Below are 138,455 nucleotides of genomic sequence, written 5' to 3'. Positions count from 1 at the left end.
TCTGAAGAAGTGGGTTTTTTACCCACAAAAGCTATTGTGTTATTTTAATATCCTCTGTTTGAGATACTCTCTCTATAATGCCAGAGTTAGTTCCTCAGATTTGGGGAGGAACTTGATTTGTTTTATGCCTCTGTTTTTCTTATTATTCTTCATTCTGAGTAAATCTCTTCTAAAGACACTAAACTTGTGAATCCAGTTAGAATGAAATCACATCTCTTGCAAAAATGTATTAGCAGTCTATCTTCTGCACTAGACATCCTACTATGTTGTTGCCTATTGGCCCAAGCAGATAGCAAATATTTGGGGCCTTGCTGGGTTGTTACCATTAGACGGGGAAATTGATTATATGTCAGGTATTTCTTGGATGTAATCCTGTTTATTTATACAGTCCTGTTTTGCAGAACATAGCAGGAACAAATATGAGGCAGCTTCCTTGTTCAGAAAAACCAAGCCTACTTTCTAGCCAGTACTCTGCCCAAAAAAGGTCTCTCTTTTGGCTTCCTCGAAGGGCACAATCACACTGCTTCTCTTGCTTTCTGGTCGTCTCCACTTCTGACACACCCAGATACGCACCCCATCAATCAATGCTCCAGCCCTGGCATTTGCAGTCAGTCCCAGAGAAACCCCTCATTTTCCTTGAGCTAGTTCTTGTTCAGACCATCCCTCAAGGTTCAGTACCCTGGGCAGTAGCTTCTACTCTCTAAACAAAGGGGCATTTAATTGCTCCCTTATTGCACCTGAATGAAAGGTGGCTATCACATCCATCAACTTCAGCAAGGTCTTTGATTGTTCATAGATCAAAGCCACTTGCTGGCAGCCACCATCAGAACAATACTAAACACGGACTAGGATATTAATCACTGCTCTAAAGATGCTATAAAAATTTCTGGTGGTATCCCCTGAAAATGTTTTGATTTTTTCCTCCTGCTAAAAGGATACATTTCTCAGTAGTTATCAATATTTTTTAAAATGACGCCATTACATTTATCTGAGCAGGTATTATCAACTCTTAATTAGGCAATGGCTACTATAGCACCTGCCTCTTAAAATATTAACCTCTGGCTGGAACTTGAAATAATTTAGGTCATACCAATCATTTTTAACTTGTGTGTCAAATATTTATTTTTAAAGACTATTTAGGATAAAAATCTTATATTCCATCTGTCATAGTATACTATTCTACTTATTATTTGCATAGCATCCATAGGATAGGAACTTTGAAACCAAGAATATGTTGTAGGCAGAATAGTCCAGGATACCACCCTCCATTACCCACTTATTAAATTTTCAAGCTAGCACCTTCACGCTTTCTGCCATGAAGCCCCTCACACTTGACGCGAGCTCCCTGGAAACATCCACAAAACTAACTCATTATCCTCCTTCCAATCTCTTCTTATAATTCTCCTTTTCTGTGATGCGTACAAAAATGTAACAATAGCTAGGCTGCTGTTGTGTTAAAATCACAGCCTATCCTGTAACCAATAGTGTCACATTGTTTCCTTGTACTCCCCCAAGGCTGGCTGGCTGACTGTTTCCAACTGTTCCCATTTTGTCTTCTACTTAGATTGTAAACTCTCTGGGGCATGGACCATCTTTTTATTCTGAGTTTACACAGCACTTAGGACTGTGAGGTCCTGGTCCCATATACATGATGGTCATACAAATTACATTATGAATGCACTGAGAATATTGTATCCTTTGAAAGGTTTTGATAGTGCTTATTTCTGGAATTACGATTAATGTTAATGTGCCCTAAATGAGAGAGAAAATAGCAAAGATTTGAGAAAAAGAGTAAAGGGATCTTTTGGAAACTAGATAATTCATTTCACGTAACAAGAGACACTCAGTCCTTGGCATGAATACTCTCTTATATTGGAGCCTTTCAGGGCCGCTCACAGTGCGAAGTCCATTGGAGTCAGTGGAAGTCTTTAGACAGACTTCACTGGGCTTTGGATCAGACCTATGATACTTAAATCCTGTCAGAATACCTTTCTCATTTTTTTTCCTATTGGAAAAATTTGGGGGGAAGGGGAATGTAGAATTCCTATATATAGTACATACTAAGGCTGTCAATTAATCGCAGTTAACTCACGTGGTTAATTCAAAACAATTAATTACAATTAAAAAAATTAATCACAGTTTTAATCACACTGTTAAACAATAGAATACCAATTGAAATTTATTAAAGATTTGTGGATTTTTTTTACATTTTCAAATATATTGATTTCAATTACAACACAGAATACAAAGTGTACAGTGCTCACTTTATATTATTTTTATTACAAATATTTGCACGGTAAAAATGATAAAAGAAATAGTATTTTTCAATTCACCTCATACAATACCATAATACAATCTCTTTATTGTGAAAGTGCAACTTACAAATGTAGATTTTATTTATTTATTTATTTAGGTTATGTAACTGCACTCAATAACAAAACAGTGTAAAACTTTAGCGCCTACAAGTCCACTCGGTCCTTCTTCTTCAGCGAATCACTAAGACAAACAAGTTTATTTACATTTACAGGAGATAATGCTGCCGGCTTTTTATTTACGTCACCTGAAAGTGAGAACAGGCATTCGCATGGCACTTTCGTAGCCGGCATTGCAAGGTGTTTACATGCCAGATATGCTAAACATTCGTATGCCCCTTCATGCTTCGGCCATCATTTCACTTTCACTGCAGAGTTGAAAAAACGTAAAGAAGGGACCAATATGAGATTTCTAAAGATAGCTACAGCACTGGACCCAAGGTTTAAGAATCTGAAGTGCCTTCCAAAATCTGAGAGGGACGGGGTGTGGAACATGCTTTAAGAAGTCTTAAAAGAGCAACACTCCAATGTGGAAACTACAGAACCCGAACTACCAAAAAAGAAAATCAACCTTCTGACTCAGATGACGAAAATTAACATGTGTCAGTCCACTCTGCTTTGGATCGTTATCGATTAGGGATGTCAAATTTAATTATATTATGGTCACTATTACCAAGTGCTCCAGCTATATTCACCTCTTGGACGAGGTCCTATGCTCCACTTAGGACTAAATCAAGGATTGCCTCTCCTCTTGTGAGTTCCAGGACTAGCTACTCCAAGAAGCAGTCATTTAAGGTGTCAAGAAACTTTATCTCTGCATCCTGACCTGAGGTGACATGTACCCAGTCAATATGGGGATAGTTGAATTCCCCCATTATTATTGAGTTTTTTATTTTTATAGCCTCTCTAATCTCCCTGAGCATTTCACAGTCACTATCGCCATCCTGGTCAGGTGATCGGTAATATATCCCTACTGCTATATTCTTATTATTAGAGCAAGGAATTACTTGTGGGAAGAATTCTCTTTGTGAAAGGTGCAATTCCCACACCCCTTCCCCTCCTTCAACTGGGGAATGAAGAAGTTACTCACCTTGTGCAGTAACGGTGGTTCTTTGAGATGTCCCCCCCTGTGGAGGCTCCATTGTAGGTGTGCTTGTGTCCCTGCACTGCTGATTGGAGAACTTCAGTAACAGTGTCTGTTAGGCCCCGCACAAGTGCTGTTCTTCCTCGTGCCCGGCCACAAGGCTAGTCAGCGCACACGGGCTAACCCCCCTCAGTTCCTTCTCTACTGCAGAGTCATTAACAAGAACTTTGTGAAGTAGAGGGGAACAGGGTAGGTTGCAGAGCACCCATAGGGACAAACATCTTGAAGAATCATCGTTACTGCACAAGCTAAGTAACTGTTTTGCGGAGTAGTAGTATCCCTAGAGGTGCTCCACTGTATGTGACTCCTGAGCAGTATCCCCTTCTGTAGGGCTGGGACTTCAGAGTCGGGTCAGTTACAGATGACAGCACTGTGGAGCCGAAGTTGGCATCAGAAGCAGAGCCCCCAGTGATCGCATAATGTTCTGTGAAGGTGTGGACTGATGCCCATTTCACCGCTCTACAGATCTCTGAGATAGGGACATTCTTAAAGAAGGTGACAGATGAGGAGATCGACCTTGCGGAGTGTGTACGAACAGTATCTGGAGGGGTCATATTGTGACTTAGTAACACTGAGTTCAAGACTCACTTGGAAAGTCTTTGGATTGATATTGCCAAGCCCTTGGATCTTTCTGCAATGGAGAGGAAAAGTCTGGTAGACTTCCTGAAGGGCTTTGTCTTGTCTAGGTAAAAGGCTAGGACTCTTCTGACATCTACAGTATATAATCTAGCCTCTCTGTTGTCTCAACGAGGCTTGGGATAGAAGATTCATAGATTCATAGATTCTAGGACTGGAAGGGACCTCGAGAGGTCATCGAGTCCAGTCCCCTGCCCTCATGGCAGGACCAAATACTGTGTAGACCATCCCTGATAGACATTTATCTAACCTACTCTTAAATATCTTCAGAGATGGAGATTCCACAACCTCCCTAGGCAATTTATTCCAGTGTTTAACCACCCTGACAGTTAGGAACTTTTTCCTAATGTCCAACCTAGACCTCCCTTGCTGCAGTTTAAGCCCATTGCTTCTTGTTCTATCCTTAGAGGCTAAGGTGAACAAGTTTTCTCCCTCCTCCTTATGACACCCTTTAAGATACCTGAAAACTGCTATCATGTCCCCTCTCAGTCTTCTCTTTTCCAAACTAAACAAACCCAATTCTTTCAGCCTTCCTTCATAGGTCATGTTCTCAAGACCTTTAATCATTCTTGTTGCTCTTCTCTGGACCCTTTCCAATTTCTCCACATCTTTCTTGAAATGCGGTGCCCAGAACTGGACACAATACTCCAGCTGAGGCCTAACCAGAGCAGAGTAGAGCGGAAGAATGACTTCTCGTGTCTTGCTCACAACACACCTGTTAATACATCCCAGAATCATGTTTGCTTTTTTTGCAACAGCATCACACTGTTGACTCATATTTAGCTTGTGGTCCATTATAACCCCTAGATCCCTTTCTGCCTTACTCCTTCCTAGACAGTCTCTTCCCATTCTGTATGTGTGAAACTGATTGTTCCTTCCTAAGTGGAGCACTTTGCATTTGTCTTTGTTAAACTTCATCCTGTTTACCTCAGACCATTTCTCCAATTTGTCCAGATCATTTTGAATTATGACCCTGTCCTCCAAAGCAGTTGCAATCCCTCCCAGTTTGGTATCATCTGCAAACTTAATAAGCGTACTTTCTATGCCAATATCTAAGTCGTTAATGAAGATATTGAACAGAGCCGGTCCCAAAACAGACCCCTGCGGAACCCCACTCGTTATGCCTTTCCAGCAGGATTGGGAACCATTAATAACAACTCTCTGAGTACGGTTATCCAGCCAGTTATGCACCCACCTTATAGTAGCCCCATCTAAATTATATTTGCCTAGTTTATCGATAAGAATATCATGCAAGACCGTATCAAATGCCTTACTAAAGTCTAGGTATACCACATCCACAGCTTCTCCCTTATCCACAAGGCTCATTATCCTATCAAAGAAAGCTATCAGATTGGTTTGACATGATTTGTTCTTTACAAATCCATGCTGGCTGTTCCCTATCACCTTACCACCTTCCAAGTGTTTGCAGATGATTTCCTTAATTACTTGCTCCATTATCTTCCCTGGCACAGAAGTTAAACTAACTGGTCTGTAGTTTCCTGGGTTGTTTTTATTTCCCTTTTTATAGATGGGCACTATATTTGCCCTTTTCCAGTCTTCTGGAATCTCTCCCGTCTCCCATGATTTTCCAAAGATAATAGCTAGCGGCTCAGATACCTCCTCTGTTAGCTCCTTGAGTATTCTAGGATGCATTTCATCAGGCCCTGGTGACTTGCAGGCATCTAACTTTTCTAAGTGATTTTTAACTTGTTCTTTTTTTATTTTATCTGCTAAACCTACCCCCTTCCCATTAGCATTCACTATGTTAGGCATTCCTTCAGACTTCTTGGTGAAGACGGAAACAAAGAAGTAATTAAGCATCTCTGCCATTTCCAAGTTTCCTGTTACCGTTTCTCCCTCTTCACTAAGCAGTGGGCCTACCCTGTCTTTGGTCTTCCTCTTGCTTCTAATGTATTGATAAAAAGTCTTCTTGTTTCCCTTTATTCCTGTAGCTAGTTTGAGCTCATTTTGTGCCTTTGCCTTTCTAATCTTGCTCCTGCATTCCTGTGTTGTTTGCCTATATTCATCCTTTGTAATCTGTCCTAGTTTCCGTTTTTTATATGACTCCTTTTTATTTTTTAGATCATGCAAGATCTCGTGGTTAAGCCAAGGTGGTCTTTTGCCACATTTTCTATCTTTCCTAACCAGCGGAATAGCTTGCTTTTTGGGCCCTTAATAGTGTCCCTTTGAAAAACTGCCAACTCTCCTCAGTTGTTTTTCCCCTCAGTCTTGATTCCCATGGGACCTTACCTATCAGCTCTCTGAGCTTACCAAAATCCGCCTTCCTGAAATCCATTGTCTCTATTTTGCTGTTCTCCCTTCTACCCTTCCTTAGAATTGCAAACTCTATGATTTCATGATCACTTTCACCTAAGCTGCCTTCTACTTTCAAATTCTCAACGAGTTCCTCCCTATTTGTTAAAATCAAGTCTAGAACAGCTTCCCCCCTAGTAGCTTTTTCAACCTTCTGAAATAAAAAGTTGTCTGCAATGCAGTCCAAGAATTTGTTGGATAGTCTGTGCCCCGCTGTGTTATTTTCCCAACATATATCTGGATAGTTGAAGTCCCCCATCACCACCAAATCTTGGGCTTTGGATGATTTTGTTAGTTGTTTAAAAAAAGCCTCATCCACCTCTTCCACCTGGTTAGGTGGCCTGTAGTAGACTCCTAGCATGACATCACCCTTGTTTTTTACCCCTTTTAGCCTAACCCAGAGACTCTCAACACTTCCATCTCCTATGTCCATCTCTACCTCAGTCCAAGTGTGTACATTTTTAATATATAAGGCAACACCTCCTCCCTTTCCCCCCTGTCTATCCTTCCTGAGCAAGCTGTATCCATCCACACCAACATTCCAATCATGTGTATTATCCCACCAAGTTTCAGTGATGCCAACAATGTCATAGTTGTATTTATTTATTAGCACTTCCAGTTCTTCCTGCTTATTACCCATACTTCTCGCATTTGTATATAGGCATCTAAGATACTGGTTTGATCTTTCCTCCCAGTTTTGTCCTGACCCTCCTTTCTCTCTGCCAATATAGCCCACACTCCCTCTCGTTTCCGACCCATCTCCCAGGTCTCTATGTTCCCCACTTATCTGCGGGCTTTGCTCACCTGTCCCCGTCGAACCTAGTTTAAAGCCCTCCTCACTAGGTTAGCCAGTCTGTGTCCAAATAGGGTCTTTCCCTATGAATCAATTGGTTTATGTGAAACAGGGAGGTTATCTTGGGAACAAATTTTGGATGTGGCCTGAGCATAACTTTGTCCCAAAAGAATACCGTTTAAGGGGAATGTGCTATCAGAGCTGTTGTTTACATTATTCTTGTGATGTTTCACCCAATAATGCTTTATATAAATATGCTTATGAGTGTAAATATGATATAACTGGAATGTTTTATGCTAGATATGCCATGTAACATATCTTTTCTAAGGTTATGATACACTGAATATATTCATCCTATTTGTATGCATGTATCATTTTTATACCTGAAGTTATGAGTGTTGGCTCTATGCTTGTATTTAAAGTGTTTGCTGTAGGAAGCATATAAGGCAGATTTGGTCAACATAGCGTGAAGGGGTTATTCAAATAATTGGGAGTACTTAACTAGCAATGAACTTTGGGAGACGCCAATCCACATCTGAGCTTTCAGAGACATGTAACTTGCCCAGGTGGCTACAGACTCCATCTTGTTGCTGTGATTTTGCACAGGAGAACAAGGGGGTTTCCCCCCACAAGACAAAGAATATAAAAAGGCCCTGGAAACCCCTCCATTTTGTTTTCAGCTGGCTCAAAAGATAGCCTCTCCACACCAAAGAGATGCCTGAAAGAAACTGGAACAAAGGACAGTAACTACGAGGGTGTGAGTGATTGCTGGACCCAGACTGGGAAGGAGTCTAGTCTGTGAAATAAGCTTATTGGAACATCTTTGAGGGTGAGATTTACCTGCATTTAGTTTCCTACTGTATTAGGCTTAGACTTGAGTGTTTTTGTTTTATTTTCCTTGGTAATTTACTTTCTTCTGTCTGTTATTACTTGGAACCACTTAAATCCTACTTTTTATACTTAATAAAATCACTTTTTGCTTATTAATTAACCCACAGCAAATAATTAATACCTGGGGGAGCAAACAGCTGTGCATATCTATCAGTGTTATAGAGGGCGAACAATTTATGAGTTTACCCTGCATAAGCTTTATACAGAGTAAAACGGATTTATTTGGGGTTTGGATCCCCTTGGGAACTGGGTGTCTGGATGCTAGAGACAGGAGCACTTCTTAAGCTGTCTTCAGTTAAGTTTGCAGCTTGTGGGGGACGTGGTTCAGACCTGGGTCTGTGTTTGCAGCAGGCTAGCGTGTCTGGCTCAACAAGTCAGGGTTCTGAAATTCCAAGCTGGCAGGGAAAACAGGCTCAGAGGTAGTCTCAGCACATCAGGAGACAGTCCCAAGGGAGTCTCTGTGACCCAACCCACCACAGATCTCCTGGCCAAAGTAATCGCTAAGAGGAAGGCCATTTTCATCTAGAGGTAAGTGACCAAACAGATGGCCCTGGGTTGAAAGGGGGGCCTAGTCAGTCCCTTCAGTACGAGGTTTAAGTCCCATGTGAGAGGAGGTAGCTGAGGTTGTGGGAAGAGGGTTAAAATACCCTTAAGAATATAACAACAGTGATACTGGGTCAGACCAAAGGTCCATCTAGCCCAGTATCCTGTCCTCCAACAATGGCCAATTCCACGTGCCCCAGAGGGAATGAACAGAACAGGTAATCATCAAGTGATCCATCACCTATCACTCACTTACAGCTTCTGGCAAACAGAAGCTAGGGACATCATCCCTGCCCATCCTGACTCATAGCCATTGATGGACATATCCTTCATGAATTTATCTAGTTCTTTTTTGAAGCCTGTTATAGTCTTGGCCTTCACAACATGCTCTGACAAGGAGTTCCACAAGTTGACTGTGCATTGTGTGAAAAACTTCCTTTTGTTTGTTTTAAACCTGCTGCCTATTAATTTCATAAGGTGGCCCCTAGTTCTTGTGTTATGAGAAGGCGTAAATAACACTTCCTTATTTACTTTCTCCACACCAGTCATGATTTTATAGAGACCTCAGTCATATCCTCCCTTAGTCGTCTCTTTTCCAACCTGAAAAGTCCTGGTCTTATTAATCTCTCCTGATACGGAAGCCATTCCACACCTCTAATAATTTTTTTGCCCTTTTCTGAACCTTTTCCAATTCCAATATATCTTTTTTGAGATGGGGCGGCCACATCTGCACACAGTATCAAGATGTGGGCGTAACATGGATTTATATAGAGGCAATATGATATTCTCTGTCTTATATATCCCTTTCTTAATGATTCCCAACATTCTGTTCGCTTTTTTGACTGCTGCTGCACATTGAGTGGATATTTTCAGAGAACTATCCACAGTGACTCCAAGATCTCTTTGTTGAGTGGTAACAGCTAATTCGGACCCCATCATTTTACATGTATACTTGGGATTACGTTTTCCAATGTGCATTACTTTGCATTTATCAACATTGAATTTCATCTGCCGTTTTGTTGCCGAGTCACCTAGTTTTGAAAGATCCTTTTGTAGTTCTTTGAAGTCTGGCTGGGACTTAATTATCTTGAGTAGTTTTGTATCATCTAAAAATTTTGCCACCTCACTGTTTACCCCTTTTCCCAGATCATTTATGAATATGTTGAACAGGACTGGTCCCAATACAGACCCCTGGGGGACACCAATATTCACCTCTCTCCATTCTGAAAACTGACCATTTATTCCTACCCTTTATTTCCTATCTTTTAACCAGTTACCAATCCATGAGAGGACCCTCCCTCTATCCCATGACAGCTTACTTTGCTTAAGAGCCTTTGGTGAGGGACCTTGTGAAAGGCTTTCTGAAAATCTAAGTTCACTATATCCACTGAATCCCCCTTGTCCACATGCTTGTTGACCCCTCAAAGAATTCTAGTAGATTGGTGAGGCATGATTTCCCTTTACAAAAAACATTTTGACTCTTCCCCAACAAATTATGTTCATCTATGTGTCTGATAATTTTGATTCCATGAGGAACCTTTTGCTGGTTGGGTGTGACAGCAATGAGTACCACTCCATTGGATGGTGGAAGGCTGTTATAGCCACTAGGTGGACTCTAAGAGAGCTTATGAACAACCCTGATCTTTTTAGTGCCAGTGCATGATGTGTGGAAGAGTCACAGATGTTGGGGAAATTTGTTGGGACTTACACCAAATCCAAAATCTGGGCCATTTTTGCAGGTAAATACACCAGGTTGAGGATTTTCTGCTGTATAATACCACCTCTTGCACCTCCGTTGAACAGGAGCTCTCTAGATGGTGGAACCAAGAAGGAACCATGCCTTAAGGCGGAGAATCACCAGGTTGGGATGTAAGGTATGTCCTCTGTTCTGCAAGAGAAGATGAGGAGTGACCGGGAGAGAGCTTGGTGGGCACATCGCAAGTTGTGACAGGTAAGGGTACCAGGTCTGTCTTGGCCATATTGGAACGATCAGAATGTGTGCACCATCTCGTTTTGTCTTCAGTAGGATCTTCAATAGGCGGGGGAAAGGAGGGAAGGTGTAAAAGAGGTCCCCACCCCAGGGGAGGAGGAGGAGAGCATTGCCAAGGGAGTGATGTCCTATCTCCACTCTGGAGCAGTAGCATGGACATTTCTTGTTCAGGTATGTGGCGAACAAGTCTGTGGTCTGTGTTCCCCACTGCTTGAATAGATTGTGAAGTACTACTGGATCTAGCTCCCATTCATGGTCATGCAGGAATTTGCAACTCAGACTGTCCGCCATCAAGTTCTATGTATCCAGGAGGTAGGCTGCTGAGAGTGTGATATTGTGGGAGATACACCAGTTCCACAGTCTCCTCGCTTTCACAGAGGGGGGGAAGACTGGGCTCCTCCTTGTTGATTTATGTAGAACATACAGTCAACATTTTCTGTTAGGACTTTTGTGTGCGACCCTCTGATCAGTGGGAGGAAATGGGCGCAGGCATTCTTGACCACCCTTAGCTCATTTTTACATAAACATTTTTGTAGTTTTTCAAAAAATTGTTTTTTCCTTTAAAGTTGACATATGAAAGAAAACGTTAAGGTCTCAAAGTAGTTCACACAGCTGATGTTGCACTCAACACTAGAGACAACAGAGAAAGAATTTGACAAGCAGCATTGCAGCCTGTTCTTTTGTTGATATGCACCTCATTGAAGATCATGGGATCAAAGAACAGGAACTATTTATAGGAGAATGACTGCACTGCACCTTTAAGTGGGGAGGTTGAGGGGGCGTTGTTCAGCTTGCTGGGGAAGACTGAACAGTGTGGGGGGATAAGAAGTCAGAAGCTGTTGCAAAAGGGGAAATGGGTCAGTGGGGCAATGCTGACTCATCCCTTGGGACGGGAAGGTTGAAAAGTGGCAAGCCTGGGCAGCAGAAGCCCTTTTTTCACGGAGCAGTGGAGGCAGCACCGAGCCCCTGAGCTTTAGATAGCAAAATACCAAGTTTGGTCAAGGCCAGCTGTGGACATTGCACTAGCCACCCCCTTTTAGTGGAGCTGGGAAGGAATATTTCCCTCACCATCAGATCGGCCTCGGTGGTGTGTGTGTGGGGGAGGAGTGGGTGTTTCACCTTCCCCACAGTGAGGTGGGGGGGGGGGGGGGCTTTGTTAGCATGAGATATGAAGGGCAGTAGATTCTACCTCGCAATTCATTACATAAGCATGGGGTGGAGGTCCAGTGCAGGTACTCCATAGGGAAGGGATACAGTGACCGGATAAATGGCTTGGTAAGGGACTTAAAAAGAAGGTACTGGTTAAAGGAACAAAAAGGGGATGAGGGTGTTCAGGGCTCCTATGAACAGTACAGCAGGGAGCCCACCCCACTTTCTTATAAACCACCGTAACCCTCGGGGGTTGGATGAATGGTAAGGTCCCAGCAACGGGTTGGTGGGAGGTCCTGGATGGAAAAAAGAGGACCTGGTGGAAGCCCCCCAGGTAGATATTGAATGAACATGGGGTTATCTGCACTGTACCCTTTTATCAGGCGAGTAGTCCCAGACATCTAATAATAAAGTCACGGCCTGATTAAAACCACATCAAGTGTCTCCTGTCTTCCTTTCGATATAGCCAGACAATAGCTCCAACACAGCATTTCTTTTATGAGATGGAACACAACAAAACTGTTCACAAAGGTCATCATAATAGGGAGAATATTTTTAGAGATGACCATTTTTTCTTCTGATAGGAAGAAAAATGTTGGCCATTTCCCTGATGTTTACAAAAAAAATTCCAATTTAATCTCTGGTTTAAAAATGCTTTAATTATACAATCATGCTTTTTTTAAAAATTGTATCATCAAACAGGGATGACTGTTATGCAATCTGGATTGCTCTACAGCTAGTATTTTGGATTGTAATTATACAGAATGAAGCAGTGGCTTAGTTTTAATTAATTTCTCAAGGGAAAACTTAAAACCACAAGAAACAATGGGATACAGGAAAAAATAAGAATGGGGAATCCAGTCCTGCAAAGCCTTACTCCGCTCAGTAAGCCCTGGTCTACACTATGGGGTAAGGTCAAATTTAGCTGCGTTAGGTCGATTTAAAAATGAATGCGTCCACCCAACCAACCCCGTTCCGTCGACCTAAAGAGCTCTTAAAATCGACTTCTGTACTCCTCCCCGGCAAATCGACGGTATTGGGCTCCGGGAGCTATCCCATAGTGACTGCTCTGGACAGCACATTGAACTCCGATGCACTAGCCAGGTACACAGGAAAAGCCCCAGGAACTTTTGAATTTCATTTCCTGTTTGGTCAGAATGGCGAACTCAGCAGCACAGGTGACCATGCAGTCCCCCTACACTCCCGCTATCATCTTCGTCCCTGAGGTTATCGCAGATTAGAAGGCGAAAAAAATGCACTTGCGATGACATGTTTTCCGAGCTCATGCAGTCCTCCCACACTGATAGGGCACAGCTTAATGCATGGAGGCATTCAGTGGCAGAGGCCAGGAAAGAATTAAGTGAGCACGAAGAGCAGAGGCAGGACGCAATGCTGAGGCTAATGGGGGAGCAAACGGACATGATGAAGCGTCTGTTGAAGCTGCAGGAAAGCCAAGAAGAGCACAGACCCCTGCTGCATCCACTGTATAACCGCCTACCCTTCTCCCCATGTTCCATAGCCTCCTCACCCAGACGCCCAAGAACTCGGGGGGGGGGGGGGGGGGAGGCGGCTCCAGGCACCCAGCCACTCCACTCCAGAGGATGGCTCAAGCAATAGAAGGTTGTCATTCAAACAGTTTGATTTTTAGTGTGGCTACAATAAGCAATGTGGCCTTGTCCTTCAGTCCTCCCCCACCCGGGCTACCTTGTCTGTTCTTTCTTTCTTAATTAAAAAAAAAAAAAAAAGAGATAATGCATGGTTTCAAAACAATAGTTACTTTATTTCAAAGGGGGGAGGGTGGTTGGTTTACAGGGAATTAAAATCAACAAAGGGGGTGGGTTTGCATCAAAGAGAAAAACACACAACTGTCACACCGAAGCATGGCCAGTCATGAAACTGGTTTTCAAAGCCTCTCTGATGCGCAGGACGTCTTGCTGTGCTCTTCTAATCACCCTGGTGTCTGTCGCGAAACAATTGTCTGCTGTTGCTTTCACGGAGGGGCGACTGACGACATGTACCCAAAATTACCCACGACAATGTTTTTGCCCCATCAGGCATTGGGAGCTTAACCCAGAATTCCAATGGGCAGCGGAGACTGCGGGATAGCTACCCACAGTGCACCACTCCGTAAGTCGATGCTAGCCACGGTAGTGAGGATGCACTCCGCCGACTGAATGCGCTTAGTGTGGACATACGCAATAGACTGTATAAAATCGATTTCTAAAAATCGACCTAATTTCGTAGTATAGACATACCCTAAGACTTGTGGGATCAGGCTCTGATTTTATCATAGGCCTGAATTTTATAAGCGGTTCTGCATAGGTGAACTTTTGTGCCTGTGAGAAACTGCTTGCATGACTGGGTGCCCTATTGAATAGTCTTTGTTCTGTACCAAGGTTATTGACACAAGCTTATTACTAGTAAGAGCAATAAGGCCTGAAGAAATCACTTGTTAACCACCTCTCCTCCCACTCACCCATGCTTATTCAAATTCCAAACTACACATGCCTCCGCTTTAAAATTGTCAATGTAAATTGAGAACTTTTCTTACAAAAACCACCTACTAGATATTGATTTATTTCCTTTTTTTATCTACCAAGATCGGAATGATTTTTCCCTCTGCATCTTTGGTATCACCTGTGAGCACTAGTTACAAGTTTGCCAATTTTCTCTCCAGGTGCATGTGTACTAGCAGTTCAGTGGAGGTTTGTATCCCAGCCATATCAACTTAGCGACTATGGACGTGCCCTAAGCAAGAGCAGGAATTACTCAAGAATCAGCATCTCCAGTATGGTATTGATGTCATGTGACCAGAACAACAATTCAGTGTGTGAATATGTTTAGGTTGGCATAAATCCACCCTTTTCATATTACATGGGCTGCTTCTGTAAGGCCACATAAGTAATCAGTTGAATGAGCTGTCTATTCACTTATACAGTTATTTTAATAAATATTTATTTTGATTTATTACTGCAATAGAAGTAGGTATACACATATTGTCTCCTCTTCTGCAGAACAATATGATCTGACTAGAATATGACTAGCAACATGTGCTTTGAGATTCTTATATAAGGTGTTACCATAGTGAAATATTATATGGGACCTCAAGACCCTGTCTTTATCTCACTCCTCCAGGGTCCATGGCTTCTAAAACTTTGCTATAGACTCTGTAGTATACTAGTATAACCCAGGCAGTATGGCTCTCTATCCCTCCTTTTACTTGACAGTCCACCTAAAGAGATTTGCGTCTGCTGTAACCTTGAGCTACTGAACCTATTTTTTTTTAGCTCAGACACTATAAGCTCACACTTTTAGACCCAGAAGTCCTGATTGAATGCTTGCTGCAGTCAACCCTCCTAGGGCATATAGGTCCCACTTGTAACCATCATTCCTGACTCAGGTAGTGGCAGCAGAGATTTAACCCATGCATGACATCTGGATTGAAAAGCAGGTGATTGCTGCCTGAGCTAAAGCTCAACGGTTGCAGCAGACAAGCTTCTGTATGTGATCTAGTCACCAGAAGGCGACAGAACCACACTATTTGCTTGGATTACATTAAGCACATTCTAGTTAAGTTTGCAGAGATCTCCATGTCTTCCACTTCATCAGGCAGCATCAGGAAAGGGACAACCCTGTGTCCATGACTGAAGCAAAAATCAGGAATAGGCCCCAGAGAAAAATGTTTACACCTCATTAAAAAACAATAAAGGACATAAATTATGCACACAAACACTGGTTTCAACCATCAATATCTGAAGACAGGATGTTCAACTGTTTACTCTTCAGCCATCTGAAATTTCCACTAAGCTTACAGGTAGAATATGGCTGCAATGGATTTGGGTAGAAGATGTGTCTCCTGAAAAGGTCTGCTTTAGGCAGATGTCCATATGACTAGCAGGAAAGGGATCAGAAGCAAAGTACAGCCTCATTAGACAAGCAGGAGGTGAGACTAGCAATTGGGGAAGAGCAGGAACTAAGTAGATCAGTGGTGGGCTACCTGCAGCCGGTGGGCCGCATGCAGTCGATCAGGGTAATCTGATTGCGGGCCGCGAGACATTTTGCTGATGTTGACCGTCCGCAGGCACGGCCCCCCGTGGCTCCCAGTGGCCGCGGTTCACCATTCCCAGCCAACGGGAGCTGCGGGAAGCAGCAGCCAGCACGTCCCTGCGGCCCGCAGCTTCCATTCACCGGGAATGGCAAACTGCAGCCACTGGGAGCTACGGGGGGGGCTGTGCCTGCGGACGGTCAACATCAGCAAAATGTCTCGCGGCCCGCAATCAGATTACCTTGACGGGCCATAGGTTGCCCGCCACTGAAGTAGAGGGTCCATGCAGCAAGCACAGGCTAATGAGATGGCTCCAAGTCTTTCACGGAGGTCAAAGATTCCGTGACTTTCCAGGACCTCTGGCGCAAGTGACCGCACGGTCACCTGAGCAGCACCGACAGGGACCTGGGTGGCTACCCTTGCCCCACGCCCCCCAGGACCTAAGATTTAGTCAGGGATATTTATAGTACAAGTCATGGACAGGTCACGGGCCATTAATTTTTGTTTATTACCCGTGACCTATCCGTGACTTTTAATAAAAATATCCATGACTAAATTGCAGCCTTACTAATGAGTATATTACTTTGCTTTGTTCACTAGCTACTCTCCGAATGAGTCAATTTATGATTTTGATAGTTGATGCTCTCAATGGGCAGGTCCCAGACTCTCCCTTCTATGATCTGGACCTCCAGAGACAATTCCAAGGGATAAATGAATTCAAAAACATGGATGAGATTAGCAACACATCAAAAATTCTGGAAATTGAGGTAGAAGAGCATAAAAGCATATTTGGCAATATCAAAATGTTTTGTAAATTTAAGTTTTGCCAAATTGTTTTGACCAAAAAGCTAGAAATTTTCAGAAAACATCCAAATACTTTGGCATATTTGAAATGAAACATTTTTAGTTCAAAACAAATTGTTTTAGAAATTGCCTTCAGTTTTTACAATTCAAAAATATTTGAAAAAATGCTTGAAATCAAAATTAAATGTTTTGACATTTCTGTTCAATCTGAAATAACTCACCAAAAAGTAAAAAAAATTCAATTGGACCCAAAACACTTTTTTCAATTTTTTAGAATGGCCAATAAATTAAAAAAAAAAAAATCAGTCATTTGCACAGCTCTAACTTAGACCATTTTGCATTTACATTATCTAAGACTGATACTACTCACAAGCGTATAAAGAAAACTAGATAGTCAAGTCATGCATATGGAAAGCTGAAAGTATGAAAATCATATCCAACCCAGAGAAGAAGGGTAGAGCACAAGAAAACAGAAGATGACTCCAAGTTGAGGCAGCCATAAAAGCATTCCAAGAGATAATAGCTCCCTCCCCCTCACACACACCAAGGGGCAAACTAGTATTGCTATGAAGAGGGACAATAGGTGAGGAGACAGAAAACGTATTATTTGCTTTAAGTGGTGCTTACTCTCCCTCTTCAGAACTGAAAGATTCTGTTCTTACTTCATATTAGAAGCTACAGCAAATTTACAGGATTCAGCACATTACATGCTCAGGAAGTAAGACGACAGAGCAAAGTGGGTAGAGCTTATGTTTACATTGGGAAGTGCGATAGTGGTCTTCCCTCCTCTTTCCAGGTAGGTAGAATCATAGCATAACAATGCTGCTTTTATTGTAGAAGGCAGAAGAGGACTGATATTCTAGCTTTAAATTACTCTTAGCAGTATTACTGAGTTTAACTCAAATCCAATTCCATAATCCTCCAGAAGTTTCACTGTACCTTCCTATAGAATATGAAGCCTCAGTCGACATTCTGCCTAAAGGTGTCATGTCAGGTATGGAATATAGGCAACATACTCTAGGGTTGTCCGACAGTTTGTACCATTCAGGAATGTACTTTTAACAGTCTCTTGTCTTGGATCCATAATCCATAGTTCTATCTGATGATGTGACTATTCGCAATATAAAAAGAAATAAATAGCTAGAAATAGAATTTCCATGTTTCCAAACAGAGATGGATGCAAAAATATATTTGATCTTATACCAAGTGGAACTTGCAGCCTATTGTAAAAAGGTAGTCAACATTTAAATTTTAATTTAAAAATCTGGAAAAATTGAACTATATTGTAGCAATTTTTTTAAACATGTAACTACTCAAATTATAAAGCTACAAAGACAGTTAAAAGAACCCAATTTTATTCAACTCATTATGTATTGCAAATTCCCAGAATTAGCTCTTTGAGAAAAGGTACATAATATATTTATCTTCTCCTCTCAAATGAAAATTTGATATTCCCCCCCCTCAGAACTGTTTCAGTAGAAGCCGGAGTCTTGAGTAGCCCAGTTAGGTGCCTAAAAATATATAAAACAAAAAATTAAGGATCAGCAGGAAAAGAGGAAGCCGTTTGTTTACATGAGCTACTGAAATGTTAACAGCATATACTATATTGTTATTTGTAATAACTTTTTTAAATAACCTATTCATAAAGTTAGATGGTTGCTTCTGTAAATACCACCCACCAGGAATCAGTTTAATAATCGTCAAGTCATAATACATGGATAAATGAACTGCTTAAACGTTTATCAGCACCACAGTGTTTAATAGTGATTCACTTCTCCATACAATATTTTTAAAGTTAAAGTAAACCTGTTGTGACATTCTTGTTCTATTAACACAGTTACATTGCCAAAGATTTTTCCTTGGTTCAGAAAGGCAGGAAACAGAAAGTATTTCTGAACTGTCCTGAAGTGTCTCAAAGTAACAAATAATTTGGCACTATTTACAAAATTGTGTTACTTGACCTTTTACACAATTTTCTACAGTATTAAACAAATCTACCTTACTTTGTCAGAATGGTCCCTTCAGTATATTTTCAGCCTTAGTGACAAATGCCAACTAAAATTTTAATATTTTGTATTTTTTTAGCTTTAGTAGGAATTTTGGAAAAATCTGTTTATCTATGGGTTTTCTCCAGAACATAACCATATCATGTAAGAATGTCCCAAGTAAATTAAAATCAATATAGCACGATCCCTGGTGGACCTCATCTAGTCTTCTGCTTTTCTCTCTTCCTTCAACATAAGAGGCTTGGGAGCATAGACACTGGCTTCCTCCTTTCCCCGGGGGGTGCTCAAGGAAGTTTTTGTAAAGTGTAGGGGACAATTTCCTGGTGCAAGTGCTGGAGGAACCAACTAGGGGCAGAGCTCTTCTTGACCTGTTGCTCACAAACCGGGAAGAATTAGTAGGGGAAGCAAAAGTGGATGGGAACCTGGGAGGCAGTGACCATGAGATGGTCAAGTTCAGGATCCTGACAAGGAAGAAAGGAGAGCAGCAGAATATGGACATCAGAAAAGCAGACTTTGACTCCCTCAGGAAACTGATGGGCAGGATCCCCTGGGAGAACAACATGAGGGGGAAAGGAGTCCAGGAGAGCTGTCTGTATTTTAAAGAATCCTTATTGAGGTTGCAGGAACAAACCATCCCGATGTGTAGAAAGAATAGTAAATATAGCAGGCGACCAGCTTGGCTTAACAGTGAAATCCTTGCTGATCTTGAACACAAAAAAGAAGTGGAAGCTTGGACAAATGACCAGGGAGGAGTATAAAAATATTGCTTAGGCATGCAGGAGTGAAATCAGGAAGGCCAAATCACACTTGGAGTTGCAGCTAGCAAGATATGTTAAGAGTAACAAGAAGGGTTTCTTCAGGTATGTTAGCAACAAGAAGGAAGTCAACGAAAGTGTGGGCCCCTTACTGAATGAGGGAGGCAACCTAGTGACAGAGGATGTGGAAAAAGCTAATGTACTCAATGCTTTTTTTGCCTCTATCTTCACGAACATGGTCAGCTCCTAGACTGCTGCACTGTGCAGCACAGCATGGGGAGGAGGTGACCAGCCTTCTGTGGAGAAAAGTGGTTCAGGACTATTTAGAAAAGCTGGACGAGCACAAGTCCATGGGACCGGATGTGCTGCATCTGACAGTGCTAAAGGAGTTGGCGGATGTGATTGCAGAGCCATTGGCCATTATTTTTGAAAACTCCTGGCGATCGGGGGAGGTCCCGGATGACTGGAAAAAGGCTAATGTAGTGCATCTTTGAAAAAGGGAAGGAGGAGGATCTGGGGAACACCAGGCCATTCAGCCTCACCTCAGTCCCTGGAAAAATCATGGAGCAGGTCCTCAAGGAATCAATTCTGGAGCACTTAGAGGAGAGGAAAGTGATCAGGAACAGTCAGCATGGATTCATCAAGGGCAAGTCATGCCTGACTAACCAAATTGCCTTCTATGACAAGATAACTGGCTCTGTGGATGAGGAGAAAGCAGTGGACGTGTTATTCCTTGACTTTAGCAAAGCTATTGATACGGTCTCACACAGTATTTTTGCCGGCAAGTTAAAGAAGTATGGGCTGGATAAATGGACTATAAGGTGGACAGAAAGCTGGCTAGATCACCGGGCTCAACGGGTAGTGATCAATGGCTCCATGTCTAGTTGGCAGGCGGTATCAAGTGGAATGCCCCAAGGGTTGGTCCTGGGGCTGGTTTTGTTCAATATCTTCATTAATGATCTAGAGGATGGTGTGGAGTGCACTCTCAGCAAGTTTGCAGAAGACACTAAACTGGGAGGAGTGGTAGATACGCTGGAGGGTAGAGATAGGATACAGAGGGATCTAGACAAATTAGAGGATTGGGCCAAAAGAAATCTGATGAGGTTCAACAAGGACAAGTGCAGAGTCCTGCACTTAGGACGGAAGAATCCCATGCACTGCTACAGACTAGGGACCGAATGGCTAGGCAGGAGTTCTGCAGAAAAAGACCTAGGGGTTACAGTGGATGAGAAGCTGGATATAAGTCAACAGTGTGCCCTTGTTGGCAAGAAGGCTAATGGCATTTTGGGCTGTGTAAGTAGGGGCATTGCCAGCAGATCGAGGGACATGATCATTGCCCTATATTCAACATTGGTGAGGCCTCATCTGGAGTACTGTGTCCAGTTTTGGGTTCCACACTACAAGAAGGATGTGGAAAAATTGGAAAGAGTCCAGCGGGGGGCATTAAAAATCATTAGGGGGACACACGACTTATGAGGAGAGTCTGAGGAACTGGGATTATTTAGTCTGCAGAAGAGAAGAATGAGGGGAGAGATTTGATAGCTGCTTTCAACTACCTGAAAGGGGGTTCCAAAGAGGATGGATCTAGACTGTTCTCAGTGGTACCAGATGACAGAACAAGGAGTAATGGTCTCAAGTTGCAGTGGGGGGGGCGTTTAGGTTAGATATTAGAAAAACTTTTTCACTAGGAGGGTGGTGAAGCACTGGAATGGGTTACCTAGGGAGGTGGTGGAATCTCCTTCCTTAGAGGTTTTTAAGGTCAGGCTTGACAAAGCCCTGGCTGGGACAATTTAGTTGGGGATTGGTCCTGCTTCGAGCAGGGGGTTGGACTAGATGACCTCCTGAGGTCCCTTCCAACCCTGATATTCTATGATTCTAACCCCCACTCAGCCCCAGGCCCCACCCCTACACCACCCCTTCCCCCAAGGCCCCACACCCGCCAGCTGACTGCAGTGGGTAGGAGGCGCTGGGAGGGAGAGGGAGGAGTTGATCGGCATGGCCACTGGCAGGAGAGGGGTGTGTGTGTGGGCGGGGGGGAGGGGAATGGGAAGAAAGCTGGCTGCTGGTGGATGTTAGGCACCCGCTAATTTTTTTCTGTGGGCTGGAGCACCTATGGAGGCGGTGCCTATGCTTGGGAGGTCAAGAGAGTGTCAAGATAGTTAAGCCTATCAATAAAACCTCTAGTCCTTAATTAAACTGATTCAGACTGAGTCCTAGAATTTTACACAACCATTCAATTTCCACATTTTAACGTCAGTCTCATTTTTTCTTCAGGTGCATGGCTGCCCACAGATTAAGGGAGGTTTGTATTCCAACCATAACAATTTAGGGTATGTCTACACACTGCCGTCTGACACCTGTGGCTGGCCCACAACAGCAGACTTGACCCTCTCACCTTGCAAGGTCCTAGAGCACGGGCTCCAACCAGAGCCTGGACTTCTATATTGCAAATAAGCAGACCTCTAGCCTGAGCCCGAGTCAGCTAGCATGGGCCAGCCGTGGGTTTTTAATTGTAGTGTAGACATACCTTGAATGACTAAAGTGTCCACCAAGCAAAAGCAGGAGTTACTAAAGAACTGGCATCTCCAGTATGGTAGCAAATAATATCACACAACCAGGATGACCTTGCTAACTCAGTGTATAAATATATTTAGGTTAGCATAAATCCACCCTTTTTCATGTGAGATAGATGCTTCTGTAATGCCACATCAGGAATCAATTTAATGAATTGCCTATTCCCCTATAAAGTACAAGAGGGCATTGTTAAATGAGGACGAGAACCAAAACAGAGAATGGAAAGAGGGATATGGAACTATGTGAGGGGTGAAAGGAAGAGCTAGAAGAATAAAGTAGGAATATAAGAGATGAAAGAAAGCAGGAACTATTGCCCACTTGTAAACTCATGGCAACAAAATAAATTCTTTTCAATTTAATTCCAGTGCCACAGAGCAGTTAAAAATGTCCCTGAGGGAGTGAGAAGCCAAGATTATACAGTGTGCGTTTAGTAGCAATAACAAAAGTCTGTAGTCTTCTCTCCAAGTTAAATGAGGATATGGAAATACAGACACATGTAACTGGTACTTACCTCAGCCCTACTGCTCTGGTTCAATTTTTTCTCAGTGTTCATGGCCAGCATCTGACTCCGGAAAGACAGGCTTTTGGTCTTTTCTATCACTTGTTGGTAGGGTGAGACCGCATTGTTACCCATAACTACATGGCCCTAGAAATTAAATCGAAAAAAAACAGCTCATGAGGAATCATACTTTAATTTACCAAATATGCAAAAACATTTAACCACTCAAAAGTGATAAGAAATGCCAAAATTAAGGTTGTACACAATTAACTCTGCCCCAACGCACACATGTTCAAGTGGAGAGATCCAAAGCAGGTTTAATACAATTGTCTAAATCATTTTTTTTTGTTCTTGTATACTTACACTAGAGAGTTGTACAATTCACTGCTTATGTAGGCCAAGTTCATCGCACACATCAGGTACTACTTACACCATTTCATTCTACCCACAAGTTCTTTTGTCCCACTCTCACCCATCCCCCTATATTTCAGAGCTGCTGGCATGGGGGTAGATGTATGTGGGGGAGGGAGAAATGGAGAGAGTGCCCCTCCCATGCAGAGGAGCGTTTGCAAGGAGTCGCCAAAATAGAAGGGAATAAGGAGGTAGGCAAAAGAGCTCTGGGCCAGCTTTTCAAATCCTCAGCACCCATCATAATTGTGACCAGATTATCAAAAGACCTCAGCTCCCATTTAGGCACCCAAATAAGGGCAAGATTTTCAAAGTCACTCAGCATCCAGAAGCTTCTTAGTGGGATTGTGACATCAAAGGCAAATCAGCCAATCAGCCTGAGTTTAGTGGAAATCCGCTTTTCCTGTTTTGACCAAAAAATCAAAAGGGATTGATACCCATTGATATCAAATTCTGGAACTGATCAGATATGTTTTACACAAATTATCACATTACAACAGACAAACAGAGAAATGCCATTAAGTGCAGGACCTCATTTCACTTGATCAACTATTTTAAAATTTCACTCATAGTCCAGGTAACTATAAAGGATTAAACAAGATTATACTCACAGTGGCTTGTATCTAAGATTACAAAAAAAAAAAAAGTATGATTTACAACTGAGACTATGTAACTTTAACCATACCATGACAGACAGGCTTAACTCCTGCTCTCAAACTAGTATTAATGACCTTTATACCTGTTACAACAGCTATCTGTGCAGTGCCAAAATGTGGTAAAGGAAGAACACCATACTTCAGAATCAATAGAATAAAAAATATGTAAAGGTATATTAGTATTACAAATACTGCCAGCAACTAGCATGAAAGAAAATTAGGATCAAACAAATCAAGCTGGACTCTTCTAACACAATGAAGTACAAAACTTACCAATTTTGAATCTAATTTGGCATCCAATCTTGCATTTCGAATTAGATTGACAATCCATCGTTCAGCTTCTTCAGGGGTCATATTTAGTTTATCTGCCAGCATACTGATGAAAGGAAAAAAACAGACGGCTCTCAAAAGACAGAAATAATTATCACCTCTCATGTTACAGTGTAATACCTGTCATGTCAAGCACCGTGGGTCACTTAACAGTGATCAGGTAAGCTGACAATTTCAGTAACAACAAGAAGTTGCAAATTAGCTAAAACATTTATCATGCGCTAAATTGTGTGTTTTTGGGAAGCATGTTTTCATTTGACTTTGAAATAATTTCATATACCACAGGTTTTGAAATAAGAGTGTAGTCGTAACTTTCTACAGTACGCACAAGCAATTACACAAAATCTAAGCAGGCGTATACTCAACCAGACGCAAGCACAGTGCTATGAATTAAACTATACTATTTTACATGTCTGTCTCTAGATAATTAATTTTCAGCATTCTGGCATGAAACTGAATTATCTAAGGTTTTTATGTGCACACCAACTGGATCCAATTTATGAAATAGTGTGGAATATATTATTGTGTAGAACTAAGAAATGCTAGAACAGATTTTTTTTTTTTTTTTTTTTAAACTTTTAGCCATGCATCTTCCTCTCAATGGCACAAAAGTTAGAGCAGATCAAAGGCTGAATTTGCACCAGCTGCCTATGGCCCCAAAGAGCCTTCTTAGCAGCTGGGGATTGCTATAGACTAGGGATGCTCTGACCACATCGTTATGCCAGTTGCAGGGGAAGGGGTAGTGTAGGAGCTACAGCAGGTCTATGGCATATAAGCAACCTGTTACAAAGTTGTTTGCGGCAACTCTGTCCCATAGAATGATCCAAACACACCTGAGAAGATGGCTCATAGTATGCAAAACTAACCACCAAATTATAGCCACGTTCTTAATGAAGAGGACCTCTTCTTCAGGAGCTAATCAACATATAGTAGCCAAGAGTGTGAACCTGAACAATTTGAAAATCTTGATTGGCTTGTGAGGTTTCTGATTGACAGCAATCAAATATTGCATATGACAGAGTGTGTGCGATGCAAAAATAATCTAAACAGTAAGTTCAACAAAAATACAGAAATACCTACCACCAACCCTGCCTCCTCAAAGAAATAAAATGATGATTTTTAACTGATTAAGACACACGCAGGACTAACACTCCCTTGCTTTATGGTTCCCTCACTCATACCATTCAGGACACAGTCAACTGTACTCAGTTGTAGGAATAGAAATAAATACACAGGAAAAATGTATAGCAGACTGCCCCATACAACCAACTCAACACTTACTGACATGCTATGATTACTGCCATCACATTCACTGTAAGTTGAAAGCCCTTAAGTTTGACACTTTAGAAGCCAAGAATGATACATGCTGTAATAAATAATTTAATATACTATTTCAAATCTGATTTTACATTTCACACGCTTAGTCATCCACATGTCATTTCAAAAATGGAAAAGGTTCAATGTTGATGAACAGTTACAAAATTTTATTATATCATGACTATATATTCCAGAAACCAAAGGTATTAAATAAGATTAGGCTCCTAAGTAATCTCACCACAACATAAAATGGCAACTAACACTATAAAGAGACCATCTGAGCTCCTTTTCCTTTTCTTGAAGGCTGGCTGGATTTAAATACAGTTTAGATAATTGGTTCAGGGAAGTGTTTCACATTAACTCAATTAGCAATAAAGCACCACACAGCTGGCAGTTCACTTTGATGTGCTGTGTCATGACACTTGTTCCTGAACTTCAGAGGGTTTCTGATATAGATTTGTGACAATTACATCACCCTGTTGAGGATGATACACTTTATGCCCAGATTTCTTGCAATTTCTCATTCTTCAAGGAAAAACGCAAGTGGGGATGTGTCTCATTTTATTTAATGGAACAGGCGCTGTTTTGACCAGCCATAATTCCTGCAGCTGGTGTTTCCTGTGGCTTTCCAATAAACTCCCTGCATTTCCTGCTGGAGCTTGACTCATTTTCAAGGCTTATAAATCTCATGCTTCTATCAGTTTCCAGACTTGGCTAATGTCTGGTGCTTTTACCTGACGCTTCTGACCTAAAAGCAAATGGTAGCAAAATTATAGAACAGGGCCCCTCCTGGTTGTTTTACCACTTCCTGTTGCAAGCAATTCATCTTTTAATTGCTAAAAGAGTAGTCAGTAACTTTTTATGCAAGACAGTTAATAGAACTCACACTAAACATATTAACTTAAGCACAAAAGAAAAAGACAAACATGATGATGATGGCATTCACTTTTGACATGTAGTGTTTACAAAACTTAAGAGGGTAAAATATGCAGTGTATTAAGTAACTTACTTTGGGCCACAGTAAGATAATTCATTTTTATTTTTAAAAGTTTCTGCTGTGGAACAGATCATCAATTCACACTGACTAGGTATCTGCAATGCAGATTACCAAATATTTCAAGTTAGCAAATAACTTGAATAAAATGTCAAGGATAATGCATCACAAAGAACTTTATTTTTGTAAGTACTTGGATGGATGTACTGTAGCATAGTTTAAAAGTTAGTGACATTTAGCAATAAAACCTCACTATAGCTCATATTCTACAGACTGGAAATAACTATTAAAAATGGCACCACCATTTTCACCACTTTTTAGCAAAGATCTAAAAGCAAACAATTAAAAAGATTGTACTGCATAAGGCCCTGATTCAGGAAAGCACTTAACTTTAAGCATATGCTGAAGTCTTTTCCTGAATCAAGATCTATATGGCAAGCAAACTGTGTGTACTTATTGTAATACAAGTTTCCTTATAAGGTCTCTTCTAGACTTGGAATTACTATTTCTTTTGGAATCTCAGTCACTGTCCTAATAGAGCAAGCAAACAACCACACTTCAGTGAAATCAGGATATTTGTGCATAAAAATAAAAAACAAAAACACACTTCAGACCTTATCTACTACAATTTGACACTGCTCTTTTAACAGACCAGTGCTCTTAACATGTGTGCTAACTATCTTAGATTTTTCTATAGCTCCCATATGCATAGTACTTAAACTATAATTTGCATTTTGCAATTCATACAATAGATGGATTTTGCAAAAATACTGAAACAAAACCCTTTTTAAATTTGTCAATACCCAGCCCTACCCTGCTCTAAGTGCTGGTATCAACAATAGTCAAACGAAGTGGTTTAAGCGGCACATAATATTGTATGTTTTCCAATTTTTAACAGTACATGACAAAGAGTAAAAAAATATTTTAAGACAAGCTCTGAGAGATTTTCCAGTATCTTAAGGACACCTTAATATTTACATTCCTCAGGTAAGGTCCAGGCTTTTCAATGGAGTCTCCTGACTGATACATTCTGTCTGTAGCCGGCTTTACTCAGAGCAGGTGCTGTCTATCTACAGTAGGCCTACCTGCCAAAGGTCCAAAACAAGATTTTTTTTTTTTTTACTTACATGCTCAATGTTGTTCTTGCACTACTTATTTGAGACATTTACAAAATATATCTGATGTTGTCTTTTTGTTGTTGAAATATATTTGAAGGTCACATTTAAAAATTAAAGGTCAAAACGATATGTTCTTTTGAAGCCTGCTGCTAAATGTAAACAAAAATTAAGTTCTCTTTAAAACACTAGCTTCAAAGTGTGCTTTAATGAGGCACATGCAGAAAAAGTTTCATTTCAAAAATGAAATGTATATGATTACAAATCAACATTTATATTTGATTTTCCATTAACTGCGGTATGATAATAGAAAATGCATCTGACTGCAGAATGGCTGCCAAAAACATCTAATTAGTCCAAGTCATTTTTAAGCTTTATATCACATTGCACTTCTAACCTTGTCCAGAGGCATTTTACCTTGAGCATTTTCAAATGTGATGTAAATTTGTAGTTAGTGTTCTAGTTTACAACTTTGCAGGCATCTGGCTCAGCAGCCTCTAAGAGAAAACAATTTGCAAGCTGCTCCTAAATAAACGTCTCAAGAAACCATAGAAAGTTAAATTCAGTGTTCTTAAAACATGAATACAATTCAAGCAAACAAGATTTGCTAACAAAACCATATGTTCAAACTGATTTTTTATTTAATAATTTCTCAAGACAAAAGCACAGAATTCCTGCCCAGTGGGCACACCTCAGCAGCAGTTGCAAATGCTCATTGTAAAAGGAGTGATCATGGTGAAAGACTAAGCATATTTTTAAACGTAAACTTGAAAATTAAGATTAGCAAAAGAGGTCGGTTTTATGGCTTTCCTGAATGCATGGCTAGAGCCAATAATTCTATGGTAACTGCAGAGAATAAAGGTGAAATGAAACTAAACTGACAACAATACACCTTGCTCAATAAAAGTGCCCAGAGATTCAAAGGGGGTATTTTTCTTGATGTGATCAATTGAATTAATTCACAATTATACAGCCATCCCTGCTCTAATAAAGAGCAGAACTGAAACAAAGGTGGGTTCTAGGTTATCGTTTTTAAAAGTGCCCACAGTTGCAAGTGCTAATAAAGTTATTATAGTAAGTAACCTAATACTTAGGAAACGTAAATTTATATTTTCTGTATCTTTTGTATTTCAAACAAAAACTAACTTGTGCATCTCTCTAGCTAAAACAGCTTCAAGATGCAAGCCTTCAGATCATTTTGGCTAATTTAAGCATCTTACAACCTCACCTCCATTTGTTCATTTTACACTGAAGGCTTTCCCTCTATTTAAACAGTTTACAGAATTCCAGATATAGAATGAAGGATTCAAGATATTTAAAATACACAGATCAATTGAAACAGGTTTCTTTTGCAGGAAGTTTATAGTGGGGGGTGGAGGCTGGAGAGAAAATGGGGGACTAAATCACTAGTATTCAGCTCCTCTACTAAATAAAAACATACGTTTTAAACTAACCCACTCACATTCTGAATTAATTTAATCCATTGTTCACCATTAGGCACAATGATTGCAGGATGATTTAGGAAGTAAAATTTAAGATACAACTAACAAAGTAATTGCATCCTTTGGAAATGTCAGCTGCCCAACAGATGTAAATAACAGTTAATTTTTTAAGCAAGGCATCTATTTTGTGTTTAACAGACGGAAAAACAGATTTCCCACTAATTGTTTTCAAATTTGTTCTGTATAATTAAGCAATACTATCAATCAATGTGGTGCGGGTAAGTAGTTCTCAGGTCCAGGAACAGCACTGGGATTCACTTGGAGTCATCATCCTTGGACTATAAAATAAAGTGGTCAGCCTTACAATAAAAAAAACCCTTAGCTGACCAATCCACGGAACTATAGAGTCTGCCATACATGAAACACATATTTCTGTAAGAAGCCCACAACCAGTTTTGTTATGCTGTATGCAGAGATGAGATTTGGGCTTCAAAGTGGGAGTAGGACTAACAAATGATTACCTACCAAACAAAGCAGTGAGGTGTATGAAGAGGTGACTACCTGGGTTAACACGTGACAAGGAAATCCATGTGCAGACTCCAAAATAAAAAACTGAGTAGACCCAATTAGTCCATCTCCCCCAGCCAATAAAGGCTGCCTGGCACCATAACAAAAATGATCCTCTTTAGTTGAATTCTGAAAGTTTCTCACCCTTAAGACAGCAAAATGCTGGTCTTCAAGTATAAAAACATGTATATATATGTATTACAGATATACATCGCAACCAATATAAAAAACTTAAAACTCATCTACCCACATCAAGCAGAGTCAACCATGTGTTTGTTAACTACAAGCTCAGTTTTGGTAGCGTTCTACTCAATATAGGTTTTTATATAATGCTCATCATAGTATTTGAGCAACTTCCAATAGTGCATTAACAATGTGACTACAAGTCACGTTTGTTCTCTCATCCCCTTCTTGAGGGGGAGAAGTATGTGCAGTGGAGCATCATGTTTTGGTAGAGATTTAGGAGATTTGTTTTTAAATACATCTATTGTTGTGTATTTGTTAGAGAAGACATGGTCAAAGAAATGTGTCTTGCACTTGGAGTGGAAAGTGGTGAGGTTTGTGATGGTCCTCCGTTTTCGGGTGAGTTCATTTTACAGTCTCAAAGCAGCCCAAGAAAGCTCTTTCTCCTGCAAAGACGAGCTTTACCCTTCTGGAGCGCTCCATTGTGCTACAGAAACCTTCAACCATGGTTTTCATCCCAGAGTTTATGGCGATCTTTTGGATATCCTGGGCCTTTTGGATATCCTTCAAGTTAAGACCTTGAACTTGATTTGAAAGTCTATGGGAAGCAGGCATAGAGAGGAAAGGACATGTCTGATAAGCTTGCAGTTGCCTGTGTTGCTAAGGGAACAACTGCAGTGTTCTGTACTAACTGGAATTTCCTAAATGCTGAAGACTTTGTGCCCAGGAAATCCAGCCAAGACATGACATAGGCATGAATGATTAAAGACAGGTCTGCCAGGATGGGAAGGAGTCTCTTGGTCAACTGAGGATGATAGAAAGAATTACTCGTGGATGCTGCCATGTAAGAGCTTAGTGTCAGCAAGAAATCCAAGAGTACATCTGAACTACAAACCAAACTGACTAATTGTGTATGTGTACCTTTAACCAAAGGAGACTGCATTGTGGCTGCAAACTCTTCAAATGCTTTCTTCTGCCCACCATAACCTCTGTCTTGCCTGGATTCAGCTTCAACCAGCTGTTCTTCACCAATGAGCTGATCTTGTCCAAGCACTGATCCATCTTGGTAGTAGTGGCATGGTCATATGTAGGCTTGGAAGGATTAGATTTTTATCGATACATGTCAGGAAACTTCAATTTCATTGCCATACACAAACCGATGAAAAAAATATTTCCATCCATAATTGAAATTTAGACAGGGAAAGAAAGAAAAGTGCTGCTTGAGAACTTACTAGTTTGATTTAAGGATGTTTACACTTTGTAGATTTTGATATGTGATGCTGACGATGATAATTGCTTTATTGTTATAAAGCTTTAACTTTTTGAATCTCAATGTCTACAATCATTAAATAATTATGGTCTGATCCCTCCCATAATTTTGTGCAACTGTGAAAATTTGAATCGACAAAAATTGAAAAAATGCTTAAAACAAACCTTGATATTATCCATCTAAATTATAAAAAAATCCAATTCTGCCAAGTCCAGTCGTATGTGGAGAAGGATAGGTAAAGCTGTGTCTCAGCTGTATGTTGTGGCACTTGAGTCTATGTCATTTGCTGAGTTCATCTAGTGGCTACATGTAGATACTGAAAAAGACTGGAGAGAAAATTGACCCTTGAAAGGTCCAGAGGTAGAGGTGCAATTTCCAGTCACTAGCCATTGGGTACGCCTTCCAGCACTTAAAACACTTTAGCACACTTCCCTGGATCCCTGCCACCTCTCAGGTGAGAAAACAATATCTCATGATCAGTGTCAAATGCTGCAGAAGGTCCAGGATGATGAGAACGGATGTTTGCCCTCTATCTGCTGATAAGAGGAGATCATCCATCAGTGCCCTTAAAACAGTTTCAGTTCCATGTCTTGGCCAGAATTCAGATTGTATCAGGTCTAAACTGTTATCTTCAATCAGTTGAGCTTGTAGTTAAGACTGGCTATCTTTTCAATAAGCTTGCTCACGTTTGACACTGGGCGGTAATTGGCTAGAATGAACGTATTCAGAGTGGGTTTCTTCAATGTTGGTTGGACTATTGTGTGTTTGAAGGAGAAAGGGAAGATTCCTTAACCCACTGATGCACTGGGTATTTTGGTCAGGAGTGGCACCAGAGTGGCACTACACTTTACAGAAGACATTTCTTTTGCTTTTCCAAATAAAAAAGTGGCATATGAAGAATGAACACTTTAAAATGTGAATATATAAGAGAACATAAATGCTAGATTAAATATGACCAGCATATATCATAAAACATAAGAACATAGCCTAAGAATGGCCATACTGGGTCAGACCAAAAGTCCATCCAGCTCAGTATCCTGTCTACCGACAGTGGCTAATGTTCATTCCCTCTGGGGCACCTGGCATAACAGGATCTCTCCCCTGCCATCCATCTCCACCCTCTGACAGACAGAGACTAGGGACACCTTTCCTTACCAGTCCTGGCTAATAGCCATTAATGGACTTAACCTCCATGAATTTATCCAGTTCTCTTTTAAACCCTGTTATAGTCCTAGCCTTCACAACCTCCTCAGGAAAGGAGTTCCACATGTTGACTGTGCGCTGTGTGAAGAAGAACTTCCTTGTATTTGTTTTAAACCGGCTGCCCATTAGTTCCATTTGGTGGCCCCTCGTTCTTATATTATGGGAACAAGTAAATAACTCTTCCTTATTCACTTTCTCCACACCACTCATGATTTTATATACCTCTATCATATCCCCCCTTAGTCTCCTCTTTTCCAAGCTGAAAAGTCCTGGCCTCTTTAATCTCTCCTCATATGGGACCTGTTCCAAACCCCTAATCATTTTAGTTGCCCTTCTCTGAACCTTTTCTAATGCCAGTATATCTTTTTTGAGATGAGACCACATCTGTACGCAGTATTCAAAATGTGGGTGTACCATGGATTTATATAAGGGCAATAAGATATTCTCCGTCTTATTCTCTATCCCTTTTTTAATTATTCCTAACATCCTGTTTGCTTTTTTGACTGCCGCTGCACACGGCGTAGACATCTTCAGAGAACTACCCACGATGACTCCAAGATCTCTTTCCTGATTAGTTGAAGCTAAATTAGCCCCCATCATACTGTATGTATAGTTGGGGTTATTTTTTCCAATGTGCATTATTTTACATTTATCCACATTAAATTTCATTTGCCATTTTGTTGCCCAATCACTTAGTTTTATGAGATCTTTTTGAAGTTCTTCACCGTCTGCTTTGGTCTTAACTATCTTGAACAGTTTAGTATCATCTGCAAAGTTTGCCACGTCACTGTTTACCCCTTTCTCCAGATCATTTATAAATAAGCTGAATAGGATTGGTGCTAGGACTGACCCTTGGGGAACACCACTAGTTACCCCTCTCCATTCTGAGAATTTACCATTTATTCCACCCTTTGTTCCCTGTCTTTTAACCAGTCCTCAATCCATGAAAGGAACTTCCCTCTTATCCCATGACAACTTAATTTACATAAGAGCCTTTGGTGAGGGACCTTGTCAAAGGCTTTCTGGAAATTTAAGTATACTATGTCCACTGGATCCCCCTTGTCCACATGTTTGCTGACCCCTTCAAAGAATTCTAATAGATTAGTAAGACATGATTTCCCTTTACAGAAACCATGTTGACTTTTGCCCAACAATTTATGTTCTTCTATGTGTCTGACAATTTTATTCTTTACTATTGTTTCAACTAATTTGCCCGATACTGACGTTAGACTTACCGGTCTGTAATTGCCAGGATCACCTCTAGAGCCCTTTTTAAATATTGGCATTACATTAGCTATCTTCCAGTCACTGGGTACAGAAGCTGATTTAAAGGACAAGTTACAAATCAAAGTTAATAGTTCCGCAATTTCACATTTGAGTTCTTTCAGAACTCTGAGTGAATGCCATCTGGTCCCAGTGACTTGTTACTGTTAAGTTTATCAATTCATTCCAAAACTTCCTCTAGTGACATTTCAATCTGTGACAATTCCTCAGATTTGTCACCTACAAAGGACAGCTCAGGTTTGGGAATCTCCCTAACATCCTCAGCCATGAAGACTGAAGCAAAGAATTAATTTAGTTTATTCACAATGACTTTATCGTCTTTAAGTGTTCCTTTTGTATCTCGATCGTCCAGGGGCCCCACTGGTTGTTTAGGAGGCTTCCTGCTTCTGATGTACTTAAACATTTTGTTGTTATATTTTGAGTTTTTGGCTAGCTATTCTTCAAACTCCTTTTTGGCTTTTCTTACTACATTTTTACACTTAATTTGGCAGTGTTTATGCTTCTTTCTATTTACCTCACTAGGATATGATTTCCACTTTTTAAAAGATGCTTTTTTATCTCTCACTGCTTCTTTTACATGGTTGTTAAGCCACCGTGGCTCTTTTTTAGTTATTTTACTGTGTTTTTTAATTTGGGGTATACATTTAAGTTGGGCCTCTATTATGGTGTCTTTGAAAAGTGTCCTTGCAGCTTGCAAGGATTTCACTCTAGTCATTGTACCTTTTAATTTGTTTAACTAACGTCCTCATTTTTGCATAGTTCCCCTTTCTGAAATTAAATGCCACAGTGTTGGGCTGTTGAGGTGTTCTTCCCACCGCAGGAATGTTAAATGTTATTATATTATGGTCACTATTTCCAAGCGGTCCTGTTACAGTTACCTCTTGGACCAGATCCTGCGCTCCACTCAGGACTAAATCGAGAATTGCCTCTCTCCTTGTGGGTTCCTGTACCAGCTGCTCCAAGAAGCAGTCATTTAAAGTATCGAGAAATTTTGTCTCTGCATTTCGTCCTGAGGTGACATGTACCCAGTCAATATGGGGATAATTGAAATCCCCCACTAATACTGAGTTCTTTATTTTGATAGCCTCTCTAATCTCCCGTAGCATTTCATTGTCACTATCACTATCCTGGTCAGGTGGTTGATAATAGATCCCTACTGTTATATTCTTCTTAGAGCATGGAATTACAATCCACAGAGATTCTATGGAACATGTGGATTCATTTAAGATTTTTACTTCATTTGATTCTATATTTTCTTTCACATATAGTGCCACTCCCTCCTCTCACTCCTCCCCGCACACGACCTGTTCTGTCCTTCCGATATATTTTGTACCCCAGAATGATTGTGTCCCATTGATTGTCCTCACTCCACCAGGTTTCTGTGATGCCTATTATATCAATATCCTCCTTTAACACGAGGCACTCTAATTCACCCATCTTATTATTTAAACTTCTAGCATTTGTGTACAAGCACTTTAAAAACTTGTCACTGTTTATTTGTCTGCCCTTTTCTGATGTGTCAGATTCTTTTTTATGTGAATGTTTCTCGTCTGATCTGGCCCATCCTTTATCCTCTTCCATCCTCTCCTCCTGACTAAAACCTAGAGAATCTCTATCAATAGACTCTCCTCTAAGAGAAGTCTCTGTCCGATCCACGTGCTCCTCTGCAGCAATTGGCTTTCCCCCCCATCTCATAGTTTAAAAACTGCTCTGCAACCTTTTTAAGTGTCAGCAGTCTGCATCCACTTTGGTTTAGGTGGAGCCCACCCTTCCTGTATAGGCTCCCCCTATCCCTAAAGTTTCCCCAGTTCCTAATAAATCTAAACCCCTCCTCTCTACACCATCGTCTCATCCACGCATTGAGACGCTGAAGCTCTGCCTGCCTACCTGGCCCTGCACGTGGAACTGGAAGCATTTCTGAGAATGTCACCATAGAGGTCCTGGATTTCAGTCTCTTTCCTAGCAGCCTAAATTTGGCCTCCAGGAAGTCTCTCCTACCCTTCCCTATGTCATTGGTACCTACATGTACCACGACCACCGGCTCCTCCCCAGCACTACACATTAGTCTATCTAGATGCATCGAGAGATCTGCAACCTTCGCACCAGGCAGGAAAGTCACCATACGGTTCTCCCGGTCATCACAAACCCAGCTATCTATGTTTCTAATGATCGAATCTCCTGCCTAACACCTGCCTTTTCCTAATGACTGGAGTTCCCTCCCCCAGAGAGGTAACCTCAGTGCGAGAGGATACGCCATCATCTGGAAGGAGGGTCCCAACTATGGGAAGGTTTTCCTCTGCTCCCATTGACTGCTCTCCTTCCCTGAGCCTTTGATCCTCCTTAACAGCGCAGGGGCTGTCTGACCAGAGGTGGGACAAATCTACAGTGTCCCAGAAAGCCTCATCAACATACCTCTTTGCCTCCCTTACCTCCTCCAGTTCTGCCACCCTGGCCTCCAAAGCCCATATGCGGTCTCTGAGGGCCAGGAGCTCCTTGCACTGAATGCACACATACGCCACCCGCCCACAGGGCAGGTAATCATACACTGAGCGCAATAAACAGGATAGCCCCCACTCTGTTGCTGGGCTTCTGCCTGCATTTTCTCCTACATCTCACCGATTCATCAAGTGACACCTTCAGGTTCTTTAGTGCATGATTGACCAATAGTTAAATCCTTTTTATAAATGTAAATATTAAAATTATTTGAAGTATGCTAAATAAAATGTCCTTCAGAGTATCTCTAATAAGAAGAGACTCTTTACTTAGTCCTTGAACTTTGAGCTAACTTGATCCTACTAATAATCATTAATATTTAGATATAACTAGCCTCTCTAAAGTCATCAAGAGAGCTCAACTGACACCAACATTCCGGAATAGGATTTTAAGAAATACAAAGCTAAGATCTGTCAAATGTACAACTTTTACACTATTGAAAATTTGCAGGCACTAGCAGAGCCCAATAAATTATCCTATATTTACCAGGAGTTAATCCTTAAGAGTGTAGTACTTTACAACAAGCTATTTTATTTATTTTTTCGTAAGGGAATTTTGAGCACTCATTAAAAACTTTTATACTCCTACATCAGCCATAACTGATGTAAAAATACTGAAACAAGCAAAATAAAAATCCCAACTTGATACATGCATCTAGTGCAGTTTAACAGCATTAGAACTTTGCAATTAATATGCAACATTAAGTAGGGCTGATTAAAATTCTTATGCCTAATTTATAGACAAATGAAAATAATAGCATCCCCACTAATCTTCTCATTCTTCATTTTAAACTTTCATCACTATCTGTTAAAGACTTTAGTCAATCTGACTAATAAGGAATCCATATGAAATAAATATTAAAGGCAGCAATTATCTGGTAAATATGAATTCCAGACATTTAAAAACACTTTCAAAATCAGTTCATGAAGACAAATTATGCTGAATAATGAAAAATAGGTAATGAAAAGCATTTAGGCAGAGATTGCTGGAATAAAAGTTACTTTTTGTCCAGGTATCTACTATAACTACAAGAACAGGAAAATGAACTTTTTGCTGACTTCATAACATACTAAAAGAGTCTTTTGCCAATTCCATCTCTGTTGAAGTTAAACATCTTAATTGTTTCTTTAACAAAGTGACACAAAGAGATGCAGAAGCATATTTTCAGATAAGTGCTTAAATACCACTTCCATATTCTGTCTTTATCTACAGTTGAGAATTCTTCCAAGTTTCATTTTAGAGCTGCTTTTACACATTTCAGAAACACATGATATATCTCAAAGTAGTCAGCTTCACTAGCATTGTATCACTACATTAATAGTTTCTGGCAAACATTTCTCTAACAATAAACTGATTTTTAATTTATCCTGAAAATATGCTACATAAAAAATACTTGCTAGAATATATTTTGATGAAAATCTGAATATCTTATCTAAACTCCATGAGTCTATGGATGGGAACCACATGATATTCAAAGATCGAGATTACTGGTAACATCAAACAGGACTCAACATTTATTTCTCTTTTAAATCCCCTCCACCTCCTCTCCCCCCCCAAAAAAACCTCCACAACTGTTCAAAAGCCTTAGACTACAGAGGATTTTAAAATGGTTATGGGGTACATGGTTAAGTTCCAACTACACAACAACTTGACCATACTGGCCATGACCTGGTTACAACTATGTCTAAACGCAGCCTTCTACCTCAACAGTTGTTGGAGAGTAAACCAGGGCCTAAGATTAGACTCAAACCAGGAAGTGTGTGCTAGAGATACTGGTATCACTTGAGACCCTCAAGGGAAGTTATACAATTGATATATGTAATGCTGCTGATGGTGGCAAGAGGATTTAGTGATTGTATTCATAATAAACTCCAGCAGCTCAGTGCTACAATCTACTTGGCAATATACTACATAACAGTTAATCATCTCAAAACAGAACTGTGCTGGAATAAACAGATCTGTTTTGCTGTAAAAGAAGTTATCTTGGTTATAACAGAGTATGGGAAATATAGTTCTGAGGTATTACTACCTCCAAAAGCCGAAAACAAAGATTCCATTAGATGAACTAATAAAAAGCTAGGCACAGTGTGTATGTAGATAGGGAAGTGAAGACAGTCAGCAGCAGGCCAGATAGTGTATGTATTTCTCCAAGACTTCTATGGTGATGCTAAGAAGCACAGCTTCATTAGGATCTGCCAAATCAGAAGATGCCTACTGGGCATGCTCAGTAGTCCCCCCCCCCCCCCCATCAACCCTTGCCCCTCCCAGAACCGAACAAAAAGGCTACTCCACATGTAGCTAGACCTCTAAGTTTTAAAAACTTTATCTTAAAAATAAAAAAAAAATACAAAGAATGCATAGCTTTCATACAGTGACTTTCATATCAAATTTGTTCCAGTAACGAGTAAAAGTTGGTTCCAGCTGCCAGCCCTACCAATTCAACATGGGCTCTGAAAGCTTCAATACTGCCAAAAAAAATTATTTACCTTTAGGCAGAGACCAGCTTTATAGGAGAGTTTTTCAAAAAAAAGATAAATGCATGTAAAAACAGGGAATTATAAATATTTAAATATAAATGCAAAACCTATTACAAACTACAAGTGAATCTTTCCATTTGTATTTATTTTAGATAATGCTTTTCCTTTTCTCTGACAATGGTGTATTCTTATTGGAGCACAAACAGACCTCAATTCCCTAAAACATAAATTAAAGGGTTACATTTTAAAAAAGTTCATTATTGCATGTGTTTATGGTTTTCTTACCTAATGCTGATACATTGATGAATACGACAGAAAGTCTCAAATATAAAAAGACGAGCATTCTCAATGAAGTCTTCAAGACACGCCACCAAGAAAAAGTCATTCACAAGCACCTGTAAAAACAGGGGAAAAGAGAATAATGATAGAAACAATATCTAAAGTAAACGTACTCATGCAGATAGCCTCAGTAACGAAAACCAGTGATTAGTGTTTTCTGAAGTAGTTTCTGGAATATTTTAAAACATACCCAGAGCTTTACAAATTAACACACAAATTTTCAGAACATAATCTGCTAAAAACCCAATTAACCTGTCCGTTGTATACGTGCGATTTTTATCCAAGTCTTCATCCAGTGAGGGGATGATTAGTCCTCCAATTCTCAAGATTTTATTAAAAGCTCTCTACAACAGTAAAAACAATATATTTATTTTCTCTTCCTCACTGCAAAGTTTCCACTTTTGCAATTCTGGGAAAATATTAAGTGGACAGGACCTCAACAATTCTGCTAATGTGCATGCCAAAACAGACTCTAGCTCATTCTCCCACAGCTATATTGACTCTAGTGCCATCAAGAGGAAGTTCACAATTGCATGAATACAATATTCCCTTCTCCACTAACCCACAACCCCAGTAATTACACAAGCCTTAGATTTTCCATCAGATAATTATGGTAATGGGTTAAATTTGTAACTATAGGAATTTTCATCCCATCCATGTAGCAACACTGAAATTTAAGTACATTGTTTCAGGAGTTATAACCTCTACTCACAAAGCAGATTACTCTGTAGAGCAAATGAAGTTATTTTGTAGCTAAATATTAAAATTACTAATACCAAGTTTGGAGGAAACAAGGTAAAATAAGAACATACTGTTACAGAATCTGTACCCATTTCTCTTAACTTAAAATATTTAGAACTATGCTATTCTACAGCAGCCAAAGTTTCAGAACTGTGGACTCAATCACAGATGATTCATTACAATATCTCTGATCTATGAATAATCTGCTTCAATTATTTCTACACACAATATAAAATTTACTTTTTTGCAATAACCTTAGCAGATACATATGTGTAAATATGCCACACACTATGTAGCACAAAAATTACACAAACATAACATGTGCTAAATACTAATACCTACACATTAAACAGGTGGAAAAGCAAATCAAGTCACCTATCAATAGTGAAGATCTATTTCACAGTTCAATTTTAGCAACTAGCTACAAATCCCAAAAGAATACAAAATTTAATTACCGTGTGTGACAGGGTGCTGAGCAGCAAGACTGCAGAATCATCCCCCTGCCACACCAGCCCCATTTAGGCGAATAAAGTACAGCTAGCTGGAAAGAACCTGCCCTAATTGGGGAATGAGAGCCAGTTGCCAGCCCAAATAGCCCAGATCTATATAAGAGGCTAGGAACAAGGAAGCCAGGGTGGTGGGATGGAGGAGAGCGAGGGAGCGCAGGCAGGGAGAAAGCCCTTCCCTCCTGGGTTCAGACACAAGGAACCCAGAGCTGTCCATGCTGTTTGGTGAGGTGGTGGTGGGAGCACAAACGTGTAAATAAAAACACCAGTGGTTTCAGAACCCAAGGTGACTTTATCTGAGCCTAGCAGATGCAGGAGCCAGGAGGGCCAGCTATGCTCTGTTACATCCTGGTATACTTGAGTCATGTGACTCAGAGCTTTTCAGCATGGAAATTGCAAACTTATAAACTTTTGCTTATCCTTTTGGTAAAAATGACAGTCTTTACAGGTGAAAAGCCCACAGCCAATCTCCTCTCTCTGCAGTCACCACAGATTTCTGATCATGCTCAGTAGTACACTTCTTCCTGAAAAGCCCACCTGACAATGCATCACTTGTGTGGTTGATATCATCTAAGCCCCTTCTCCTATCAGAGAGGCTGTTTATAAACTGGAAAATGCACTGGGCTAGAAAATGTATTATAAATATTTTAACTAGCATTAAACATGAGTCTTCTTTTATTGTTTGCAAGGGCAGTTGTGTTTAAAAATGTTAGCTAGCTGTAGTTAACTCTACACAATTATCTATGCCCAAACTCAAGGCAAAAAATCATATTTTCTAATACAAAGCATGTTCCATATATAGACAAGGCTTGAGTGGAATCTTTGTTCTATTCATATGTTCTCTTCCCTCCACATGTTAAGCTCAGTACTGTTTTGCTCCATCAACTGCTCTCAGCCTCCTCTGATGTCCGTGTTTGGTGGTCAGGAAATTTGTCAATAACTCGATCAGATTGTACTTCATGTTCTTAGCAAAAGGATTTTTTCCCAGCCTGACTAATTTGGCTGCCAAACTTACTACCTTTCAGTATTTTCTTCTTTCCTATTAATTTTGGAAGGTTTTATATGATCTACAGAGAGTGAGAAGCTAAGACAGACATCTTTGCTGCTGATAACCAGCTTGAAGACACCTGAGTAGTGCAAAAAACAAAAGCAGAGACATTGTTGTTGAAGTATATATTTTGCATTATTTAAATATTTTAAATATTTCTGAAAGAAAATCATTCCGCAATTATGGAAAGCAGACGTTCATACCACAGTGCCAAAAACTGCATGTGGTAGTGGCCCTACAGGGAGGGGGGCGGGGCTAGCTTCTCTCAAAGTGGCAAGCCCATGTTTCTCTCAACCTGTACTATCTAGCAGACCTGGATGGCCTTTCACCGCATGACAAAATAGCTGTATCTGTGATAGCTGCTTCAAAAAGTGTCAAAAAATGGGTCCAAATCAGTCACAGGACTTTTCATTTAAGAAAGGTGAAAGATTATTTAGCTCCAGATTCACTGAAATAATTTTTATAAGACCATGTTTAGTATATTTATATTGCCAACATCTGAAACTTACAAAACTGTTAAGTTTACACAAGCTAAAAGTCTTACCGCTTCACACTCTCTCAGTTTTTTCTGGGCACCATCGAAGTCAAAATTAACATACAAACATTCTACAAATTCTGTAATGGGGTCCTTGTATGTGTAGGATTCCTGTCAAAGTCATTCAAGAATATTAGATATTTCAAGATTTTTTAAGAAATAACACTTCATAATATTCACAAAATCAATTAAGAGTATATTTTACATTTCTTAAATGAACCAGCACTGACAATTTCCAATTTATTTCCAATTAAGATAAATATTTAAATATCTTATTTAAAAGAATACTTGTCAATTTAAAGTCATTAAACAATTTTATTTAACTTAGTAACTAATTCCACCTAAGATTATTAGAAATGGAAGAACTCTTACTATTGATGCTTTGTTTATTTTTTTGCAACTGTCACACCTTGGACAATGAAAATTAATCAATTTATTAACAGTGCTGCAATATTTGGGCTGGTAATACTTCAGCTGAAATGTTCATTAAAAACACATTGTATTTTATTTCATTTCAAAATACCTTGTTTCTTCAAAATCTAAGTTTGGGGACAAATCTGAATTTGCTATATTTTCATTTCATACCATAGTTCGATACAGGCTATTTGATTAGGAATGATCTCCCATTTTACAAATGAGATGCCGTGTGTAAATGTCAATCAACACCATTTTGTATTTTTAATAAACTAAATATTTTGAATTACTTTTCATATTGAAACATTACAAAAATAATTTCCCTAATTACAAGGAAATAACCTGATGACACTAGACCTGAAATTAAATCCATTACATTCATAATTCAATTATGAAACACTTTCAAATCCTTCTAAAAAAAAAGTTTAACTTTTAACATAGAAAGGCACCATGCAACTTGTTTACTTGTAACCAAGATGTACAACTTGTAATACTACATAAATAAATGTTTTCCTTCTTTGAAAGGAAGCTACTTAAATTCTCAATACTGGATGTAACAAATTATAAATCTGCTCATTTATAATCCAGTTTTGCAACTATTAAATTTTGTGAAGTACTACATTTGTTAATCAATTTATTGATGCCCATCACGTAATTAGAAAAGCCTAGAGTCCTGTGGTATTGCAATCTAAGGAAGTAGAAACTGATATATTGCCCTCCAACTGTTATGATACACCTCTACCCCGATATAACGCTGTCCTTGGGAGCCCCCCCCCCAAAAAATCTTACTGCGTTATAGGTGAAACCGCGTTATATCTAACTTGCTTTGATCCGCCGGAGTGCGCAGCTCCCCCCCCCCCCCGGAGAACTGCTTTACTGCGTTATATCTGAATTCATGTTATATTGGGCCGCGTTATATCGGGGTAGAGGTGTAATTCTATAACCTTCAAGTGTAGTCCACCTGTTAGAGTTCTTCCCCATCTGCCAAAACAGGATAACTGCTTTGAAATCTACATATGAAAAGTATTACTTCAGAGCTAATATTATAAATACAGAAGTGACTTAACAGCATAAAAAGAGTGTTGGAAGATTTATTCCCTGAATGGGTATTGAGAGGTTTCATTATGTATCATACATGTTTTGGTTTGGTAACATCAAAATATGTTCTACTAATGTATTTTGCTTCAACCAATCTTTATTTGGTTTGAATAAGAAATATGGATACAAAATTTCTATGCATAACAAATTGTTTCAAACAATGTCAGAATTCTTAACGTTTTTAAAATTCAATGCTGATCCTATTGCTTCATTTCTTTAGTTGCCTTACATTACTGCATCAAGATTTCAAATGTACTGGAACCCAAGGTTGAAGTTGGTTCTTAATTTCTATCAATTTGAAATGTTAACACTCTACATTAAGTTCAGTACGCACTAATATCAAATGTTTTGAAAACCTGTAATATTTAAATTTTTACATTTTGTTTTGCGTAGTTAACTAAGCTTGTTTTAGGTTTAGAAAAATCCGTTATATGCCTCTATTGATTTCATTAGCATGTGTAGCACAACTATCAGACATATTAACATTATTTTCAAATGTGTCTAAAAGACAAAGATTTGTTTAACAATCAGTCATGTGGATTTGAGGTGGCATCTTTCCTATGAAAGACACAAAGGACTCCAACAATGGATCAAAACATTCCTTCAATAAGCATCTTGATTCTTTCATTAGAAACATGGACTAAAAATATTTTGAAATGGCCACTCTGGTGCAAGCGTTGTTAGGGAAGAAGCTTGATATAAGGGATATAATGCTTTTTAGGTCAGTGTATATTGGCTCAGGGCTTGTCTACTCTTGAAAAGCTATAGCTGTACTGCTTTAGTGTAGATACTTCTTAAGCCAAGAGGAGAGGTTCGCCCATCGGCATAGGTAATTCACCTCCCTGAGAGGCGGTGGCTAGGTTGACGGAAGAATATGTCTAACACCAGAGATTAAGTTAGTTTAACCACACTGGTTATGGGTGAGGGTTTTTTTTACACCCCTAACTGACATAGCTGGGTTGATCTAACTTTTTAGTGTAGACCAGGCCTCAATGGTTTACAAATTCCCTAAACCTTGTTGGGCAAGCAAAGTTTCCTGTTCACTTTAACCGGAGTTGTAGTACAGGACATGTGAGAGGGAGCAACGGAGTTGGGTCCAAAATGTTTTCATGTTTATTTTTTGTCCCCTAATCTCTCAGTAAAGCTTTTCATCTTTATTTGGGAAATGAGGGAATGAGAGAAAATATAATTATTCTTTCTTCTTACAAGTCATCCCATTTGATTTTTAAAGAGAAAATAAAACCCAAAAAGAGAAGAGTTGCACTGGAAGCAGCAAAAAGTAAAAGCACAGGATTCAAGTTTATTTTCAGAAAAATTTACACACCACGAAAAACTTGAAAAGGAAAAATATTTTCTAATAAGATCAAATATATAAAAAGGTGTTTTATTTCTTACCTGCTGGATAACCTTGACTAAATCTTTCAGCACTTGCCTACGTTTTCGAACATCCTTGTTTGTTATGACTGCTGTAGTCAGATATCGAAGGATATGGGGGCACATAGTCTGTATTGCGTTAAGATACCTGAAGAAAATATTCCACTTGTAATTTTTATATATTTAATAATTAACTTTAATGGTGCAGTTTTGCATCTAAGTGACATCAGAAGATAAAAACAGTTGACAAATTTATATAATGCTGTACTATTTTCCATGTGTGTATAAATATACCAGTAAAGTAGACATTTCTTTTTATTATTTAGGTTAACCGAAGTTGTCAGTTATAAAATGTTTTCAGAGAATTATGCTAAATTGAACTTCATTTCACATTATGATCATAGAAGGTTGCAATTTTTCTCGATCCAAACACCCAGTGAATAAACCCATAGACGGGATTTATAAAATGGAAAGCATCCAACATACCATGTGATAGTCTTACAAAGTTAATTTATTCCAAAAACAAGTGTAAGTTTAAAAAAAAAAAAAAAAAGACAAAAGAAGTCCCAGTCTACTAATCAGTTAAGCCTACTGCTCAGCTACCCTTTCACACCGATAAACCTTTACCGGTTTGTTTTTTCTGAACCTTATTATGAAGTTTTGGCCAAGCCAATCTTAATAAACCCAAAACATGCTCTGTTGATACTGAACGGGATGGATTAACAGGTGTTAATCCAAAAATCCAATCACTGTATTCTGATTCTTCCTCTATTTTTCACCATTGTGATGCATCAAACTGACACAACCTCCTTCACATATAGGTTTGCACTTGAAATGCGCCTCTTCAATTTTAAATGACAGGAAAGAGTAAAGAACCTAACTTTATGATCCATCAGGCATTTTCCAGCCTCATATTCCTCTTCTAGGCTCAACCTATTATGTTAGATAATTGATATCACTCATGTGGGCCAGTGTCTGAAAACATCCATAGCTTCTTGATTTTCAACCTTCTTGTGTAGTTCCAGTTTTGTTATATCAGATCAAGCTAGAACTCCAATAAGACAAGAGTAGCATCACCACACCTCTAATCTGTAGCTCCTCCAAAGCTTCCTTTATATTATTTTGGTAAATTTAGAGCCCATCTGTGGAGTTCCTTGTACAAACAGCACACTATTTTTTCATCAAAAGTACTCCTTGTGTTTAGTGCAAACTTCAACATACTGCTGGTAGTTGCATGTAAATGTAGAGAATATCTTCCTCTCAGTGCTACTGAGTCTTCAGGAAGCTGGAACATCAATCCTTTTTCAAAGGAGGAACACTTAAGGATGATTGCAAATGTCGGAGGGTTTTTTTTGGTTTTTTAAACTTCACAGTGTATTTTAGGGCTGCTAGTGTTTACTACTACTTCAAAAAGCTTCAAAAAGCTTTAGCATGCTGAAAACCTATAAAACAGAAATTTAGGGGGACTGCACCTAGCAGCATTTTCATTTTATGTTGGTTGTCTGATCAAATAGCAAAGATGATCAAATTCCATAGGAATGGGCATGATATACAAAAACCTAAAAGGAATACTTTCTCTGAACTCTTGGAATGCACCTTCAGCAACCTGGACACAATATTCTGAAATCTTCTTTTCAGATTTAAAACGGAAGGCACTAAATTAAGACCACACTTTTCCCTGCATAAATGTTTGCAGCCATTATTGGGTCATTTTGCATCACTGTTAACAGTGACTTTTAGTTCCTCCTTTAACGTTTCCTGTATTTCTTTATTTGCAGTACCTAGAAGTAGAGCTTAAATCTTTCAGGACAAATACATCCAGGGCAAAGTACTTCTGCAATTTCTTTAAATTGCTTATTTTGTGCTACAATGAAGGCAATGATGTAAACAAAGTTGAATGCTGATCAATTTCAAGCCTGTGCTGTTTAGTTTTTACAATACCATTACCAGTTATCTGATTCTTTGGGGTTGACAAATGCAGACTTGAATCAAGTGACTGTTAAGAGCTGAACGAGACCTGGAATAGCAAATCATTATCATGGCTACACTTTCTTTTACAAATGTAATGGAAACGTCTCACTTACAGGATTAATCCCGATGCTCTGCTCTTCCATTTCAATAGAGTTTCATTCAATGGTACATTTGATTTTGAAGCTGAACAAGCTTTCAGCACTTTTAGAGATGGGCATGTATCTGTGCTACCTTGCTATTTTTCACCTCTTGACAACATTATAAACAATTCTGAAGTGCGTAAATGTCAGTCCATTCAACTGCTGGTTTCCTACCACTTTCTTCAATTTTAGGTATGCTAAGAAAGACAGATGCTCACCAAACATCAGCATATGAATTTAACACCCATTCATCAGTAGCTTTCACATTTACAACAGTCAGAATAAGGGCCTGTCTACACTTGAAATGCTACAGTGGCGCAGCTGTAGCACTTCAGGGTAGATATTACCTATACCGACAAGAGGAATTCTCCCGTCGACATAACTAACTCAGCACCCCAAGAAGTGGTAGCTGTGTTGATGGCAGGATTCTTCTGTCAACCTAGCACTGTCTTCACAGGGACTTAGGTTGGCTTAACTATGCAGCTCGGGGCCCTGAGCAACGTAGTTATACTGAACTAATTTTCTAGTGCAGACGAGGCCTAAGAAACTACCTGAAGAAAATTCAGCCCTTAGAAGAATGAAATATAGGGTGAGAATCATAGAATATCAGGGTTGGAAGGGACCTCAGGAGGTCATCTAGTCCAACCCCCTGCTCAAAGCAGGACCAATTCCCAACTAAATCATCCCAGCCAGGGCTTTGTCAAGCCGGGCCTTAAAAACCTCCAAGGAAGGAGACTCCACCACCTCCCTAGGTAACGCATTCCAGTGCTTCACCACCCTCCTAGTGAAATAGTGTTTCCTAATATCCAACCTAGACCTCCCCCACTGCAACTTGAGACCATTGCTCCTTGTTCTGTCATCTGCCACCATTGAGAACTATATAGAATATGAGAATTATATAGCTTTACACAGAACCACTTTATTAAATGATCTCCATGCCTTCCAGAAGTTTCTAAAATTCAGCAAACCAAGACCCCTGAATAGTTCACAACTCTTCCAATTTTCCTTCAATTTCAGGGTTCAAGACTGTTCTATAACTTTTGTTTCCTAATAGGAATAACAGGAGCTCTGATACTTTCGTTTACCTTATAAGTTTTAAGAATAGGTAATGTTTTTCTTTCAGACTAATTTTTTTAGCCTCAAAAAGCCTTCCAAATATAGTTTAATATTTATATTTCAGTTACAAGCTCAAAATATGTAAATCCACTCAGTTTTCTCTCCAAAAAACTGTTTCCCCCCACAACCCTCACATATTAACTAGTTCTGCCAGGAAGATGTACTCGTGTATGCAGTCCAGAAGTACATTCATTGCTGGAAATCAAACAAGTAAAACTTCTCTGTAACTAAATCCAAAACACATAATGCAATTTAAAACAATCTAGTCAGAAATGAACATCCAGGGAAAACCATGAAAGTGATTATGCTCAAAGCTCTACCAAATAAAATAAAATTGAAAAAAATAATAAATTTCTCTAGTTTTTCAGTTATAGTAATCTTAGATGTTACCTGTAATAACAGAGCAAATGAGTTTTTAAGAAAGCTCTGTAAACTGAGGCTGGTGTGCTGATGAATGCATCATATCAAACAGGGAGGCTGGCCGGCCAACCAAAACATTTAAGGCTGTGACTAGATTCCCCAAAATAGAAGTTTTTAAATGATATTCTGGAATGCCCAGTTTAATTTTGCTATTAGAGAAAATGAGTAAACATTAGCAAAGACATAGTAATTTCTTGTTTTAACTTTTTCAGGTCACCTATGTATCAATAAAATTAGATAAATAAGATCAAAACTCCTCTAAATATTTAAAGCTTTGAAAATGACACCATTCTCATCAACCACTGATGTGTAAGACACCCACCCAAAGTCAGGAGAATTAACATAATGTGTTTAATGTTTTCAGTGTGAGAATTTGAGAGTGTCTTGTTATTTTTTGTTTGAGATGAAAATGTGGCTTGCAAACAGATGTTCAGAAACTGGAGGCTCCACGACAGAAACTACTTCTTATAAAAAAAAAAAGCTTTTGATGTGCAGCTGTCATTTCTAAGCAGCATTTTAATTATACTTTATTAGTCCTTGATCAGGTAGAAGAAAATTAAAGATTTAAAACATTAATTAATTCAAGACTACCTTCTTTTACTATTTAACAAACTGAAAAGCTTTAAATTCTCCTGTAACCCAAAGAACTTCATATGAAAAGAGTTAATGCAAAACTTTCTAGAAAACTAAGTCCATTTCTTATAATGCTGTTACAAGGAAAAAGGATTAAAAATCCAATTGCTAAATAAAAAAATGTGATTGCATTGCTATGACTCAGAAAAGTAATATACGAAGAATTATGTTACAAATGCATTCTTTCAATAGCACCTGTATCTTAAGTCACTGAGACAAAGTTTCATCTCTAATTGCATCTGTTTACTTGATATCCTACATATTGTTTTACATCTTGACGAGATTCAAAAGCACAAGCTCTCTCCATTTTTAAATTCAGAGTGAAATCGGGCAATGTTATCAGTGCATATGATGTAACCAATTTAAAAATGCACTGTCATTCTACATTTATATTACAGGAGCAAATAGGATACTGATTAGCTGTATTTGTTATCCACAGAAAAGGAATTCTTCCTAAATGAATTATCCCTTTGTTGCTTAATGCTCATTTACAGTAATATTAGATTAATAACAGTAACTAAGTGCATGAAGCTGGTAAACTTCACAATTGTGGAAATCTTACATGTTTCCTTACACTCTTCGCATCCCTTTACATTATTTCCTTTCATGGCTGTACAACACGATGCATTATTACTAATTTACACATTTTAGCCAAACATTGAGAACTATGGTAATACAAATATTAAAATAGAAATAGAAGATAAAAAACCACAAAACCACTAACATCAATAAATACTGTAAATCACAAGACCAAAGATAAAAATAATGTAATTGTATTTGAAAGCATCAATTCAAGTCCTCCTGATACGTAGTGATTGAAAAATGTTACCATATGATGGCTGTTTCATGGCTATAAGAGAAACTAGTTGGAGGTCTGCAGTTCATAGTGGACAGCTGTCCACATCATAAAGCCCAAACACAATTAACACAGGACACACTCTTTTCATGGTATATTTTCTGCAATTTTAATTTTTTGTTGTAATTGTTTAAGATGGAAACCAACACATTGATATTGGGAGTGAAAGGGTTAATTTAATAGTCATTGATTAGCTTAGGCCAAAGAAGGGTTTGGGATGAGTCACCTGGAGTTAAATTAGTTGACAACACCATCTTTAATTATCCCAGCTGAATTACTCCAAGACATTAAATCTGCAGTCTACATGCAAGAATGAAAACTAACAAAAGCCATCTCTAAAGCCTCCTCCACAGAGCTGATGGTTAAAATGCTGGCAGTAGGTCTATACTAGCTCTCCCACCATTGCTACCACCCCGGTACACCAATGATGGGAAATTTTAAGAAAAATGTTAATTGGATGCAGCCACAGAGCAACAGTTTGGAGGGCCTCCTGGATAAACAATACTCCCAGTACTTGGAGAGCCAGATATTTAAGTTAATAGGTGAAAGATTTTTCACCAACCTATTAGACTGGCTGACAAAGCCTCATTTTTTCCTCAGAGAGGAATAAGATAGTCCTACATAAGGGATAGCAGAATCCATTGGTCCATGTGCTTAGAAAAGCAGGCCCGTGTGAGCTCATTATGCCTGTGCTCATTTCGCTTCAATGGGTTCCCATCAGCTCCTGAGTGCAAATCAAGGTACTGGATTTAATCTGTAAAGTGATACACACCTTGAAAGCTGGCTAAACCCACCTTGCTCTACTATACATTCATGACATCCAAGATTACCAGAGGTGTACCAGAGCCCTTTTTCAGAAATATATCAAAATAAGTCCACACCTAAAACCAGCAATCATAGCAGTTTTTACTTGTACTGGTATAAGTTGTATCAGTTTTATTATATAACCAAGATTTAATTTTATTATTTTTAAAATTGTTTTGATTGTACCAAATATGGTTACAATCTGGCAGACTGTACTAATGCTAACAGCAAATAAAACAGCATTCATTGATTCACACTGCCACTTAGGGGACCAAACCAATTCTCTCCGATATTTTATGAGCCTTTAATACTATTGACCATGAAAGTGATGTTGACTCTCACATTCTCTCAGAGATCCCAGATGGTTTTAGACAACTGATCATCTACCAAGAGGGCTTTCATGTGGACTTCCTTGGGTATGTCTACATTGCAATAAAAGATCCATGGGTTGGGTGGGTCAGCTGACTCGGGCTCATGGGGCTTGGACTGCACAGCTATAAAATTGCAGTGAACATGTCCAGACTCGGACTGGAGTCCGGGCTCTGAGACCCTGCAAGCAAGCAGGGAGGGTACCAGCCCAAACATCTCCACTGCAATTTTATAGTCCTGCAGCCCAAGACCTGAGAGCCTGAGTCAGCTAAACCAAGCCAGCTGTGGGTCTTTTACTGCAGTGTAGACATAGGTCTAAGGGCTATACGTTTTTTTCACCAATTCTTTTTTAACCTGTACAGAGCTGCAGAGGGACTTAGTGTGACTACTTGGTTTGTGATGCTTTTTACTGTGCAGAGGAGAGTTATCCAACCCAGTGAGTTGAGGGGGGGGGTATAGATTCTGCCTTCCCTGTGCCTAGCTGAAGAAATAATGTGTATGAGGATCAGCTGGCCTGCCACAGCAATTCCCTACTTCCCCCCATCTATATTCTTCCTTGCTATGGGCTCTCCTGGCTCACTTGAAGCTCTTGGGCAGCAAGTCTCAGAAGAGGTGCAGAGTGGCATTTGTGCTACGGAGACTAACTCCCCCCTCCAAACTGACCATTGAGCTTTTCAGGAACTGTTGGAGTGATGTGAAGGCGTTCTCCAAATCCACAATTAGCCTTCTAGCTCCACCTCAATGATGTGGAATATGTGCCAAGACTCATCAGCAGCACTCAGTGCTACCTATTACCCTTTTCTCCTGTGGCTCAGAGCAAATGGAAGGACATCACATTGGTCAGATGCCTCTCCCTGATGGCAAACCAGAGGAAGCTTGCCAGGAAGAGAAGCTGCCTCACGTCAAAGGCCTGTTACTTTAAAACAACTAAACTCATTCAGGAGGCTTTACGTCCAAGTTAACAAATATTTCTCTACAAAACTAAGCACACAAGTACATGTTTAAAAATTACATCTAGTAACAATAGTGTATATATTAAATATTGCATTCTTCAGCTCATAAACATATTTTAATTCTAAAGCAACTGTATCTATCTTGTGGCTCAGGGACAACTGTGGCCCTTGAAAAGGACCAACAAAAAAATGTGTACATAATTATGAACTGAAAGTTAGCCATACCATGAAATTGTCAATCAGGTCTATAGTTACGGCAGGGAGGGAAGGAAGTAGATGATAGTACCTCTTCAGCAGCCCTAGCAGAAGGTTTGGTGTGAAATGGGAGTGCTATGAATGGCTGCTGTCCCTTCCTTACTGGCAACCTGTGCATCAAAGGGGAGGGAAAAGGGAAGGAAGCAGCATAGTTTTCTTGCTGCTCCATTATTGGCTTCCCTGTTGGGGTGCCAGTCTTAAGGAAAACAAGTTAGGCATTCAAAAAGCTCTGATGGAACGTAGGCAAATGAAGTGTTTAATGCAGCCTCTGGATCTTTTTGAAATATGTTCAGCCCTCAGGCTGAACATACCATTGTTAAATATTTTTGTCCTACACCCACTTTCTGCCTCATTACAAGGTTAATGTCTACACTACAAGCAACTTACTGTGGTTGATATAGAAAGAGATCAATGATGTTGTCTCTGCCTTTTGGGTGGTTGAAGAACACGAACAAAGACCAGTGGATGAGCCATGTTCTCTGCTGAAGAGACTGGAGTGGGGAGCTGACTGACTGAAAACAAGACAAAATAAAATTTTAAATTGGTGCAGATAAGATGCAATGAAAACATGACTATACTATGGAAGTTCTCCTTGGATCATGATAGTAATATCTATAACCCTCCATCTCCCTTCTATCATTCTGAATTTGGTTCATGGCCCTCTCTTATAGGGGGTGACGGTGGAGAACAAGTGGTTTCCCACACTGTGTTAGCCTTTCTCCCCCCTACGCCCTTACATACTGCTTTTAGCACTGCAATACTCTTAGAGGGTGATAATATTGTATTATCACCCCACCCCAGGAATAAAATAAAGATTGTAAAACTTAAGTAACAGATGTGCTAGAGGAAGGGATTCAACTCCCCCACCTGCAAAAAATAATTAGTTTCAGCTCCCACCATCAGCACCACTTCATTGGCAGGTTAACTCAGCAACCTCCAGCAGACTGGCAAACAATGAAAGCTGCAAGGTAATGCCATGCACAGCAGATCAGTGATCCTACCATTAAAAAGTGCCATCACAGTACTAGCATGGATATTCTTCCTTATGAAATTTCCCCTAGCCACCAAAGTCTGGCACAACCTGCTGTAACCATATAGATTCAGAAACTTTAAAAAGGGGGGTTAGAAGATGAGGAAAAGGAACCTGCCTGGCATCAGATGCCACTCACCTAGATAATGCAAAACACATTTAAAAATGTACTAAAACCTTCAAGATTTCCATTTAGAGGGTCCATCGCTTAAAAAAATAGACAGCTCTGAAATAGTTTCTCTCTCAGAATCACACAAAGGACACCGTAAATCAACCTACTCTTCCCAGGTCATTTTTTGGCAATCAGTGCCACTGTCAGAAATTGAAGTAGTAGATATCTGACAAACATTCCAGCAGCTAGATTTTCCCTCATACTAACGAGGGTAGTGACCAGAATCATGAGTGAATACTGCTCACTTTAAGAGTGAATGTTGTGGTGGAATAGTTGTAGAAACATAGCAAACTTTGTGTAGTGTCATTTCTCCATCTACACACACACACACACACACACACACCATTTATGACCACTCCACATTACTAAGGGCTTGTCTACACTGGCACTTTACAGCACTGAAACTTTCTCGCGCGTGAAAAAAAACCCTGAGCACAGCAAGTTTCAGCGCTGTAAAGCACCAGTGTAGACAGTGCACCAGCGCTGGTAGCTACGCCCCTCATGGAGAGAACTCTCTCCCAGGGCTCTGCCGCGACTACACAAGCCACATTAAAGCACAACGTTGCCAGTGTAGACTAGCCCTAAGATACTACAGAGGAAACTACAATTTTTTCCATATTTCTCCCAACAAATAAATTAGACAAGTTTCCTGTACTCTGTCACAATTTTCATATATTTTTAGTCATCACTGTTAAATAATTTCTTAAAGGAATGTGTTACCAAAGTGTTAACTGTGTTGTAGTGGAAGTCAAATTTATACTATAAGAATAGTAGAGCTATTCTTCCATGCTGACACATCTAGATGCAACTCTGCCTTAAGGAAAAATCCAAGCCCCCTTGAAGTTGCCCAATCAATCCTATCGACAAGATGGGCAGCGTTTTCCTAATAGCAATTCAAATACAACAGATATTCTGGTGACGATTCAAACATAACAGTGATGGATACCCACAAACTACAGGTAACATAGGTAAAATTAAGTATGCCAGATTTCCCAATCTGCAAAACTACACTATATTTTTGTCATCATTTGCAGAAATAGCACTTCCAGATAGCTCTTGAAATATTAGCGTTAGAACTACTGATTGACTGCCTTAAAGCCCAGTCTCTGAGGGAGATTACAACAGCTACTTACAGGCAAACGCCAGGATCCCCGTTCTTCAAAAGACAGAAGAAACTAACTAAGCAAAGTTATGACAAATACTGAAAACAAAAATAAAGAAATTTTCTCAAGTCTTTATCAGTTAGTGAACACAGATTAGTTTATACTGTTTTCAGACAGATGTTATTTTTATGTAAAATGTGGCCTTGAAAATTGTAATGAATCTTCATGCCTTATGGGGACAGGGAATAGTAAATACCATTCAATACTCAACCAGAAAACAACTTCCACATGCTGTGATGCCCCAGCATGCATTCTTCTGATGATACCCCACCCTTAATTTAATCCTTCTGGAGGCTGCAGACATGCCTGTATGATAGGGATTTATCTTAATTTTAGTTTAATGGAAGCATCTTTCAAATTCACAAACATTTTCAAATCGGATGAAAGGGAAGCATGAACAATTTTAAGGAGCAAGAGATTTTTAGCTATATGACAATTCAAATAAAATATTTTATTGCACTAATTTCAATAAATCAGTGTCTTTACAAACATTCTCCTGAAATTCATTTATTTCCTCTTCGTGGCTTAGATTTTGTACTGAAATTCCATGTATGTCTGAGTCTCTCCATTCTCTTTTCAAGTAATCTTCCAGGACCCTCTTTTATCCCTTTTGCTCTTTTCCCTTTTTTTACTCCCCCCAAAAAGCCACACTTGTGGTCTTCCCTCCAACAGATGAGGATTGGACATGGCTCCTTTGCAAATACTTCTTGGCAAGAAGAGACTGCAAAGAGCAATGTAAACCATAGCTTCTCCTCAGAGCAAAGTGTGAGATAGCTCCAAAAAAAGATAGTGTTTTTAAACTGGCAAGATTTTTTCATGTTTTTCTTAGTCTGCCCATCCTTCAGCTTAAATATATGAATGTGCTCAAACTTTCACTCACATTATTATCTACAGTCTCTTTCAATCTTGTAAGATCTTCCATGGCTGCATCCCAGTTCTGCATTAAAATTTCAGATGCCAGTTTTCCCCAGAGTGAGCTCAAAGCATTTCTATCTGTTGATGGAACCTGTTCAAATTAGTAAACACAGTTACAATAAGCACAATAATTTAACACTTTTACTTGGTCAAATGTATTAGATACCTGCTGGTACTATTTTTAAAATATAAAATTCCATACACTCACTTGGCCTAAGTTTTTCTAAATAAAATAATTGGTTAATAAAAAAATAGCGCGTGCCCCCAAACATTCATGTGGGTGCAGATGGGGGCTGGGCCAGCCCCCATGGGGGGGTGGAGAGCGAGCACCACCGAGCTCCACTCCTGGCCCTGCACCCAGGGCCTCGGCCCCAGCTCCACTCCCGGCCCGAGCCCCCCTTACCCTTGTCCACTTCCCGCCCTCCTGGAGTCACGGCCCCATTCCCGGCCCTGGCTTCAGGGGAGGGAGGGGCGCAAGGTAAAAAGTTTGGGGACCACTGAGCTAAAACCATTTTGGGACTAGCAAAACTATTAACTATATTAAATCTGCTCCTTATAAAACAGAAAAGTTTGGATTAAAAAAAAAAAAAAAAAACACCACAAAAAAAAAATCAAGATTCCAGGCACACAGTGATGGTACCCAAACTGACAGCAAAACAGAAAAAGAACTGAAATGGTTGACGACCACTTGGCACTTTAATAACTTTAGCTCCAAATATTTGGTGCCATACAGAGCTGCTCGTGCAGTCTTAACAAGCAATGCTTTTAGAAGAGGTTCCCAAAACTCAATGGCCCCTAGAGAATCACATCCCACAAGTGAGAATATGCAAAGACCACCTCAAAGAGGTAGAAAATCCTTTCAGATAAAAGCTTGTGACAAAAGAAACATGTCCTACTAAATTAGTCAGTATGTCCCGAACATATCCAACCCCCATAAAAGCTATTTTTCACAGAGCAGATCACCAAGTCTGTTTCAAGTAAGGGTAGTTCTGGGGTCAATCAGGTTTGGTTTATACAACACTGAACTACACTAGGTCATTCAGAGTGTCAAATTCTAATCTCAGATCATAGTTACAATGGTTCTTTCATAGCTTATGTTTCACTAACCATTACTTTAAATGAATCTTCTCCCACCAAAAAGAGTAACATAAGTATCCGCTCAAGGTACTAAAATACCAGAAGCATGCATTATTTTTACTAAAACTGCTTTCAAGAGTAATTTTTAAGAACCAATTATAGCTTTTTTTTTTTTTTTTTTTTTTTTTTAAAAACATGCTCAAATTCTGAAACAGAGGATTTAGGACAACTGCCCATGATGCCCATAGCATCTCTATCTGAAACAAAACACAAAAAATAGTTCTTCACAAATACATAAAATGTACACCTCATTGAATAGGTTATTGTATACAAAGGTTTGATGAGTAATGGGTCACATAAGATTCCTCTTGTCAAAAGCTATCCCAATACTGAAATAAGTTCGCCCCACTCTTTCAGCCTTATTTTGGTAAACGAACATTGTATTATTGTTGTGAAAATCTATTAGTTATTCGCTTTGGAATAACATCTAATTGTAGCCAATTAACAGAATAAGCAGAACCACTGAATTTAATCCAAAAGATTAAATAAAATATAGAATATAGTAAAAAGAAATATAGATTAACAGCAAGAAACAAAATACAGTAAATATACACAATTACTAGGAATTACTTTGCAAATACCATTCATACATTCTAGAAAGGGACATAATGTTATTAGAACTACACATGTTCCAAGTGCCAATGTGAAAAGCTTTTTGCTGTACTTTGGCAGGAATTTTTTGCTGCTAAGGTTCATGTGCACTATTTGGCTCAACTCCATGTCATTACAGTTGGCTCTTCATAGAGAACTGCTTTCAGTGATGGATATGCTAGAATAGTTTCAATATCTGGATTTTCCAGCAGTTACCTTAAATTTCCATTTGCTAGCAAAACAGCACAGTCACTCACTGATCAGCAACAATAAATTTACTGTGCTTGGATTCTAACAAGACACTAAATCTTCATTCTCAAAATTCACTCCCAGCATTAACAAATGATATGAATAACCAACTCTTTTCATGTAGTTGTAATGAAACCATGGCTCTGGTTCTACAATCCTTGTTTAAGCTGTTAACATTTCTAAAGCACAACTTTTACTCTTCTAAATCCTCCATAATATTCAAGGGAAGACAGATGGAATTCTTGATAGGAAGCTGTAAGTTCAGCATTACCACTGATTACCTTCAATTTATCTGTAAACTTTTCACCACCACTTTTTGTGCACAGGAATTAGATTGCAAATGCTTATTCTTAGCTGTTAGAGTTTATAATATTCTTCCAGTTTAGATTTATAGGAAGAACAGGAAATACTTAATACAGTTAGTTACAACTTTTACAAATTTTAAAATTTAAATTGGAACAAAAATTAGCACTTGAAAATTTTGCTAAAATTGTTCATTTTTAACATTGCCATTCTAAAGATCATAGTGAGGTATGATAAGACTAAACAAACATACAAACTAGGTTTCGGTCTATTCATGCATATGCCATACTGACAAACGTTTCTGTTTCACTTTTCCGTTCTTAAAATTAGGCAGGTGTTTTACATTTACTTCTAGCAGAGCAGAATTCTTGTAAACAGAATGCTCTATTTGATCTCAAGAACAGAACCGACGAAACTAACAAAATGGCAGGCGCACCCATGTCAACCCGAATAGACAAAATCCTGGATTTTGTTATTGAAGAGCATCCATGAAAAGACAATTGTAATGCAAATAAGCTTGAACTCTGTCTTAAAGAAAAATTAAATTTTCACAAGTTTAGTGACTGAAAAGTTATTTTCCAACAGTTACTATGCAATATCATATTATTTGTGAATGACTGACCGTACTCTTGGCATTGTGCAAGATACAAATGAAAACATGTTCCCTGACAAAAGGATCTTGCAATCTAAATAGATTACTGTACACAGACCAGAGTTTTCCCCTATAATCACAAACAGAATATGAAACTGATAGCAAATAACTAATTAGAATCATTAATTCTGAGCTTGTGTATCTTTTCAGTATTCCTCTTGTATTGAATAATTGTCTCAGGAAGTTTATAAATCAGGATATTTAAGAATTGTTACAGAAAACAAAGTGGCCTAAATACTTAAGAAAAAAACAACTACTTACCAAAACCCTAAAAAAGTAGAGATATTCTGCAGCTCCTGAATAGTTGCCACATTCATACTGGAACTTTGCATACCTGTAGAGTGTGTCTAGGTACTCCTGTCTAAACTGAGAAAGAATACAAAATGTTTGTCTTCATTATGAAACAGATGGTATAGCAATGGGTTGTGAAATGACTCAATAGTGGGTAGAGTCAAATTTAATTATAGATATGTAAGTAGCCTGTAAAGAACTTCAGGGTCTTTGGATGATAAGTGCAATGATAGCAGTGACCAGACAAACTAAATCACAGAAACTGAAACAATTACTTCATCCTTTATTAATTCTGCTGAATACAGTAATAACACTAATGTTAGAAGAAAGTACTACAATATTTAAGCATAACCACAAGTTTTAAGGATGCAGTTAATATCCAGATTTCCTTGCTTTTATAAGTTTGTAACATATTTAGTTCAATTTAAGCTTTTAAACATTTTCATGCAAGAAGTTTTGCACATCAGCTACATTTAAACTACACAGATAGGCCAGGTGCCATGTTCTTGATATTGCAAGACTGTTGGATTGAATATAATTTAGCCTGTTACTTTTAGATATTTTAAAATGTAAAAATAAAATAAAAAAAAAAAACTTACACCATGCTTGTCAGCTAGATAATCAAAGAGCATTCGACCATCTCTGTAACAAAAATAAAGATCTGTAAAACATCAGTTTTAAACTGACCATCACAAGTTAATGTGTAATACTAAATAAAGCTATTAAAAGGAACACACAACAGTCTCTTTTTTTAAACTTTCCCTGAGTATCCCTATGACTTTTTAAAAAAAATCTGTTGCTGCGTGAAAGGCCCACACAAACCAAGGGGACTGAGTATACAGAATAAATTGTGAATCCGAATAGCCATGATGTGCTGTCAAGTGAGCTAAAGAATTTAGCATTCACTATAACAACTCTGGCTATTCTTGTTCTCCATATAAATGTCCAATCCCTCTAAATATTGATAAGTTCTTGGGATGAAGTCCCAGAACCAATGAACTCAGTGGCAAAACTACCATGGACTAGAGTGGAGCCATTCACCTTTGAACTCAAATTACATCCTATGTCAACTGAGTTCTATCCAATCATGCAGCTGGTGAAAAAATATTTCCCTTTGGTCAGTTTTGAATTTGCCACCTTTCCATTTCAATGAGTGTCCCCTTGTTATGCAACAGAGAGAACAGAAGCACCCAAGCTTCATTCTCTACCATTCATGATTTTACAAGCTTTTATCATGTCCCCTCTTATTAATCTGATTTCTTAGGTAAACCACCCTAATCTTTTCAACTGTTCTACAAAGGAGAGATTTTCCATGCCCCTAGTCTATCTCTCATATCACCTTTCTCAGAACCCCCTCGTTTCCACCAATTTACCAAGAAGAGATGTAAGGCTTACTGGTCGTCCCCAGATCACCCCTAGAACTATGTTTTTTACATATAGGTACAACATTTGGTACCCTCCAATACGGTAGCTGTTCTTAATGGGATTGTATATTTTTGCTAGCTGGTCACATGTGTCAAACTTCAGATTTTTCAGAACTCTAATATATACCTTCTGGGTCTGGTAACTTGTTAAATTATCAATTTGTTCCAGCACTTCTACTTCTGACACCTCAATCTCTGATAGCACTTCATTTTTATTACCAGAAAAGAGCAGGTTCAATGAAGTCACCTCCCTGCAATACCCTCTGCAGTAAAGAGTGATGCAGAGAAACAGCTTAGCTTCTCAGCAAGTTATTACAAGGTGACAAAAATGGACTTGCATTTTTTAAGGAGCACTAATGTGCACTGCACTAGTGCCACTGTTAGCTGAAAAAACAATCATGCCATTAATAAGAAACAATCCACTGCATACTAAGAACTTGGGTGTGGGGGAGTTTTGCATGCAAATCAATCATCAATAACGATATTATACTGCATTTATGAAATTACAAAAGGATCTTAAAGCACTTTATAGACAAATTAATCTTCACTCAGGATGTCTACCAATTTACAAATTTGAGACCACCAGTATTTTTCAAAGATCTCCAGGAAACTATAAACAAGCCAAGGACTTTTTACTATCTTTGGTGTTGTACCAGAAATTAGCAATGACTTGTTCAGAGCAAATACAGTTTGGTGCGAAATAGATTTAAAAAGAAAAAAATTAACTCAAACTATATACAAAGACTTACTCAAAAGGTCAAATATATAATAACATTTTAAAAGCTGAAAAAAATAAAAATACGGAATTGATCAAAACTGTGCAGTTATTGATACTTCATTTACAAGAGCAACGGGGATAAGGAGAATTGACTTAGCTGTGAATTTTCATTCTAGGGTCCTCCACGTCAGACAGTCTTGACAATGGATCCCTATTCCCACAGCAACTGGAAACAGGCAGATTTTTGTTCCAAGCCTGATTTTAGGACAGTCCGTCAGGATGAACTCTTCCGAACGATAGTATTTTTCAGCTTTGGAAATGTACTATATAAAAATTTAATATTGATATTTAACTCAAACGATTTGCAGCAGCACACTGACATGAAATGTAGGGATTTCTCAGAGGAACACCCTCCGCCTTTCAAACGCGAGCAACAGCTAGAAAAAACACTGGACATAATGCAGTCCTCTGTGGGAGAGTTGGACTGTGACACGGAAGATCCTAGAATGAAAATTCACCGACAAAACAGAATTTTCCTTCAGTTCCCTCCACATCAGACAGTCTTTACAGTGCACTGTATAAAGTCATAAATAATCCACTGGGAGGGAGAATTCAATTTACCAAGTAGAACTGAAAGGAGCATAAGGGCTATTGGGGCACCCTGTTCCATTACACCTTTCTCCCAAACACTGCCATGTTTCTAAAGATTGGTATCAATGGTGGCGGGCCCTACGTAACATAATGAGAAGATTGGCCAGACAAGGGTAGTATCCCTTTCACATGAAGGGAGGGATCACATGGCATTCGTTAATACCCATGCAGAATTTACAAGTCCAAAAGGGATGTACTCTATTGAAAGTGCTTCTTATTGTAGCAGAAGCTGACGTATTCATGTGACTCAACCCAATTATATCCTTAATAGATCTCTAAGAGGTTTATTTTCATATTCTGAAGTTCGGGGAACAATGCTGTAATGATAGCATTAGAGTATTTCCCCTGGAATATCAATCTCCTTGTTGAGAGACCCTAGATATAAAATGGGCTGTATACCATTATTTCTCTTTGTACCACAAATAATGTTGTGCCCTTTTCAAAATCTCTCTCTCCACATGAAATTGGTTCTAGTTCTCCAGTGTGTAGGAGATGGACTACTGAATCTTTCTCTTCTGATACAAAGGTTCTTGTTGAGCATGGTTTATTTTAATTTACTTTTGGGAAAAGGATAATCTTGTTCCTGGGACAATGTGTGAGTTCTGTTGAATATCCTTCCCTGATTGTGTCAAGCACCCATTTGCTTGGGTAGTTTACTCCCATGGGGAGGAGAGAGCAACCCCAACTTTGGAAATTCAAGAGAAACTTTAGGGGTTAAATGGTTTTCCAGAGAATCCCAGCCTTGGTATTCCAATTCTGAGAAAAATGAGCAATGGCTTCCTCCTAATGTGCAAGCTTTATACTGGAACCTGGAAGGAAAATGGCTTCAAAGGGAACAAAGAGATAAGGTTGTTTTAAGACACTCTCACTGGAAGGAGGAAGGGACTTAATCCCATGTCTAAAACATCAGTGCTCAATGACTGCTGTGTCTCTACACTCCCCAAAGAGCTCATCAACAAAATATTTGGAAGGATATCAGGTGATATTCTGCAATTCTGGTTTCTTACCATGGCACAACAGGTGTCCCCAGAACAAGCCTTTGGAAGTTTGAATGTCAGCACATCTTAGGTGATGCATCAGTCCTGGAAAGTTGCTAATGAAATCTCATTAAAGGTAGATTTTATGTAATTTATTTATTTAGGAACATGCTCAACAATGGCCTCCCAGTTGAACAAAGATCTCCACGATAAGAGAATACAGACAAGAGAATATTCTCAAGGCTCATGTGCATGTATTAAATTTTAGCCTGAGTGATAATCTTATTTCTCCAGTCTGTGGGTTTGGCAGGAATACTCTTGTCAGCTGGTATGATTATGCCTTTTACTAAGGATGCTGCAGCAGGCAGAGAGTAATGAAGACCTTTTAGTCCAAGGAATTTTCACTTCACCTTACTCACACCCTCAAACCAGGTGAGGAAAAATTAAAGCTCTCCTTCCATTTGCAAGCTTTTAAAAAAACAAAACAGGTCTTTCATTCTCTAAAAAAACATATGCACCTGTAAAGTTAGACCCTCATTTGTGCTTAATTCTGGGAAGATTAGCCAAGTCTGAGGTACCATGCTCAAAACCCCAGTTTCAGAGATTTCTCCTTCGTTTAACTGATTGCGATCAACATATTCAACAGTCCCTGGGCCAAACCCCTGAGACAAAAGGTAAGGCAATCCTGTGAGGGGGGGAGTGCTTTACCTGGGAGTCTGAAACAACAGTCTGCAGGCATGTGTCCTGCACGCCTCCCTAAGGAAAACAGCCACTTGATGGCCTCCTGTGGGACCCCTGGAGCCTGGAAGGGGAAAGGAGGTAAGTCCATCTTTCAGGGAAGGGGATTGACTGCACAGACTGAGCAAGCTAGAGCCACTGGAGACAACTGAGTCATTTGTATCAGAGGTCACAGCAACTGGTACCTCTTATGCAGCTGAGCCCTCACAAGTAAAACAGCTTGTGGGAGAGAGGGTGCACTCTGGGGCCTTCTCAACTGCCTCAGCACAGATCTTGTCTATATGCTGGCTGGGAGCAAGAATTTCTTCCTTCTGTGAGCTTCAGCGATTAAGGAAAGCTCCAGTGAAACTTTCCTGATTGCTCTGCAAGCTATGGGAACAGGGGTCCAATATGTAGGTGAGAAGCAGGGAGGGGTTTAAAAATATACCCTGGTTCAATGCCACTGATTCCAGCCTGGTCTCAGGGAAAGGAGCTTTCGGGTGGCCTGCTCAATCATCTAAGCATAGACCTCACCCACATGGTAGCTGAGGGCTGAGTTTGTGCGGCCTACTGTCTGTCTAGGAGAGGTGTTCTTCAAATCCTCCTCAGAAAGCCAGAATATTTTTTTTTGAAGTTTAGCAGTTTTTGAGGAGAAAAACATCAAAACTGATGAAGAAACAGACATTTTGTTAAAAAAAACCTGTGGAAGCTCTGCTACAAAGAGATCTGGAATCTGCCATATGTGCTGCTTGGAGAAGAAAATTCTGGAGAGTTCCTCCTGAAATGTGGTCCTAACCCCAGGCTCAAAGCAAAGATCTGGTCTGCCTACATATCTCATGGAGATGAGAAACACCCCACTGTGAAGACTGAGACATGGAAGGAACGGAGAATAATTTAAAAGTTTCAGTCGATAAAGAGTGTTAAAAACCTCAATACAGAGGAAAAAGATTAACGATTTCACTTATGAGTTTTCATTCAAAAATGGGGATCAGATTTTTTTTTTTTTTAATAAAAATTAAGTCCTAAACCAGTCTCACTGTGTACTCCCAGATACTGAACTAAGCAGTTTTACATATTAAAAATTCATTGCCTCGTCAAAGTCACTAAGTAAATACAGTTTGCCATCTACTATAAGCAGATATTTATCTGGGAAGAATAAAGCTGTCAGATTCAGTCTACAAGTTACTCCCTTAGGGGAAAAAGCTTTGTTATGCATCTCCTATGCTAACCTGGGAAGCATGAGGCACTCAAGGTCCTGGAAGGCTACTCCAATCCCATATACCCATGCTAATATATGCACCGGACCCTTGCTAGCATGCGCGTCTATATATAGCACGAATTCGCATATAACACGGTCGCGGCCATGGATCCCAAATTTAATTACTTTAATTGCAATTCATTTTAACGCAGTCCCCGCATTAATCCCAAATCCCACATTCTAGCGAGGGTCCAGTGTACTTCAAAATTGAGACTTGGAGTAATTAAATAGCCCTGATCACTTCAGCATCCACAACGTAACAAGGGCATCCCTTGAGTTCCCTCAAAGATATCTCCCTTGTTTGGCCAAACTTTCAGATTTACGAAAACTCAACACTCTCCCCATCTTGAATGCTCATAACATTATGATTCTTCTTTACATGAGAAGTTCCACCAGTTCAAAGTACAGCAGTGAATGTCAACAGTGCCATATACTATAAGAAAAACACATATCTAGTGGGTGGGCTGTATCCCTGTATGAAACAAGAAAACTCCCCTTAGTTGCACCTGACAATTTTGAAGCCTAAACTACAAGAGCAGACCCTTCACAACGATGTGTGAAACACAACAGGATATTTTTACATCATATTAAGGAAATACCGATGTAAAAAATAATAAAATCTGATATATGCACCAATTCAGTACACTGTACTGAATTCCACAAGAGGAAGGATGACAATATTACATTTTAGCATACAGTTTGTAAGACCATTAGCCAAGTAGAACATATATGCATTTATCCATGCTGGGAGCTTCAACAACTTATGTCACAGTACACTGAGGTTTTCAGGTACGTAAAATGAGCCTTCAGGCACTGACAAGTATCCCTGGTGTGGCTTTCCAGGATACATAGGGTTTGATTCTCAACTATGCCTAAAGCCAGCAGGAAATTAGACATAGCAGACCTTTGATCCACCACATCCCCTTGCCTCCCCTCACACAGGAGGTGGTAGAGTTCTCACACAGATTCCTCCTAGACAAGGGAAGTTTTCCAGCATAAATATCTGGCTGCTTTCAATTCACTTTGTGCCAACCTTAAACGTCTAGGCAACAGACCTTGAAAAACATAATTCATTCTGAATCCCCAACTTATTGAGTGCTAACTGATCTCAGTAAGGCATTTTGTGTAAATGACTAAATCAAACTACAAGTCAGAAGAGTTCGCAAAGCTCAAAGAAGCAAGTATATGCATGCTGTTCTAAAGATCTCATTTTACTACTAGTAGGAAAGTTTGCCCTATTGTATGTGGCGTGAACTGCTCTTTCTAGCTCAAAAACAAGGATATTAAGTGTCTTGAGATAAATTAAAAGGTTCTGTTCCTATTGTGCACCTTGCCACAAAATCTCAGGGAGGAGGCTGCCTGAACCTGTGGCTCTCAAGGCCACACTTGTATGTACTCTTGTGTAAGCATCTTCTAACAGTATCTTGTTCTTGTACCAATACTTAATCATAGATACCTGTCTGAACAAGAGCATCCTTAAAATATTTGTATTGTCATAAGATATCTTTCCGTCCATGCAAGAATGCATGTGTGAACTGTAAAGATAGCAAAAAGTATCCATAGATTTTCATGATGGGAATACATCATAAAGGAACATTTAAGTGGTCAGGTGCCTTGGTGACCTTCCAACATCTGAGGTATGCAGGAAATTCCTCAAAACAGCTCTGAAGCAGTGAGGGACTACAGGTAATGAATTACTAGAAACAGGATTCCCTTTAAGGCAGCACAGATGTGGTGTGCAGCAACTCACAGCTTATCAAGTGCAAACGTATCAAGATTTGCAAGTAGGGAAAAAAAGACAGTACCATTTACCATTATAACCTCTAGTCAGCAGATTTATCAAGAAAGGAGGGTATTCCTTATACAACTTTGGAGACACGAACTCCCTAAATATGTGGTGACAGTTCACAAGTTGGGAGAGTCCTAACCAGATATACACCAGGGAGCTTATCCCTACGGCTTAGTGGCAAGTCACACATGAAGCAGATTCAAATTGAACAGCAGATGTCTTAGCTGACAAATGGAAAGAAAAAAGAATGCACAAGACGACAGTTAAACAAAACAGCTATAACTGCCTGAGGTACTAATCAGCACAAAGTTATTTCCTACTATTTGTTAAAGTACAAACTGAAGCAAGAAGATATATTTAGTTAATTTAAGTCCGAGGAAAACCTCAGGACATTTCTATTTTAACTGCTTTGAGTTGATTTTATGACTGGCGCAGCAGGCATAGAGAATTATACCATCAGCAACAAAACGAAAAAAATAATGACAAGAGCACAGAAGACCCAGAACATACCCCTTTGCTGTGGGTTTTTTGGGAAAGCAGGTGAACTGCTGCCCTCAAAACTCAAATTACATGGGGGTCCTAGTCAGCTGGGCAGCACCGACCCAAGATTGGAAAGCAATACAGTAACTTGACCTTACTCCATAGTAACTAAGTTCTCACCTGTGAATATGGAAATGTGTATGTCCTATGGTAATTTATAGTTATAAAAAACCCCAAATCAGTAAAATTTATGTATACATAAATACATTTTAATCTGCCATTTCCCAAAATACAGCCTGCCCCAGTATCATGTGAGAACAAAGGCAGACTCAAAAAGCAAAATTCTACTCCCTTGGGGGGAAGGGGGGCGCGATGGGCACGGCCAAACCCCTGCATCCTAGAGCTGGCCCCAATGCAGAGATCCCTGGAGGCTCCCCATCCCAGCTTCACATCCTGTGGAAGGCACAAGACCCAACACCCATCTGGCCCCACTTACCAGGAGCCATGAGAGGCAAAGTTCTTCAAGTCATGCAGGAGACGCTGAGGCTCAGCAGGCCTGACCTGCGCCACTTGGCAGAGGCAGAACCACACCTGGGCAAAGTGTGAGCCCTCCAGGGAACACAACCCCAACCCCAACCCCACCCTCCTCCTCTTTCACCTCTGACCCCATGTTCACCAAGTCACAACACCACTCACTAAAATTTGGCTCTGCCACCCCTCCATCATGACCAGGTTTCAGTGAGTGATATTGTGAAAAAGTTGTGGTGAGAGTTGTTAGTTGCAGTGAGTGTTGAAAGTTGACGTTTCTACAACAAAAATCATGGCTCACAATTTTCTTGCAGCCTTATTTATTATAAATATTTGCCACGGTCCTGGAAGCAGATCCATCCAGGAATACATGTTCATGTTGAGCTTCACTGAGGTTAATGGGATTCCATGTGGGTGCACGGTTACTCCCACATGGATTCAACTGCAGGAGGAAGACCTTAGTAATTAGCTGCATCAATATATTTTCTTTTCATTGTTCACTGTGGTGTATTTGCAGAAGATAATCTAAGATATTTAAGAAATAAGCCCATTTCATATGGGTTAAGGGGAATACCTGTGCTTTCTTTGAAACTGGTGATTATATTAATTACATTTTATGCCCAGAAATATTTCAACAATTCAAATTAATCAGAATACTGAAATGTTATCTTGCCATTCTGTCCATGCCATTTATCATGAGTACTACAAATATTAAGGAGTTGCAATGATATGCTGCATTAAAAAAATATTTCTCGGGGTGAAATTCAGGTATTGGCATTTTCTGAAACTCCCTAATAAAAGGTATTGAACAACTTGGTTAAGGTGTTGCAAATAATATAACATTCTTCACTGAGGAGAAAATAATCTGCAATTCTCAGGGCTGGTCTTCAATACAGAGAGATCAACGCTGCTGTAATCGATGCTGCAGGGATCAATTTAGCGGGTCTAGTGAAGACCTGCTAAATCAACAGCAGAGCGCTCTCAGGTCGACCCCAGTACTCCAGCTCTCAGAGAAGAGTAAGGGAAGTTGACCAGAGAGCGTCTCCTGGCAATGCAGCGCAGCAAAGACACCGGGGTAAGTCGACCTAAGCTACGTAGCTGGAGTAGCATAACTTAGGTTTACTTACTCCTGCAGTGAAGACAAGCCCTCAGACTCACTTCTTGAACTGGCAGGTCTATGAAAATGCCTCAGGTTGCTGATGCTTCTAGCTGTTTAAGAAGTTATTTTCGTCACCTCTGAAGGTGATTACAACAGCCAATTATGTGCCTGGAAGGATGATACTTCAACATTCTACTTTGAAGATGTTATGGGAAAAGAGCAGCAGAAAATTAACATATCACCTGGGCTTTTCAGGGATGACTTCAAAGGCCTTTCTACCTATTTCATCATCTAAACACAAACAATATTTAAATTATGACAAAACATTTCTTACAAGATGATTTATTTTTATTTTATTTCTGTATTTAACCATTTTGGTGGTCAACATCCTGAAGTATAAGCTCTCCCTCACAGAGACATTATTAATGGAAAGCAGAATATCATTATATGGAGGTCCAAGACATCACAGCATAAATATCAACATCCGGTACAGGCAAAGGGAGCAAAGATTTTCAGCTTAAAACTGACAACTGTTAATTTTTTTCTTTGCACTGGTCCAACAAGACATCTGGGAAGATTAATTCCTACAATGTCTAGAGTATTAAAGAAAATATTACCTAGTAGATTGCATTTGTCTTGTAGTTTCTGGGTCTTCAAACATCTTGACAATTGGCTCAGTTTCTAACTGAAGCTGTTTCAGCTGTGCAACAACAGCAGTCCTCTTTTCACGCAAAGCTAGATAAAGAAAGAGTACAATGTAAAGTTAACACCTTAGCAAGCAGCCTGTAGTTATCGGATGTAGAATCTGCTAGAGTGCTGAGTACCCTAGCATCCAAAAAACTCAGCTCATTTGTCCCCTCAGTCAAGCCACATTAACTGCCACAATGATTAATAAAGAATTAAAGGAGTGTGATATAATTAATGCCAAACAACATGGCTTTATGGAAAATAGATCCTGCCAAACTAACTTAGTATTTTTTGATGAATTACAAGTTGAGTTGATAAAGGTAATAGTGCTGAGATAACACATTTCTGTACAACATTTGACTTGGTACCACATGCCATTTTGATTAAAAAAACAGAACGATATAAAATTAACATGGCACAAATAAATCAATTCAAAGGTAGCTAACTGATATGTCTCAAAATAATTGTAAAAGGGGAGTCAACATTGAATGAGTGTTTCTAGAGGGGGCCCACAGGGATCAGTTCTTGGCCCTATGCTATTTAATGTTTTTTATCAATGACCTGGAAGAAAACAAAATCATCACGGATAGTTTGCAGGTGACAAAAATTTGGGGAATGGTAAAAAATGAAGCGAACAGGTCGCTGATACAGAGTGATCTGGACTGCTTGATAAATGGGCCACAAGCACACAATATGCATTTTTAATACAGCTAAATATATACCTATGCATCTAGGAATAAAGAACACAGGGCATGCTTATAGGATGGGGGTCTCTATCTAATTACCTGAGCATGAGCTCCCAGTGAGATGCTGTGGCCAAAAGGGCTAATGCAATCCTGGGATGCATAAACAGGGGAATCTTGAGTAGGAATAAAGGTTATTTTACCACTGTATTTGGCTTTGACTGCTCCTGGAATACTTTTTCCAGTTCTGGTGCTCACAAATCAAGAAGAATGTTTATAGATTGGAAAGAGTTCAGAAAAGAGCCATGAAAATGAAAATGATTAAAGGATTAAAAAACATCCCTTTCGGTAATAGAGCTCCTTTTGTCTATTTAGCTTAACAAAGAGAAGGTTAAGGGGTGACTTGATTACAGTCTATAAGTAGCTATGTGGGGAACAAATATTTAATATTGGGCTCTTCAATTTAGCAGAGAAATGTATATGATCCAATGGCCGCAAGTTAAAGTAAGACAAATTCAAACTGGAACTAAAGCGTACCTCCACTCCCAACAGTGAGAGTAATTAATCATTGGAACAACTTACCAAGGGCCCTGGTGAAGTCTCCATCATTGACAATTTTTAATCAAGATTGGATGTTTTTTCTAAAAAAATATGTTTTGGAACTTATTGGGGGAAGTGTACGTCCTGTGTTATACAGAAAGTCAGACTAGATCAGGGGTAGGCAACCTATGGCACGCGTGTCGAAGGCGGCACGCGAGCTGATTTTCAGTGGCACTCACACTGCCCGGGTCCTGGACACCTGTCGAGGAGGCTCTGCATTTTAATTTAATTTTAAATGAAGCTTCTTAAACATTTTAAAAACCTTATTTACTTTACATACAACAATAGATTAGTTATATATTAAAGACTTACAGAAAGAGAACTTCTAAAAACATTAAAATGTATTACTGGCACGAGAAACTTTAAATTAGAGTGAATAAATGAAGACTTGGCACACCACTTCTGAAAGGTTGCAGACCCCTGGACTAGATGATAACACTGGTCCCTTTTGGCTTGGAATCTGACTCATTTTACAAGTGACTAGCTTACTAAAAAGCCACTCTCTATATGGAAGAGTTTTACATCCCAGTCATGAACAACTTAAAAGATTTCTCATCCACCATGAAGGAAGAAACAATGTTTTGGATACATTTGCTTGCTTCTGATAAAGTTGCAAAGGTGAAAAGCAATACAAGGGAAGATGCTACATATATTCAAGGGGAATGGAATAATTATCTGCTGACCTGAAACTGTATGAAAAAAATCTTCTACAAATCTAGGCTAGATTTTTGTTCTGCGATCACTCAAACTCTGACAGAAAACTTATTTGAAAAGTAAGAAGAAAGATGCTTATAAGCAGCCTAATCTGCAAAATAACTTTCAAGCTGGTAGAAATAGTTAGGAACACTATAGTTTTACATCCAGTGCTACCATGTGTGGCAGAGGAAGCATTTAAATATCAGCTTGAAGAAACCATGATTTGGAACAAAACAGCCAAAGTTTGAGAAAAATCAGCTATTTGAGTATAGAACTTTATGGAGCAAGAGGATCCGCCACCCAATCCAGCAACGAGACAAAGATAACGAAAAGAATGAAGTTGTCCCAACAACCACTGCAGTCAACCACAATGTATCCACAGAAGAATGATCCTGGGCGTAACCACACCACAAATTTGAGAACGAATTCTAGTGGACAAACTGGTAATGGTGAGTAATTCACAACCCAGTCTAAACCTGAGAAACACTTGCCTGATAAGTGGTACTTCAATGATGGAACTATCCACACCTTCAGTTGACTCTTGTGATTACAAAAATGAAGGTGGTGGGGGAAGAAGAGGGCAAAAGGAGAAACCATTCAGTTACCTTACTGATTATATGAAAGCATGTTTATTCCGTGACTCCTGCAGTTGAACAAGTTAAAGGTAAGGAAGGCAGAAGAAAGTACAATTATTAAATGTGTGCAAATGCATTTGTTTAATGTATTTGCACTAAATTTCTAGCTTTAACTAATTAATACTGTTAAAAGCGACAAAGAGTCCTGTGGCATCTTACAGACTAACAGAAAGGTGCCACAGGGCTCTGTCGCTTTTTACAGATCCAGACTAACACGGCTACCCCTTAATACTGTTAAGTTTCTTAAGAATGCAACTCAACTATAACCTTGGCAAAAGTTATCCAGCTGACAGAAAGACTGAGAGTTGCCCATACATAACCCTTCATGGTAAATTTGGGTAAAAAGAACAATCTACACTTATTATAATTATGTATATAAAAGTAGTCTGTACAGAGAGAAAATTAAATGTACAGGAGTGCAGCACTTGGTGCACCACAGGTCAGATTTCTTGGACAGAGCATCAAGCAAACAAATAGTGCTGAATAGTACTTGACTCTGAATGAAAGTGTTACCTGCAGTAAACTTTATTTTATATTGTTAGATAAGGTTAATGATGGTTAACATTTGAATCATCACATACAGAAGAAATTTTATACTGCAAGTTACTGTAAGAAATATAGAATAGCAGTATCACTGAATAGGCATCAAATTGTCAATAATATAGAATAGTTTAATTTCAAGAATAAATTACATGCTCTACAACAGGGGTTCTCAAACTGGGGGTTGGGACCCCTCAGGGGGTCGTGAGGTTATTACATGGGGGGGTCGCGAGCTGTCAACCTCCACCCCAAACCCTGCTTTGACTCCAGCATGTATAATGGTGTTAAATAGATAAAAAAGTGTTTTTAATTTATAGGGGGGGAGGTGTCACACTCAGAGGCTTGCTATGTGAAAGGGGTCACCAGTAAAAAAGTTTGAAAGCCACTGCTCTAAAAAATGCAAACAAAAGGATAATTTGGGAGGAATGTAGCTGGATTGTGTGTGGAATGCAGGCAGAGGATTCCCAGTAACCAGACTTATTCCCTCAGCTTTCTTCCAGATATGAACTCAAACTTCAAGGAATCGTTCCTACATATATGCAAGCTATTGAAGTGAAACATTATCCAACTAGAAAACTGCACATCAGCTGAAATGGTGTACTGTAACACTGAATCAAAATGTTAAATAAAAATGTTAAGATTGCCAAATCAGGTGCTCAAAAGTTAGGAAATGCCAGAATTGAATGCTTGTACATTAATTTGCTCCCCAGGGATGTTTGTGTAATGACATTCTTGCCTAGTATCAAAAGGAAAGTTTGTGGAAAAGCCAGGACTAGAACCCAGATTTCTTTGGTCCCAGCCCATTGCTTTAAACAGAAGAGAACTTTCTGCTACTCACTGCCTCATTTGCTGTTCATCTTGCACAATCAATGAAGCAGAGGTCTTGTAGAACAAGCTGTATGTAATCCTGTAAAGACTAATGAAGTCATTCCTAACTTTTGAATACCTGACTTTGGAACCTTAATGATCCCTAAACAGTTTTTTGCAAGTAACGTTTATTAAATGCAAAGTTATACTAGTTTACCTGTAGCCCCAATGCCTAGACCCTGGGTGAAAGGATAATTTACCCCTTGTCACAGAACATGTTTGACCTCTCTGCTGTTTTATGTTTTTGTACATGACATAGGAACCACAACTTTGAACTTCCACATGTGTGATTAAACCTCAATCACAAATGACCTGAAAATCATATGCAGTGTTATAATAGAAATACCTTGTCTCTATAGTTTCCAAAATTGAATGTTTTAAAGGAAAGCTTGAACACAGCCCCCCCCCCCCCCCCTCCCAACACACCTAACTGTGCAATATTATATTTTCACAGGCAAAGAATAGCATTGTAACCAATGATATGGCATCAGGGGAGTTATGGTAATCCCAAAGTCTTTGTTATTGGTCATGAAGTACTCTTATATACCACTTTGAAACTCTAAATTTTTAAATAAAAGAAAATAATTTGCAAGATTAATGACAATGACCTTTTTAAAATAAGGCAGCTGCTTTCATTAATCATCTTTCCTTAAATTTGATACTGATATTTTTATTCCATAGGTACCAAGTACTGCATACAAGTTATTACCAACTATCAATGTATTCTTCAGAACCATACCAGAATACGGTGCCAAGTGAACAGTGGTCAAAAGGAAAGAAGAACAAAATGACAAATGTTTTAAACAAAAAACTACCACCAGGGATAGTTTTGAGACAATAAAATTGGCAGTTGTTGGAAAAGATTGTTACGATTTCATTCACTCAAGCATCTACTTTAAAACTGACCGCAAAATCCACAGATCCACTTATGACCAAGCTTACCATGAGGAATCTCATCTGAATAAAGGTTTTTGTACACATCCATAGCGAAATCCACCATGTTGGTATCACTAAGAAGCTCCAATTTTCCTTGAAGTAATTCTTTTTCATTGTATATCTGAAACAATAAGTTAAAAAGATTTCATATAACATATTGAAACACTCTTTAAATAAAGCATCTGATCACTTTTTAAAGATAGCAATGGTGGCAATAACAGGACCTTAAATTTGACATTAACTAGTTGTTCAAAACTCCCTACAATTCTTTTCCACTAGTTGGAGAGTCTATGGCCCATTTGTATCTCCTATGATGGCAATGATACGTTATGCATGTTGTATTATAGTTGTAAAATGTTAAATATTTTAACATCAAAGAACATTCAGATGGATGACCGTTAAAACTGTATCTGGTTTGATAATTTACACTCAGTAAGAACCATATGGCTGAAGTGTTGTGATAAATCCAACATGGAAATATTACACAAATTTTTAAGTAAAAGAAATTATTTGGTATTCTGGCAGCTTGTTTACCTACTTTGGAAGTGCCTAAGCAAAATTCCAGGCAGAAATTGTAGGCAGCCTCACATATCTTTCACCAAGAGCTGGAGAGCTAAATTTCCTCTCTACCCTAACTTATGGCTGAGGCTACACTTCAGTTCATTGCATCAAAATGGTGAACAACTGTGGAAGTAACATCAAAAACAACTGAACCGTAAATTCAAAATTTAGTCAGTTTTAAAGAGATGTGCCCTGTTATCCAACCACATTAGGATCAACTGAGCATGTTTTTAATGTATTTGGATTAATCTACTGCAAAAGATCTTAATAGGCTAGGCATTAAAAAAATAAAGTTGGACAAAATACATTGATAGCTAATGGTAGACACAAAAGAGTAGTAATATCTAACCAGTTACTCCTCTGTGAACTTTATTATGTGGTGTTTTACCCTACAGAACTGCAAGCTTTGCATTTTAGACAATATGTATGATTACATTTCACAAATTAAGCAACTACAACATGTGTGCTTTTTTTATTATTTTAAAAACTAGGTTTTTCTAAAAAAAATAAAACATTCAGTATACTCAAAACTCCCATTGATTGCAATGGGAGTACTTTCTTATTCTATGGAGTCTGCCAATTTGCTTGTGACTAGACAATGTTTTCACCCCTCAGCCATAAGGCCGATAACCAGAAACTATTTCCTACATCTCTCTATGCAGGAAAAGCCCACCTAATTTAGGTTTCAACAAGTATTTTAGCAAGGTTTGTGGGTAGCTGTAGTTTTGTTTTAAATTAATGTATGCTTCCAAGAAAAGCTACACTAGTGCAGTCACCAGAGCTGACATGAGGGGTCAAAAGGGAGGACATTTGTATTGGTGCTCTGAGTTCAGGGCCCCCCCAAGAACTAGCCACACCATTTGTCCAATTTTAAACTTGCTAGTCATGCTTTTCCAACGTTAGCGATTAATATTATCAGCTGGAGATCCAGTACTCAGATCTCAAACAAAGCCACACTTGTTTTTGTCTGGTATCAGATGGGGGAACGCCATAATGAAGTGTGCTACTCTGTCTCCACTGATAGGACTTTATGCACACAGTGCATGCAAGGTCATGCAGGCAAGGAAGCACGCTCTTCAGAATTGCAGCCCCCTGCTGCCTCACGCAGCATAACCTCACATGCACTCTGTGCGCGAGGTCATACAGAGGTGGGCGAAGTCACACCCTCAGGCCTGTCCCAGGAAGTACCAGAACCGAGACCGAACAACCTACCCAAAACCTCTAATGTCTGCGTAAATAAAAGTGAAATAGAAGGGAGGGAGGCCCCAACAAACACAACATACTGAGGCCTCAAATTTCTCTAGCTGAGCCTGCAAGTCACATTTAGCTTTACACCAATGTGTAAAAACATAAGAACGACCAGAGTGGGTCAGACCTAAGGTCCATCTAGCCCAGTAGCCTGTCTTCCAACAGTGGCGAATGCCAGGTGCTTCAGAGGAAATGAACAAAGCAGGTAATCATCAAGTGATCCATCCCCTGTCTCCCATTCCCACTAGAAAACAGTGGCTAGGGACACCATCCCTGCTCATCCTGGCTAACAGCCATTGATGGACCTATCCTCCAAGGATGTATCTAGCTCTTTTTTGACCCGTTATAGTCTTGGTCTTCACAACATGCTCTGGCAAGGAGTTCCACAGGTTGACTGCATTGTGTGAAGAAATACTTAGTTTAAAACTTGCTATTAATTTCATTTGGTAACCCCTAGTTCTTGTGTTATGAGGAGTAAATAACACTTCCTTATTTACTTTCTCTATACCAGTCATGATTTTACAGATCCCTGTCATATCCCTCCCTTAGTCATCTCTTTTTCTAAGATGAAAAGTCCCAGTCTTATTAATTTCTCCTCACATGGAAGATGTTCCATTCACCTAATCATTTTTGTTGCCCTTTAGTGTACCTTTTCCAATTCTAATATATCTTTTTTGAGATGGGGTGACCAGATCTGCACACAGTATTCCAGATGTGGGCATACCATGGATTTATATAGAGACAATATATTTTCTGTCTTATCTATCCCTTTCTTAATGATTTCCAACATTCGGTTAGCTTTTTTGACTACCGCTGCACACTGAGTGGATGTTTTCAGAGAACTATCCACAATGACTCCAAGATCTTTCTTGAGTGGTAACAGCTAATTTAGACCCCATCCTTTTATATGTATACAGGAACTCCTCACTTAAAGTCATCCCGGTTAACGTTGTTTCGTTGCTGATCAATTAGGGAACATGCTCATTTAAAGTTGTGCAATGCTCCCTTCTAACGTCGTTTGGCAGCCACCTGCTTTGTCCACTGCTTCCAGGAAGAACAGCCCGTTGCAGCTAGCTGGTGGGGGCTTGGAACCAGGGTGGACTGGCAGCCCCCCCATCAGCTCCCCCCTCCCCTAAGTTCCCTGTGCAGCAGTTGCCCAGCAGGCTATCAATTGCAGTGGTCCCTTCCACCACTGCCATGTGCTGCTCCTGCCCTCTGGCTTGGAGCTGCTCCCCGAGACTCCTGCTTGCTGTGTGGGGGGGAGGGGAGAAAAAGGGGGGCTGTCAGGGTGTCCACCTCCCCCCTGCTTCTGCACCCCACTTACCCCATCTTCCATAGAGCGGGGGGGACACACGACAGGGCTCAGGACAGAGGGAGCTTACTGGCAGCAGCTGCGGTCTCAGCAAGCTGATCTAATTAACAAGGCAGTGTACTTAAAGGGGAAATGCGCATCTCTCTCTCTCACACACAGTGTGTGTCTCTGTCTGCCATGCTGTCTCCCCTCCCTCCATTCCTGCTGCCTTGTAGAGTGTGAGAGTTAACCCTTGAGGGCTCAGCCAATTGCTAGTTCATCATTTAGCAGTAAGGCATTCCCTGCGAAATATCCCACCCTCTGAATCCACCTCAACCAAGCTTCACAATCATCATCACTGTGTACCAGTATTAAATGGTTTAAAACTTATACTCTGTGTGTGTGTGTGTGTATATATAATTATATATAGATATAGATATAGTCTCTTGTCCGGTGAAAAAAAGTTCTCTGGAACCTAGCCCCCCCATTTACATTAATTCTTATGGGGAAATTGGATTTGCTTAACATCGTTTCGCTTAAAGTCGCATTTTTCAGGAACATAACTACAACGTTAAGTGAGGAGTTACTGTAGTTGGGATTATGTTTTCCAATGTGCATTACTTTGCATTTATCAACACTGAATTTCATCTGCCGTTTTGTTGCCCAGTCACCCAATTTTGTGAGATCCCTTTGTAGCTCTTCGCAGTCTGCTTTGGACTTAACTACCTTCAGTAGTTAATAGAATCACAGAAGATGAGCGTCGGAAGATATCTCAGGAGGTCATCTAGTCCAACCCCCTGCTCAAAGCAGGACCAACCCCAACTAAATCATCCCAGCCAGGGATTTGTCAAACCGGGTCTTAAAAATCTCTAAGGATGGAGATTCCACTACTTCCCTAGGTAACCCATTCCACTGCTTCACCTCTCTCCTAGTGAAAAAGTTTTTCCTAATATCCAACTTAGACCTCCCCCACTGCAACTTGAGACCACTGCTCCTTGTTCTGTCATCTACCACCACTGAGAACAGCCTAGTTCCACCCTCTTTGGAACCCCCCTTCAGGTAGTTGAGTGAGGGGGGATTTGATAGCAGCCTTCTTCTCTTCTGCAGACTAAATAACCCCAGTTCCCTCAGCCTTTCCTAAGTCATGCCCCAGCCCCCTAATAATTTTCGTTGCTCTCCACTGGACTCTCTCCAATTTGTCCACATCCTTTCTGTAGTGGGGGCCCAAAAACTGGATGCAATACTCCAGATGTGCCCTCATCAGTGCCAAATAGAGGGGAATAATCACTTCTCTCGATCTGCTGGCAATGCTCCTACTAATGCAGCCCAATATGCCGTTAGTCTTTTTGGCAACAAGGGCACACGGTTGACTCAGATCCAGCTTCTCATCCACTGTAATCCCCAGGTCCTTCTCTGCAGAACTGCTGCTTAGCCAGTCAGTCCCCAGCCTGTAGCAGTGCATGGGATTCTTCCGTCCTAAGTGCAGGACTCTGCACTTGTCCTTGTTGAACCTCATCAGATTTCTTTTGGCCCAATCCTCTAATTTGTCTAGATCCCTCTGTATCCTATCTCTACCCTCCAGCATATCTACCACTCCTCCCAGTTTAGTGTCTTCTGCAAACTTGCTGAGGGTGCACTCCACACCATCCTCTAGATCATTAATGAAGATGCTGAACAAAACCGGCCCCAGGACAGACCCCTAGGGCAGTCCGCTTGATACCAGGCTGCCAACTAGACATCAAGCCGTTGATCACTACTCCTTGAGCCCGACGATCTAGCCAGCTTTCTATCAACCTTATAGTCCATTCATCCAATCCATACTTTTTTAACTTGCTGGCAAGAATACTGTGGGAAACCGTATCAAAAGCTTTGCTAAAGTCAAGATATATGATCTGCAAATGTTGCCACCTCACTGTTTATCCCTTTTCCCAAATCATTATGAATATGTTGCATTGTACTGGTCCAAGTACAGACCCTGGGGGACAGCACTATATATCTCTCTCCATTCTGAAAACTGAACATTTATTCCTACCATTTGTTTCCTATCTTTTAGCCAGTTACTGATCCATGAGAGAACTTTCCCTCTTATCCCATGACATCTTACTTTGTTTAAGTGCCTTTGATGAGGGACCCGTCACAGGCTTTCTGAAAATCTAAGTACACTATATCCACTTGTACTCCCTTGTCCACATGCTTGCTGACCCCCTCAAAGAATTCTAGTAGGCTGTAAGGCATGATTTCCCTTTACAAAAACCATGTGAACGCTTCCCCAACAAATTATGTTCACCTATGTGCAGATACATCAGTATAGGAGAATCAGGGTTTAAACCCGAATGCAGACAAGGCCTTGGAGCTACAAGGTTCCTCACTAGTACTAGAAGGTTTAGGAGACACAAGGCAAGATAATAAGAGAAGTGTCTCCTACCCAGGGTGTGAGGGGAAGGAGGAGGCATGCCCACACAGGTGCAGGTCCAGGAGGATCTGGGGGGAGGTTCCCTCACCCAACCTTGGGGGGGGGGGTTGCCCACCAGCAGCTGGGGAAGGATTTCCCCACCGCACCTTGGGAGGGAACAGAACCCAAACCCGTGGAGAGATGGGGAGGAAGTTCCTCCACCCCACCACGTGAGGGGCCGGGGTCCACGATCATGGGCAGCTAGAGAAGGATCCCCCACCCCACCTTGTGAGGGGACGCGGGGCGCAGGACCGAGGGCAGCTGGAGGAGGATGCCCTGCCCCCCGCCGGGAGAGAACGGGAAAAAGAGCAGGTAGCCCCGAACCTGCCCTCCAGCCGCCCCCCGTTTTCCGCAGTGGCTCCGGAGCGCGCAGACCGGCCCCCACGGGACAGGCAATTGGACTCCAGGCAGCTCTTCCCAAACTCCCTGCGCATCGCCGCGGCCCGCCACGCCGCAACGCTGCCCGGGCGGCGTGCCCGTCGCTCAGGCCGGGGCCTGTGGGGAGGCCGATGGCAGCCCGGCGGCCCCTGGCCGGGCCTCATTACCGCCCTCCCCGGAGAGGGAGCAGGCCCAAGGGCTGGTTTCCGCCAGCCACGTGTCGGCTGCGACTGAATGCGGGCCCGCGAGGGGCTGGGGAGCGGCCCGGTCTCCACGTACCTCCTTGACGGACAGGAACTCGAGCAGCGGGAAGACCAGGTGCCGGTCCAAGAAGTGCGCGATCCGGGTGGTCAGGTCGTACTCCGCCATCTTGGGAAAAAGGGGCGGTGCCGCACCCGCGCCGCTTCACCAACGCGCACAGAGACGCGGACGCGACGCCGTCTTGGGGAAGGGGCGTGGTCAGAGTGAAGGTAATGCGCACGCGCATGTAACCTCGCAGCCGGCGGGAGATGGTCTGCGCGCATGCGTGCGGGGATGGCCTGGGCCGCGCGCGTCCAGGGCGTGCTCGGGCTGAGGGCTTGCAGCCAGTCGGGATAGTAAAGAGGGAGGTTGGCCGCGCGTTTACAGCGCCTCGTATCCTTCAGTACGCGCGTGTGCTGCTGCTGCGCGTGGCGGGCCCACGCTAAACGCTGGATCCGAGCACACGGGGCTGCGGCTTGGCGCGCGGTGGTCGGCTCGCGAGTAGCACTGCTGCCAAAGTGGGGAGTTAAAGAGCTTCATTTGTTAATTGCGTCTTGCCTTGTGCAAACCATCTACCAGCCATGCCTGGAACTTACTAAACACAAACAGCTCTGCCTACACCAGGAGTGCAAGTTGGGTGGTACCCTCCAGGACACAGTACCGGCAAGAAATTTTTAGCCAGTTCGGGGTACCGGAAAGACTTGGAGCTAGCCCCCCTCTCTGGAGGGCCGTGGGTGGGACTGCACTCTGCTCCTTAAAGGAGCAAAACATGGCTAGAGAGGGCATTCATTCTTTATATGTTAGTCTCTAAGGTGCCACAAGTACTCCTGTTATTTTTGAGGATACAGACTAACACGGCTGCTACTCTGAAACCATTCTTTATATGGCTTCAACAGCACAATATATATGCTAACAAACTTAAACATAGGCTTTGTTTAAGTTTGTTAATGTATTGTTCTGTTATGTTGGTCAGGAGTCCGCAACGGGGGAAGTGGTGGAGGCATAAGCGCCAACTTTCTCCAGCGCCAGTGGGTGCCTGTGCGCCCCCCCCCCGTTTCCCCGCCCCTGGCCCTGCCCCCATTCCAACCCCATCCCCAAAGTCCCCGCCCTATCTCTGCCCCCTCCCTGCCCCTATTGGATCCTTTCCCCAAATCCCCGGCCCCGCCTCTTCCCCCAGCACGCCGCGTTCCCCCTCCCCCTCCCTCCCTCCCTGCCCTGCGAATCAGCTGTTTCTTGGCGCAAGCACTGGGAGGGAGGGGGGAAAAGCAGGATGCGGCGGCGCGCTCACGGCGGAGGTGGAGGTGGAGGTAAGCTGGTGCAGGGGGACGGGGTGGGGTAACGGGGAGCTGCCAGTGGGTGTTGAACACCCACCAATTTTTTTCCATGAGTGCTCTAGCCCGGAGCACCCACGGAGTCGGCGCCTATGGGTGAAGGAATGGAAGGTGTTTAAACAGTGTTTTTTATTCTGTTTCTCCTCATTGGTCTGAATTATCCATGACATCCATACTCCATCACATCAAGTCCAAATCATTAGAGGAATGCCTGTGCTTGCACTGGCCAGAGGATGTTTGGATTCTGATGTCAGCCCAGTTCTGCAGCCTGATGGGAATCAGGTATTGTCCCCAGTGTACATAGAATTCTTCTTTGCAGCCAAACCAGTCTAACATGCTTTTTGTTAACTGAAACTGGAGCAGCAAAACAAAGAAAACAAGTGCCTCATTTTCCAGCTTTGTGGGTGAGAGAACTATAAGTGAAGATTATAATGCCAGACACTGACAGCCTTAAACCAGCTGCCTCAGGGATCTGCCAAGAACTTTGCTGAAAATATGTTCCTCATCTTAGCAGCGGAGCTAAGACTTATCACACATCTGCCCACCTTTATTCGAATGAAAGCTCCGTCTGATCTGACAGCTCAGGCATTGTCAGTTTCGTCCACAACAATTTACAAACTTGGAAACTAATCCTGTAAACCCTTAATCATTTGAGCAATCCCATTGAAGACAATGGGACTATCTGTATGACTATGGACCACTTTTGTGGACTGGTAAGAGTTTCAGGAGTCTGTTCCTATAAAGGACGTTGAATCCCTCATTTAAATGCAAATGTTTGGGTACAATACCATAAAGCAGTTTAGGATACAGTTCTACTTAAAATTTGTCTTTTAATACAGCAAGTGCTGAAATGGCACCTCACCCAACTCCCATATTCCATATAAACTGACTGAATATTACATATTGGGAAGGTTATAATGGGCTATAATATATCTGTATGGGATTTTGCTGAGTCATTCCCCACCGGAAGTGGAATTTACTATTACATTACAGGAAGTGAAATTATTAAGTCATAGGTAATGGACTCCTATGTTTCTTAGAAATGGAATCTTCCACTACATCACCCTATAGCCGCCATTACTGGATTTTCTAATTTAAACTATTATTAACTTCTAATTAAAGCCTTATTCTTAAAACTAATTACTAGTCTAAGCATCCCAAAAGGTCCTGACAGTACCACCACTCTTTTTATGTCCAATTAAGCAAGTTATTATTTTTCTGATTTTTAAACCCCCTCCCAAGGTTTTTCTGCAATTTGAATCACTGGGGCAAAATCTCTTGCTCCACCTTGGCCTTCCCTCCCTTTAGGAGCTTCAGGGACATGCCGGCTGTTTCCGGAGAGCTGCACGGAGCCAGGTAGGGAGCCTGCCAGCCCCACCAACCCTCCCTCCCCAGCACCAGTGGGGGTCCCGGGCCGTGCACTGCCATCCCCCCCTCCCAGCTCCAGTAGGTGTCCCAGGCCGCACGCAGCTTCCCCCCAACCCCAGCACCAGCAGGGGTCCCAGGCCATACGCCGCCACCCACCTCCCCCACAGCACCAGCGGGGGTCCAGGCCACCCCTCCAGCCCCCCCCCCCCAGTGCCCCCGGACTGCCCCCTTCCGGAGCACCCGCGAGCCCCCGGCCCAAGTTTTAGTTAGGGGTATATAGTACAAGTTGTGGACAGGTCACAGGACGTGAATTTTTGTTTACTGCCTGTGACCTGTCCACAACTTTTACTAAAAATACCTGTGGCTAAAATGTAGCCTTAGTTATGAACCCAGCTCCCTGTGATGAGGCAGGACCAAATAAACCTAGACCATCCATGACAGGTATTTGTTCTTAAGAACTTCCAGTGATGGGGATTCTACGACCTCCTTTGGAAGCCTATTACAGAGCTTAAGTTTCCTTATAGTAAGAAAGTATTTCCTAACATCTAATCTAAATCTCCTTTGCTGCCCATTAAGACCATTATTTCGTGTCCTAATTCCAATGGACATGGAGAACCATGGATCACAGCCCTCTTTATAACAACCCTTAATATATCTGAAGACTTATTTTATGATGAACAGGGGAAAGTACAGGTTTTTGTGATACTCTGTATGGAATTGTGAAGGGTTCTTGGTGTGCCCAGGACTGAGTGTCATCTTGTTAACTCCCCCTGCCTCCAATGAGAGAGAAACTTGCTAGTGCTTAATCGGGTGTCAGCTTTCTGACATCTCCAGTCTGTTAGTCACCCAAACAACCTCTGGGCTATACCAGCCCTTACTTTTCCTTGCAGGTTAACAATAGGTGCACCTCTGTCTGTGAGGCCCTTTGAAGCATTCCCTTGACTGAACACTCAGGGCTTGTCTACACTTACCAGAGGATCGACACTGCGGCGATTGATGCATCAGCGGTTAATTTAGCGGGTCTAGTGAAGACCTGCTAAATTGACCGCCGATCGCTCTCCCGTCGATGCCTGTACTCCACCTGATCGAGAAGAGTAAGGACTTGTCTACGTTACCCGCTGGATTGATGGGCAGCGATCGATTCAGCGGGGGTCGATTTATCCCGCTAGTCTAGACGCGATAAATCGACCACTGAGCGCTCTCCCGTCGACTCCGGTACTCCACTGGAGCGAAAGGCACAGGCGGAGTAGAAGGGGGAGCATCAGCAGTCGACTCACTGCAGTGAAGACACCGCGGTGAGTAGATCTAAGTACGTCGACGTAGCTGAAGTTGCGTAACTTTGATCGATTCTGCCCCCAGTGTAGACCAGAGCTAAGGGGAGTTGACGGGAGAGCATCTCCCGTTGACATCGCGTAGTGTGGACCCCACGGTAAGTAGATCTAAGCTACGTCGATTTGAGTTACGCTATTCACGTAACTCAAATTGCGTAGCTTAGATCGACTTTTCCCTTTAGTGTAGACAAGGCTTCAGTAATACCAGGCATATTGTCTCCAAGGAAACAGTGTACACACCTGCTTGAATGATTCAGCTCAGGATCAGCTCCTTGTATAATACTACAGCCCTGAATATATTTATAGTGAAAACAATCATAAATTTATTATCAAAGCTTAAGATTTAAGAGATCATGAGTAAGGATAATGGAAACAGAAGGGTTACGTATAAAACAAACTCATAACACAATTCCTAAAGACTAAATATAACTTTAACAGGCTTACTATCTGTCTTAAAAAGCTTCTTGTACCCCAAATGTCCTTTGCAGCATTTCCAACCAATGCTGGTTGGGATCCCATTTTCATGATTATCAACACACTGTTTACTTCCTCAGTGCAGGATAAAAGGGTTTGTTTTTGCCTTCTACTTACATTTTCCAAACTTCAGAGACAGTAAAACCCCCATTGCTGATTTTACATCCTCCCGTTGAATTTGTATGGCAATGACTCCATATTGTGTTACTTTATAGTGCTTAATTTACATATGGACCAACAGAGACAGGTGAATCAACATCCTTTGTCTGGCAGAAACCTGTTTGTCAACTCTGCCTAATGCAGACTATGAGAACATACTTCCAGTAGATATACATAACTCCTTACATAGTAGCAGTACATACATTTTATGACACTATTCATAACCAGTGTGACACAGGCTTTCATTTAAAGCCTCACATGATATTCTTAATGCATAAATACTATGAAAGCAGTGTGCTAGGTATAGCGAATTTGTCAGGTCTGTTAGGAGTTGCTTTCTGAAGTCTGAGTTTTGCTAAACTTGACATTCTGGAAGGCCATGATTTTTCACCGGGAAGCCTTAACTCTGTATAAATGAAGATTTTGCCATTTAATTTCATGTTTTTTTAAACAAAAAGAGAAATGTTTGTTAGTAGGATGTAGCAAAGAGGCGTTACTTCCCTCGGAGATTGACAGCGAGGGAGGGCCAGATGTCCCCTGGTGGGCAGAACCAGGAGGCCCTCGGCCACCATGCTGGAAGCAGAAGGGTGGGACAGGGACAGGAAGTCTAAGAGGCAGGCCTTGTAGTTCAGTTTGGCTTGAGTCACTGAGGGAGACAGATGCTTCTAGCCCACATATGCTTCAAGCTGTCCTGAGGATTCACTCCAACTACCAGAACTGCCAGACATGCCCAATGCTGAGGAGCTGCTGGGATTGCCGCTGGCAGTGTACCGTGGGGAGATGGAAGGTGACCCTGGGATTCAGATACACTCTGAGGGAATGGTTGGAAGTAGCCCAGAGCAGCTGACTACTTTCTGGTTATGTTGCTGGTGAACTCTAGGTCAGCATGTTGTGGCTGGATCCCTGCTGACCTAGTGGTGGGCCACTCTGCCAGTGTTAGGGCCCTGGGCTGTGACCTGGTGGAGTTGGGTGGGCCCAGGTCTACCTACCTCCTGCACTTCACCCGTGGGGTGGCAGCCTCCCCACTTTAGGCCAGGAGGCCTGTGTTGGTCTACCGTCTGCCAAGCTAGGATGCTAGACTGTTTGGTGCTCAACCTTGCCTGAGCCCCTATGTTGACTGGATTTTTAACTTGGCCAGAGGGCCAGTCTCAGGTACATTTTACCTATCCCGCGTCTTTCAACGGGGCCATTGTTCTCCAAGGAAAACTAACAAAAGGATAAGGTGCAAAACAAGAACAGGTTTATTGACAGACAACAGGTAACAAAGTAAAGGTAAACTCAGGTAAGTATAACTAGGTAAGGTATAATACAGGACACTAAGGACTCCCAGTCTACAACAAAACAGGGACCAAATACAAAACAAGTACTGGCTATAACAGAGGAGGGCTTGAAGCTCTACCCTAAGACTACCCCCAGATTAGACTAGGTAGAAGAGAAGGTGTTGGTTCTCTACCATATCCTACAGCTTTGTCCAATGGCATCGCCACGATGGGACTGGCTCTGGTTCCAGGTCCTGATGACTCAGCAGATAGGAAGACAGGACCCTCCAGGCATAGGCTGATGGATGCTCAGTTCTCATTTTCTTACAGCTCTTCTTCCCTTCGTCGTCGTGAGTGGATGTGTGAGAAGGATCGGAGCTCTTGTGTGCAGGAGTGTACCCTCCCGACAACCCTTAGTGTAGTCCTAAGCCTACCCTCCAAGGTGAGCAGCAGCACTCAGCAGCACTTGCTACCTCCCAGATGGGCAGCCCCCCTGACTGGTGAGTTGGTCTTATATATGTCCCAGTTTCTGGGCAGACTCTCAGTCAGGTGACCTGCCGTTTTCCTGCCTTTAGACAGAAAAGGCCCCAAAGGTGACGGGATGGGGAAGAAGGGTGCCAAACATGGATTCCTGGCTGTTGTTAAGGGGAATCCAAGAGGGCATAGGAGAAAACAATGGCAAAAATAAAAAAAATTTCCGACACCTAGACTGTTTAGTGCTCACCCCTGCCTGAGGGCTGGAGCCTTAGACTGCTCGGTGCCAAGTCCTGCCTGAGAGGTGCAAGCTGTTCCTTTCATGTTAGGGTTGGGGAGTTTCTGGGGCTATGGTTACACTACAGAGTTTACAGCTGTGCCACTGTACAGCTGCTAGTGCAGATGCTCTAAACTGACAGGAAACTTAATTATTTACATTGACTTAATTACTCCACCCCTGAAAGCAGTGGTAGCTATGTCGGTGGGGGAAGCTCTCATGGTGACATAGCGCTGTCCGCACTGGTGTTTAGGTCAGTGTAACTTTCAGGGGGGTGACTTATTCACCCCCCTGAGCAACATAACTTATACCAGTTTAAGCTTTAGTGTATACATAGCCTGATGTGTCCAGCATACTTGTTCTCATCTCCTCACCTGTCAGCACTGTGTTCTTGGTGCATACTCTGAGCATTGCTGGTCTGAGTTCCCTACCCAGAGGGGCAGGTCTTCCCCAGATCCTGGCTCACACATGGGGCGGAGGTAGGGAGAGGGGCTCCAACACCCTACCCAGAAAGGCACGTTCCCCCCAGACCTGGCTCACATGAGGGAGTAGGGATAGGGGGTCAGACCGCCATAGTTGGGTAGGGGCCCCCAAATCCTGGCACCCACACCATGGGGGTGAGAGGAAGCAGGGCTCAGACAATTCCAGGGGGGGCAGTGACCCCCAGTTCACATGAAGGGGTTAGGAAGTGGGGTTCAGACACCCCCAGAAAGGCAACATGGCTCACAACCCAAGATTTGGACTTAAGGCATCCCAATACTGGACTGCCTATAACCATAAATTGATTGTCAATTTATTCTGCCCAAATGGGGAGAAAGGTGGTGGCCCACCCTAGAGGAATTGCCAGGGTATTACCAGGGGGTTTGTCTCTGACCCGCAGAGGACTCCCCAGAGCAGGCTAATCCTGCTAACCCTTGGGAGGATATGGATACAGCTCTCCGCTCAAAGGATTGACAGACAAGCAGTAGTTCTTTGAAAACAAAGTCTTATTTATTGAGAGAAAATTAGGTGATTACAGTATATTCAATAAAGCAAGAAAAAGCATTACAGTATATAATAGGTAGTAAGGCATAATTGTATTGCACTTAAAAGATCATACATTCAAATGGCACAAGAGACTACACAGACTGACAAATACAGTGTTGCAGTGTTGGTCCACACTGACCCTTTCATACATATGCATAAGGCTTACATTCCTTCGCTATCCCTCTGAACCATCTTGGGTCCTTCTGCTCTGTCAAATATGCTGTTGCTGCTTGCAATCTTTTCCTTCTGCTGCTGCTTCTCTCCACTCTCTGGTCTTCTCCTTTCACTGTCTTCTTCTCTGGTCGTCTTCTGCTGTTTCTCCTCTGATCTTCTCCACTCTCACACCACACACTCTAGTCTGCCAGCTGACTCCTTATATTCAGGCAGTTTCTGGCCTTCTCTGATTGTTGCTATTTCAGACTTGGTAATTAGCAAGGATCCTCCCTGCATGGGTGGCAACTGTTCAGCCAATCAGCTCTGCCTATCACTTGAGCTGCTCCTCCTCCTAATCCCTCCCTTCAGGTATTTTGGAGTGAGTTGAGTTATCCCTGTTTGAACTTTATTTCACTCTGTTTCTTAACTGCTATTGGTCAATTTATTCTGTGTCCTCCATCTTTGATGTTTTCTAATAGAGAATCAGTGTGGCCACCATTTTGGATTTTTAGCACTAAACTATCCTTATTTATAACTTATCTAAAGCATCTAATCCAAAACCAACTACTGTTCTCTGCAAACCAAAGCACTCTAATGCTGTCATTACATTTGTTATGCTAATTGGGAGAGGTGAATTGTTCAGGATGTCTCTCACCCCCACCCCCAAATGTCAGTATCTCTATGCCTGTCTCTGTCCTGGGTGCTGCAATCCTTATACAGGATCAAAGCAAGTAAAAACCTCTTGTTACACTCCCCTCCTTGCTGGTTTGATAAACTTGTTTATCCATCCAGCACTTTATTGACTTGATGAGTTCAATGCATGTGTGGTCTTGTCCAGTGTTGACTCAAAGCTCCCATATTCAGGAGACCAAGAAGACACGTCTTCGTACTGGCACAATTCCTCACCACTCTTGATTCTCACCTTGGCCATGCTTGCCTGTGTGCCGTAGTAGCTTCGTTTAATGTTTAGGGAATGTACATACTTCAGTTGTTTGAATTTTTGCTTGATCCAGTATACCAAAACAATAAGCATAACTGCCATTGCAATTTGGAATGCTAAGACTATCACAATAGGTTGTAAAATTACGTTAAAGAATCCTGTTGCTGTGGGGGACCATCCCAAAAATACTTTCCACCAGCTATGTTTGGTATCACTTCTTATACGCTCAATCACGTGTTCAATTTTTTTAGTAGAGTAGTGAAGAGTAATCCTAATCCTTTGTGCATTTTTCTGAGCTTTTTGTAGTTGTTTTTGCAATTCAGGATGATCCATAAATTGTTTAATCAAACTTATGTTTAGCCTTATTCTTTTATATATCTGATACTGATCTTTAATTTCTTCATTTTCAATTTTGGGTAATGTAAAATTGAAATCACAACCAACCATTGACGTAGTGTTACACAAACATTTGTTCTCATACAGATTATGAGTTATATTGTAGATGTCATTTATCTTAAACAGTGTACACCAACTTCTAAGACGTACACAGTTTTTTCCAGTATATATAACAATCGATACATTAAATGGGAAAGAATCTAATTGATAATGGCATTTTCCTTTTTCATGATTTAAACATACATCACAAGGTTGAATCACATCATTATTATAAATCTATCCAATTCCTCGTTCTTCCATACAAGCCTCAAGTTCCACTGTTTTCCATGTCTGATTTTGTTTTATTGCCCAGAGTTTGTGTTCTATTGGTTAACATTGGTATTAACATTTAACCCTAGTACTACAATAGGAGATAACCAGTCACTTTGAGCTTTAGACATCATGACTATGTAGAGTGATCATATTTCCCTATGCTGAATACGGGACACCTAGTAAAATTATTCATATTCAAGCAAGTTCAAGGGCAATCAATCAGAATTATGCAGTACAAACATTCAAATTAACATCCAGTTGACTGAGCCCCTGTTAAAAAGAAGTACTGTGCAGTTGGATTCATTTTATTTACCTTCTTATCTTTAAGGCTTTAGGGTTCACACAGGGAGAGGTCACACACACACACACACACACACACACACACACACACACACACACACTCCCATACACCTCTCACACGGGGGTGTGACTGACTAACCCGACCCTCCATGCCTGGCGCACTCAGCCCTCCATGCCTGGGTGAGCCCCCAGAATGGACCTGCGTCTCCTGGTACCACGTCTTCCCGAGGCAATGCATGGGGGGCATACAGGGTCACATGCTCCTCCCTCCCCAGATTTCTGCCAGGGTTCACACCAGAATGTGGCCAGCAGCAGCCTTTTGGCACTGTGTGGGAGGGAAGGGACGGGAGCTGCTTCCAGCCGCAGGGGAGGGGACGGGATGACCTGGCCAGTCCCACCTGCCGTGGTGGGAAGCAGCTTGTCCCTTCCTGCCCACATAGTGTCAAAAGGCAGCTAACACCTCCAGGCCGCTGCTGGCCACCAACATAACCCAGCCGCCTCCTGTCCCTCAGCTACAGCATGGGCAAGAAAGGATTAATCCCTAAGGATGTATTGTGCACCAAGGCCCAGGGAACCTGACTGCAGGGGCTTCAGAGGACCTGGCCAGAGAGGTGGCTCAGCAGGGAAAAATGCCTAGGGGATGGAGCAGCGCTGTGCTTTCTGGGGGCAGGACCTAGAATGGGGGCGGCAGGTGAAGAGGGTGCTAAACTCCTGCCTGGGAGGCTGCTGTGGAGCCTGCAGGGTCAGAGCACGAACAGGCTGGAAATTGCTTCCCCCCCCACCCCACCACTCCAGAGGGGCAGAGAAGCTTTCCCATGCATGCTCTGTGTGGGGCTTTGGCACACGCAAGGTTTGGCTCCTCCTGGACAGTGCCCTGGAGGGTCTTGGGCTTTCCTGGGGCACAGAGGTGGTGGGGGAAGGAAGGAGCCAGCCGGCCAGGCTGTTGGTGAGCTGATTGCTCTGACCAGGGACAGGTTCTCCGCACAGTGCTGGGAGCGGGACGCACCCTGCCGGGGGGGATAGGAAGGAGCAGTGGGGTTGTGGGGGCAAAGCAGGGAGAGGACAGCGAGAGCGGGCGCATGTAAAGGGCCGATAGGTGGGCAGCAGAGGCGACACACAACTGGCTGCTGCCTGTGCCTGCCCGCACTCACTGGCCGCTGCCGCTCACAGCCAGTGGCAGCTGGAAATGGGGCAGGGGGGCAGGGCCCTGCTGGCTGAGAGACAGGACACAACGGGGGTGGCGCTGACAAACCAGCAGGGGGAGCGGCTGGCCCTGCACGCTGCAGCTTTGCCCCACCACCAGCCTTGCACAACCACTCCCATCATCGGATACTGGACGCCACCACTCACCGCTGGTGGTCAGGTGGCTGGCAAGCAGGGATCCGGCCAACAGCAGGACCCACCAGTACTGATGGGGGAGGAAACAGAAAATACGGGACAATTTGCCCATTTTTAAGAAAAAGTCGGGACTCCTGCAGGAGGGCTTAAATACAGGACTGTCCCTTTAAAAACAGGACGTCTGGTCACCCTATGACTATGTACTTGGTAATCTGATTTAGTTGAGGATTATATGTGAAATTTACCATTTTCCACCAGGAATATAGCCTTTGTTCAGCTTTGGTGGCATGTTTCCACATTATGGTTCTTATTTCTATTGGTAAAATTCCACTCATTCCATCTCGTATAATATCTTTCACCACATTATTAGTCCAAGTTTGTGCTTGTATACATGCTAATGCTAGAGATACCGGTACATTGCTTTGTAACATGTCTACTGTGTTTAAAATGGCCAAATGATCTGCTCTTTGTAACTTTTCCCAACCTGGGAGTAAAGTTGTTATGAGGTGAAGGCTAGCACTTATATCATTTAAAGATGTTGTTAAAGGTTTAGACACAGCTCCTAAATGTCATCCTACTGAGTTTAACTTATTAGCCAGTACTTCCTCATCTATACTGTTTAATATTCCCAACTCTGTACCTGTTCCTCCTAAGATTATATTTATCATATTTCTTTTCTTTCTATCAGTAGGAACTTCCCGTAAAAGTTGGTTTCCATCCATCTTTTCCATGGTTCAAATAAAGGTCCAATATATTTCCTACATTGTGGTCTTTGACGAAATATTCATAGGAGCTAAATCTATTATTACTTTCTTTAGGGAGTAAGTGGGGTCTATTATTAATTGTTTCTTAATATCTTCTTTTACTACGTATGGACCAATATCGGTTGAGTCAGGTTTGGATATCCATGAGATAGTAAAAGGATAATTGAATTGAGGACCAATGATTCTCCATGTTCCACCTCTTCACTTTTTGGTTATATTCACATTACCTTCATACCTATAGTGAAATAAAAATTGACCTGAACTTCCTTCCTCACACTCATTTTTTATTATATGTGTATACCAGGGCACTTGTAGCTTTAATTGACTTCTATATATAACTTTGGCTCGCAATTTACATTGACTATCTAGTATACGAGTCCCTCCCTGCGGATCAATGATCTGAAATTTAGTTTCTGTTTGATTAATAATGTTATACCACCATGTATAAGTATCATTCTTGTACCTTTTATACTCCATTTAGGGACATACCATGCTACAATAGCATGTGAAGAATTCCAGTTTGGGTATATTGTAAGATTATATGAATGTGAGATTATTGTATGTCCATCTATCACTACACATTGCCATTGTCCAGCTCTTACTATTTTTCCGTATATTTTTCCTTCATTACCAGTAGCATCCCAATCACATTTGGAGAGTTTTGGTGAAGTATGGTGTAACAGCGAAGTCTCACCAGCACAGCGCCTCCTGCTGGTCGTTTGGGAATTAGCTCGCTCAGTACTCAGAGCACCTCCTGGTGGCCGATGTCTCACCTGCCTCAGGCCCCCGTGTCCCTCCCAGACTCTGGTGCCCTTTACCTTGGGGTTTTGCTCCAGCAGTACCCATGCTGAGTTTCCCCTCCCAGGGGAACCCCCAACCCTCTAAGCCATTGGTTCCCAAACTGGGGGGTGCGCCCCCCTGAGGGGGAGCGTAAAGAAATTCCAAGGGGGGTCACAAGGCTGTGAAATTTTCATAACGAAAAAAAAAATTATCAGCGTAAATTTTTTTTAATTTTATTTATTTATTTAATAGACCAACAGACAATAAATTATACATATTCTGTATTCATAATAACTATTCATAAAATTGTCCAATTACAGGCCTATATTATTTAACTACAATAAAGTATTAACAATCTTCTCATTTTTTATTAAGAATATAAGTAGACAAGAATAAAGGTATAACAAAGTACAATAATAATAAAAATACAACTGTAAATAAAAGTATATAACTGCAATGTTTTCAAATTCCATACCACAAAATGCAAATATTTTTTATTTTTTTGCCTTTTGATGTGTAGGAGTGCCGTTTCGGTTGGTGGGGAGGCCGAAGAACGATGTAGAAAGCGATGGAACTTTTTAAAACTTCCTAGTTCACTCGCGAGAGTGTTCAAGACTGTTCTATCATGGGAGTGGTTACCTCCACCACTCACAGCGCAAGACCGGCTACTTGCCGGACTGGTGGTGGGGTATATATAGGGCAGCACGCGTCCGTACGTAACAGTAGTAGTAAATAAACATTCACGATAACTCATATTAACTTGCGTTTGTTATTATTCACAAATCAGGAAAATTATTTTTATAGATTTTTTTTATTAGTATATTATGGCCGCGATTTAGAAAAGGAAGTATGATGAAGACTACATTAAGTATGGTTTCACCGTCATGGAAAAAAATGGGATCGATCATCCTCAATGCATAGTATGCCACGCAGTTCTCAGTAATGATGCCTTGAGACCTAGTTGTCTTGAGCGACACTTGACAAAGAACCACAGCGCTTTGAAAGACAAACCAAAAGAGTTTTTTGCTGTTAAACTTCAAAATTTAAAATGCATGAAGCTGGACACTACTGGAGCTTTTCATCAAGTGTCGGCCAAAGTAGTAGAAGCATCTTATGAACTGTCATTGCTTATCGCTAAAGCCAAGAAAGCGCACATAATAGAAGAAACTCTTGTGAAGCCTTGCTTGTTGAAAGCAGCTGATATTGTGCTTGGTGCCGAAAGCAAGAAAAAAAATCAGAAATTTCGCTTTCCGACAATTCCGTGAAATGTCGCATCGATGACATAGCGAAAGATCTAAAACTTCAAGTTGTGGAGGCAGTGAAAGCTTCAACTGTTTTCGCAATTCAGTGTGACGATACCATTGATGTAGCACAACGCTGTCAGTTGCTCGTCTGCGTTCAATTAATGATGGAAATGTGAAAGAAGAACTTTTTTCGAAGGAATTGACGACCAAATCAAAGGCTTCTGATGTTATGAAAATGGTTTCCAACTTTTTTGAAGAAAATGGACTTTCCTGGGAAAAACTGGTTGGTGTATGCACAGACGGTGCTCCAGCGATGCTTGGCTCTTGCTCTGGATTTGTGACATTGGTAAAAGAAAATAATCCAGCCGTAACCACGACTCACTGTGTCATACACAGACAAGCATTGGCTGCTAAAACACTTCCAGATGACCTACATGACTCGTTGAATTTGGCCATCAAAGTTGTCAATTTTGTGAAGAACAGCACTTTAAATATGAGACTTTTTGCAGCTCTTTGCACTGATTTGGGAGTGGATCATAACATTCTTTTGTTTCACACGGAGGTACAATGGCTTTCCAAAGGGAACATGCTTTCGAGATTATTCGAACTGAAAGACGAATTGGAAATTTTCCTCAAGCAACAGAAAAAAGAAGAGTTATATCGTGCATTTACGGACCAAACGTTTCAACTTTCACTGGCATACCTCGTGGACATTTTTGAATCTTTGAACAATCTCAATTTGAAGCTGCAAGGAAACAACGCTGCAAACAACATAGCGCACCACGATGCCATCAAAGTCTTTATGGAAAAAATCAAGCTTTGGAAACGTCGAACGCAAGCTCAGACGCCTAACTTTTCGTCCTTTCCAACATTTTCATCACTCACTGAAAATTAAGGTTTCCAAGAACTTTGTAAAGAGGATGTGAAGAACAAAATTGTGTTTCATGTGGACTGCCTTGCTGACGAATTCATCCACTATTTTCCAGACAGCTTTTCTGGCAACCCCATTCATAAATTAGCACGTAATCCATTCAACGTTGATGTTGATTCATTGCCAGAAGTATTGCAAGAACAAGCACTCAAAATGAAATACGATTCAAGTGCAAAAGATATTTTTGAAAACTTAAGCCTGGAGGAATTTTGGATAAAATATTTCCCAATTTACCCAAAAGTTGGAGAAGAAGCGCTACGTATTATTCTTCCATTTTCATCGACATACCTCTGTGAAAAAAGCTCTTCAAGTTCAGTCATAATAAAAACGAAACAAAGGAATCGACTGGATGTCAAAAACGATTTGCGTTGTGCCCTTTCATCTTTCAAACCTAGGATTTCCCAACTCATTAAGAAAATGCAGCAGCATCCTTCACATTAAATTCGTTTTGTTTATGCTATTTCTTATTTTAAATTTCATTTTTATTAAATTTTTGTGCCAAGAAAAACTATTTGTGCTTATTTTTAATTTTAAATTACGAATTGGATTTGTTAAAAGGGGGGTTGGATGATGGTAAAGGAGAGGTGGGGGGCGTGAGGGTTTCTCGAAAATTAAAAAGGGGGTTTGATGCCGAAAAGTTTGGGAACCAATGCTCTAAGCCCACCTTGCCTCAGCGGCAACTGCCAGTCATCATCCAGCCCCGTTTCACTGGGGCAAACTGCAGTCTGTAATGGCCACTCATCATTGGCAAGGGGGTTGGACCAGCTGCCTCTGCTTATCCCCGGGCTGCACCTCTGCAGCCCCAGTACCTTCTTGGGCCTTTAACAAGGCCTAAGCCTGGGGAATTGCCAGGCAGGAGCTCGCAAGCTCCTCTTGCCCTGCTCTGCTTGCCTCTTTCTCCTTTCCCCAGCCCTGCTCTGCTTCAGGTACCCTTTTCTCCCAGACAGCTAGGTCCTTCTCCCTCCAAGGCTGGAGAGACACTCGCCCAACTCCTGGCTCACAGCCCTTTTATAGGGCCAGCTGTGGCCTGATTGGGCGTGGCCCCAGCTGTGGCTGCTTCCCCAATCAGCCTAGCCTTCTTTCACCGGAGCAGGGTAACTGCCCCGCTACATATGGTAATCAGGCTGGGTCATTAAATGTCCTTGCCCTTGAGAAGCATATGTAATAGATCACTTATGAACATCATAATATGTAGAAGTTTTCTAGCTTTTTGATTTTGTCCTATAGCTTTTATGAGCCCCATGATGATTGTTGTTGCTCTAGACTTCTCAATTTTTTGAATTGTAAAAGCACACCCTTGAATACTATTGACAGTAGTCATTGTATTGGGTCTGATCCATTGTATCATTGTTTCTATATCCGCGAAAAGTGCTTGGTGCTGATGATTTACTATTCTCTCTGAACTTATTAAAAGATTAGATGATCATGCAATTATTTTTAATCCTTCCATTAATGCACACTGCCATAGTCCAACCCTGACTACTTTACCACGTATTGTGCCTGTCCCTTCCTGAGATTTCCATGTACATTCTGAGGGTTGTGGTGATTTTTCACCAGATCTTTGCCACATCAAATTTCCTTTTCCTTGAGCATCAAATAAAATATCATATTTATGGGCATCATCAGTAATAAGCGTTCTACCCATATGATATTCTGCAATGAATTCTATAATTTGGAGAGGTCCAATTACTACTTTTACCGTCCTTGGTTTATTCTCTATTTTTGGAATTGTAAAGACACATTCCTCAATATTATTGACAACTGCTTCATTATTGGTATAGGACTTGGCCCATCATAATGTCGGTGTTTTCTCCAAATTTGCACCACCATAGCAGAATCCTGTAGACACAAATACCCAGAAGAGCCAAGATGAATAGAACTGCCTCTTTTACAATCTGGCTTTTCTTTATCTGAAAATAGAAATAACAAAAGACCCCTTTTCTTTTATAACACAAATTCATAGTTTTATTTTAACAAACTGTAAAAACCTTTTAATTGTAATTAAAACATAAAGCTTTCTTTTCCACAAAATTTATATTATTCAGCATATTTCTACTATTATACTTATCTGAATATCCTAACAATTTTTATTTCTAACTTATGCCTCTCATCTATATTATACTTATTCTAACAGTTAATCATTATCTTAATATAATCTGTCCATTTTCCCGAATTAAAATTTAATACATATGAAAAAGCTTCTTTAATTACTACTATCCTTATACTCTTATAATTCTAATTAACACCTTAATTATTACTAATTATTATATTAAATATTTTTCCTTAACATTGACAGTCTTCTTTTCTAACTATAATAACAAACAATAAAAAAAAATCTGTATTCAATAATGCCCGATTTAAATCAATAAAACAATTTAATGCCCCAAGTATGTCCACCCCTATGATTCCATATCCCTCAATTCTCCGGTGAATAAGGCTGAATCAAGAGATTATGGATTGTTGGCCTATACTGATGGATATTGGTCTGCTTATAGGGATGGGGAACTGTCCTCCCACCCCGTTAGCCATACACATATCCCCTGATTGATATGACATCAAATCATTATTTAGATTTATATCCACATTTAGTATAGATAGAGTGGATCTGATATCTAGGTGACATAACAATCCCACCCTTATGTCCTGGTTATTTAGTATGATTGGGACCAACGGTCTCCTGTTAAGATCCAGGAACAATGGTGACAACATCATTGGGATGGCCTCTTCTTCTTCTTCATCTGATCCCTCATCTATCCTCACCCTCTTCCTCTTCTTCTATATCATTTATCAGGTTTTCTAACTCCTCCTCAGGCATCTCTAGCAAGTCCATCATTTCTTCTTCATCCAGGTTGGGAAGGTTGTTGAACCACTCTCCTGCCATTTTATCTTTATCACTTTCTTTTTCCTTTCTTTTTCTACCTCTGTCTCTCTCTCTCTCTTAATTGCTACTTTCCCTTTTCACTATTTATTTAAAACAAAATACGATTATTATTATTTTTAACTTATGTAATTATACTCTCTCTTACTTTCACTTTTATTACTGTTGTTGAACTTATCTATCTTATTTACTTATTTCTATAATTACTGCGATCATTAAACTTATTCTATAACTATAGTTACTATTATTACTAAACTTAACACTTATTTACTACCTAATTAAACTTTATTCATTTTTTCCTACTCAAATCACATTCCACAATACCTTTGCATTTATATCAATCATACAATTCCAATTTTTTATAATATCTATTCCAATAAGTCCTCTACAGTCGACTCCCATGTATGCCAAACCAAATCTTACATTATCTATCCATCTAATACAGTGGTGGGCAACCTGTTGCTCATGGGCTGCATGCAGCCCATCAGGATAATCTGATTGTGGTCCGAGAGACATTTTGCTGATGTTGACGTCCACAGGCATGGCCCCCTGCAGCTCTCACTGGCTGCGGTTCACTGTTCCCAGCCAACTGGAGCTGCGGGAAGCGGCAGCCAGCACGTCCCTGTGGCCCGCGCCACTTCCCGCAGCACCCATTGGGAGTATGATGATCCTGTAGCTATGGACATAATTGATAGATTTTTCCACAATTTATGTTAATCTGAACTATTGGTCTTCCATTGTGATCTTTTAATAAAGAAACTATAACTTGCGGTGGTTGCTCCTTCAATTGGTAAACTGGTGCTATAGTTTGGGATGCTTGGTCTACCCTCAATTTTTGATTAATTGGTTCCACTATAGGTAAACTTTCCAAGAATTCATCTAAATCTTGCTCTGTCCAATCTGGAGGTGAATACCAAGTCTCCTCATCCCATATTTCATTCTGCCTTTCTTCCTTCTGCATCTCTCTGTATTTTTCCCTATTTTATCGTTTTCCTGTCCCTATGATAAGAGAAATATCATTATTACTATTTTAGTTCCTCCTGCCATCTTTTCAACTGTGATGAATTAAACCATTTTCACACTTTTCCCTTGTCAGATGTCTAACTGATATACTGTGGGACTTGCTTTATTAACTATTCTAACTGGTCATATCCATATAGGGCTAAGCACATGGTCTTTTTCTTTTATTTGTTTGTACATGACCATATCGCCTATCTGCCATTCCCGTGGGTGCAGGATTGGTCCCATCTTCTTATCCATTTGCTGAACATTAACTTTAAGTGCAATTGTTACCTGTTTATGCGTTTCAGCAATGGATTTTAGGAATTGTTGCATCCATTGACCTGTTAATATCTTAGGTTTTAGTTCATCTGGGGGTGTTCCAATTACCCACCATTGCTCAGGTAGTCTCATATCTCTCCCAGTCATAGCTTTAAACAGAGTTATACCACGTGATGCTACCATTCCCCTGATAGCCATTAATATTAGAGGCAGTTTCTGATCCCAATCTTTACCCTGTTGATTTACTACCTTTCTTAGGGCTGTTTTTAATGTCCTGTTAGTTCCTTCTTCTTGGCCTGAACTTTGGGGATGTCCAGCTATACGCTGTCTCTGCTCAATGCCCAAAGTTTGACATAATCCCTTTGTAATTTCTCCTATAAAATGTAGTCCCTGATCTGAATCCATTTCTTTAGGGATACCCTTCTTGTAATAACATGATCCACCAAAACCTTAGCTGTGGTTAATGCAGTATTATTTCTTATAGGAATTGCCTCTACCCACTTAGTAAAAGGATCCACTATCATCAAACAATATTGATTTCCCTTTGCAGTTTTTGCCAGTGGGCCAATAAAATTAATTTGCAACCTAGCCAATGAACCCTCTATTCTCTGGTGTCCTAATAGTCCTTTTATTATTTTAGTATCTGCATTATTCGCTGCACAGGGTAAACAATTGTTCACAAATTTTGCTCTATATCTGTCCTCATATTTGGCCACCATCCTGCCATTTGAAGCATACTGCGAGTCTTATCTATTCCTAAATGCCCATCATCATGAACTAGAGAGATAATTTCAGATCTAATTTCCATTGGAACCACCCACACAGACATATTATCATCTGTTTTAGTAGCTAATACCAATCCTGTTTCATGCTGCCAAATTTTCCATCCCATTTTTCTTTCAACACCAACTTTTTTATTTCAGGATATTTTCTTTGTAAAGCTACTAAATCAGTCTGTTCTATTTTTCTTCTTCTATTTTAGCTATTGGGACCGATTGGAATGGTGGCTGCCATACTATCCCCTCCTTGGCTCCTTCTTTAGCCTGTTCATCTGCCTTCTCATTCCATTGAGCTTCTTCAACATTCTTCTTATGGACTTTTACTTTGCCCATTAGTACACGCTGTGTTCTTTGTTGTGCTAAATCCCATAAATAAGCTAACTTTTTAGCATGAGTGATGGGTTTACCATCTGCTAATTTTATGCCCCTCTTTTGCCACTGAGACATCCAATCTATTATAGCTCTCAGTACCCATTCAGAGTCTATGAAAACAGCCACAGTTTTATCTGTTGGTGTATTTTCCAATGCTACTGCTACAGCTACAATTTCAACAGCTTGTGCTGAATGAGGTAAGCACTGTCCCTTAAAAACCTTTTCATCAGATGTTCTTACTGCCGCATATCCCGTATATGCCTTGCCTTCCTCGTAAAAGCTAGAACCATCCACAAACCAAATTACGTCAATTGTATCTATAATCTCGCTCAGATTGCTCCACCTTGTTATAATATACATCCTTCAGGAGGAATTTCTGGTAAGGGACATTCGTGCTGTTCCCCTTCAATTATAAGACCATAAGGAACTAGTGATAAGCTTGGGACCTTTTCCATTGTTACATTTTTATTTAGCAAGGCTAATGTCCATTTTACTAATCTAGGACTAGAAACATGTCCATCATTGATTTTTCCTGTTAATACATAATTTACAGGTGAGTGGGAAGTTTTCAGAAGCATGGGGGATAATCTTACTAAATACTCACAATGTTGCAAAGCCCAAACCAAGGTTAATACCTCTTTCTCACAAGGAGTGAATCCCTGTTCTACTTCATTCAGAATCTTAGAAGCGTATGCCACTGGTCGAGGACCTGTATCATGGTTAATACAGCACTCACTCCAGTGCTAGTAGTAGCCAACCGGAGCACAAAAGGTTGTCCTACCTTTGGGTATGCTAAAGCTGGGGCTTGCGCTAATGCTTTCTTAAATTGAGTGAAAGCTTCCTGCTGTTCTAATCCCCATTCCCAGTTATTACCCTTCTTTAATAACTTATACAGTGGACTGGCTTTTTCTGCATAACTTTCTATAAAATCTCTTGAGAAATTTGTCATCCCTAAAAATGACCTTAAAGTAGATGTATCTGTTGGGTTTGGCAATTTTTGCAATAATTCTAACCTTTGTTTATCTGTTGATCGTCCTTCTTGTCCTAGGTAGTTTACTTGTTGTTGGCATATTTGAACCTTCTCTGGACTAACCTTAAACCCTGTTTCCTTTATCTTTTGTAAAACCTGATTTAATATTTCTAAGTTTTCTTCCCTAGTTTTTGTACTAATAAGGATATCATCTACATACGATATGATGCTATCCTTATTAGGCATTTTATCCCATATCTTATTTACATCCATATGGCATATAGCAGGGCTGTTATGAAATCCTTGGGGGGGTTGATTGAAACTGAACTGTCGTCCTTGGAATTTAAAGGCAAATTTATACCAAGAATCTGGTTGTAAGGGTATAGCAAAGAATGCATTTGCTAAATCGAGGACTGTAAACCACCATGCTCCTCCCATAATGGAAGCAATCACTTTTTTGCTCCCACTGGAGTAGTCATTGGAGTTACTTTATTCAGTAGCCTAAGATCGATGGTTAATCTCCAAGTTTTACCATCTGCCTTTAAAACTGGCCAAATAGCTGCATTATTTGTACTCTGTTGTTCAACTGTAACTTCTTGCTCTAAAAGACCTTGAATAGTTTTCATTAAACTAGGTTCTGCTTCCTTAGAATATTTATATTGTCTTTGAGGTGGGGGATCAGTTCCAGTAATTAATACTTCTGCCTCAATTTTTCCATATTCTGCCTTGGTAGTAGTACAGACCTCTTTATACTTTTGTGCAATTTCCAATAGTTCTGGTGGCCAATCAGGCCATTTTATTTCCTCAATGGCTTTTATAGCAGCTAACCTATATCCTGCTTCAATAACGATTGGTTGATCTAAAGCATTTATTTTATTAGATGGCATTTCCTATAATACCTTATTTACCAAATCTATTATTAACCTAAGATTCTTCAATACATCGATTCCTATTATTCCATCACCATCAAGAGCCACTAAACCAAACTGATCTTTTCCTTGCTTTGTTCCTAACTGAAAACGAACTGGAACACTAAACGGTATCCTACTCTTTGCTTCATTAAATCCTTGTAATGTCCTTGTAATTACAGGGGGTCAAAATACGTTCTTATTCTTTCTGCTTATTAAAGAAAATGTGACAACTGTATCTATTAACATATTTTGTCCGAATGCTCCCCTATTAAATTCCACATATACAGTGCATTCCCCAGTCATTCATTTTAAATGTATCACCAAATCAGCATGATCTTCTGCTGATATTGGGGAGTTAGGGGGCACTCGGCCTCCCTATACCTGATCTTTAGGACTGGGTGGAGCTGTAGGCATACTTCTCTCATGATTAGCTAATTTTTGAAGCAATTCCTCTGTAGGTAACGCATTAATTTGGTCTTTAGGTTCATACTGTAGTCATTTTTTCCATAGCCAATTCCTTCCTGGATCACTGCCCTTTGTTCATATGGAACAATTCTCTTATTTTTATTTTCTCCTCTGTTTACTTCTCCTTTATTCTGCTTATTTTGCTGGTTTCCCTGTCCCCTTGGACCATTATTGGAGAAAGTTATCACTGATACTCTCTCAGATTTCACTTTTGGGGGCAGCATTGTTTCCCTTTGTATTCCATACAATCTTTTTGCTTTCTCTTCTATATGGTGTAAAGGAGTTTGAGCAGGATCATCAGAAACCATTGCCATTCTAATTGTTGGATGAAATCCCAGCATTAATCCCCCTTTAAATTGTGGAGAATCATATATTATATGATATCCTAGTGGGATGATTCCAGAATGTCTATATAATAACCTTTTCCTAGTTATATATGGTTCTGGCCTTTCCTTGAATTGTTGTTTCTCCCTGTGGAACCATATAACTGGATTTTCACTGGGGAAGAAAAATGTCGAAGTTTCTCTTTCTATTATATCTGTATCGCTCTCTCCTCCTCCCTGGATATCATAAGGAAGTCCAGCAAACTCATCCAATTGATACATTCCTTTATTAAGGAGGAGAGATCATTCCCCGTCAGCCCAGGTATTCCTGTCTTGGCTAACCATCCAACCACTGTGTTCCTATTTAAAGGATCCATTAATTTTCCCAAATCCCTAATCTGTTCAGGGGTATATGATCTTTCCTCTACCCTTTCTTCTAGACCTCCTTGATTTCCTTGTGCAGTGGTTTTAGTTACAGTAGTGGTAATAGTTGGAGATAAGGGAGGTGACCTTTGCAGTTCTTCAAGTTCTTCTCTTAATGGGTTGTACAATCCTGGAAAAGGCTCCTCACAATGGTCATCATAACTAGGAGGGCCTAGGTCCTCCTCAGCAGATTCTGTCCCTTCACCATTTCCTGATTTTATTGCAGCTATCACTCCTTTACTTGCTTTTAATTCTTCCTTTAACGCACATATTTGTGTTTTTTTGCAGGCTGTATGGTTTATTTCTTTCTTTTCACCTGCATCCGAGAGTACTACTCTCATTGCAGCTTGCCTATCCATTGCTTTCTGTTTCCATCCCTCAACTTCTTTCATTAACTTTTCCTGTTCTCCTTTTATTTTATTTAGCTCATTTTGCGATTCAACAATTTGCACTGTTTGAACCAACAAAGTTGCTCTCAGTGTATCCGCTTCTTCTTTTAAATTAGCTAACGCTTTATTCTTAAGTTCTTTTTCTTTTCTTAATTCTTGTAATTCTTTTAATAACTTATCTATATCTGCATCTAGAGTTCAAGCTACAAACTGGAGTCCTTGCAAGGCAGCTTGCTTTTTCCAGGGCTGCCCAGAGTGGGGGGCAAGTGGGGCAATTTGCCCTGGGCCCTGCAGGGGCCCCCACGAGAGTTTTCAGGGGCCCCCACGAGTTTTCGGCGGGTCTTCAGCAGCAGGTCCTTCAGTACCACCGAACACACCCAGAGCAAAGACCCGGAGCTTCTTCTGCTCCGGGTCTTCGGCAGCAATTCGGCGGCGAGGGTTCCTTCCGCTCTGGGTCTTCGGCGGCGGGTCCTTCCCTCGCTCCGGGACCCGCCACTGAAGTGCCCCGAAGACCCGGAGCAGAAGGACCCCCCACCGCCAAAGACCCCAGGCCCCCTGAATCCTCTGGGTGGCCCTGGCTTTTTCTCCTTCTTATTTGGTTCACCTGAGCAAAAGCCTTTTTTCTTAGGTTGAATCCATTGGTCCCATTGCCTGCACAGTTACTGATAAGCACCAGGCCAAATGAATGCATTTTCTTTCCAAGGACCACATCCTACCTTTTTAACAAAATCTTCCAAATTGTTTCCCAACATTATTTCTAAAATGCTATCGTGCCTCAGTTTCCCTTTTGCTATCATTTTGATGTTGTTTGTTTGGCCAGGTAGTGATCCCCAGGTATGATTACAACACCAGCCACACCTGGGTTTGTAAGCTTTCTTAAAACTGACAAACTGCTACCAGCCCTTCCAAAATCTTACTGGCCAAGTAATGGTCTCCGGGTATGATTACAACCAAAGCCACACCTGAGCCATAAGTTCTGTTGTGAACTTATGTACGGCTGCCAGTACTTCCAGAAACTGAGCCAGGTACTATTGCAAGAACTAGGCCAGGTAATGGTCTCGGGCACAGAACAATCCCAGCCACACCTGAGTCACAAGTTCTTTGACAAACTCACATATTGCTGCAAGCGCTTAGTCAAATAATGACCCTTGTTCCTGATTTCTTACTAGTTTCTATGGGATAAAGTCTGCCTCCCAAGGCCTTCCTATCCTCGGTGCCTGACCCCAGAATCTGCCTTCCTTAGGTCTTAGGTGCCCAATTCTGTTTCCCTTGGGCCTGATTGCCCTTCTTCTGGCCTATTTACCTGATATTCACTTACCTTTAGTTATTTACTCTCAGCATGCTTTATGAAAAACGGTTGTTCTTAAAACAGTTACAAAAATAAACAACAGAGAAAAGAAAACAGAAAGAAAGAACAGAAAGAAGAGAAAAGGGAAAAAAAATTCTGCATGGTGTCAATCGTCCTCCTATCCAATAGGGGGCACTATAGCCTCTTTTTAGGCCTTGAAATGACACTTTCAAGCCTTAGGGTTTTAAACACCACCTCGAGTCCACCAAACCAGGGCTGCCAATTTCTTACCTCTCAAATTGGTGTGGAGCATTCTACCTTGCTCTAGGCTTCAAATACTGCTTTGAGCCCATCCAGGGATGCCAATTTGTTACCCCAAGATTTGGACTTATGGCCTCCCAATACTGGACTGCCTATAACCATACATTGATTGTCAATTTATTCAGCCCAAATGAAATTCCGCCCTAGAGGAATTGCCAGGGTATTACCAGGGGGTTTGTTTCTGGCCCGCAGAGAACTCCCCAGAGCAGGCTAATCCTGCTAACCCTTGGGAGGGCATGGATACAGCCCTCTGCTCAAAGGATTGACAGACAAGCAGTAGTTCTTCGAAAACAAAGCCCTGGTCTACACTACGAGGTTAGGTCCAATTTAGCTGCGTTAGGTCAATTTTATAAGCAATGCGTCTACACAACCAAACCCGTTCCATTGACCTAAAGGGCTCTTAAAATCGACTGCTGTACTCCTCCCCGGCAAGGGGAGTAGCGCTAAAATCGACCTTGCTGGGTCGAATTTGGGGTAGTGCAAATGCAATTCGACGGTATTGGCCTCCGGGAGCTATCCCAGAGTGCTCGAATGTGACCGCTGTGGATGGTACTTTGAACTCCGATGCACTAGCCAGGTACACAGGAAAAGCCCCGGGAAATTTTAAATTTCATTTCCTGTTTGGTCAGCGTGGCGAGCTCAGCAGCACAGGTGACCATGCAGTCCCAGAATCGCAAACGAGCTCCAGCATGGACTGAATGGGAGACACTGGATCTGATTGCTGTAGCGGGAGAAGAATCTCTGCAGGCAGAACTCCGATCAAAAAGAAGAAATGCTAATATATATGCCACAAATTGCACAGGGCATGGTAGAGAGAGGCTACAACAAGGACACACAGCAGTGCCGTGTGAAAGTTAAGGAGCTCAGGGAAGCCTACTAAAATGAGGCAACGGTCACTCTGGGTCAGAGCCCCATACACGCCGCTTCTATGATCAGCTGCATGGCATTCTAGGGGGGGGACCCTACCACTACCCCACCACTGTCCGTGGACATCTGCAAGTGGGGAGTCTCATGCAACAGGGAGGAGGGTTTTGTGGATGAGGAGGAGGAGGAGAATGCGCAGCAGGTAAGCGGAGAATCCGTTCTCCCTGGCAGCCAGGACCTTTTCATCACCCTGGAGCCAATACTCTCCCAACGCAGGTTCCGGGACCCTGATGCCAGAGAAACACTACAGGGGTTAAAAGCAATTGTGTTTTAATGTTTGATTTGCCCTGAAGAATCGGGATGCATTCGCGGCCAGTACAGCTACTGGAAAAGTCTGTTAACATGTCTGGGGATGGAGCGGGAATCCTCCAGGAACATCTCCATGAAGCTCTCCTGGAGGTACTCTGAAAGCCTTTGCAGAAGGTTTCTGGGGATGGCTGCCTTATTTTGTCCTCCACAGTAGGACACTTTACCACGCCAAGCCAGTAGCAAGTAGTCTGGAATCATTGCAGCACAAAGCATGGCAGTGAATGGTCCTGGGGTTGGGTCTCATTCAAGCAACATTCGGTCTATATCTTTCTGTGTTAGCCTCAGGAGAGTGATATCATTCATGGGCACCTGGTTGAAATAGGGGAATTTTTTTAACGGAACAGTAAAAGGACCCCGTTCATGCTGGACTGTTTGAGCTTGGCTAAAAGGGATCATCCCTGAGAATAGCCACGCGGTGGGGTGGAAGGAGGGGTGTGCTGCACATCCACCTGAAAACTGCAGCCCCTCCTTTTAAATGTGAAACCCAACCCATTGCTTGCCCTGGGAAAGGAGGGCGCTGCAGTTTGAAACCATTCCCATATGTTATGAAGGCAGAAGAAGCCAACCCCGCGTACCCTTTGGCTTACCATGGCTGCCTGGAAACCAAATTCTATTGCCCAGCCGTGTGTGATGTGTCACTATACCGGCAGGTGCTCAATATAAAAGGCAAAATGTGACCTTGTACCTAAAGCACATGTGCTGTCTGCTGTGAATTGCTTGCTTCACTGTGAAAGAGTCTCCCTTTTGATCTCAGAAATGTATCTTAAATTCTACTCTCCCTTTTTATCCCCCTGCAGGTGCAAATGTTTCTATGCTCCCCCTATCATCTCCGTCCCAGAGGTTATCGCAGATTAGAAGGTGAAAAAAACGCACTCGCGATGACATGTTTTCCAAGCTCATGCAGTCCTCCCGCACTGATAGGGCACAGCTGAATGCATGGAGGCATCCAGTGACAGAGGCCAGGAAAGCATTAAGTGAGCGTGATGAGAAGAGGCAGGAGGCGATGTTGAGGCTAATGGGGGAGCAAACGGACATGCTCAAGCATCTGGTGGAGCTGCAGGAAAGGCACCAAGAGCACAGACCACCACTGCATCCACTGTATAACCACCTGCCCTCCTCCCCAAGTTCCATATCCTCCTCACCCAGACGCCCAAGAACGCGGTGGAGGGAGGCTCCGGGCACCCAGCCACTCCACTCCAAAGGATGGCCCAACAACAGAAGGCTGTCATTCAAACAGTTTTGATTTGTAGTGTGACTACAATAAGCAATGTGGCCTTGTCCTTCCCTCCTCCCCTTCTCCTTCACCCCACCCGGGCTACCTTGTCAGTTATCTCCCTTTTTTTTTTTTTTTTTTTAATTAATAAAGAAAGAATGCATGGTTTCAAAACAATAGTGACTTTATTTCCTTTGCCAGCTGTGATTGAAGTGGGGAGGCTGGTTGGCTTACAGGGAATTAAAATCAACAAAGGGGGCGGGTTTGCATCAAGGAGAAACACACACAACTGTCACACTGTAGCTTGGCCAGTCATGAGACTGGTTTTCAAAGCCTCTCTGATGCGCAGCACGCCTAGCTGTGCTCTTGTAATCACCCTGGTGTCTGGGTGCTCAAAAATGGCCACCAGGAGATTTGCCTCAACTTCCCACCCCGCCATAAACGTCTCCCCCTTACTCTCACAGATATTATGGAGCACACAGCAAGCAGCAATAACAATGGGAATACTGGTTGTGCTGAGGTCTGACCTCGTCAGCAAACAGCACCAGCGAGCTTTTAAACATCCAAAGGCACATTCTACCACCATTCTGCACTTGCTCAGCCTATAGTTGAACTGCTCCTTACTACTGTCCAGGCTGCCTGTGTACGGCTTCATGAGCCATGGGAACAAGGGGTAGGCTGGGTCCCCAAGGATAACTATTGGCATTTCAACATCCCCAATGGTAATTTTCTGGTCTGGAAAGTAAGTCCGTTCTTGCAGCTGCTCGAACAGTCCGGAGTTCCTAAAGATGCGAGCGTCATGCACCTTTCCTGGCCATCCCACGTTGATGTTGGTGAAACATCCCTTGTGATCCACCAGTGCTTGCAGCACCATTGAGAAGTACCCCTTGTGGTTTACGTACTGGTTGGCAAGATGGTCCGGTGCCAAGATAGGGATATGCGTTCCGTCTATCGCCCCACCACAGTTAGGAAACCCCATTGAAGCAAAGCCATCCACTATGACCTGTACATATCCCAGAGTCACTACTCTTGTTAGCAGAAGGTCAGTGATTGCATTGGCTACTTGGATCACAGCAGCCCCCACAGATTTGCCCACTCCAAATTGATTCCCGACTTACTGGTAGCAGTCAGCCATTGCAAGCTTCCATAGGTCTATCGCCACTTGCTTCTCAACTGTCAGGGCAGCTCTCATCTTGGTATTCCTGCATTTCAGGGCGGGGGAAAGCAACTCACAAAGTTCCAGGAAAGTGGCCTTATGCATGCGAAAGTTTCGCAGCCACTGGGAATCATCCCATACCTGCAACACTATGCGGTCCCACCAGTCTGTGCTTGTTTGCCAGGCCCAGAATCGGCATTCCACTGTATCAACCTGCCCCACTGCTGCCATGATGTCCCAATTGCCATATCCCATGCTTTCAGGAACGTCTGTGTCCATGTCCTCCTCACAATCGTCCTCGTGCTGGCGACTCCTAGCCAGGTTCTGTACATACTGCAGGATAATGCACGAGGTGTTTACAATGCTCACAACAGCAGCGGTGAGCTGAGCGGGCTCCATGCTTGCTGTGCTATGCCGTCTGCACGGGTAACCCAGGAAAAAAAGGCACAAAACGATTGTCTGCTGTTGCTTTCATGGAGGGAGGGAGGGGAGACTGATGACATGTACCCAAAACCACCCGTGACAATGTTTTTGCCCCATCAGGCATTGGGAGCTTAACCCAGAATTCCAATGGGCAGCGGAGACTGCAGGAACTGTGGGATAGCTCTGTGAGTCAACGCTAGCCACAGTATTGAGAACGCACTCCGCCGATTTTATGCACTTAGTGGGAACATACACAATCGACTGTATAAAATCACTTTCTAAAGTTCGACTTCTATAAAATCGACCTAATTTCATAGTGTAGACATACCCAAAGTCTTATTTATTGAGAGAAAATTAGGTAATTAGAAGTATATTCAACAAAGCAAGAAAAAGCATTACAGGATATAATAGGTAGCAAGGCACAATTGTATTGAACTTAAATTTCATACGTTCAAATGGCCAAGAGACTACACAGACTGTATGAAAAATACCATGTTGCAATATTGGTACACACTGACACCCCACCCCCCCCCAAACAGATTCCTATTGCCCTACCTGCGTTTATCATAAGTTTCCTTTAGTTGACTCATTTATCTGTTTTTGCAAGGTGAAAGGGGGCCTGCCCTAGATAAATTGCCAGGGTTTTTCAGGAAAAGACTTTTAGGAAAAACTTCCCAGTACAGCTTAGACCTGCTACGCTTGGGAGGTCATGGATATGGCTTTCCAATAGAATTGATGGACACCCAGGCAATCTGCTTCCAAAACAAAGTATTTTCTTTATTTAATGTCATAGAATCATAGAATATCAGGGTTGGAAAGGAGCTCAGGAGGTCATCTAGTCCAACCCCCTGCTCAAAGCAGAACCAGTCCCAAACTAAATCATCCCAACCAGGGCTTCGTCAAGCCTGACCTTAAAAACCTCTAAGGAAGGAGATTCCACCACCTCCCTAGGTAACCCATTCCAGTGCTTCACCACCCTCCTAGTGAAAAAGTTTCTCCTAATATACAACCTAAACCTCCCCCACTGCAACTTGAGACCATTACTCCTTGTTCTGTCATCTGGTACCACTGAGAACAGTCTAGATCCATCCTCTTTGGAACCCCCTTTCAGGTAGTTGAAAGTAGCTATCAAATCCCCCCTCATTCTTCTCTTCTGCAGACTAAACAATCCCAGTTCCCTCAGCCTCTCCTCATAAGTCACGTCCTCCAGCCCACTAATAATTTTTGTTGCCCTCCGCTGGACTCTTTCCAATTGTTCCACATCCTTCTTATAGTGTGGGGCCCAAAACTGGACACAGTACTCCAGATGAGGCCTCACCAATGCCGAATAGAGGGGAATGATCACGTCCCCCGATCTGCTGGCAATGCCCCTACTTATACAGCCCAAAATGCTGTTAGCCTTCTTGGCAACAAGGGCACACTGTTGACTCATATCCAGTTTCTCGTCCACTGTAACCCCTAGGTTCTTTTCTGCAGAACTGCTGCCTAGCCATTAGTCCCTAGTCTGTAGTCTGTAGCAGTCACCAGTATCCCCTAATGCAATAAGTCTAAACATAAGTCAAAACATAAATCCCTTAGCACAGTCCTCAGGGGTTGGCACCACCATGTTGTGCGACGGACACCTGACAAAATTACCATATTTAGTGACGGACATTGGGGGGGTTATAGCATTCAGTCAGTCAACCTGTAAAATAGTGCACAATTTTCCACACTGAAAAAAAACTAATAACTTAGCTAGCTAGCTAATAATAACAACAATAACTATAATTAATCAATTCAACTCACTTTAGTGTTTTTAAATGTACCTTGCCACCACAGCTACATTGAAGTCCTTTGTGCTCGTTGTTGAAGTTCAAATACCTAGACAGGTATCAGCCTGACAGTTCTCAAGGCGATTCCTTGTGGATGTTTTGATTGAGTTCATGCGGCTGAAGCCTGGTTCGCAGCAACATGTGTCAGGGCTCAGTGTCAGTAAGAGAAGTGAAAGCCTTGCCAGGTCACTGTATTCACTCTCACTTGACTTAAACAAAAGACACCATAATTTGATAACATTACTGCCACAGTGGTCTGAGATGAAACTTGACTGCGTCATCCTCGCAGTACAATGTATACTGAATTTCAACCTTGCTGGAGTCAATGTGCTTTGTAAATTTTGCTGAAAGCTTTTGAATTTCTGAGAGTGGTGGCTTTTGGTTACAGGGGTCCAAGTAAAGCATGCACTTCACCAAGTCTTTTTCAGGAAACCTGGCCTTGAATGCCTGTTCAAGTTTCTTTGCATATTAGATGAACATTGCTTTTACCTGAGCAATCTCTGTTTCTGGCAAGTAGTGCTGCTCCTCACACTCCCTGAGATCTCTGTGACCTTGGCACTAGGGATAGACAGGTTGCTTGGAGATATGAAAGATTCCAGCATAGAATCCTCATTTGAAGGTTGTTTAAACAGCTTCAAAATGACCTTGCAGTACTTCTCCAGAGAGCAGTATGCATTGTACAGATCAGAGTTCTCTTTCTGCAGTGCCAAATTCAATGCTGCGAGAAGTTGCAAAACCCAATTCAGGAAAGTGAGATACAAAATTAATTTAGGAGATTGTAGCATGTCATAGATATTCTGACAACTTGTTCTATAATTTAGCGACTCATTCCCAAATGACAGGTTTCAGAGTAGCAGCCGTGTTAGTCTGTATCCGCAAAAAGAACAGGAGTACTTGTGGCACCTTAGAGACTAACAAATTTATTAGAGCATAAGCTTTCGTGGGCTACAGCCCACTTCTTCAGATGCATATAGAGTGAAACATATATTGAGGAGATATATATACACACATACAGAGAGCATGAAGAGGTGGGAGTTGTCTTACCAACTCTGAGAGGCCAATTATGTAAGAGAAAAAAACTTTTGAAGTGATAAACAAGATAGCTCAGTACAGACAGTTTGATAAGAAGTGTGAGAATACTTACAAGGGGAGATAGATTCAATGTTTGTAATGGCTCAGCCATTCCTCCAGTCCTTATTCAATCCTGAGTTGATCGTATCTAGTTTGCATATCAATTCCAGCTCAGCAGTCTCTCGTTGGAGTCTGTTTTTGAAGTTTTTCTGTTGTAAGATAGCCACCCGCAGGCCTGTCATTGAATGGCCAGACAGGTTAAAGTGTTCTCCCACTGGTTTTTGAGTATTATGATTCCTGATGTCAGATTTGTGTCCATTAATTCTTTTGTGTAGAGACTGTCCGGTTTGGCCAATGTACATGGCAGAGGGGCATTGCTGGCACATGATGGCATATATCACATTGGTAGATGTGCAGGTGAACGAGCCCCTGATGGTATGGCTGATGTGATTAGGCCCTGTGATGATGTCACTTGAATAGATATGTGGACAGAGTTGGCATTCCCAAATGACTGTCTCTCAAAGTATTGCACTAGATAATCTGGCAGTAGCTTGAACCAGCAAATTTTTTTGTAGCTAACCAGATTTGAATATTCCTCTCAATTCAGCTCACAGATCTGTCTAAACTCCTTTTTTCTTGCAGCCCCACTGAAATGTCTAAGTGTTGCTTTGATAGTATCTTCCACAAAGTCAGGTATGACTGATTCAGCATCTCTAGCCATTGAGGCTTGGCGATGGGTCATACAGTGCTGGATGAATAAATCACCATAGCAATCTTTGTCGCTTTGAAATGCTTTCACGTGCAGCTAGCATTACAGATGCCCCGTCCGATGTAATTTTCTCCACAGGGTACTTGTTTTGGTCATTTTCCCAACAACCAACGATGGCTGCATTAATATTTTCAGCACTACAGCATTCAGCTATTTCAATATAAGCTCAAAAACTCAGAGCGAATTTCACTTCAGTCAACATTCACAAAGTGATGGTAAATAATAAGCTGACTCTTGTCACACATTAAGTTAACAAACAGAGCATTTACTGCTGCTTTAACAGTTTCACTGTAAAGATAGCCACCTAAATCCTCGGTGTTGCTTGCCACAGTCCTGGCACTGCAGTGAAGTCTTTGAAAAGGAGCAGATTTTGGGTGACATTTTTCAGTGATTTCTTTGAAGATGACGCTTGCTGTAAATGACAATTTGGCTTTTGCTAAACGGTAGGCAAGGCAAAGCTGCAAAATATCATTAAGAGCATTTGTCTTGATCAAAGACTATTCCACCAAGGGTGGAACTCTTTGCTGCCGCATAAAGCAGTTAATTCATACATTTTGGTTTGCTCAAGCTATTGGCAAACAATGCCTCCATTTCTTCAGGGAATTGGGCTGACCAGGAGCTTTTTATTAAGTTATCATGGAAACCTTCATTTTTAGTGAGCTCTTTCTTAGCTGGGTTGAATTATTTCACTTCAGTGGTAGAGTTCTTGTAACTAGTGGGTTCACATCTTACTGTTTTTTCCTGGCTGAGCTATTGTTGAGACAGAATATGAAGAGGGGAGTTAGTACTGCTAAGTTCTATTCCTAGCTCTGCCAATGACATGCTATGTACATTTGGACAAATCACTCTACTTCTCTGGGCCTTAGTTTACCCTTCTGTAATAATAAGAACTTACCTCACCACAGGTATTAATGTTTATAGAATGCTTTGACATCCTCATATAAAGGCATTATCTTGTTTATTACTATTGTGTAACTAATGGTGTTGCATTCCTTTTTCTTGGTAAAGTTGCCTTCTTTTCCTTCTCTCCCTTTCAGACAAACTTCCTAACATCACTGTCCTAACTAATCCTAAAATAGACATTTGATACAGACTCAAAATCTTCATTGAAAAATGAATTCAAATGAGCCACACTGTCATGAATTGAAAATACAATACACATGCACACACAACTGTAGACTAAGGCTAATGACAAATGGCAGTGCATTTATTTCTGGAGATGGTATTGGTATTTTTGGGTATTGCGTGGATTAGTGTTAGAATCATAGGTGCCAACTTCTCCTGGTGCTGGTGGGTGCTCAACCCCTGTCCCCGGCCCCACCCCAACTCCACCCCTGCCCCACCACCATTCTAACCTCTTCCCCAAAGTCCCTGCCCCAACTCCGCCCCCTCCCTGCCCCTATTGGACTCCTTCCCCAAATCCCCACCCTGGCACCGCCTCTTCCCCACCTCCTCCCCTAAGCATGCCGAGTTCCCACTCCTCCCCCCCCCCCAGAGCTTGTTACGCCACGAAACAGCTGTTTTGCAGCGGCAAGCACTTGGAGGAGAAGCGGGGAAGGCGCGCTCAGGGGAGGAGGTGGATGTGGAGGTGAGCTGGGGCAAGGGGGCAGGGCAGGGAGCTTGGCTGCTAGTGGGTGCAGAGCACCCACCAATTTTTCCCCGTGGGTGCTCCAGCCCCGGAGCACCCATGGAGTCGGCGCCTATGGTTAGAATCTCTCTTAGTTTAGCATTTATTTAAAGACCACATTGCTGACATTTGCAGATGATACTAAATTGGAGGTGCTAAAAAACTAGTCACAATAGAGGAAAAGACATTAGAAATGTGGCCAGAAAATAAAACGACTTTCAATGTAGGTGAGGGGAGGGAAGCGATGTGAGGGAATGAAGACTAATACATCAGGGGTGGGGAGGGAGGGGGAGACCTGAAACAGGTATACCATAGGAAGGAGAAATCTGGGCAGCAATAAAGCCAAAAGAGATCTAGGAATGAAAATGAACAAATTAAACAGGAGTTTACAGTGTGGTTGAACTGCACAAACCGAGGCAGTTTTTGGCACCATATGATACATTTATGGAAGGGATGGTATGATGAGACTCCCTACATGGCATATGGCCCATCTGCAACTGGCTAGTGGCAAATATCCCCAACATCCAGAGATGGAACACTAGATGGGGAGGGCTCTGAGTTACTGCAGAGAATTCTTTTCCAGGTGTCTGGCTGACATGCTCAGGGTCCACCTGATCGCAGCATTTGGGGGTCGGAAAGGAATTCCCCCCCCCCCGGTCAGATTGACAGACACCCTGGGGGGTTTTCACCTTCTTCTGCAGCATGGGTCTCTTGCAGTTTTAAACTAGAGTAAATGGTGGATTCTCTGTAACTTGATGTCGTTAAAATAATGATTTGAGGACTTTGGTAACTCAGCCAGAGGTTATGGGTCTGTTACAGGAGTTGTTACCCTAAGATTTTAGATGCCAATTATGGTACTTACAGCTTTTGTCTAAATTTTAACTAAAGGGTAAACAACGGTGTGGTCCGCCCTAAAGGAATTACCAGAGTATTACCAGGGGGCTTGTCTCTGACCTGTAGAGGGCTCTCCAGAGCAAGCTAGTCTTGCTAACCCCTGAAAGGACATGGATACAGCCTTCTGCTCAAGGATAGACACATCAGCAGCTGTTCTCTGAAAACAATTATTTATTTAAAGAAGTAAATAGTTACAGAATAAAGCAAAGAAGAGACATAAAGTATAGTAAGATACAATAGAATTACATTTTAAACGGCACAACAGAATAAAAGACACAGACTAAAGATAACTATCACATTTAAGAAATAGAGTAGTGTCAATGTAACATTGAAACAATGTAGCATACACAAAGGCTTTTAATCTTAGTTACATTTCAATCCCGTACTTAATACAATGTAGTATGCATGACCTCTATATACACATATGAGAAACCAGTATAAATGCCCCAGATTTAAAGGAGACATTTACTTAGCACTAACATTCACATTTGACATTTAACATTTAATACCTAACATTAACTATTTACATTAACATTTACATTAACATCCTGTGAGGGCTGATCAGGCTTGTCACAGAATGGGTAGGGGAGAGCTCATTCAAACACAGACATCCAGCTTTATTGGCAGGCAAGACCCACACATTCTTTAAATAAATAGGTAGGAAGAAGATCAAATTTACATGGGTACCAAAATCCCCCTGACTTGTCAGAATGGGCCTTCTGCTCTGTCACAGCAAGCTGATGTGAAACTCTTGTCTGGAGGTCGTGGCTTCTGCGCCTGCTTCCCACCAGCTCTTGAGGTGGTTAACTGCGAGTTTGTTGCTGAAGAGAGGATAGCTTGCTTGAAGGCAGTTGCTCGTTGTTGTGGCAACCATTAGAATTCTGTGGCTGCTGCTTCTTTTCCAGGTAGCTACTTTTTCTTGCAGGTAGCTGCATTTCAGGTAGCTCCGTTCTTCTTCTCAGATAACTTCTGCTTATTCACTGAAAGCCTCCTACAGGTTCAACCTGCTGGCTGAACCCACTCCACTCTTAGCCTGTTGGCTGTTGGCCTTATATACTGTTTGCTCGCTGAAAGTCAGCCAATCAGCTTCCAGCTTTTCAGCCCCTCCTTTATGACATAATCTGGTCTCAGCCAATCAGCTTCCTAGAATTTAGCCCCAACTTTATGATGTCATAGGGTCACATGTACCTACATGTGCTTTGTCTGTCACTCTCTTATGATGTCATCTTTAAGTCCCTCCTAGTCACATGTACCTACGTGTGACTGTTGCTCTCTTATAAGGTCATCTTTAAGCTCCTCCTCCTGATGCCACTTTGTTTGCTAGAATCTTCCACTACCTACGTCATCCCCATCTCTGCCAGTTTGGTCAGCCATGTAGGACTTTCTAAATTTAAACTAACATTAATTTTTACTTAATTAGAGCCTTTATCTTAAAACTAATTCCTGTTTTATGCAAACTAAAGTGTCCTGACACTGTCACCACCTTAATTATGTCCAATTCAGAGAAATGTAATTTTACGATATTTAAACCGCTTCTGAGATTTTTCTGCAAGCCTTCATTAAAGGTGCTGTAAAGTATTTCAAAACAGCTAAAGCAAAATCTTTTGGTACAGAGTGAGTGGCTGAGGTTCTTTGGCTTGCAACGTGCAGGAGGTCAGGCTAGATGATCATGATGATCCCTTTTGTCCTTAAAGTCTATGAGTCAAGGCATCATGTCACTGAGTAGTGAGGTAACAGTCCCTCTCACTAAATCTTTGGTACAGCTGCACATTTTGAAGGAAGGTCAGAGAAGAGCAGCAAAAATTATTTTTGTAGCCATGGTCTTGCAGGATCTTGGACACAAAGGAAGAAATTTAATAAATTATAGTGAGCCTGAAAGTGCCAATCTCCTCATAAAAAGCACGCTTCACCCCTTGCTACTTGGTTTAGATGTAGTGGGGCAACTGTCCATTCTTCCTTTGTGAATCAGTCCACAGAATAAAACATTTGGAGAAATGATCATGTACACAATTTTTTTCCTCCCATGCATGTCTACTCATTTCCTCCTAGTTTCTCCCTCTGTTCTCTTCTCTTCCCCTTCTCAGTTTTATACCTTTTTTCATGCTGCTCCCTATGCTTGGAACAGCTTCTTAAAAACACACACATCTGTTGTAAAATCTCCTTGCCAGTGTCCACACCATACCTTCTGTGAACTGTTATAGTGTGTATGTTATTTGCCTGTGTGAATTACTGAAAGAGCTTCAAGGCAGGGACCATGTCTTTTGTGTGATTGAAAAGGGCAATGTATTGTACTTTTATGACACTCCAAAAATAATATTTGGTTCTGGTGCATCAGGATTAACATTTTTGTGAGAAAATAATTAAAATAAATTCTCCATCCTAGAGCAGCTCTCCCCATGGGATAGATCTCAGAACTTTTCCAACGCTCAACCAAACTTTTTTCTGAATGGACTGGATGTGTTTAGATGCCAAATCCATGACTTTATTTGGCTTCCACAGAACAGAAGCCAGCATACAGTGTCTGAATAGGGCCCTTCCTGTGTATTATTACAGACTGTTTTCATTACACAGATTGCCAATAAAGTCTTTAATTTCCATGAGACAAATAGTCTCTCTTTTTTGCATGGCAGCAAAATTCTGATTGAAAAACAGCTAACTAAGCCATTCACAATTCAGCTTTTAGATTTATGTTTACTTGGAGAAAGCAGGGCTTTTGGAGCTCATCACTGAGGTGCAACCTCATCACTGAGTCTGTGTCCCGGGGGTGGGGGTAGGGGGACTGCCAGGTGATCTTCCACCTTCGTGCAGCCGGTGGCCATGCTGGAGCCTCTGCATTTATTTATTGACAAATAAAACTTGCAGAATTTTGCAGAATTTTAAAATATTGTGCGCAGAATTTATAATATGAATGTCATAATATTTTTGTTTAAAATTCAATCTGTTATTACTTTGGGGTCCTGCACACACCTCCTGAATTAACTCCTAACTAAGGGATAAATCCTGGGCCTCAGAGCTTTGCATTGACTTCTGGGGGACCTAGAACTGGCACTAAGTAAAGTCTTACCTCTTCAAGAAACCTTCTAACCAAGCTGATTTTGTGTGCGTAAATATATCAGTTTCTACTCTGAAAGGTAACTGAAAAAAATGGTAACATGGGGGTCTGTGTTCAGTCTCCCAATTTCACATTCATATGGTCTATGTTTACTAGTAAAAATATTTTTTGTGACTGCCAGCCCTGGGTTCTGATAGTCAAACTGAAGTCTTGGCTGGATCAAGGGCTGGATCAAGCCCCTTGATTGCAATGGGAGTCTTTCTGTTGACTTCAGTGGGCTTTGGTTCATGCCTCAAGTATACACGTTCAACAGCCCAAATTCGGTCCTTGGTTACACCTGTCATTTGTCCTCAAATTATGCCCCCAGTGACATCTGTGCAATTGTATTGCCTTTAATGGGGTTGCATTGAGGTCACTGTGTAGAACTCGATACACAATTCTGTTGTTTCACATGAAGGAATAAAATCCAGCGTGCTCTTTCTTAACCCTGTTAGCTCTGGAGTACTAATAGAAATTTATTTTTGTCACTAAAGAAAGCAAAATAGGACTCTAAATATACATCAGAAACAAATCTGTTGAGTAAGAAAATGGAATTTTTGTTTTGTCACTTTTCAAAGTAGAACCACAGTTCAAAAAAGTTAACATTTGGTTTTACTGGTGAATTTTACAGTAGCTCACTTATTTTTGCTGATGTTACTCATATGCACTGTACTATGGAATCAACCAAACATTCGGGATTTTAAGAATCTATGGGACCATTCTATATTAAGTTCTATGGGACCATCCTATATTAAGTTGCAGCACGAAGAGCAGCTCACTTTTACATGATTTCATAAATGATTCAGTGATATTCAAGAATATTAAGACATTGTTCCTTTCCTAAAGGCACAGGGAAAAATGAAATGTCTTCTTAAGACAGGATTACAGGGATGGAGTTCTTATGTTGACTGATCCTTTGAATAACAGTGAAAGCTTCTGTGTAAGCAATTCTCTCATACCTGGGATTTTAAAATCTTTTCATTGGGTAGAAAACATCTAAATGGAAGGGTCACCTGGTAGATCAATTTCCCTCCTGCTCATGGTTATAATTCATAAATAAGGCTGTGAGTTGGTCACAGAGGTTACGGAAATCATGGATTCCGTGACTTTCTGTGACCTCCTTGACTTCTACAGTGGTCGGTGTGCCTGGTCCGGGGGCAGATCAGGCAGCCCCTGCGCCAGTTGCACCAGCCGCTGCTGGGGCAGTCTTGGGCCACTGCGCCCTCTTCGCCCAGGAGTGGCAGGAGTTTGGGTGTGGGAGGGGGCAGAAGGTTGCGGTACGGGATGGGGTGAGGCTGGCTCTGGACAGTGCTTACCTTGGGAGGCTCCCCGGAAGCAGTGACATCCCCCTCGCTCAGCTCCCAGGCGGAGGCATGGCCAGGCATCTCTGTGTGTAGCCTCTGCCTGCAGGCACCACCCCCACACCTCCCATTGGCCGCAGTTTCTGGCCAATGGGAGCTGTGAAGCTAGCATTCTGGGCGGAGGCAGCATGCAGAGCTGCCTGGTCATGACTCCACCTAGAAGCTGAGTGAGGGGGATATCCCCACTTCCGGGGAGGCACAGAGCCAGGTAGGGAGCCTGCTGGTCCCGCCAACCCCCACCCCCAGCACCAGCGGGGGTCTTGAGCTGTGCGCCACCGCCTGTGCGTCCCCAGAACCAGCGAGGTCCCAGGCCATGTGCCGCTGTGCATCTCCCCCCCCACACACACTAGCACCCACAGTGCCCCTGGTCCCCCCACCTGAGCACCTGCAGCAGCCCTGGGCCGCCCTGCCTCCCCCCCTCCAAGATTTAGTCAGAGGTATATATTAGAAGTCATGGACAGGTCATGGGCCATGAATGTTTGTTTACTGTCCGTGACCTGTCCATGACTTTAACTAAAAATACCCATGACTAGAACATAACCTTATTAATAATTACATAAAATCTCTCTCCCCCAGTCCATATTTATCTATACACAGTGGAACAGCTTCAACAGGAAAGACTGAGGCTAGGTCTACACTGCAGCGGGGTTCCGACCTAAGATACGCAACTTCAGCTACGTGAATACCGTAGCTGAAGTTGCGTATTTTAGGTCGGCTTACCTAGCGGTGAGGACGCGGGAAAGTCGACCGCTGCCGCGCTGCCGCCGACTCCGCTGCCGCCTCCTGCCGAGGTGGATTTCCGGAGTCGATGGCAGAGCGATCAGGGATCGATTTTACCGCGTCTTGACTAGACGCGGTAAGTCGATCCCCGAAAAACCGATTGCTACCCGCCGGATCGGCGGGTAGTGAAGACAAAGCCTGAGAGGGGCCCACATCAGAATATCTCAGCGCCCCATGCTTAGGGCACTCTCTTGAGAGGTGAGAATAACTCATATTTAAATCAGGCACTGGGAAGAAGAATTGAACCAGGGTTTCCCAAACAATGAGGGAGTGCCCTAACCTCTGGGCTAGAGGTTATATGGGAGGGTGTGGTTGCTGCTGTCTTCTCCTCAACCATTTTGGGCGGGGTTAGATGTGCTTTGAGAACATTTACCATTTTGAGGCCCACAGATCTGAGTATCATGCTGGAGCTTAGGCATGAGATAGATGCCCAAGTGCCTACACCGAAGTGCTGTGCACATGCCTCAGGAACAGAAACTTAGGCACCTTGGGGACTTTTTGGGTGAAAATTTAGGCATTGAGGATTTTAAGCACCTCCAGAGTTAGGTGGCAACGGAGCTGGGGGGTTGAGAATTTCAGTGGTGCCTAGATTTTGGACTTAGGTCTGTAAGTCTTTTTACGGATCTGGGCCTTCATATCGTTTTAGCTTCTTTAAATGAAATTTAGCAGCTAGAAATAGAAGGGGAGCTAGCACACTGGAACCAGACCACCAGCACTTACTTCATGGATCACACTTTGGAGCCCTGTGCCTTCACAGGTTAACATAAACACCACTATAGAATTCAGGATACTGTCGATTTATTTCATTTAAAAAAAAAGACAATTGTTTGAAGCTGCTCTGAGGTTTGAATGACAGAACTAGTTCTGCCACAGATGAATTAATGGGAAGAGTTTGTGTGAGGAGTGAAAGGTGCATGATATAACTTTTCACATGACTGCAGTTTCTCTCTTCTATATACAGGAAGTAGCATGTTTACTATATATATATTTTTTCCATAGGTATAATTTTCAGACAGTAATAAACAGTGAAAACTAATCTGTCTGTATCTACAAGAGAACCCTACATTTTGCACAGTGACCATACCATTTTTGGATCTCAGTAGGTTTTTTAACATTTTTCATAATTTGATTGGTGAAGAAGAATATGGAATGGGACCTTTAGCCATTGAATTTAATTTCTTTTAATGCCTGAGACAGTTTGACATTTCCAAAAAGCTTTTCAGAGCAAAGACACTTTGTATAAAAGCACACAATAGACTGAAGTCATGTTCAGAGAAGAATTCTATAATTTTACCAGCTGTTAAAATTTCAATATAATATCACCAAATCAAGAATCCAGACATAGCTCTGCCAAAGTACTTCAATCCTGACCCATATAACTTTTGCTCTTACCATTCCTGGTGCCTTTAGTGAAGAAATTGCCCATTGTCTGGAACTGCATGGTGGCTTTTATGATGTGGATTAATGTTTCTTGGGGGACTAGCCCATAGGAAGAGATGTAAAGAATCTGGCTGGGTGTGGGCATGCTGGCAGAGAAAGGGTAACAGCCTCTTACAACATTCTACATTGGGCTTTAAAACGTGTTTGAAAACCATTTGAATTTGACTTAAACATGGAAAGATCACAGCAGCATACTCTAAGTGCAGAAACTGTCAGGGCATCAGGGTTTGGCCAGCTTTGGTGAATTAAGTAGTCCCCAAGCACATATTATTATAAGAGGCCTGTGCTCTGAGGAGGCATAGGCCTGGCTGACATTAGGTGGCAGCTCCTCCTTTGTGGAAAATGTTAGTTGGAAAAATCCTCTTTTGCAACAGATTTAAACGTTGGTTGCACAACCACGTTTTTCAGATAAATTCATTTAGAAACCAGACTCACTGAAACTATTTTGAACTCTTAGTGTAAACACCTGACTAGGGAATTTTGTTAGGCATTAGGACTTGTAGATCGATGAGTGGACCCTACCCTATTGCGAGGCACCTCACCTGTTAAAGATCAAATTTATTGTCCTTTGTGTCATCAGACAAGATTTGAATCCAGATATCCAGAGAGAAAAAGCCAGTGCATTTACCCATGTCCCTCCTCACTTCTGGAGTGCAGTTTTTCAGTAGCTGCATATTTAGCACCTGTTAGTTTCCTCCACTTACTCTGTCATTTAATTAGACTCTTATCATAAGAAAAAAAAATCTTTGAACTGAAGAAAACCAACAAATATACATCTTGCCCTGGGTGGTTATTTTTGATTTGTTGCTTTCCTCCCAATTCCTCTCAAGAAGTTGGGGACCAGTTTTTTCTGTTTTAAATATTGGTTTCCACTGACATGATCTCTTTATTATTTATCTTATTGCTAACAGTGTTAAAATTAAACCTTTTGTGATTAAGCAGCATCCTGTTATTATCATCTCACAATATTGTTCCTGCTTGTTATGTTGAAGGGCAAGTAGAACCTATTAACTTCTTTCTTCCCACATCCCTCTATTAAAACAGGAAAAGACTAATATAATGCACATTTCCTACAACTAACTCTTGTCTAATATTTTCCACTTTGGGATTTGAAACTCAGATTTCTGTGGATGAGGCATGTGGATGACTAGGTTAAGCCCAAAAGTTCTGCATATGATACAGCTCTAATGGAGGTGGAGTGGGGTGGGGTGCATAGAATCAACTACTGTATTCCCAAGCTGCAGCCAGGGCCGGTGCAACCACTAGGTGAACTAGGCGATCGCCTAGGGCACCAAGTGGTTGGGGGCGCCAAAAAGCGGTGCCCTGGCTCGGCAAGGAGGAGCTGCCTTCCAGAGGCACCGGAGAGCCAAAGCGTTGGCTTGCGGGGGCGGCGAGCCCCAGCCATGGAGGAGCTGGTGTGGCGCAGGGGGGCAGTAGCCCTGCAAAGGCGGTGGCACCGCTAGCTGGGTGTAGCCAGGCCCCCCGCTCCTCCTGCCCAGGCTGTGGCCTGTCGTCCCTCCCCCCCCGGGAGCTCCAGCAGGCTGCAGCAGATGCATGCGGGCGCCGGCCCCTGTGCGCCCCCCAGCTCTGCCCTCGCCACGCTTGGGCTCTGCAGCTCCCAGGCATGTGAGTCGCCGCCACTGCTGCCCCTCCCAGAGCTCCCCACTCCCGCTGCCTCAGCACTCTGCGGGGGAGGGGCCATGCACGCGGCAGTGTGTTTTGCCTCCACATGGAGCCAGCGTCTGACCAACATGGGCATGGTAAGGGGAGTCACGGGGCGGGGGGGGCAGTCAGGGAGCAGGGGGAGGCTTGGATGGGTCAGGAGTTCTGCAGGGGAGGTTGTCAGGGGCGGGGGTGTGGAGAGGAATTGGAGCAGTCAGGGGACAGGGAGCAGGGGGGGTTAGGTCGGGAGTTCTGGGGGTCCTGTCGGGGCGGGGAGTGGTTGGATGGGGCATGGGAGTCCCGGGGGTCTGTCTGGGGGTGGGGGTGTGAATAAGGTTTGGGGCAGTCAGGGGACAGGTAGGGGGTGGGGTTCTGGGGGGCAGTTAGGGGCATGGGTCCCAGGAGGGGGCAGTCAGGGAACAAGAAGCAGGAGGGGTTGGGGGTTCTGAGGGGGACAGTCAGGGAGTGGGAGGGAGTGGATGGGGGCTAGGGTGGGGCTCTCTCCCCCGTCCTCTTTTTTGATTGTTGAAATATGGTAACCCTAGGTGAGGGGGAGGGGGGCGCATGGGGGCCGGCACCCACATGCATCCGCTGCAGCCTTCAGGAGCCCCCCCCCGGGGGGGGTGCCGTGCCGCAGCCTGAGCAGGAGGGGTGGGGGGCACAGCCACTCCCCACTAGCGGCGCTGCCGCCTTTGCAGGGCTGCTGCCCCCCTGCGCCACGCCGGCTCCTCCATGGCTGGGGCTCGCCGCCGCTGCAAGCGGGACGCTCTGGCTCTCTGGTGCCTCTGGAAGGCGGCTCCTCCCTGCCGAGCTGCTGCAGCGGCCCAAGCCCAGCAAAGCCAGTGAGTGGACTCAGGGCGGGGGCCGCCGGGGTGGGGTGGGGTGGGGAGGGGAGGGCTCGCGGGGGGGCTGTGCACCCTCCAGGGGAGTTCAGGAGGCGGGGAGGGGGGAACCTGGTCTGGGGAGCAGCCCCTGGGCATGGCTGGCCCCTGGGGTCTATAGAGGCTTGTTGGGATTTGCCCCTCAATGAACCGATGTGTGTGTGTGTGGGGGGGGAACGCAAGGTGGAAGTTTTGCTTAGGGCACAAAATATCCTTGCACCGGCCCTGGCTGCAGCAATAGTCCTGGGGCATGTTGGGTTGTGAGTTCTCTTCCTCTCCATAGCCCCCATTTTGTTCACATGCATCTTGATCATATTTTCAAACTTTCAAGTGGGTCACTGTCTCTGCCCGCTGCTAATTTCCCCCCTCCCTCCCACATTATTTTCCCCATGTTTTGTGTAATACTTGATTCTATTTCCTGTAGGGGACTCCTTTACTTATCTGTCTTCACCTTGGTTAGTTCCAAGTCCTATCTTACTTCTTGGTCCTCTCTTATCTGTATTCTCCCTCTTTTTCTTTTTCTTTCTTACCTCTTTTGGTCTCTTGTGCCAATCCCTCGTATTGTTTCTCACTCAGATTCTCCTCACCTCTTCCCTCTTAGTCATCTTCGTATGACTTATTTCACATTTGTGTATGACCATTAGGCAATATCGTGAGACAACGCTGCCTGTGATTCCAGGAATACACTGACAACATACAGCTCTATGTATTTCCTTCCAGCATAAACTGTCTCCCAGCTATCTCAGTGTATGTAGGAAAATGCAGCCAAGATAAAGAACAGCTGCCTCAAAATGAACTCTGAAACAAGTGAAATGATGCTAGTTAGAAGAGAGAAATGCTTCAAGAAACTGACAAACTCTACCATTCAACTCTGCCTTCCAGTAGTTAAAATCTGGGCAGTTTTGACCCTGTTCCCTGAAATAAACAGAAGTCACTAAATCCAGGGCACTAGATTGGAGTCAGGAGACCTTGGTTTCTATTCCTGCTGTGTTATTCTGAGCAAATTATGTCAACTTTCTGCCTCCGTTTCCACATCCATAAAATGGGACTAATGATACTATCCTTAGGAAAGTCATTTGAGCTCTACAGACAAAAGTTATATAAGAATGGAGTTGTTACTGCTTTAATTTGCATGATGACTCACTCTATTCCTGATGGACAATGACTTGGCAACAGTACTGTGCATTCAGCACCTCCAGCTTGAATTAATTGGTGCTCTGCAACCTGCAATGGCTCCCCCATCCCTGCTGCATCAACTTCATGTTTGTGGTACTGACCTATAAGGCCCCTGATATACTAAACCCATGCTATTCCAAGGATTGCAAGGTAGTTATGATCATTCATCTTGCCATCCTCAGGTCCATGCTTCTTTGTCATAATAGTCCCTAAGAAGCCAGAGCAAAAAACCTAGCAGTCTACTCAAATGTAGAAGTAAATCATTAACAGGAAAAGTAGCATGGAGAGTCACATATAGTTTTAATGAGAAGCACATAGATTGTCAGGGTCAAGTTGTTAATAAACATAAATCACCTTATAAAGGGACGGTTAGAAAGGAAAATGGAAAACTGAATGTCCCTTCTCAATTATTGAGACAAGGTGGGTGAGGTAATATCTTTTTTTGCACCAACTTCTGATGGTGAGAGAGGCAAGCTTTTGAGCTACACAGAGCTCTTCCTCAGATCTGGGAAATGTACTCAAAGTGTCACAGCTAAATACAAGGTCAACACTAGATGGGACACTGATAGATGCTTCTTGTTTGCTTTTTCATCTACTTGAATAAAATAGAACTCCAATTTCAATTAGACTAAGTAGGACACCAATTTTGTCCTTCAAACCCAGATAGCCCTGTCATAGCAGAATGGCTGGTTCTCTTATTCTTGTAGGTAAAACTCTTTATTCAAGGTTCGCTCATAGAGAGCTTGATCCAAAGCCTACTGAAGTCAATGGAAAGACTCCTACTGACTTCAGTAGCTTTTGGATCACATCCAGAATGAGGATTTGGGCCTGACCATTAACTCAACCGATGTCATTATGGTCTGTGGTATAACTGCAGTTCCTGCAAAAGAGAACTAAATCCTCACGCTAAAAGTCCTTATGCATTTTTCATCAAAAATCACTGTCCCATTTTCTTTCTCCCCCAGTTAAAATATTTTAAAAATTTAATTAATTAATATGAAAAATATGAAAAACAACATGAAACTAATCATTTTAATGATGCATTCATGAAATAGAAGTTGTGAGAGTTACACAGAGGCATCAAACCATTGTAAACTAGCATGCTTCTATTTTATAAAATCACTGAAGTCACCCTGAGTCTGAGATGTTGCATGTCAAGTTTTAGCCTGCAGTGAATTTTTTTTAGAGCTGAGTTATAAAACTCTGAAAAATAGAAGTGCTGACATAATCTGAACTAGTGTTTCCTGAAGGGTGATGCTATAATAATATTCTAGGAGTCAAATAAGTCCCATTGTGAGAGTAATTTGTCATTCTAACTCTACTGGCAAATTTGTAAAGGTCAGTGAAAACTATTTGTCAAAGTTAAATATATCAGCTGTTTAAACTTTTATTTCCAAGATATGAATAATTAGATCATATTCGGAGCTCTGTGTTCCATTTTTTAAAGTAAAAAGTAGTTTTGAATTGAACAGATGGAGAAGAGTGTCTAAACAGTCTGAAATTGTTTATAAATTTGTCTAATTTATGCTGAATTTATGCAAAGTTTCAGTCAAGAGAATTAGTGTGGCCTCTTAAAAAACACATTAAACAAAGGTCTAATATTCAAAACACTGCAGAAACCTTAATGATACTCAGATTAACATGGACATCACTCCATTAGTGATAAATATGTGTTTCCCAGTCTTTCAATTTGTTCTTTTTTGAAGTGAAATTACCTGCTTGTTGCAATACACATAAACATAGGTTTGCCCATTTCAAATTGTCATACATATAGGTGAAAGCCAAGGGCCCAGTCTAGCAAGTTCCCCCTGCCTGGAACTCTTGTTCAAACCGTTTGTTTACAAGATTGGGACATAAGGCTGATGTGGGAACTTTACATGAGAATTTTCTGTCCTGCCTTTGCATTAACAACAAGTATTGGGGTTTTTGTTTTTTAAACAGATAGTTCTGTTATAATCTCTTTAAAAAGTAATCTTTTATAAAAATATTTCCTGATGCAAAACTTATTTCACTTAACTGCAATATCAGAATTTAGGATTTTGCAGAGAGTTGTGCAAGGCCCTTCCTTCATTTAAATTATATGAACTCGGGGTCCCTTCATTCCCCTCACCCCCCAAAAAATGCATCCACAGGCTGGAATCAATCTCCTCTTTAAGGTCCAGAGCATATCTAAATTCATCTGAAACCTAATTATCTCACAGCTAGGAGAATCTCCTGTGTTGACTCTGAACCTTTGCTGGAGATTAACCCACCCTCCAAATGCAAAAAAAAAAAAAAAAAGTAAAAACCACCAGACCTGCCTGCTTCAGAATAGCCTGCCTTCAGGATACCATTAATTCATGATGTAGAAGGGGTGTAGGGTCCCTCCTCTTTAGAAAAAAAAGTCTGTATGTCCTGTCACATATACTCTAAAACATACTGAAGTGATCTATTAATTCATTACCTCACCAACTGTGTAGTATTAATTAGATTCCCTAAGAAGGGTGTTCTCAGATTAATTAGTGAATTAAAATTAGTAGAGTGCATTGGAGTGCCTCCCATGGAAGGCATTGTAGAAGTATTATTTATTTCTATAAGCAATACTGAAATCTGTCCTGTACCTAAAGCAATAATCCAGTCAATTACAGATGTCAAAACTATATCCTGCTTCCTTTCTATTGGAAGCAAAAGTCCTTGTGAAGCAGCTTGCTTATTAATGAGTTAATAATATAATACCATGCAGTTGAGACTAAACCTATCCATACATGTATAAACATAAGTTAATATTGCAATAAACATAGTATTAGCATGTTACATATGAAAAGCTTAGAATAAGGTTTTAAGTACTAAATGTTTTTACAAGATTGCTAACCATTTGTTCTAAGGAAATCATATTTTTATGACCAGATAATAACCAAAAGATGGCAGTATTCTATTCAGTATTCATTTGCAAAACAATTTGAAGAGATGCATTTATTTATTGACATTTTATCTGCTTCTTCCACCATAAGCAGTGAAACGAAAGCATATGTAAAAAAATATAGCTTTCTTAGAAGGAAATAATTTATAACTGAACACATGCATAATAACAATAGGAATTTACAATAATTTGTAATATTTATTATATATCAAATGTTAAGAGTCTATTGTATCCTTGATGTGTCTATTGCTAGGTAAAGGTGGATTTGTATGTAGCTGAGGCCTGACCTGACCTGAGTAATTAATACATGGAGGGAGGCCTCATTTCTTGGAGGATAGAATTAGTGAGGTAAACAGATCATTAGGCTGAAAACAGAACTTTTGTGCTAAATCAGATAAGTAAATAGATAAGTAGGCTAAAAAGACAATGTCTGAGCCAGCTAAGATAAGAAGGAGAACACCCAGGGAACCATGTACTAACAATGGACAATATAAGTTAGTAATGTAGAGATGAGGTAAACTGTAGGTTGAGCATGGACAAGCATGGATAAAGCATGCTGCACAGGGACTGGTTCCTGCAAAATAATCAGGCCAATCCAAAAACATGTAGTGCAATGTATAGTAAATGGAATGGAATGTGTAAATGTATATAAAGGAAGAGGTTTGTGGGATGCTCTATACCCGCCCCCTATTCTTAAATCTGATCAACTCAGCATAGCTCTGCTGTATGCCAAATAAAGGAACATGAGTAATGAAATCTGGAATCAAACTGAGTTTTTTGGATCCCAGAGAATTGGATGGAGTGTTCACCCAGAACTGGACAAGGTGTTCTGGATAAACTGAGTGGAAAATGTCTCGGAGGGAATCCCAACATTGTGGTTTAAGTATCATTATGGAACATCTAAGATCATTAGAGCTAGTGGTTCAAGTGCTGGCAGGGTTGACTCATCTTAGGCTAGGTCTACACTGGGGGGGGGGGATCGATTTAAGATACGCAAATTTAGCTACGCGAATAGCGTAGCTGAATTCGACGTATCTGAGCCGACTTACCCCGCTGTGAGGACAGCGGCAAATCGACCGCCGCAGCTCCCTCGTCGATGGCGCTTACTCCTACCTGCGCTGGTGGAGTACACGCGTCGATTCGGGGATTGATTGTTGCGTCCTGACGAGACGCGATAATTCAATCCCCGAGAGATCGATTTCTACCCGCCGATCCAGGCGGGTAGTGAAGACAAGCCCTTACTCTCTGAAGGAGATAAATTGAGCTCCATGCATTCTTAATGTGAACAGGGTCTACTGGATGAAGGACTGTTTGCTCTGCTTTGACCTAAAGATCCTATGGCACTTTTCATAAAGAAAGGGTGTACCCCTGGGTCTTTGGCTAAAATTTTCCTATTGTCACAGTACACTGAAGAACTGTGGAGGCAGCTGGTTACCTGACTATCACCCCAGAGGTAGTTCAGCTGTATTTCAGAGATGGAGTTTGTAAAAAGCTGTGGGGTCCTTTGAGATGAAAGTTTTGGTAGCAATGTAAAGTATGACTAAGGGGAGAATGCGTGCAAGTGCAATTAGGGTGACCAGACATCCCGATTTTATTGGGACTGTCCTGATATTTGCTTGTTTGTCCCGCGTCCCGACCAATGTTAGGTCGGGACACTGGACAAACAAGCAAATGATCCGGAGCCCGGAAGTGCTCGCGCCCCCCCCCCGCCCCGACTCCGCCCCCTCCTTCCCCCATTGGCTCCCTCCCCAAATCCCCGCCTCTTCGCCAAGCACGCCATTCCTCCTCCCTCCACAAGCGCTGGAGGGAGGCCCCGGAGACGCAGGGGAAGCGCGGGGCCGGGGTGAGTGAGAGTCCGGCCTGGCCCCAAGCCCAGGCAGGACTCAGTCGGGTGATACTGGAGGGAGAGGAGGGGGCGGCCTGCGGGACCAGGTGGCGGCTGTTCTCCCCCCTGGGCAGCGGGACTCGGGAGCAGCCGCTGCTGCAGCTCCCATTGCCGCGGGCGGAGGAAGTGGCCATGGCGCTCGGCGGCTGCGGCTCTGGCGCCCGCGAACCCCCCGAGCCTGGGCCTGTTGTGGGGACCCAGCAGTGCACACGCTGTGCGCGCCCAGCCCCTGGCCAGTCGCATCTGGGCTGGCTGCCCAGCTGGTGCAATCCCGCGGACGGCCCCGGAGTGGGGGCAGCAGGCTCCAGCCCCCCCGTCCCGCTCGGGTCCCGCAGGGGAATGAACGGGGCTGGGCTGCCGATGCCTCTGCCCCGGGGCCGCCGCGGGATTGCACCAGCTGGGCAGCAGCCCAGACACGACTGGCCAGGGGCTGGGCGCAGCGTACGTGCTGCTGGGTCCCCGCAACAGGCCCAGGCTCAGGGGGTTCGGGCCCGGGCGCCAGAGCCGCAGCCGCTGAGCTTGGCCATCGGCCACTTCCTCCCCCCGCGACAGTGGGAGCTGCAGCAGCGGCTGCTCCCGAGTCCCGCTGCCCAGGGGGGGAGAACAGCCGCCGCCTGGCCCCGCGGGCCACCCCCCTCCTCTCCCTCCAGGTACCGCCCAACTGAGTCCTGCCTGCACTCGGGGCCAGGCCGGACTCTCACTCACCCCGGCCCCGCGCTCCCTCTGCGTCTCCGGGGCCTCCCTCCAGCGCTTGTGGAGGGAGGAGGGGGGGGAGTTTGCTCTGCCACTTTTTTTTTGCCCCGCCCCCCCCCCCGCACCATGTACCCCCCCCCCCCCCGCGTCCCGATATTTGACCTGGGTGATCTGGTCACCCTAAGTGCAATGGATGTTGTTTAAACAAATGATTCTGTATCATTGCTGCTTTTGTGCTATAATAGTTCTATATTTACTTGTGCATTTTACTTTGTCAAGCCCAACACAATGGTTACATGGTTTTAATTTAATAAAACTTCTAAAAAATCCTTTGATGTTTCAAAGAAAACAAAAATGTTTAAGAGTCAAAGACATCTTTCCAAAATGCTGGCCAATGTACTTGTTTATGGGGCATCTTTTGTGCTTTCCAGTGGTGAAAAGTGGTGAAAAACATTCTACATGGGATGGAAGAAAATTTTATTCAAAGAGCAGGAGCAGGGAAATATGATTGCAATGAGAGTTACATTTAATATAGTTCCATATTCAGGCCCCAATATAGATCTATATCCATATATCCTCTTTTCAAGTCATGCAAGACTGTAAAACTCAGCTGGTGTGATTCCTCAGAGAGCTGGAATTAATAGGACTTGTAGCTCCATACTTCTCTCCTCTCTTTCAGCACTTAATTCTCTGGAGAGATTGGCATGTCATAGTGACTGAGTCTACGGAAGTTGTTTCTTCAGTAAAAGAAGACATCTTGAGATATTGAAACAATTCACATTCTTGGAGAAAAAAGTTCATACTCTTGGTCCTCAGTTTAATATGATTGAGGAGAAGCTGGTTCCTTGATGCCTACCAGTGTTAATCCACCAACAAAGAAGTGCTGTTATACTTTGTTATTTATTTTAGCAAACAAATTGCACTGCTTTGTAATTAAACCCATTAAACCATTCTGGCACCCTATCATGTCTTTATTATATTATTTGTTTAACTAGAATGGTGGGCAAGCTTGGGACATTGTGGAGTTCATGAACTGTGCAATGCACTGGGCCTGGGGGAGTAATAATAAATAATTACACAAGGTGCAGAGGCAGTGGAGAATCAGGCTCATGGTTTATATCTGGAGGAGGAGGAAGTCTCTGACACACTGTTAGAGGGTTGTTAGGGAAGGTGGAATATCTGGTCCATATAGAGAGAGTAGACTGTGATGTACAATGAATAGATTTTGTTTCTAGATTATGTGTGTGTGTGTGTGTGTGTGTACTGAAGTGTGCAGAATCAGATCTGCTGTATTGTGATCATTTGACCACAGTGGATGTGTGCAATGGGAGAGGGTTGATGTTCTGGTCTGTATATTATTTATATAAATCTCTGTATGCACTGATGCTATGGTCTGGGTGTTCATCCCATACACTAAAATACACAGTGTTAAATACAGTGTGAAGGACTGTTCATACATTGATTCTCTGCCTGTCATATTTAAGTATGTGCTAATAACTGGTGGTTGGTGAACTGGAGAATGGCCTGTGGACCACATGCTGGGTGGGGATTTGTCAGAGTTTGTAGCTCATATTGGAAATGCATATGATGTAGGGTGGGGTGAGTATAAGGAGATTTCTGATCTGATGCTTAGCTAAGGATGTTTCTTGGTAATGTGCAATGTGATATTTCACACATGTACACTTACTTAAGAAAATGCATGAAACATGTTGGAATGGTTATCAACCTTCTCTTAGTTGCTCATTTCCATACCTTTAAATATTTAGATTCTTAACTAACACTTCATGGTAATAATCATTCATAGTTATAATCTTAATGTAAGTTACTAAGCTTTTTATTTGTTAACAGTAATACAAGTTTATTGACTTGGATTAAATTCAGCATTTTCTGGAATCTACTCAACCCAAGGGGAGGATGCAGAGACTTTTGCTGTCCCTGGGTTGGTATGTAGGATACAACCAATGTGCACCCCCAATGCAGGGGTTTGCTTATAAGCATAGTTTGACTTCTATATTTCTGGGGGGTGGTAGGTCCAGTCAGGCCACGGGACCATGTGTAGGGGGGGGGCAAATTCCACGCCTGTCCGAGGCAAGGAGTTAGGGCGGGGGGCAACATCCCTTACCAACTATGTCCATGGGTTTGCTCATGGAGCTAAAAGTACAGATTTGCCCCTCCTGTGGTTTACCTTACAATACTCCCTGCCTATGCACTAGTTCTTGGGAGCTGCTGCAAAGTCTAGCTCTGCTATGCACAGGGGATGTGGAGTCCATCACGAGTCTGTTCCACAGCCACCCCCCTTGTATGAATCATAGTGCCTCTGCATTGGGGGCCTTCTATGGTATATAGACTGCTTGGTGAATTTCACCATTTGCACTTCTGAGAAAAGTGAATAATTTGCAATTAATCAGAATGGAATTACTTTTATGTTACAAGATCTGTTTTGGCCTATCAACTAAATATTGAAACAAATACACAGTTTTGGTGTCTATGATCCCTGCCAGTTGATATGGATTTGTTTTGTTGGTTTTATAGTAGACCGTTTTGTGGAGAAAATGTTCTTTACTCTTTTATATTTGTATTCTTATCAGCTATTTTCTCAAGTTTAATTTTTCATTGACAAATGATAGACAAGTGTTAAGTATTCTTTTTTAAAAAGTTGGGAAAGCATGTTAAATAACACTGCTCTACAGCCAAAATGCTTCTGAAATAAATGTAGTCAAACTTTACTAATTCTGGGTCACTGGGAACGAAAATGATGCTTAAAATTGTTGATTGGCTCTAGTTTTCAAGATATGCTATTGGGTCAGTATGTACGACCCTTGACTTGGGAATGGCGGAGGATAAGTGAGTTATAAAGGGAAGGGATCTCAATTTAAACCAGAAATGACTAAAATACATCTTTGACTGGATCTATGAATAAATCTATGACTGGGTTTGGACAGTACTTGCTTTTTAGGCAAAACAATGAATGATGCAATCTGAAGCTGGTATTGCGTCATACATGATATGAATTGCATCATGTTATTCCTAGAAGTCATGGATGATGCAATCATAACGAAGCTTACATCACTCTGCTGAACAAATTGCCCTATATCAGCTCTAGACATCATACAGTGTCGTGCTCTCTTATTTGTCTGTTGTTGATTTTGCAAAGGGACACATTTCTGTTTAGCCAAAGTGAGCAGAGATGCCTCGTACTTGTGTGAACAGTGCAGAGAACTTCTGCTATGTTTGTGGTGAAGTGACTTTTGCATCACAAAAGCGCAGTATAACCACTATGGTTAAGAAAGCCTATCACCTTTATTTTGGCTGCAAAATTGGAGATCAGGACAAGAGGTGGGCCCCACACATATGCTGCAACACTTGTGCAACAAATCTTCGCCAGTGGTTGAACAGGAAAAGGAAATCTATGCCTTTTGCAGTGCCAATGATTTGGAGAGAGCCAACAGATCAGACCAGCAATTGTTACTTCTGCATGGTGCCTCCAGTTGGGAAAGGTGTGTCAAAGAAGAAAAAGTGGACTGTGCATTATCCAAACATTCCATCAGCTATACGCCCAGTACCCCACGGAGAAGGACTGCCGGTTCCTGATGCACCAGAATCATTCTCACTTGAGTCAGACGAGGAAGAGGATGAAACTTCTGGTCCTGAACCATCAATGTCACAGGACCCACATTTTCTCCCATCCTCCTCCTCTGAAGCACACCTCATAACCCAAGGTGAACTGAATGACCTTGTCAGGGATTTGGAACTACCCAAAAGTAAGGCAGAGCTGTTGGGCTCCAGACTACAGCAGTGGAATCTCCTGGTTTCCATGTTCCATCAAAAGGATCTTGTCCCATTCTTCTTCATGGAAGGTGATCTTGTAGCCTGCAACAACATCGATGGTGTGATGGCAGCCCTCAACATCGTTCACGATCCAGATGAGTGGAGACTGTTCATTGATTCATTGAAGACGAGTCTTAAAGCTGTTTTACTGCATAATGGCAATGTTTTGCCATCAATTCCAGTTGGTCATGCAGTCCATATGAAGGAAACCTATGACAACATGAAACAACTTTTGAGGTGCATAAACTATGACCAACATCAGTGGCAGCTTTGTGGCGTTTTGAAGGTTGTTGCTCTCTTGCTTGGTCTGCAGACTGGATACACAAAGTACTGCTGTTTTCTCTGCGAATGGGATAGTCGTGCAAGAGATTCCCACTACATCAAGAAAGATTGGCCACTCCGACAGTCATTGGAGCCTGGGAGGAAAAGTGTTCAGCATCCACCACTTGTTGAATCAAGGAAGATTTTGTTACACCCTTACACATCAAGCTGGGTCTGATGAAGAACTTTGTCAAGGCCATTGACAAAACACAAGCAGCTTTCAAGTACCTCCGTGGAAAATTTCCAAGGTTAAGTGAAGCTAAGATAAAGGAAGGTGTCTTTGTTGGTCCTCAGATTTGTGAACTTCTTCGAGATGATGCATTTGACCATGCACTGCGTGGCAAGGAAAAGACAGCATGGAAAGCCTTCCAGTTAGTGGCAATAAATTTTCTGGGAAACAACAAGGCAGACAACTACAGGTTGTTGGTGGAAAACCTCCTCAAGGCATACAAAAGCCTTGGTTGCAACATGTCACTAAAGATACATTTTTTGCACTCTCATCTAGATTTTTTTCCACCGAACTGCAGAGTAGTGAGCGACGAGCACGGCGAGCGATTTCACCAGGACATTGCAACAATGGAGAAACGCTCTCAGGGCAAATGGAGCCCATCAATGCTTGCAGACTATTGCTGGACAGTGACAAGAGATGCTCCATTTAATGAATACAAGAGACAAGCCAAGAAGCGCCGAGTAGACACTGAATAGGACTAAACTATGTACATAATAGTTTTTTGCCTTTTGTTTCATAATAAATTTTATTTATATAACCCTTTTGCTGATTTTTAAAGTGTTACATAAACAGGACAGGTGAAATATTATCATGTAAGATAAGATAATGGAGATATCCTATCTCCTAGAACTGGAAGGGACCTTGAAAGGTCATCAAGTCCAGCCCCCTGCCTTCACTAGCAGGACCAAGTACTGATTTTGCCCCAGATCCCTAAGTGGCCTCCTCAAGGATTGAACTCACAACGCTGGGTTTAACAGGCCAATGCTTAAACCACTGAGCTATCCCTCCCCCCGCAAATCCGCAAGTTCCTAAATGGCCCCCTTAAGGATTGAACTCATAACGCTGGGTTTAGCAGACCAATGCTCAAACCACTGAGCTATCCCTCCCTCGTATAGCAACCATAAAGACATGAAAAGACCTAGGTTTACAATTTATGATTAAAACTCTACTATCTACACAATGTACATAGACATAAAATGTAAAAACTTAAATATCTTAGAAACAGTAGCCAATCAGTTGTTTTAATTGTCATATTTGAATTCAGCACATCAAAATACATAATAAATAGCACATTTTATCTCTGAAGCAGACGACTTCTCAAAAATTGTAGACTAGTGTAATTAAAAGGCAAAAATGCCAATAAAATGTTAAGAATCATTGGATGCCTTTATTTAAGATTAATATCAAGGTATAAAATGAAGAGAAATAGGCTCTAGTAAATTTTGTAGTAGTTAGGGATTTTGGTACTGTTTAACTCTGGCACAAAACCCAAGTGAGTCTACAGAAGATATATTATAGCTGCATTCATATAGTTCTTATCCAACGCCCGCTGAAGGCAACAGGAATCTTTTCAATGACTGAAATGGAGCTGGACTAGCTCCACAGTTCCTTTGAAAATGTTGTGAATTGCTTTTGACATTACTAAATAGCATGAAGTAAATGAGATCCATCCTGCATTGCTTGCATAACTAAAGCTCCTTCTGAAGGGATATAACACTCCAGTTTTAGATTTCCTAACTTTTTAGTTGTAGATTATTATCATACCCTTTTCTTACATGGCATACATACAGTAGCGCAGGCTAGATTTCACAAGAAGTTGCACTTTCCAGTGCTGCTAGAGAGATTATATTAGAGATTCTCGAGTTCTGAATTTTTCCATTCCCACTTTTTGACATTCACAAACCCACAGAACTTGCAGTATGAAATCTGGTTGATGTCATATACTTTAAACACACCCAAAACACACAGAGAGCCTCCTTTCGCTGGAGTTTTTTTAATGGCTGCTTACTATTTCCTGTTGGGTGGGATTGTATTTTTAAATTTGTCTTTTCCCCCCCTTACACTCAGAGGCCATTTCAAGCAGATGTCTTTCATTTAAAGCAAAGAATTGTTTTTAAAAGATTGGGGCCCTTTATGGGAAATGTTCTAATATAGGGATTTCAATAACTCCATACAGGGTTTTTTTTATTGTATTTATCCCTTTTCATCCTACAGACATGGACTGTTAGCAATTGTAGATAGATTCTCAAATGTGTGGCTGTTACCCACTACTCAGGCCCCAATCCTACAATTTGATTGCACATGTGGACCCCTGTGCAGTCTCATTATTCTGTGAGGGTGTAGAACTGTGGGATTGGACGGAACCTAGGTAAATTATCAAAAATAGAACCACTATTGTTGACAGTGTTACCTCCTAAGAGTTTGATCTTGCAAAAACTTAGGCATACAAGTCACTTTACTCATATGAGTGGTTCCACTTATGTCAATGAGATTACTCACATGAGTAAAGTGACTTGTATGCTTAAATGTTCACAATATTGGGCCCTAAAATAGTATGTCTCAGGAAGGGAGACCCTTACAAGACCAGGTCACCCCATGCAGTATGTTTAAGATCCCCATTCTGAGAATAGAGCTCTTTAACAAAAATGGACATTTCTTCCTCTTCACGTGAACATGGACATATACAGATAGTCGAAGGTTCTGGAGTGGGTCCTGAGCACACAGTTAAGATCTCCATCACAGAATTGCAGTATATTTTCTGGTTCTAGAGAGTAATAGTTGAAGTAGCTAGTGAAATGTACAAAATATATTCCTAAACATATGCTATGGGTGCTGACAGCTGATATTTAGACTCCCTAAAATCTAATCTCATTCCATAGGCTACAAATATTTGATATATGTTCACATTGAAATCTTTTTATATCTTGCTACTGTTTACATGAACCTTTGTGCTGAAATTCCAAATACTTGCTATTTTGTCTGGAATTATTGTAAATGCTTATTTAACTTAACAGGTTTTTGTAATGAAAAATAATAAAGTGAAAGCACTTCTATTAACAAGAAAAAGTCACTCTCCATGGGATTAATAAATATCTTGATCTTACTAGCAGCTACCTACTATCACTCTCTTAAGTAAATTTTTGGTAATCCATGTCTGACTTCAGGAATTGCTGAACTATGAACAACATGGGAAATCATAAGGATGGAAGTGGACCAGTTCATTTAGGTTTTTCCATAGTGTTGAAATCCAC

The 138,455-nt window shown here is 41.6% G+C and overlaps 1 protein-coding gene and 1 pseudogene across 3 annotated transcripts; one reads left to right on the top strand and one right to left on the bottom strand.

Moving 5' to 3' along the window:
• Positions 1 to 17,955: 17,955 nt before the first annotated feature.
• On the bottom strand, positions 17,956 to 79,900 carry EIF3E (eukaryotic translation initiation factor 3 subunit E). Of its 3 annotated transcripts, XM_065398229.1 has the most exons (13): positions 79,763 to 79,900; positions 73,560 to 73,674; positions 68,527 to 68,644; positions 58,868 to 58,910; positions 58,239 to 58,343; positions 55,011 to 55,136; positions 52,153 to 52,277; positions 44,270 to 44,396; positions 41,372 to 41,473; positions 38,479 to 38,588; positions 23,792 to 23,894; positions 22,467 to 22,601; positions 17,956 to 18,131 (listed from the first exon to the last, which is right to left on the bottom strand). In XM_065398229.1, exons 1-13 carry the CDS (start codon positions 79,850 to 79,852, stop codon positions 18,093 to 18,095), a joined length of 1,338 nt encoding a protein of 445 aa, XP_065254301.1. In that variant the 5' UTR covers positions 79,853 to 79,900; the 3' UTR covers positions 17,956 to 18,092. The 3 variants fall into 3 exon arrangements, with proteins under 3 accessions (XP_065254301.1, XP_065254302.1, XP_065254303.1); XM_065398230.1 differs by lacking the exon at positions 41,372 to 41,473; XM_065398231.1 differs by lacking the exon at positions 55,011 to 55,136.
• Positions 79,901 to 85,874: 5,974 nt separating this feature from the next.
• LOC135873648 (SCAN domain-containing protein 3-like) lies at positions 85,875 to 95,021 on the top strand (annotated as a pseudogene).
• Positions 95,022 to 138,455: the final 43,434 nt, after the last annotated feature.

The sequence above is a fragment of the Emys orbicularis genome, chromosome 2 (genome assembly GCF_028017835.1).
Source record: "Emys orbicularis isolate rEmyOrb1 chromosome 2, rEmyOrb1.hap1, whole genome shotgun sequence".
Taxonomy (NCBI): domain Eukaryota; kingdom Metazoa; phylum Chordata; order Testudines; family Emydidae; genus Emys; species Emys orbicularis.
The sequence above is the reverse complement of the archived record's forward strand: the minus strand, read 5'-3'. Positions and strand labels throughout refer to the sequence as shown.

Coding starts and splice junctions, on each gene's coding strand:
- EIF3E (XM_065398229.1), bottom strand. CDS start 79,852: ATGGCGGAGTACGACCTGACCACCCGGATCGCGCACTTCTTGGACCGG. Junction 73,675..79,762: donor AGTTCCTGTCCGTCAAGGAG/GTACGTGGAGAC, acceptor TTATTGTTTCAG/ATATACAATGAAAAAGAATT. Junction 18,132..22,466: donor ACCAGAGCAGTAGGGCTGAG/GTAAGTACCAGT, acceptor ATATATTTTTAG/GCACCTAACTGGGCTACTCA.